Genomic DNA, 104298 nt, shown 5'->3' with positions numbered 1-104298 from the left:
TTATCAACACCAACGCAGTCTTGAGACAGAGTGCTGCTTTCGGATGTTCCTGAGATGGGTCTCTACCCCGGCAAAGTCTGAGCCTTGAACTTAATTGGTCATCGCAGAAAGGGTGGGGTCTGAACAGCCAAGGGGAGTGTAGGCCGAGGGGAATGAGGGGGCAGGTGAGAATATTACCTGATGTTGTTCAATTGCCCTAGTGTGGGGCGGTGTGCAGACAAAAGCAGCCATGAGAGAGTAGATACAAAGACAATCTTTTAAGAGGTATGAAAAGATAATTCCATGAAACCATTCCATGGAAACATAAAGATGTACGAGACCTGAGCGTGTCCATTCTTGATTTGCTGTTTGGCCTGGTTGCGGTTTTGAACAGAATTTTAGGGATTCAAAAACAATCTTAACAGTGGGTTCTATGATTGTGTACCCACCCAAAGAGCGTAGCTTACCTGGGACTTGATTCTGGCGAACCAGCACTCAACTATGCTGTGTGTGTGTGTGTGTGTGTGTGTGTGTGTGTGTGTGTGTGTGTGTGCTGGGCCTGAAATGCATGAGAGATTCTCTCTCCTTCAGTCCAAGTTGAGGAACAGTGAGCAGAATTTCAAAGTGCCCTGGGGGGGATGGAGGAGCAGACAGGTCTCTTCCTGGCAGCTCTGGTTGTGTATTGAGAACAGATCATGAGATTACGGAGGTGATTGGAGTTGCAGTGTAGCCTTGACAATGCTGCTTAGGGGCCATCTGGGCCTGCCCCTCCACCCCGCGTTACCTCCACCCTGGGAGGAGAGCGGGCTCTCTGATGGAGCGAGCAGTTAGCGGCCCGTTTACATGAAAGGCTGGCGGGAGGAAGCCGTTTGGGACTTTAGAGGAAACATATTTAAAGGTTGCAGGGCAATTCATTTAAATCCTACATGAATTTCATCAAGGACAATTTCTTCCACAGAACTTGATTTGAACTTTTAGCTGCAGGTTTCCAAATATACGTGCCAAACATGTCAGACTGTTTCTTTGTGTGTGTAAGACATTTTGTTTTTACCAAACAGCTTGAATCTTTCCATTTGGTGGAATGGTTCAGCCATAGAACACATTGCTTCTTAGGAGTTTGGGAATAACCATCAGTGTAAACATCGCACTGCTTCAATGAAGAGTGGGAACAAGCTAACACAGAATATGTGATACCGTCTGACAGAGTGGAATTTTGCAACCGTAGAGCTAAAAAGGAAAAAGGAACAAAAACTAGACGAGGGCTTAGAACGTTCCCATTCTTACGACAAATGAAAGTAATTGCAAAAAGGGGGGCGATTGTTTCTGCTTATTACAATAAATCAAGAACATAGCAGAAATGTTTCAGATTAATTGTTCTGAGCACTCACCAAATTGCAGGAAGGGAGCATGCATCAAAATGTGTTGGACATTGAGATTGGTTTGACCTCAATGCCTCGTCATCATCACCCTGTAAGAACTCAGTGAGCTCAGATTTGGGAAGAGATCCATAATCAGCTATGACTTCCTTTTTTATTCTCATTTTAACCTCACGCTTTATTTAGTTTTCTATGTGCAACCTATAGTAACCCCTTTCAATTTTTGGTTCAGATTAGATGGTGTGAGGGCCTATGTATATTGAGAAAGTTGTGGCTGACAATGTACTGTATACAGTACTACCATATTATTTAGCTGATCCATCTCCTGATTTTACAGCACACTTCGAAAGAGCGGCTGGCTGCCTTTGTGAGAGCTTTCCGCTTCCAACTTTAGGCATGTTGAAACATTTCTCCTCAGCTTAAATCAACTTCACGCTGAAAGATGGAATTCAGTTTGTTCCTGCCTGCGGCATGTGTCACCTCTGCAACTATGCTACAAAGTCAAGTTCGTGTCGAAGAAGATATCACTAACATCTGCCTCTGCTAATGGTATTTCAGCATGATTGGGCACTGCTATAATGAAAATGCAAATGAAGTATACTGTCAACGTTTGCATTGGAATAGTTTGCTTCACAGTTTAATCCAGTGACTTGCAATGAATCTGATAGGAGAGTAAATTGCGGATCTGCAGATATAAAGTTTGTGTTAGATGTTGGTAGTATTTCTCCTGCATTACATGTGTTTAGTGTCGTGTTTCTGTAATGCATCAGATCCTGTGCAGAAAAAAAATAACTCACAGGAAATGTTGTGGTTTTGTCAGTTTCGAAAAGTTAACCTAAGCTGCAGCTGGAAGATGCAGTGCATAACCCCGGTGGTGGCAGTTTGGGGACGTGTCTCTGTGATCTGTTCACCACTTCGGATGAAGTGGCGGAGTGGGTGGGATGAATAATCTGAGGTACTCCTCAAGCAAGTAATTTCAAATACAGAGAAATACAGTGTGTGGGGAGGGTGAATCCATAACATTTTCATTCCTTCAAAAACAACCTCCTCCAGCATCCAACAAACAGTATCCAGAACCGCAGCGGTAGTGTAGGATGCAAAACGTATAACTGATCTAAAACAAGAGAGAATCATGAAGGATCCCAAAATTATAGAATGTAGGCTAAGATCAACTAGATCTTACTGTATTTAAACAATACAGTCACATACATCTATGATGTAGGAATATTTACCATTGTCCCACAACTGTAGAGATAAGAAGTAATGTTAAGAAGCCACAAACAAGTTTCAATAAAGCTCTTATTTGTCAATACTGCCACCTACTGGATATTTCTTTACAATCTCAAATTGCTGTAAATTAATGATCCATTCACTCACAATTGTTTCAGTATAAATATATTTACCTTGTGTTGTTGTCTCGTACAAAAGTGATGAATGTTCCCATGTAATTAATAATACCCACAATGCAATTCAGCCTTCAACCTCAACAGTTGCCCGTCAACAGTGCCCCGAATAGATAAATTCCATCTTGACAGCTACTTTAACCAGTATGCTTAAATGAACATATTTTCGACGTGAAATGATTCATTCATATTCTTATTTACTCAGTATGTATGATAAAAAAATACAGTCTAGCAAATTAACAATATTTTTAAGTACGTAATACACGTGTTTATGCAAATTACAAACTATGTATAATATATGATGGTACAAAAAAATGTAATCAAATACATACTTAGTCTTGAACAATAGAAACCTAGTCAAACACATTGCAGAGGGATTTTTTTTAATGCCTGTAGGAGAAGCAGCACTTCTGCAGACCATAATTCCCTGGTCTACTGAGCATGCTGAAACATGCAGTTAGGAAAAGTACCATTTATGCACCTAATATAATAATCCCCTTCTGAAGGGGCTTTAACAACACGTAATGCTGTTTTACTGCAGCAAGCATGATATGAGAAGGAAGGTAACGCAATTGCCATAGACATTGCAATTATTCTCAATTATCACAAAGAATAAAGATATTCAGTATTTGCTTTTATTCAGTTTCCACCTTGTACCCTTATCATTTGATTGTTTTGCCAGAGGCATAATAAATGAAATTAATTCCAGCACTGATCATCGGCAAATAACTAACTTAGAAAAGCATGAAGGTGGCAAAATTAGACTATTAATTCTCCCTTTTGTAGTACAATATGATGTTTTGGGTTCACCAAGAAGTTCATGTTTCTAGAAAGAAATTCATGGAGAAATATACAATATTTAGCTCAATATTCAACTTTGAGGAAATCTCTTGTGATGGACTATGTTAATTGTTGACACTATATTGTAAGGTGTTGTACCCCTTGCTCTTTGCATTATGCATTCAGAATGTTAATATTCCTGAAACCTGGAAGATTCAACAGGGAGGGGAATAAATGTACTATACGTGTTGTAAAGAGACATCTTAAAAGTCAAAGATTTCATGCAAAGGGGATAACGACTCTTCCAGATTTAGTGTGAAAAGCGTGCTTAATCAAAGAAAATTGAAAAGGAATTGATAAAAAGAGAGAAGCTAACGAAACAATTAAAGTGAGAAATTAGAGGACGACACAAGGAGGCGAGCCGAGACAAAGAAAAGGTCAAGAGAAAGTGAAGGCAGAGGAAAAAGGGATGAAAGATGAGGGAGAAGCCCCTGAGAGAGAGTGCAAAAGAAGAAGAAAAACCTACAGAAACTGGAAGGGGCAGCTAGAGATAAAAAAGGTAGACAGAAATGTAAAAAGACAATAATAAAGAGGGGAGGCCCACAAAGTAGAGTTTAGAGCAGATACGTTTGCTTCAGAAGTTCCAAAGTAGAATAAATAAAACTTTCACAGTTCACACACTCAAGTGCCTGTACATCTAAGAAAAACTGACCCAGGGGGACAGACTTCAGTCAAAGTCGCTGAACAGAAGCCCAGACACATTTAAAGAGACATGAGAGAAGATCAGAGCTAAAACGCCTGCAGATATTTCTGCTACCAACGCTGCATCAGTTGGCTTGGGGGGGAAATCTTAGGGAATGTCAGCCAAACACCGACAGTGCTTTAACCCGCTTGAACCCAACTGGTATATTTCTTGGTCTATGATCACGGAATATTGATCAGATCTCACGCACTCTGCATCCACTTTTACGAGTTTCACAACTTATGTCAAAATGTCATATTTCACCACCAGCAGAGGGCAGCAAAGTGCAAACAAATAGTCGATAGAAATACAGAACGACTGTCTTGCCTATTTGCAACGGTTTTAACAATGGATGTAGAGTTAAAATCTCTGTTTCCACACACATTGCTTTCAATATGAGCTAACAATTACCATAAAAGCTTTTATGTGTTTGGACTAAGGTAGAAAAGTGCACCTGAAGTAGAAAAACACCCAAATAGAAAACAAAAACGATACTACCTCTACTACTACTACTACTACTACTACTACTACTACTACTACTACTACTAGGAAGGTAAACCCAGGACCTCCCTGCTGTGCTTTCATTTTATATTGTCGTAAATGGTCATGAAGAATATAGTTGCTGTAAATTCAGACATGTTTAGAAAACAGCGCTGAGCCGTTTGCCACCACAGGTTGCGCATCTCAGAGTTTACATCCATACCTCATCCTCTCAGACCATCCCATGACACAAGTTTGCAAGAGTTTTGCAGGAAATTGCTCCGGCGGGGAGTATTTCAGCTTCACTGTGGTTCATCTCAGATTGATTGATTGGCTCTGCCCGGCCTGTGCCATTGATAATGGGTGCAAAAGGCCTTCAAGTGTCATTTACGGTTAAAGGAAAGGATCCATGCCCGGCTAAGTATCTCATATATTTAAATAAATCTACATATCTGTACCACTGACGTCTGAAATAAGTCATGATTACAGAGGGTGTTAAATGGTGGGATTCTTAACTCATAAGCATTCCATGTGAATTTATATCTGTTTTATGTGCTTTGTCGTGAAGTTCAAAAATGTTTTACCGTCCTTTACAACTTACTGTAGTTGAGTCGGTTTTCATGTGCTCCAGAAGTGAATACTCTGGCATCCCGTCTGCATCCCCCACGGCTCCCACACTGCTCCTTGTGTCAGGTCTTTAAAGGTCCGCGTTGTGTATTCTGCACCTGTGCCAGCTTCAGGGGTCCTGCTCTGAGCTCTTTGATGTGTGCGTAAGGACAGGCAAAATGCAAAATGGACAGCCACAACAACAGCTGCTCCTTTCCCCCATGACCATCACCTCCTGGTCTATGAAGGGCTATCCTGAAAGCCAAAAGCCTACACACACACACACATACACATAAACACACCCCTGCACTTCTATCATTGTGAGGACACTGATTCACATAATGCATTTGAAGAAGTGAGGACTGTCCTCACTTTGAAGGCATAAAACCCCCGTGGTCCTCACAAAGACAGATGTACAAGGTATGGAGGGGGGGGGGGGGGGGGGGGGGGGGGAGAGAGAGAGAGAGAGAGAGAGAGAGAGAGAAGTACAAAGAGAGTGTGTCTGATAGAGAGCATGGTTCAGAATTCAGAAATCACTGCAGAGCACTAACCTCTCTCTCTCTCTCACATGTGAATAAATATAACGTGGTTTTGGTAAACTGGCTAAACGGGTTGTATATAACCTGTGTCATCATCTCATCAGGCCTCAATGTAGCTCAGTCAGAGCAGTTACTGTTGGGAGTATATTGTTATCACTGATTATGGTTCACACTATTAAAAAGTTGTGATAGACAGAATTGTCCTTTAACAGACCGTATAAGCAACAATTGTGAGGAAACAGTTTCCTATCTCCTCTGTGGATTATGTACTTACCGCTAAATTGCTTCTTTATCTTTGCTGCTGTCTCTCTGGAGATGACTTCTTCTTTTTTTTTTTCTTTTTTAAATCGTTTTGACTTTTTCAGTGTTTGTTCTCCGGCTGCCAGTTCTTCCATTATCAGTTTGCCTGTGTCTAACCCTGTGTCTGTCTATTAATCTGGCACGTCCTGTCCATTTGTTTCTCCTCGTACACTATACACAACCCCACAGCAACTTCTCAGCTTCGCAAGCAGCTCCTCCACTCTTGCATATTTTAGTTACAGAGTGATTGATTGGTTCTGCATGGCCCATCTGGAGACTCGAGCTGTGAGAGGGCCATGGGGCAACTATAGAAGAAGCTCTATGGCTGATGACACTCTTTTTTTGAATATTCAGTGAAATAGTAGTTTTTAAAAAGAAAAGTGTCTATCTACAATAATTCCAGTATTACTAAATTAAACATGTAATTGTTTCCTGTTAGTGGTGCCTTGCCAAACAGGAAGTACAGCTAGAAAGTGACCCATCCCTGCTGCATTTGCCTGTGGGTGCAGGCGCTCTCCTGGTGGCTCCTGAGACACACCAGTTAATTAATACCACTCGAGTGTGTCAAGAGCAAGGAAGGAAAACTGCTGCTGTTAGCAGAAATTATGATTGAGTGACTTTTTAAACTTTTAAACTTCATTTTACCTCAAAAGCAGAATCACGTTTTTCATGTCTGCAGTAATTTGGGGAGGGTTCATTTGCAGAATATTGGGTATAGAATAAACATCCACACAACAACTGCATAGACATGCATATACTGGATTTGTTCCTTTACATTACTTAGGTGTTTGATGTAACTGTAACTAAAGGTGTCAATTTGTGGTGTTCATTGTGTGCTTGCAAGAGTGTGTGTGTGTGTGTGTCTCTTACGGTACAGTTTCAGTTCGATTTGTTAAATCTTTCGAAACAATATTGCGTTACTTTTGAAATCCACATGAGAGTAAAGAAGAGGCGATACAACTCTAAGAGATTATTAGGTGGCTCACGGTAATAAGCTTAACGAGCAGCGGTGGGCGGTTTGCAGCCTTAACACATAGGCAGAGGTTGTGCCTGCAGACTGGGAAGCAACTAACTACTCTGTGCAGAAAAACACTGCATCCTCCTCTGCATGTTTTTGGATTAAAATAACAACAGTAATTGAATCTATCTTTTTTTTTTTTTACATTCAATATTCTCCTAATAATATTCTACAATATAATTGAACACCAATCACACATTAAATGTTAGATATTGCAGTAAAGAACAGTGGTGTTTTTGAAGATGCACATAAAACATAAATACACGATGAGGCTGACATTCTGTTAACTTCTCTGATCTGTGAAATAGCAGCTATCAGAGCGGCTGAATATTTTTGGGACTCTAGTGACATTACTTCCCTGATTCTCTTCCCTTCAGAAACAACAGAGGTGCACCGTATAATCCTCTACTCAGAGCGAGTGTGTGGTGTGATTGACATGTTGCGTTTTGCATTCCTGATGAGCAGCGGTGACCATTACAAGAGGAAAACATGCAGAACATCAGAGAGTCGGAGAGGAGCTCCCAGTTGGTGTTTGCAAGCTGCCAAGTTACCTTCATCTGTCTTCAAGGCCGGGCTCCTTTTCAATGGCGCTAATTACACACTCGCACAGACACAACCACTGACAACTCTAAATAATCTGCCTCCATAGAAATTCACGTGACCAGCCAATAAAGTCATTCAGATGTTTTTTAATTTTTCTAGAAAAATATTTTACATTATAAAACACAGCTTAAAATATACACAGTCCACTCGGTTATGCAATAACTGCAGAACCCTTCAACTCAAATATATCCGTCTATAGGTAAATATATCTTTACAGCAAGAATAAATTCCAGGGACCAAGTTGTTACTTATTCAGAAGGAGCTAGGGGTGAGAAATCGGCCGACAGTCCAACAGAGTCTCTATAAACTATGGCCTGATCGAAGCAATGTTAAATAAACAGGAAGATTATCTCATCTGATACAAAAGATACAACTAAACCAAGAACAGGGAATGCTTCTGAACCAGAGGTGGAGATGATGAAACCATGAGGAGCAGTTCCTCGCTCCGGAGTACAGTTGAGAGAAGGAAACCGGTGCTGACAGAGTCCATCCACCTACACATCCAACTATCCTTAAGGCTCTCACAGTAAAAGAGTTTGCAAACTGAATGTTAGTGGTGCTTACAGCAAAGTAAACAAACCTTACATGTATAACTTCCAATTAAAGTTACTCTGGAAAACTTAGTTTGAAACTAGTTTCAAAAGGAGGAATTAATCGCGATGAGTTCTGTGGGTCATCCAGAGTAACACTGACATTGTTTTGGCAAAGATACACTGTGTAGTTTTTCCAAATGTAATTCTTTCAGTGTTGAACTGCACAAATATATTCTTTCACCTCCACTGTATTGAGATGGAGGCAGAACCGATTACATAATAATCAAACCATCTACATGGCTAGTTACTACTAGAGGTGTGTGAACAAAGGTTTTGGGGTAATTTTCTAAATGTTAGATTAACTTTATTATTATTCATACTATTCACAGGGCAAGTGCACAGCAGAATTAAATAATAGCGTCATAAAAAAATGCTAACAATATGTTGACAGTTTTTAACTAATTTTGGTGAACTGTACCTTGTAAGAAAGCATCTGCTTCATAAAATAGGCAACAGTGTGTGTGTGTGTGTGTGTGTGTGTGTGTGTGTGTTGGTACGCTGTTCACCTTTGCACCTGCCTAAATCCTAGGACGCTTCACTTGTCTGTATATGAAGCATTGTAGCTGTAAACCTGCGACACATGATGACAAACTATTACGCTTGGTGCATTTGCAATACATTTCTATAACCGGTCATATTTGTCCTTCCACATATGAGGCAGTTTGACCATTCAGTAAAACACTTTGTAAAGCATGTGTGGGTTGATGCCTATAAGGATGACTACTTCAGTGCCCACCAAATGACCTGTGAAATAAATAACAACAAAATAAGCACAAAAGGATACCAAAGATATTGTAAGAAGATGCTTCCACCGAGCTGGCTACTGGCCCCTTCACTCAGCAGCTTTGTCCCGTGCTTTGGCATCATAGCGGTGCTGAGCGGAGGGCCAGCGAGAGCGTCCAGAGGGGTGGCAGCAGCCACAGGGGGGAGGGGGAGGGGCGCGCTCCTAAAGGCGAGGCGGTGTCGGAGGTGCAGGAGCACACCTCGTATCCGTTCTCCGCGTGGTCCGGCTGACGGTGCACGTTGACTCTCGTCTCCGTGCTTTTGGGCTCCGCGTCCGGAGAGTCCGACTGCATCTCGGTGCACAGCAGCCAGTCTTTAGCGATGAGGCGGGGGTATCCGGCCTCCGCCTCCATGTCGCTGCTCGGCACTCGCCAGTACTCCTTCCCCTTGAAGAAATAGGACGAGCCTTCAGAGAGAGAGGGAGAGAGAGAGAGAGAGAGCAGAGGGTTGGTTTAAGAACAGAATACAAGACTATGTGCTTTAGTATTCACACAGGGTACAGAAATTAGTCTGATAAACACCTCAAGTGGAGAACACATTGTTGGGATCCGGCACAGGCTATTGCATCCAGCTATTATCACAGAAACGGCTCCTTAAAATATAACAGTGTTTATTTACTTAACATTACTGATTAAAACCAATAATATAAATCAACGAAAAATCTATTATACAACTACAAGCATACTACCTGAAAGCAACAAACAATCACGTGGTGAGGAGTGTGTGTGTGTGTGTATGTGAGAAAAAGGGGAGGGAGACAAAAGGAGAGAGAGAGAAGGAGAAAGATGGGTGCGCAAAACTCGATTACTCCACGTGAGACTTAACAATGGAGGAGGAGAGAGGGATAAAGGGGGGGGGGGGGGGGGCAGGAAGGCAGACGTATTCAGATAAGTAATTATACATAATCAAACGGGGAATAAGACACGTGTATGGAATAAGCGCAACAGCGTATATTTGTGTGTGAGTGTGTGTGTGTGGGTTAGTTTGGAAAGAAAGAGAAGAAGAAAAAGAAGTAGGAGGCATTCAATACAAGGCAAACCCTCCCTGCAGCAGTAAAGTACAGCAACTGTAACTCTACAGCGAGTTACGCGGCAAACAAAATCCTCCGTACGACAGCAGGGATTTGCTCATCGGAAGTTAAGGGAATTTCTCCCTTCTACAACCGGCAAATGTCGACTTGAATATAAGACAGTGGGGCATAGAAGTTATCCTTCTCTTCCTCTGAAAAATACAGGGATTCTGTAAATCTATCTTCTGCAGGTTAAAGTGGCGGAGCACAGGACAAGTTATCCGTTTTCTCCTTTGGGATCAAAAAAAAAAGTTAAGACTATCACCTAGTTTTTTTTTTCAACGTTGGTATACCTCCTTTCAGCAACCTCAGTCACATGGACGGCACAGAGTCAAGGTGAGCAGTGATTTGTATAGCCTTGGGGACGTCATGGCCGTGTCACGGGGACTTCCTGTGGCCTCATCCAATGAGGTACCAGTGTTTGGTTTGACCCAAATCTCACACATCGGTGAGCTTTTGACGCCTGATGGGGGTTGGTGCGGTTAAAACCACTTTAAGCTTTTGAAAGGCCAGGTAGGCCTCTCCTTTGATTCAGCAACATGAAACTTCAAAGGCATAGTGTGTCTGCTCAACACTTTCACACTGTTGCTAACATACCACATGGTACACCTGTTCAAGACAGAGTCCGACTCATTTCGAACAGGATGAGATTACAAAAGATGAAAAAAAAAGAAATCACCCCACAAAAACACATGCTATTCATTCGTACATAAAATCAAATAAATCAAATAAAATGCTCTTAGGGTATTGAATAACAAAAAACAACAACTTGACAAGCGGTTGATGTGCTTGCTGAGCAGATGGTACCGTCGGCTCTATTATCTCCATATGAAAACAATGGCTAAGCTGGCACACATCATTGTTACCACTCACCATGTGTTGTCACAAGCTTTTATTATTTGGTTGCAGTTAGGTATTGTGGAACGGTGGTGATCCAACTATAGGGAGTGAACCAAATTGAATAAAGGTGGCAGATGCTTCCTGCGTATACTTGAATGCTGGAAGCAAAAACTTTGCTGGTGAGATAGCTGCAAGCTTGAGCAACCACGTTAAAAGAAACTGGATATATGAACACCAGCAAGAGCGTGCATAAACAATCCTTAAATTATTGAGAAGGTGTATTTTGTTTTGCTGTTTTGTAGAATTGCTTATCAGAAGAACCAGAACGGATTCTGCCTTTTTATTGCATTATGATACGTTTATTGTGCATTTACACATATGTCCTATTTAAAGACAGAATCATTACAACCGGTTGGAAGTACATACATAAAGGGGTTAATGTCATTTTGTGGGGTCTTTGTTGCAGCGCAGAAAACTGCAACCCTGGGTGGGCATTCTTGACACCATAATTGCACTGTGCCAGTTGATCGTTACTGACACACCCCCTTACTGTGCCTGTCCTTTCACTTCGGTGTGCTTGACTTAATTATTCTTTCCAAAATACCGAATAGACATTGGCAGAAAAAAAAAAAAAATGCTGTGTGGTTCTCGTACTACTTTATAGAAACAAAGCCTTCAAAATGTTTTGTGTGACATTATGAAAAATAGGTTCATAAAAAAGATGGCAATATTTTTGCCACACGCTCCTTTTGCTATCGTACCATGTCAAAAATATAATATCTGATTTGAGTATAAAAAACAAAAAACAAATTCAGTTGCCTGAACTCGAAGAAATAATTGATGAGGAAGGGCACCGCCTCCCACAAGGCTGTTGACAAAGACAAACAAGAGGAGAGAAGTAAACAGGTGATAGTATCATGGGCTTATCCAATTTCTCAACTGGTGATTGAAATGAATACGAGGCCTGAGATAAACAAGTGAAGGAGCTTGAGGGAAGTGAAGAATGTTCCCTTGTTGTTAACGGCCTTGGGAGTTCACCATTAACTGTGGAGTAAATGTTCTTTGGGTTGAAATGCTTGTCTAACAAAATCTATGTAAAATAAATGAGCCTGTTATATCACACAGGTATGAGCCTTTCATTCATGGTGTTGGAGGAAGTAAAACAATGAGATGAGAGTAAATAGGAATAAAAGACAGAAAATGGTTTCCTGCACACCGGAATATTGACCAAATACTATTTGCAAGCATTGCATCAGAGCATAACTTTCGTGTTAAATAAAATGAATAATGCACATTTGATCTTGTAGAAATGTATTGCCTTGCATGGCTACATAGAGAACTCTGTTACATTTCTTTATCCATGCTTTGCTCCTGATGCCAAACATGTGGCAGACAGAATTTCTGATCTTTGAAATACAATTTGAAGATGTTTTCTTCTGGGTAATTCTGCCTCTGAGGACACAATGAGTTACATCTACTCTGGCCTTAAGAAAACCAGGAGCTGAACCCTGACAAACCTTCATTTCTCGTGACGGCAATGATGTATTTTTGTTGTTTATAATGGCGATGAGGAATAATAAAAATACCTAAAATGTACAAAGTAAGGTAAAACAGTGGTTGTGTTGGTTTTAGACACTTTTCTATAAAGGGTCTTCACCCATTGGGCGAGGGCTCACAGAACCTAGTAGAGTCCATTCGTTGTGCATAATCATGAGATACTGTATATTCAACGTAGGCTGCAGCCTGTTGGAATAAAAATAAGGTGTGCTCTACATTGCACGGACAAACTCATCATACCTCTAACCTTCTGAGAACTCATTTCTCTCAGTCCTACCTTAACCATAAAACAAGTCCCAAAATAGCTCTGAGGTCCTTTGCAATGAGGATTTATTATATCCTCACTTTCCAAAAAATGTCCTCATCCACTAAACCCAGAGCTGAACTTTATCCTCACAAAGGCATGAGCACAAGAGTAATCACACCCACAAAGTCACTCTCCTTCTCCATCTATCACTGTTATTGGAAGTCCAATCCCATAGGGCTGAATGCCATTTTGCCAAAACTCTTTTTTCTTTTCCCTGAAGACTAAAAGTCCTAGCTGTACAAAGTGGTGAAACACATTTGAGATCTCACCCACCCAACACCTGAATCATCTTAAGAATACAGTTTTACTTCAGATTCTTTGACTGACGATAAATCAGTGGCTGAACAAACAGGGACTAGTGTTGCTTTGGGACTAGTGTGTTGTGTGTAGCACGTAGCTTATCAACACAAAGTAGCCCACGATTTTCATTTTTGATTCCAAAATCATTACAGGAATTACTTCCTGACATAATGGGAACAGAGGTTGTAACTTTGACTTTACTAATGAGACACTACTTAAATGATGGATGCCGACTGGTTTATTTGAACTTCCTATACAGATTTGCCATACTAATGCCACCAGCTACGGTTATCGCCACCATTACTATTTTCATAACGAGGTGTCACCATATATCCCCTCTCTCCTTCTTGCCGTCATATCACTCTTTTCTTCCCTGTCTTTTCTCTCCATTCATCCTGAGCTGGTGAAACAAACAGAGAGCAGGCTTTGATGTGGCCCCAGTTTACATGCCCCATGGTCTGTCTCTGTGCGTTTGTGCGTGTAGCTTTTCCAGGTTTACCCCCCCTTCCAGGCTCTGTGGTGATAATGGCCGGGGGGTGAAGTGTCGGGACTGTGCGATTGGCCTCATCTCATACACATCAAAGAGCTTGGAGCAAGACCGAAGACAGAACACAGACCACTAAACACCTAACAGCGAAGGAGCTTCCTTGTATAAACATACTGCAGGGGGGATTAGGGACATCCGAGCTCCCACTGAGACTGGCTTCGAAGGACTCTGTGGCTGCTTTTTGAGGGTATTTTGTTTAATTAAAAAAATGCCCTTGCATCATTCAGCCTAACAGAAAAAACTAAATGATGCACAAAGTTTCTCACAAATAGTGCACATGTGATCCGATGACTGTGGTGCTTTGATGGAAGCCGGCGTTATGACCTTGACACTCAGCTGTTACAGTGGAGTTGATCAGTGTGATTACAGTTGGCGAGCTCCAAGGTCTGAACATGTTCCACTCTGTGAATGTGAAGCAGAGTGTTGGCGAAAAAAAGACCTTGTGTGCTACGTTATATAACACACAATACCTACGAGAGATAGAATTTGATTTAAACTAATAAATACATTCAATATGAATTCAAACGAGGTGGTAAGATTATTCTTTATTCAAATTAGTACACGGCGTTGAACCCTGTATTCCACACAAAGATCAATGTAATGCAATCTAATGACAATGGCACCATTGCTATGCAATGCTATAGCGGCTCTGTGAGGTCTTGAATGTGTGTATCACACAAAATCACAAATGTCCACCTCATACTGGTGCCAGATGAAAAGTTAAGGGGTCACCAAGTCAGTAGGATTCACCCTCAGGAGACCATGAACGTTCATCCATACTGTTAGCGAGGCTAAAAAGACACATTCAAGTGATTCCAACTATTTCAGCGTTTTACTGCTCCTGGAAAGTTGTCTCAGAATTGTAATCTGATTGTAAAAACTTCATCCAAGACTTCAGGCTACATGTTTGCTAACTTGCATAATTGTTCGATCCTCGTCTCGTATACCTCTTGTAATTCATTCGTCTTTGAGGATTTCCCTGAAGAAGGATATTGCACAGTCTTGCCTTTGGCACCAGCACATACCAGAGCTACCAGTGGTCTGGTCTGACGCTCTGGTGGAGTGCAACAACTCTATTGCTCTCTGGAAAATGTAATCAGTTATCGCTGGAAGAACCAGACAGTGGTGATTCATCATTTATATGTTAAATGTAATCAATCAGTATACCTATATAATCAATTTTTAATAAAGACAGAAGAGGTCAAAATATGTCACCGGCTTCATTGTACATACCTTTTCACTGTGTGGTAGATTGCTTTTGGGGATACGGTTCTGATCATATATTTTGTGGAATATTAAAAAAGTAGCAACAGTTCTTTAGGAAAGCCGCCGTTTGCTATACGTTATTTATTAATACAGAGAAAGACAATGAATGACATCTGCTTTTGTGGTATTTGACTATGCTATGATACAATATCATAGTTATATGTCTGAAGTTATATGTCTGTCATTTGCTCAAGAAAGAAAAGCACCGGAGATTGTACTTCATATGTAGAGGTAAAAGAGGTTGAGATATTGATCACACTTTAGGTAACGCAACGTGTCATCCAACCACGTCTAAAGGATAGCTGTAATGTGGTGGTGAGACATGTAGACTGTTAGACAATCTGACAAGCACTTCACTTGAAGCATACTGTTCCCTTAAGCCCCAGAGCAAAGCTTACCTCAATTCACACCTTTAGTCTTAAACTTTGGTTCATGGCAAATAATGAGATCATGGATCTTGTGGACAAGGGGTCAAATTACATTGCTTTGCAGAGTGACTGGTTTTACTCTGTGTGACAGGTTGAAGTGCACAAAGGACATAAAAGTCAACGACTGGCTTTCTTTAAGTGCTGTGCATGACCTGTTATGAGGAGGCAGAACCAGGCCACTCTTGAGGGACTATTTCCTCTAAAATGCCAGGGAGCACCTGGACATTCAGTAGGAGGAACTAAAAGGAAGGTTCTTGACGAAATAAAAACAATGCAGACAGAAAATCATCTCGTTTTTTGAAACCAAGCCTAACTGGATGATGATAAATTGTCATCTGTGTGTGTTGTTTGAGTCTTTGTGACTGACGTAAGAAGAAAGTGTCTTTAAGGTTACTCACCATCAGACCACCTCATGACGTCGTCCAGTTGTGGCGGCAGCCCCTTCCAGAGCGTGCTGTCTTTCGGGTAGCCCTGGTCCATTCGTCTCAGGTGGTCATCGTAGCGCCAGTAGTGGCTGTCCTTGAAGAAGTAGGTTTTGTCGTTGTGTAACCAAACAAAGGCTGCATCCACTCCTTCCAAGGGCAGGCCGAAGTCACTGATTGGACGAGGGTAGCCCTCCTCCACGTTGTTGTCTTTAAATACCCAGTACTTTAGACCTATAGTTTAATACATCACACACAGCAGACAGTGAATGCACTTGAGATGATACATGTGAAAGGATGAGACCCGAAAGATATGTTCTTGTACACTCTCATGAAATAAAAAAAGGTTTCACACATACGTTTCGCTACGCCGCCAAAGAAAAGCCTCAAAATATATTAAAAGTGAAACATGCCCTTGTTTCTGCAGCCATCTTTTTTTTCTTTTTACATTAAATTTACATCTCTTCTTTCTCTCTCTCACATAGTGAGAGAAAAAGTCCTAATGAGTCCCTGTAAGAAAGGTGTCTCTTTTATCAGGACTCGTTATAGTGAATCACATTTGAAATGTCTGCAAGTCATAACAAAAAACACTGTTCTATATCTTTCTCTTTTTCAAACTTTTTAATTTGACAAAGAGAAGAAAGAATAAAATTAGATCCTGTGATTACAGATGCTCGCTGACACTATTGACCTATGAAACTTTTAGTATATTTCAAGACTCATTCCAAGATCGGATCTAGTTTTTGGTACTGTACCTTTGAAGAAGACTATTTTGTGGTCCCCAGGCCTCTCATATACAGCATCCACACTGTCCAGATTGGTTGGGAGGCCCCTCCAGAATCGGTGGATCTGAGCGGGACGCAGAGACACCAGGTGCTTCTCTCTTGTCAGTCGCCAGAAGTACTTTCCTATGAGGAACAAAACAGTTTAGGATGCCGAAAATAATAATGGCTGGGGTGGCCCAATATTAATCAATGTGCATTAGTTGTTTCCTTTCCTCTGCAGTTTGTATATTGCAGTTTACCCACGTGTTGACATTTCAGAAAGGCTCGTAGGGAAACTGAAAAAGCAGGAACTCTTCTTTCAAAAAACATAATACTGCGCTTCAGACAATAACCAAAATACAACAGGCTGAATTTGCAGAACTGCAAATACCGTGATCAAATTCAGACGTCTGAAAAAATAACATTCAAAACGGCAAAATGATTGTCATGATGAATCAAACTTTTTAATGTCATCTCATGTAAAAACAAATGAAAAAGGTTGAAAAAGGTTAAGTTCTGCATACTTTGCCAACACCTCTGGTGCTGAAGGTATGCGAGTCTGTTTCTTGTTTCTGTTGTCAGTGGGAGGCTTGGGGTCATTCCTCCAGAGGGCGAGCATGAAAGACTGATGTAATTTTTGGACTGCAGTCTCTCGGGCAGGGCTCAACTGGCTCAGTTGGCTGTCTGCATCTACCACGCTCTCTCATCCTCGCTCTCCTTTTCGCTCCTTTTCTTAATTTGCTTTTATTTCAGCTCATTTAGCAAATTTTTTTATTTTTCCCAAGCAGCTCTGTAGCTTTGCGTCTGTCTTTCTCCCTTTGTAACTCGGTACCTTTGAAAAAGAAGGCCTCCCCTCGTATCTGGGCCACTGCATCAAAGTGACTGGTGCATCTGTCTGGGGCATCTCGAGCCAGCCTGGGAGAGATGTGAAGAAAGTAGGAATGAAGAATGCGAAAAGAGGGGGAAAAAAAGAACCACTTTTGTAAAGCTGGTCACATTAAATCTTTCAACACCACAGTCAATAATGTTTATGTGCTCTGATGAATGTGTATATATTTTTAAAGATCTTTTTATGCATCTAAATTGTGCCAGTGAAAACCGGGCTAAACAAGAGAGGATACGGCTGACACGTTGAGATCCCTCAAGGTTTTTAAGTGATTTAAAGCACCGACGTGGCTGGCCTTGCAATGATGAAGCCATTAGCACCACAGGGCTGGGAGTGGGAGCCCGCCAGGCCTTATATTGCCAACAAAGGTCTCTATTCAAAGCTCTATTGACACGACACCACTGCCTAGTGGTCAGCATTGGAGCCCTTGTCAGGCCTAATCCAGCTTTTTCACGCCTCATGACCCGATGGGAGTCAGTGAAAAATGATTAATAAAAGCAGTGGCAGTCCGAAAGTGGGGAGAAAAAGATTAAGGTTAAATATTGCCCCACTGCCTGTTTAGCTGATCCCTTCTTCTTAGTGCTGCCTTGCCGTTTACTGTAGTGTGTGTATGCATGCTCATGCACGTGTTCTTTGAAAATAATTAGAATTGCACCAACCTTACGAATGCAGACATTTTTGTGTTTTGTCTTTCGTTGAACCTCTCGGGGGCTACTTTAAGGTTAGTGCTTGGTGGTTTGGGGGTGTGAGTGAGTGTATGTACACTCAAAATACATAAATGGACAAATTAAGCCTAATTATCTTTGATAACCGGAAAAACTACAGGCTGATAGCGGCCCAACTTGCTTTAGGGAATTACTTAATTAGACGGGCAGGCTCCCAAACTCACTCTCGGCCTCTTTGCTAATTTTCTTTGTTGGCACCTCATGACTTCCTATAAAGCACCAACAACCTCAATTTTACAATAAATGTTGAATGCTGCATGGATTCATTACAATATTTCTCAGTGGAAGTGAAGAAAAAAATTTGAAAATCAGAAAACGATCACATTATAATTACGCTGATGTACAGGGAACCATGACACATATAGAAATCTCTCTATAATAAGATCCAATACAGTTACACTGCAATAAATACCACCTGTGTGAGGCCTATTAGGAGTATAATGTTCATATGGAAGAGGCTGAACCTGTATTATTGCCCCAACTTTAATAGAGACACTTTTTATGGCTGTGTAAACATGCCTAGTTAAGGAATTTATATCAAATTGAAACAGGAAAACATAGTGACTATGAAAAAAAACCCAGTTAAATTTAAGAGGTTTGTGAGCATTTGCCAACTGAAGCCATAAGATATATCGAAGAGCAGCACTTCTAGTTCTAATCAGATGTGTCCTGAGTCGACTGTGGCGCAAGCGTCACTTTCGGTGCCAAAGTTGTACTGTGCCATCTCGTTTTTTTTTATCTCCTCTGCTGCACTCATCTGGCCACTGCAGCACAGGAATCGGATCAACAGAATGAGTGAAGGCTGGAAAGCTTTCATGAAACAACACCGCGACTATTGTGACGCAAGATCACTGCATTTGGTCTCGACACAACGGTAAGACCCTATGAGATAGATGCTGACGAATTATTGAAGAGGCCCAAGTGGATCTTTTACTCCAGTATAGCACTAGAACACTAGATTGTGTTGCATGTGAAAGATTCCAAGTAACTTTGCATCTTCTACTTACAGGAAGGTGGACCTGTTCTCAGGAAGGTCCAGCAGGACAGGAGGTTCAGCCGTCTGGGACGGGTTGCCTGGTCGGTTTGTGTGGGACACCGACTCCCTGACACCTAGGAAGGTGCCAAATGTCAACTCAAAAGAATATAAAGCAACATTCTTGCGATTCTTGGTTATTTGCTCCTGTTCTTTTGCAATGCTACTATTTTCCTATGTTGTACCATGTTATAACATTGCACACAATGTGTGTAATTCTCCCCTCTTTTTTGTTTGCTTTATTTATTTGATCACTCTTCATGTTCAACATCCCCTTCCTCACACGGCCATTTCCTATCTATCCTAGAGTGAATGGTGTGATAAGGTCTCATGCCATAACGAGGAACAATTACACCCTCCATGTTTTCATTAAATCAATAACCTTCCTCTCCAGAACTCATCAATTGCTGCTTCCTGCGAGAGAATGCCTCTGTATCTTCAGTCTGCTGAGCTGTCACCAGCAAACGGCTGTTTCCAGCACTATTCCGGGAAACATACATAATTACAGCAGAGGCCCTTGAGATATGGTCAGTGAAGAAGAGGAAGGTTCTGTGAAAACAATGGTGTATGTCTCCACACTGTTCTTGTTTCGCACACTCTGAGACTTCACAGCACTGATGAGAAATCTAGAAGAGGCAGAAACATCTTGCAAGACTCAAATGAACAGCTAATGTAGCCAGTATGTGGTGTAGCATAGATATCCTGTTCATAACGACTGACGATTGAAAAGGTTGATGTACAGTAGACAATGACACAGGCTAGGCGAGGTGCAGAAAAGAGAACAGTATTCCCAAGTACTTTGTGAATACTTTCAAAGGCAGACTGTAAAATAAATAGAACACGGACTTCCCACAAATGCCACTCAAGTTGTTATCTGCACTTATAAAGTGTCCTTCGTTATATGGCCATTTTGTTTTATTTTCCGACAGCATCTTCCCCAGTACCAAGCAATTACTGAAACACCATTTTTCACGCGTGTGTGCTTATTTCAGCTAAATTTAGAATTGTTAATAGAAGTGCAACTAATTTAATATCACCCGTTTTTATCTCTTTCACACACACAACACACATATTCTGAGTTGAATACACGTTCCCATGTACCGTAGAGCTGCCAGACGCGGACCTTGTCTTCGTAGGGTAGGTCGTATTTCAGCGGGTCGCCTACAGGACCCTGGTAGTACGGCCTCATGATGGACTCTATGGCTGAGGTGTGGACCAGGCCGATGGCGTGACCAAACTCGTGGACCGCAACCGCAAACAGATCCATCCCATGAGTGTCTGAAGGAGACAGAGAGAGAGAGATCATTAAATAAAAAATAAGACATCACAGTCACCGTTAAATACTTAATACTTACTGGCTTCCTAACAATTCTCCACTGAACAGTATAGATTATATATAGGCCTATCAATCTATACCATGCACTGTGTAAAGGTGAACAGAAAGTACTATTGTAACTAGTTAGTTACAGTTAGTTACAGAGTAACAACTGTGGCCCTACCACTAATTTAGAGACATAAGATGGTTACTTGTAAAGCTTTTTCGTAATTTGATAACCATCAGAATCTTATGGCTTACAGCTATGTGTACATAGTTCACACACTGTGAAACGGCTTTTTATCCGTGACCAACATGAATGTTCAAATGGTCAAACATGTTGAATGCATTGTTCACTATACTTTGAGCTTGATGTCTGAACAGGGCATGAACGATTTTTAGTACATGGCTTTGGAAAGACCCAGTGAGCGAAACTCACCAATGTGACCAACTTATTCTGTGTCCTAAATTGACCCAGTCAAAGCCCTGTTCAGGTATTCCATAATTTTTCCAGCTCATCTGCTTATGGTGCAAATTAAGAGGCATGACAGACAGCTCAGGAGGCTTTGAGTGCTGTTAGGCATGTGGTGTAGTGAGATAACTATGGTAAAACTGCCCGAGTCCCTCGGCTGGCAATCAAAAACCTGAGTGTGGAGAGACACCTGAAGAGGCCGCGGGCTATTAAAGCATCCTTCCCTCTATGTTCAGCAAGAAAAAGAAGAGAAAAAGCCTCCCAAACTCTTTGTCTGACTTTGCCAAGCAGGACAAAACCTGGGCTTGGAGATTTAGATTTGCAAAAATATGGAGAGCTAGCGTGTCAAGCCAAGCTAGCTTAGAGTTCCTTGGTGGCTAAGCTGAAGTTTGCATTCAGTTAACCTAAGGTTGGCCTCAGCTTGGGACGTGCACTCATGCTTACAGTACCCAGCTGGGGTATTCAGGAGGCAAATGCCAACTCTAATCTACAGGAACACATGGTGCAGAGAGGAAAGGTGGACAAAAGAAATGTGAGAGAGAGAACAGGGCCTCAGAACAGAGTGTGTACCATGTCATCATATTCACGGTCCATGGAAGGCTGACAAAATGATCGTAATGCCTGTGGACAAAGTAGGAGCAGAGAGAATTGGATGGATGAACCAGATTCATTTAGGGAAGGCAGAGAGAGATAGACAGAGAGGACTTTTGTGTAACTCTACAGACTATTTCATTCTTTTATATTTAGGGGTTCAATCTTTGTTCCACTGGATTAACCAGTGAGCCATTAAGCAGGTTTGTATCAACCCAAGTGCTCTCATTGCATGATGCTGATGATAATGGGAATCAATTTACTAGACATCTAAACTCTTCCTATCTTCCAATCCTACAGGATACAGTGGCTTTGATCTTAGGAGGGCCTTAAAGACGGCTATCTCAAAAAACATCACACACCCTTCAGCGGATGCCCTGAAGTTTGCCTACAGGGCCAGCGCGTTTGTGGAAGACTCGCTCAGTCAACATGACTCTGGAGTAACTTTGATAGGCTGGGAACTTATCATGTTTGAAGACCTAACATCTTCAGTTCAGACCCCCCTGTGTCTTGGATTGCGCCAGCTATTTGCAAAATCCAATTAAATTCTTAGTAACTAAGCTAGTTTCAAACATTCAAACGTTCCAATTTCTAGCACGTTGCACAATTACAACTTTAGAAATGTCTTAAGTAGTAAGGATTTTAGTAATATATAAATCGTCTCGGAAACACCTGTAGCACCGTCCAATCAAAAGCACTCATCCCTGTAAACAGGAAGTCATTGTAGCAACGCAAGCTGAGGGATAACTTAAAAAAATTACAGTTTTGGTGCGCAAACAACATATTAAACTTAAGTGTCAATCCTTTCAAAATGTAATTATTACTTAGCTATATTTATGTATTAATACATGGAAAAATATATGTTATACATTAGTAATCATTAAGTTTTAGACCGAGTGAGAAATATTCAATTACACTAACCTATCTGGGTCATATATTAGCATGCTAATGTTAGCTTTGCCAGTTGGTTCGGCTAGCTGAACAACAGTTACACCTAGCATAAGGCGTTCACATATAGTAACAACTAATCTCTCTTTGAGAACTAAATTGTGTGGGGGACCAAATTTCATTTTAATGACGTGTAAATTTAACAACACAACTCTGTGACAAGACATAATCTAAAAGGTCAGAGAAAGTACAATATTTCTTTAGGACTACTACTTAATCACCAAGAAGGCTTCATGCAACAGTTGAGGACATACAGCTGGCCAATGATAGTGGCGTGGCCCACAGCCAACATCCAGTCCTCCATAACGGAAAACTTTTCTCTCACTGGATGAGACCAGACCACACAAATAACTGAGTAACCAGAGATCATTGCCAACAACGTCCTCATTCTCCAAAATATCTGCCAATCCAGGCCCAGGAAGCTTGCATTCAACATCATTACCAACTTCTTCCACGCACAGTGTCCAATCTCGCCCTTCCAGGAAGCAACTCGGGGTAATTGGAGCCAAAACAGCTTCTTCCCCTGAGCAGTGCTACAATCAATGAGTTTGAAAATACTAAATTGCATTTCACTCTCAAATTTGACTTGGTTTGTGCAAGGGATCTTACATTTTTTTTAATAAATATTCAAAAATTCAAGTGTGTTTTGTGAGTTTTCCTCACAAACAATGGAAGGCTAGAGTCGGTGGTTCTGCTTTTTACAGTATCTGCATATCGCATATAGATTATAACATTTTATGTTGTTGCTTTTTGTAGCCCCTTTCACGCTTTTTTTTGTGCAATGACATTTCTTCTAACTGCATTGCAATGTATTTATAACTATCTATAGAGCAGTATTCTTTAAAGTTGTATTTCTGTTTATTGTTATAACTGTGCAATGTACTATAGGTATTGAAACTAGTCAAGGCTTTCAGCGGCAAAATCAGCCGTGGTAAATATATTTTGCCACTCAGTCCTCTGTCCAATACCCTATTAAGCTGACAAAGACAATGTTTATTAGCCAGTGTACAAGACAGTTGATGAGAAATTGGCAATATGCAAACTAAATAATAGGCCTGGAGCAACCTTGTGTAACACATAATTAATCAGTTTATGTTGTGGTTGCCTCGTTCTTCTTCATCTCGTTCAAAATTGAGTTGACGATGATATACTGAGCTACATTTCAACATGTATGGGGATTATTTCCCTCTGTGTTGCTGGCTTCAAAAATCTTCTTTACAGGTTCTCAAACACTTATGGTAAATGAAGGCAAAGGTCTTTCCATGTTGTAAATATCTCACAACAGCTCTATACTACCACATGGTTTAAACAGACCCTCTGGGGCTCCAGTCCAAGTGAGGATCGTTTGTTGTGCAATGAATACAGTCAAGTGCTCCATTTACTGTGATGTGGTATGATGTAAATAGTCTCTGGCCTCCACTTTGCTAAACATTAACAAGGACAAGAACCATCAAGCTCAAAGGTTAGCCTGTACATTGGATGGGAATCCTTGTAATGTGGTGGCCTATGATTACAGCATCTTGAGTGTCATTTGACATTCTTATGCGCCTCAGTATTAAAAAAAAATTATGAGAATGATAATCAGCGCCCCGGAAACTCAGAGTGATAGCTACAAATGATCTGTCACTTATCTGAACTAAAAGTAATGGCATGAACAATTCAGTGTTTAATAAGCACACGTTGTCACAGGCCACAAGACTATAATCCCTTCATGATATCTCCTGCATGCTCAGTGAGCACTAACAGGGCTCTGTGTTTACATGCTTATCCACTGGAGGTACATGAACACAGCTCAGTCTTATATTGTGTAAACTCGCCGATACTGCAAGTCTGTCCACCGGCACAATTCAAATTTAACAATGGTGACAACAAACAACCTAATGGCTATATACTTCGTTTTGGAGGAAAGGTAACTCAGAAATAAGTATGTTAGTGTACTTTAAGGCTCCAGCACTGTTTTACTCTGCCCTCCTCTCGTACGTACCTGTTCTAACTTTGTGGTTTGTTTATGTTCTTTGAAATCTGATCCTGTTTCTTCAGTTTTCTATTGTGTGTTGTACTACAATACTTTGTTATCGTCTGCTCTGTTTCAGCCAGCATCAGCCTGGACATCTGGTGGTGTGAAACCCAGGCAAGGGCAATATGTAATCTATTACAAAGGGTGGGTTTGAAGACAAAACTTTAAATTACACTTCCTGTAATGCTTTATAAAAGTAACATGTAACACCACGATGTAGCCTAGAGAGTCTAAATTCTTTACCACTCTCCCCTTATCAGTGACTCTGCCTTAGTCCTTGTTCTTTAACGAGCTGTAGCTCCACTTTCCTAGACAGCTTGCCCTATTCACCTCTACCACCAAACAAGAGAGAGTGACATTTTGTTTTCTTTTACCAACATGTCCATAGTCCTATAACCTTCATTTTTCCTTGCAGAATTCACACAGCAGATGTCCTGCACATTGTTGGTCACTTGCACTTTATTTTAGAATTAATTAATAGTGGCATTAATCTGTCAAATCTGCCTACTATGTTCTTTTTTTTTGTGTACATTGCAGAGGCGGCTGGTGTAACATTTTCTAGGTCGGGCTGTGCCAATCAATTTCAGCAAACATCCCAGTATGATTTTTTTTTTACATGCAGTATACTTTGCAGAAGTAAAAATAAAAAGCAGTGTTTGACAAACACGTCAGGACATTCAGTATAACACACACACACACACACACACACACACACACACACACACACACACACACACATATATATATCATATAATAGAACATGTTTATTTATTGAGATGCCCCTATGGACCTTGTTTGTTGGGCAAACTAATAGTGAGGTAAAGATCAGGAGAAGTAAACATGAAGTGCAATTAGGAATAATGGTGTTAAATTAAGCTATGATGAGTTTTCACGATTAATTTACCATCTCAATTAAATTTTGATGCCTCCATGACCAGGTTAAGCAAAATGAGACTGAGGACAACTATGTACAAGAAAGGATGTTCACTTTGCCTAATACGGCTAGCTTGACAGATCCATGTGTGCCCTGGTGTTCCCTTACTTTCTCAGAAAGGTGCTTCATATGCCTCACTCCCATAACTGTCCATGCTGTAATGTACATTACAGTCATTTAGCAGACGCTTTTATCCAAAGTGATGTACAATTCAGATTCTATCACATTTCTACACCGTAGGCACAGCTACGGGATTTTGGGGTTAAGTGTCTTGCTCAAGGACACATCGACATGCGACTAGCGACCACCGATCCCCTGATTGAAGGACGGCCCGCTATCCACTTAGTCACAGTCGCCCTGCTTTCCCGCTGGTCTGCTGTCTGATTGTGAGGTCAGGTTGATCTGGGCCCAGCTCTTTTCTCCTCTCAAACGGGTCTTGGAGGAATAGTGCTCGTGCTCGCCTTGCCTGTAAATACTAGTCCTTAGGGCGATACAAATTTCACCCCAAGCTGAATGTATTTGAGGACGCTGATTGGCTAAATTGTAGGTCATACATTCATATCTTTAATCAGCAATTGGCTAAACTGCTTTACAGACTCGCCTCATGTGCGCGACTTTTCCAGCGCCCCACCGCAGCTGAGACATGCAGACAGGCGGAGACGACGTGCACGAAAAGCATATTTTGCGCAGATATCATATTTTACACATATTACTGGGTGCATTCCATACTTCAAAAACACAAATATTGATAATTTATTATTATTTTATATTTTTTGTGGCTCAAGGGGGGCGGGCGCCCTATCGCCCTCTATTGGCCAGCGGCCGCTGGTACGTTGTCTTTTGCAGAAGACATGAGCTACACACAAGAATGCATGATGAGTAGCACACAGAGAGGAAAAAATTCATGTCATAAAAAAATTCACCTGCTTAATGACACTTTTGTTTTAGTCAGGGTAATCGGTTTGCAGAAGCAGGTTGCTGGCAGACTGCTAATTAACAGAAGCAATCTGCTGCCTATCAAAGCAAAAACAACACTTTCAGACCTCCACTTATTTGTCTCACCGAGACTCTGCCCTCTCATGACTCCTAATGGGCGGCGGAACCATCAATCACACAGCAGGGGTGAACTGGTCCGCTAAATGTGGTGCTTAATATTCCACTATTCAGCATCATCATACACATTAGGAGATGGCCTTGGCAGACCTAGATTTAGGGTCCTGCAGAGAACAATGCACCGGGAGATGGGGAAAGGGAATTAGCAAAGGCAATTACTCAGCTACGGATTTCTCTGATAAGGTTCATTTTTCTAAAGACGATTACATAGCTCTGCAATCTTCTGCAGCACCGACATTCACTTTTCACCCCATGGGCTGACCTAACAAGTCTACATCTTCTCAAGGGATTAGCGTGCTTTTGAAAAAAGCAGCTAAGAACAACAATTTATGAATCCGATAGCTTTGTGGGAGCAGAGCGGAGCCGGGCAGGAACTAAACGTCTGTCGCCTTAAAGGCAGAACGACACGTAGAAGCAGTGATACTGACATCAGCTATGACTTAGAAACAAGTTGATGATGCTGGGGGAGGATGCTGTGAGATGGCAGCAAGGTGAGGCTGGCAGAGTGTGACTTGTAGAAATTAAGAGTTGTTTAATTAACTTTTTCCCCCTACGCCTCAGTGCGCCAGTCTGGCACCCTCAGAGTGGGAGAGAAGGCAATCCCAACGGTTTAACAAAGCATCATAATCCAGAGGTGAGCTGAACACTCCAGCACCACAGAAGACAAGAGAAGGCCTGAGGCTCTGTTTTGGGGGGGGGCTGATTAAAGAGTTTTGAGGGGATTCATCACAATGGAAGAAATAGGCATCCATAAAAATAGCAACGTCCAACCAGGTATGACGATTCACAGAATTTCTCCCACATCGACGGACACTGTATTCGACAAACACAATGGGTACCATCATCCTTCAGTCTCCCTGTGTTATCCATGGCTGGCAAAATCAACATAATGTTTAAAAATGTGCACTTAGAATATTATTCATATATATACACTTATAATTAGAACCTTAAAATATTAAAAGGCAATAACTTTGCTGTTAAACTGTTTTTAGGTTAAGTTTTAGCAATTTTTCTGGATTGTTCTGCAACTACAAATGTCTTAAATACATATTTACTATCTCGTAGTAGTTTTATAACCTGCGAATAACTATAATAAGTCTTTTGGAAAACACCATGATTGAGGCAGAGAAATAAATTAGTCACTAGACGAGGTCACACCTCTGACCGCTCCCTCGTTCACTGCCCTGCTCCCATTAACCAAACCTACATCTATGCAGCTGTTCCTACGCCCCCCCAACCAACCACACACTCAGCCTGCACAGCATCCTCTGCTTGTCCTGCCACTGCTGCGGCCTGGTGGGAGGTCTAATTGGAGCAGATTGAGCTGCTGTCCTGTAACATATGGCTCACAGCCCTGACAGCAGAAAACAAAGGAGGGTCCTGGCCCCATCAAAGGCTCACCAGATGGGATGGACATACACAAACAAAGACACACACACACACACACACACACACACACACACACACACACACACACACACACACACACACACACACACACACACACACACACACACACACACACACACACACACACACACACACACACACACACGAAGCTCCACCTTACGGTTGAGGTTGAATTTAAAACACAAGGTCAAAATGCACCATGGGGCTGTGGATCTTCCTACCGACTTTTCTTATGGACGATAACTAAACGGAATAAAAATATGTCAAATTGGAATTTGGTTACTCTATTAAACAAATTGGTAAACCAATTTCAGACTCCAGTTCTTTGCGATAAAGATTTTAAATTCACACAATATTTGTTGTTGTGGCTACCACATTGTTACTAATAAAGAAAACAAAGTCAGCTTGTCTGATCCCAATTCCCCTTGTTAAATAGACAATTCATTTTGGCTCAGCTATGTTGAAGTAACTACGTGATATTAAACAGAGAATAAGACACCAGGCATGCATTTATTTCAACCCCTCAAATTCAGTTAGGAAAACCACGATGCCATTTCAAATTCATCTTTCAGGTCTGTGGTATTAGACGAGCGACTGAACCCTTTACTTTCACACAATATCAGCACATTTTTTGCAACAGAGTTGAACTTTTTGTCCTGCTTATTGTCCGTGACAAGCGAGTAACTGTCTGCACACTAATTGACTACGTGAAGTGCTGATCAGAGCAGAGGACAAAATGCAACAGAGCATCACAGCAGAACTGTGACAGTCAATTAGAACAAACACACAATTTACAACTAGCTAATTATCAAATAATCAATAAAAATCAAAATACTGCAATACTGCAAGACTGTTCCAATGGCCCACAGATGTCAACTTTTTCTAGAATGCAGCAACATCAAATAAAGTACTTATATTGACTGATTCCAGCAACTCGGCTGGGTGCGGAAGAAGATCGGGTTCCTTACTCGCTTCGACAAAAAGATTCCAGGCTTTTCACTTTTGGGTGAGGTTCCCGTTTAATTAGAATAATCGGTTAACAGATGACGACATAATATGATATCTGACTTATCTTCCTGGTCTCCCTCTGGTGTGTCTTGCTTGCGGTAAAAACCGTGTGATCTCCCCGTCACCCATGCATCATTACCTAGTCTGTTGCACCTGTACCCCGTATATCAATTACCTGCCACACTAATACACACTGCCACCTGTGGTCAACCTGAGATAGGCTCCTAATATAAACCGATATAATACACAGACATAACTAATGGCTCCTACAGTGCTGGTGCATGAAATGTAACTGAGCGCTGTTTATCACAGTGTATTGCACAAGTTAATGTACACATATCACTGAAAGTCGTACAGTGAGTGTATAGGCCTACCGCCATTGCGTCGGCGTAGCAAAATCACTCATATGGCAAGTGCAGCTGCTTCAGAAGTTACTGTTTTCTTACAGATTTGGCTCCGTTTTGCTTCCAGCTTTGGAAGAGGTATTAACGTCAGGTTTTGTCATGAATTCATCTTTCATCCAAGAATTACTCTCTTTGGGATGCATGTCTGAGGGTGAGGTGATTATGAGGTGCATTTAGAAATAGGTATTAGCTGCAAAGTCGTGCAATTCTGCTTCTACTGGAAGGATAAAAAGGATCCACTTGGAAACAGAGGAGGAATAATGTTGGCGAACCCAACATATCACAAATGTTTGGCACCCCTTCATTTCTTGGCTGCAGGGACTTTTTAGCAGATGATGGTATATACAGCAAGGCAGTAACAATTACTCTTCGCCTGGTTAGGCACTAATTGCAATTTTATATAAACAAAAGGTAAAATACCACCATCAACTACCCGCAAACAGAAGATATTGTCACAAAAATCTATGTAAATTTAATTTTTTCCCCTGCCATTGAGTTGACATACTTCTTACATCACAAAAAAAACACCTACGTCGTAAAAGTTCAGGTTTCTTGTGGCCAAATTCCCTCTTACCAACCACAAAACCAACCAGTATACAACCGAGTGCACCATCATACGTCTTTGAGGAAAGACTGTGCCTCATGTTCCCCTTTACTCACTGAACCCCACGGTGTCTCCTCTTAACCTGGTCCCCTATAAGTGAGAGGTGATAATAACGTATTTTTGTGGGGCTTTACTGTAAGATAATCAATAACCTAAAATTCTAACAACCCTCTTGCTCATTTGTTTAGCGTATCAGCCTATGCGTGTCACTTTAAAATGACATAAACCATATGCCAATATCCATTTCAGCTTGTTGCTAAATTAACTCACTCAGGATTGCACCCTCAGGACACAATCCTTGGCTTTATCGCCCATCCTATAACGCAGCCTGATAGAATTGTGCGCCACAATGCTGCAGGTTATTTCTTCTTTTTTTTTCCTTGTATTGATGGACCAACTTATATTGCCGTGGCTTCTGCTCACAGCCCAATCCCCTTTTGGATATACCACAAACAAAATGTGTTGGCATGTGTTCACACACTTATCTTTTGAACTTTCCTTATCACATAATCTATAATCTTCTTGAGTGTCACAACTACATTCTGAAGCCTTTGTCGCATTGTAATTGAATAACAATTGAATGGTCAAAAGGGTTTAGATTTGTTAGTAAAGTACTAGAGCATCATCCAACGGCATCTTCACCGGCAAGTGGACCTTGAGTTGGATTGTTGTGTCATACTCGTACAAACCTTCAGTCTTGGACTTGTGAAACTTGTGATAGACTTTTGTTTTCAAATATTTTCTCACATCATTTCTACCCCTCTTACTGTCATGTTTCTCTCTCTCTCTCTCTCTCTCTCTCCTCTGCTGACCATCCATATGTCAGAAAGAAGGGATGAATGGAGGTACTGAGCAGAGGAGAGAGGAAGGACATTTTAAATTCAGTCATCCAGATGAAAGGAAGACTAAAGAAAGCAAGTCAGAGAAAAGGAGAGTTAATGATTCATGTTGTCATTCGTGTGACCGCACTGAGACAGCCTCTGCCTGACGATGCATTCAGCGCGACTAGATCACTCCATCCGCTCATTTCATCCGGATGAGTGAACTTATACTGCTCCCCTGCCCTTTCCTGCTTTCCAACTCCCTCCCTTCTTTAAAAAAAAAAGAAAAGAAAAAAGCAGAGGACAGTGGGGAGCAATGAGGAAGATGCTGAGTGACAAGACCGCCAAGGTTTAGAGAATGTGACGATTAGGTCACATTTTGGAAAAAAGCTCCTGCTGTGCCACCAATAATTTCATTAACCACCAGTGAACACACACACACACACACACACACACACACACACACACACACACACACACACACACACACACACACACACACACACACACACACACACACACACACACACACACACACACGAGTCTGGAATTCACAATTATTCATCAAATAACAAGGACACAGACATTTCTGCAGAGAGGACGCGAGTGAATGATGACTGCAGAAAACACAGTTCTGGTGCAGTGAGTGAGTGAATGTATGAAAGAGTGAATGTGTGGAGGTAACTTTCTAAAGCCAAAACTCCAAAGCACTGTGTTGTCTTTTCCAGAGCCGTCAAGGAATAATGGATATTTCCAATATAAGCTGGTCTATTTTTGATTGGCAGAGCTGATTGAATTCCGTTTAGAGCCGCTGTCATTCTGTCCTCATTTCAAACTCGCAGATCTCCCTCAGCGGGCAATCACGCTCTTTCAAAACTGTTTGATGAAAGTAATTTGGCCAGATCATTCAGGATAACGTTGCATAAAGCAATCTATTAGCCCACACAGCTCAAAGCACAAACACTGCATAAATATGTTTCACTGGAATCGGCTAAAGACAGACTGTGTGTCAATGAGTAAAAACAGACTCAATAATAACACAATACAACAGATAATAATGATCCTGGCTCTGATTAATAAGCTTTAGACATTTTGCAATAACCAGCAAGTGGCAAATGAACCTGTCAATTGTAACGCACAACAAGAGTTCAATTCTGAATGAAAGGTAGTTGTAAAACGAGCAAATGAGTTGAAATGTAGCTAAAAGTAATGGATAAATGTTTGAAGCATTTAGCTTAAATGTTGTCAATACGAAATTCAGCGCAGTGATCAGTGGTAACTGTTATGAGCGCAGTGCAGAGCACCAGCGATTAGATTAGCTAGTAGGACAATAAATAAAGATTCACATGAACTAACGTGTACACAGGTATCTATGTAAACAAAAGCAAAGAGAAGCTCTGATTACACACAAACCACGACACTAGCCTATATATTTAGATACAAATAGTTGTTTGCTGCTGTATTAATGATCTGAATATCATATTGAGAAGCTTCAAAAATATTGGAGAAATTGTTCAATTATCTATTATGGATAAACAGTTGAAAAAGTTAAATAAAAGTAAAAAAACAACAATGTTGAAATAGTCCCAGTCCCCTTCAACTCATATGCATTATATAATAAAACAAATAAAGTCTCTTTTCGATGTAAACAGCTAAATAATAGAGTCCAATTAATTCTGTGCTGCAGGCATCAAATGGATATTACACATTTGCACAAACATATAGGCACTGGTTTAATATAGCAGATTGCAACCTTCATCACCTGGAGATCTGAAGGTCCAGGCCTCGTCGTCATCGAAGTGCGTATCCCCAGCTGTGAACCTCTCTCCGGGGAAAAATGCGTGCGCCACCGTGCCCCCTGGCCCGTCAAAGGGATATCCGTCGTCGTGGTCGGCCTTCGTGAAGTCAATCTGAATGTCTGCGTCGCTGCCGGCCACTTCATGGAAGTTCAGCGGCGCGATGTCACTCCAGACCTTCAGGGCGTAGTACATCAGGGCTCGGACAGTGTCCCTGCCCAGTACGGCCGAATCCTTAGGGAAGGTCCTCACTCTGAGAGAAGAAAAGGGGGGGAGACAGTGTTACATAAGGGAAGAAGAGACAAGATGGGGTGAGGAAGAGGACAGGGAGGACACGGGGGTGTTGAGATGACAAGAATGGAGAGGAGAGAAGATGGTGGCTCATGAAGGAAGGAGGACGGGTGACTTGACAAAATAACAAAGTAAAAGTGGAGCCAAGAGGAGAGAGCTGGGCAAAGTGAGAGGATAAAAGGTGATGATGGACAAGAAACAAGAGGGGAAGAAAAAGAAACTTTAAGGAGGAAAGGGTGAGGGAGTAAAAATCCATGGCAGGAGACAGGAGAATAAGATGTCAAGTGTAAGGGTGACACATCAGAGATGAACATGAAGTTGGGGAAGGGACACAAAAGGAAAATGTGTAAGAAAGGAGGGAGCTGAGCACAGGAGAAAGAAAGAAGTGGAAAAGGGAAGCAGGTTGCAGCAGTAGAGACTGGCAGGAGAAGAGCAGGATGGAGAGATAGCTCTGAATTGTAGAAAAAGGTCAACTAGGCAATGTTTGCCACTGGGACAGAACTGCACAGAAACAAAAAAAATGATGTTTGCATAGAGTGATTCCATTGTTTTTTTGTATTTCATGGTTAGGTGCTCCCTCTGCTCACACATACTGATAATAAATAGGGAATACAATGTGCATTGAAATAGATTCTGGCTAGATTTCTCTTTTCCTTCCTTATTTCATTTTCTTCCTCTTATCACGCTAAGTATCTCTCAAGTTAATCTGTCATTGTGTCAGGGACAATAGAAACGGGACACGAATAAACAGAAAATCATCCACAAGTTTGTTTACCCTTTCTCCCTCTAAACCTCCAATCCTACTCCATCATTCCCTGTCTTCGCTCTCCTCCAGTCTTTGCCTCACCCTACTCCCCTGCCCTCAACGTTTTTCTCCCCACAAAAGCCCTCTGTGTAAATACAAGAAGCGATTTGGCCACTGCAGGCTGCTCTAGGACATTTAATCAAGGCTCTTGGCCTTGAGAGAGTGCCGACTCATCTTGCCTCTACCTGAGAAATTGCTAAGTTTTGTATTGATGGAGCATTACTTTTAATTCGAAAATCAAAATCTAACAAGAGAGAGTCACAACATTGAAACATTTGCATCACCGATTGCGGTGATTCATTAAAAAAACTAAAAACACTGATGGTAATTTATCGTACAGAAAATACGTTTAACATTTCGTAGGTGTTCGAGGTTATTCTGGGAGCACATCGTGCTCGGGTGCACTTTTGGACAGCTTGATTTTATCAACAATCTTGACCTGTTTTTCAAGTGTCATGTCGTGTCTTGCATCAAATGAGGCAAAACTGTCCTTCAATGCAAAAAAAAAAAAAAGAGAGAGCAGAAAGATGAATATTGATTCACATATTGATTGTTATAGACAGACCTGAGAAATAGTTTAATACTACAAGGTAAGGTGTCTCACACATATCGACTGAATTCCACAAGCATAAACAGAAGATATTCGTCTCTGAAAGTGTGAAACGAAAACACACCGACAAGACTGAAGCAAATTGGTGAAAGACAACCTCGGAGTACATCAATTCCTGCATGTAGCTGCACCAAAACAAAAACCAAACCACCCGCATGTCTCATTGATGCTGCAATATGCATGGAAGAGGTAAGAAAATTGTCAATTTAGGTGAAATGGTGAATACAGGTATGTTCAGGTAGCAACAAGGACTGTAAACTCTGAAGGTGAGTGCACTTTCCAGTATCTGTAGATAAACCGGCTCATACATTAATTGTCTTTAACTCAAGGGATACGCAGATTTTATGGTTGCTTGAAATTTTAATCCATTCTCGAGCACACATTTGTTATCTTGATTCTGATGGTAGAAAATTAAACCTTTTAAACTCATATTAACATGATCAACTGGTTCCTACTAAGCATGAGATCCGAATATTTCTATATCACACACTTTATGATTTTATCTCTAAACTGTCAACAGAACAGTCCAACTTAGTCCAGTGGTTCTCAGACTGAGGCGGCAGAGAGCCAGTGCAGTGGGGGACCACTATGAGGCTGGTTCATTAAGGAACAATGACCACAAAACGAGTGCTCTGACGCTAGAAAGGCTACTAAGATGTTGTGAATGTATTTCCACTGAATGCATGATCAATCTAGATTGTTTTAGTGTGAGTTGCCTACTTTTGGAGATATCTTGCTAGCTCAATGGTGCTAGGTGAGCTAGCAGCATCGAGTGTAGACGCACGCTTCCCTCTGCACGGTGATTCGGTTGGCGGATGTAGTTCGGTAAAAAGTAACATAGTTCCTACATGAAACTGCTCACAATTCTGGTCCGTGGATTATCTTCAGTAACCTCCTCATGATTTCTGGAAAATGACATTGATGTGGATTTTTTTAAAGTATATATTTGTTGGCGCTTTGAGCACAATAAGCTGAGTGCCGAATAATCCCATGATATTTAAGAGAAAGCGGACATCTCTACGACCGATACCTCTCAACGCACCATAGAATGGTAAATGGCACTACAGGTAAGAGGAATAATATGTATTTTTGATTTTGGGGTGAACTGTCCCTTTTAACATTTCATTACATTGAGTCATTCACAGGAAACAATACATGAGAAAATTAACACAAACAAGCAGCCAGGTGACATGCTGCACACCTCAGAATCCAACACCTCTGTTTTCAGGAACTCTGCTGTTGTGTGGAAAACGACTCACACTGTGCAGAACAACATCAGATCAGTGGTTCCGTAAAAAAAAGAAAAATCAAGCTGCACCCGCTATGGAACTTGTCATACTCAAGACTGTGCCAATCATAGTAAATATGTGGGTCACAAATAGGTTTCAGAGACAGAAGTTCTGTCACTACAAACAATCTTGTTTCACAAAAAGCCCTCCGTCATTCCCATTCCTTCTTTTATTGAAGTTGGCAACTTGAAAGCTGAGTTCCTGTCAAACAGATCATTTGTTTGACACTAGTTCCAATTCATGCACAAATCCTTCATGATTAAGGACTTTCTTTCTGGAGGACTGGCGAATCATTCCTCTGACTGAAGCTTCTCTCCCACCGTTTTCTTTTTTGCTCATTTACCAGCCTCGGATCTCTGGTCATGGTGTAGGTACAGCAGCGGTTCATAGTATACTTTCAAAGGCTCATTTATCTTTTTTGGATTCTTTATCTTAACCGATTAAAACTCTTTGTTCTGGCATTCTCAAAACAACATTAAACAAATATTAGATTAAAAAAAAACACTGATGTCTACTCGCCATTTCAAGCATTTCCCAGTTTGTGATTCAGGCTCATTGAATCTGTTCATGACTATATCTGAAAACCAAAGAGTCTGAAGTGCTCTTAGCTTGGTGAAATAGGAGGACATCACTGGGACTGGCTCTACATACTTGTCCCCACTCTGACAGCTCATCACGGGGGTTTGAAAGTAAACGCTTACAATCCAAAAACAACCCACTTACGTATAAGCAGTAGTTCAAGTTGAGGCTGAATGGCTTGAGTGTACGTCAATGTGTGTCAGACAGAAAACAGAGTGCAATGCTGCTGCAAGTTTGTGAGTGCTTCTAAACGTGCGTGTGCATGAGAGACTCAACATAGGTGAGCAATAAACAATTCTAAGATTAGGGTGTTAGTCTTCTTTTCATTAATTTCACTTGGTGACACCATTATAAGTCAGAAGAACACACTGTGCATGTCCAATTTGCGGAGAAACAGAAGGAGAGAATAAACAGGATGACGCAGGTAAGACGAAGACAACGAGGAAGAAAAGGGAAAGATATGAGGGAGAGTGAGCAAAAGAGGGACTAAAAAGCAGACACACAGACTCTCCTTTGGCAGGAATATTTCTGACATCTCCCCGTGGCTTTATCTTCCACAGTTCTAACTTTAGTCAGAATCAGAGTTTGTTCTCCACGAGAGTGACGAGTTCCTTAAGTTTCAGCGTTTCTCCAGGCTACTACACTCGGAGGGATCAGTGATCACACAGACACATTTCCATCTCTGACAGAGTATGTGATGTCTCCTTTTCCTTCCCCGCAAAAAAAAAATGTACCTCATTACAAAAGCTCTTTACAAGTGTTACAGACGTGTACGGCAGTACAGGAGTGTGCGTATGTGAGAGAGAGAGAGAGAGAGAGAGAGAGAGAGAGAGAGAGAGAGAGAGAAACAGAGAGAGATGGCGGTTATAAATGGGTGTAAGTGGGGGAGGGCATATGAATCTGTGGTTTAAAAGAATGAAACTTCATGCAAGCTCTTTCCTCCGTAGGCAGTTATATCAAATTACAGTAGCAAATTACACATTATGATAAATAGATCATTATGCCTTCCATGATAAATGGTATTTGTAAAACATGAATGAGAAACAGCCTATTCATTTCTGCAATATAAATGGCTTCATCCCACCAAAGATCACATTCACATTCAGTGGTAGAGACCTGCCAACGAAGAATAATGCATTCTCACTGTTAAACAAATATCTTGTCTCGTATCTAAAACAATTACCTTTTATTGAGGTCCAATTTGAGTGTCTTTTGTTATCAGGGATTTATAATGCACATTGTCAACGGTAAATCAAAACATGAATTAATTTTTATCGACAACAAGGACATAGTATTTGCTTTTTAGCTCCGAGTGCTGAGGTATGACGCCTGAGAGGTGAATCCCAGGGCAGGAAACAGTCCAAAAGCACTTTCTGCTGCTTCATGCTACTTTGTTGTTGAGAGTACTTCTTTCAAATGGTCAGTGAGAGGACACTGTTTAGAAATATTCTAGTGAGTCATTGAAAGTAAAACAGGGGTGCCACGGGTCACCATTGAAAACTTTACCCTGTGGGCACACAAGAACATAAATAATGGATGATTCTGCAAAACCAACACCAGTGTTTTAAAAATACTTACTTTCTGAAATATCTGTGATTGGCTGCTATGGTTAAGGTCACAGAAAGATTGTGGTTGTGTAAAAGTAAACTGTGGTTGAGGTAAGCGTAGGGTTTGGCAACCAAAAAAACTTTGACAAAGTTTAGGGGAAGATCTCGGCTACGGTTATGAAAAAGCAAACTATAATTGCATATGTGCAAATATGCCCATCCACCATCCCAAACCTGCAATTTGATGAGATACTGGGCTGGGAAATTACTACCTTGCACTAATATGTCTATGAAACAACCCGGCACAATTGCCACGGCTGAAGGCGCTTTCCATACTCTACAATTGAGAAATGTTGATCAGCATGTTTTGTATTTACCATGAACTCAGCAGTACAGTTTGCTGACTGACGTGTTTTCCAAGTTTTTTTTTCCATTTACAAACAACCTTCCACACACACACACACACACACACACACACACAATCAACACAAATTACTGTGGTTAAAACATTATTTCAGGTAACACAAACGGCGAGAAAAGTTCCAGATTTGTGCTCTAACTTTCACTCATAGTCATGATGTTTCAGGTCACTATTCCACTAACAGAGTATGGGTTGTGGGGAACGTGCAAGAAACAGGTCTGCAAACCATCTTGCTTCCACCGCCACAGATTAGGAAAAAGTAATTTAACAGTCTTTGAAATTAGTTGGACGAGCAGAAAGCTGATTAAGGTGGACTTCACTTTCTCGACCTATTGAATTCCATGGCACGATTTCCACCGTCATTTGACAAATGAGACGGCTTACGTGTCGGGGAAATGTGTGTGTGTGCATGCAGTATGAGCTTAAGCTGATATGATAAGACACAAACGTTTCAGGCACACAAGCCCGCACACACAATCTTGGTTTGACTTTTAATTTCCACCTACTTTTTTACAGGCCTTTTCGCACGCAGAGCGATGATTCAGATGAAGAGAGGCGGAGGGGAAAGAAGAGAGGGATGGATGGATGGAGGGAGAGAACCAGATGAGGGGGAAACTCTAAGACTCTTTCGCTGTCCCCCGCCTTCAGCCTCTCTGCAGGCTCTTACCTCCTGTGGCTCTGCTGCTCCCGGGAGACATGAGCTGACATCAAAAGTGATGCTAAAATGTACCGCCGCTCGCGCACACACGCGCGCGCACACACAGTAATATTCACCTCCTGTGCTCCGCTACCCTCCGTACACATAAGCTGATTACTCTGAAAATTGAAAGCTCATATGCAGACGGTGATTCATATGCTGATATACGTTTGTAGATGCACACACTCACAAACACACTCACAAACAGGAAAATGTTTTGATGACAGAGACACAGACTCATAATGTATATTACCAAAAACTCCTCATACTTCTCTTACACACACACACACACACACATACAGACAGACACACACACACACGTTATGTCATTCAGGCTGAAGATGAAAGACATTAAATTAAAAAGGCTCTGCATGAGTCTTCCTCTCTCTCCTCAAATCTCTCTTTCCCCCTTTCTCTGTCTATCCTGACTATCACAGTCACCAACTCAGAGATGGTGATGCGAATTGTGGAGAAATATATAATGGTCTCTTAATAAGATAACACTCAACACTAGCTATAGTTATTCTTCAGGTTCCACCAAGCAATTTCACAGGTTGGTGGCCTCAAATGGCAGCAGGGAGATTAATGTTTAGGACTCCAATACCCTAGAAATATGTGCCAAGTCAATAAAACTCTTCTGGGTGGCAGAACTGCTTTGTGATACAGACACAATGATGGATTTGTGATTGGCCAATAATAGAGGCAACTCTCACATATATGAAGGAAACTCAAGGTACAAGCTTCACTGACTAAGAAGATTTCAAAATTATTGCTGAAGATAGTTCATTCAAAAAACGTCCAGCAGTGATGTGCATAGCTCTGCTTGTTCAAATTGCATGTAAACAACGATGTATTTTAGGGAATGTAATCATTTAAAATACCACAAAACATTTGAGGCAATCGATAACAGCAATTCCTGTTTCCTGTACAATTCACGCACCTGCTTCTTTCTTTGTAATTCCACGTTTTTACTAACTATTTAAAAACATTTGTATACCAAAAGCTGTCCGTGAGCGGAATCAACATATTGATGCACAGCTTCTTAAGAGTGTGTGTGCGTGAGAACAAAAGATTGCCATTGTGATGAAATATGTGTGAGATTCATTTGGGGGTGGTTATCATCGGATAGAAAACCCACTCAACAGTTAAATGTGCCTCATTGGTTCATTCAGTAAAAATACAGCAGTGATGAGATATAGATTGTGTTCATTATTAATATTAGCTATTACCAGCTTATAGAGGCATTTTTGACAAAGTCATACCACCACTTTGGACCACAATGAAATATCTCAAATATCTTTGCACAGACATTTATGGTTCCCAGATTATAATTATGTATATTTTTGTGATCCTCTTGACTTTTCCTTTTCAAAGTCAAAATTTGAGTTTGTGCAATTCTTTATTTTATGACCAAATACCTTTCCCATCAGCCTCAACTGTACTTTGTGTTTAGCACCAATTCCCAAATGCTAGCATGCTATTAACTAAGATGCCGATTACACTAAAAGTTAGCATGTTGTCATTGTAATTGTGAATATGTTAGCATGCTGATGTTAGCGATTAGCACAGTGCAGCCTCATAGAGCTGCTAGCATGGCTTTAGAGTATTGCAATCAGACCAGTAACTCAGGCATAGATTCTTATCTTACTCCTTATTAGCCACATAGCCCCAGTGTGGATATGATAGATGTCATAGATTAGCCCTTAGTGGGCGCTATTGTATAAAATCGCCAATGCAGGCCAGAATGCCAAATTATGTGGAATTCTAACTAATTCAAGTTGCTGATCTCGGTGAATACTCCACTGAAAATGTATACGCCCGTGAATTACATGGTGAATAATTAAGAAGGCATATTCAAAGTATTTCATAGGTGCCAAAGGAACAAGAGAATGAGAAAAAACGTGTGGCCATTACTGCTAGCAGCTTTATATTATTATAGTCCCAGAGCTACTTCTAGGACTATAACATAACGGTGCCATTGGATATAGCTGTTGCATTTCTTAACACTCACTAACAACTGTGAGCTATGGCTATAATTAGTACGTTGATGGACCCCTGCTGCTGAGTTATGACCATGGCTATACTTAATATTCTCATTACCGACTGCCTTGGATTTTGAATGCGTCTTTACCGTTTTTAAATAATTCTCACTGGCTTCAGAGCGCTAAGCTACACCATGCAGGCTTCACAAGACAATGGCTTTGAGCTTTAGGGTATGCTAAAACAATAATAATATAAAACGCAACAAAATCTTAACAGCATGATGCCACTGCTGATTTACATCTATGATGGATTTTTATTGTAATTAAGTGTGTGTTCATGTTCCTATACGTCGTTCGTTCTTGTGCTCACTTCAATGACTTCATTAAAAAGATGACAAGTCGAGAGAGACGGATGAGAGTTGGTGATTTTTCAATCCAGCATTTAGTCAGTAAAACCCACCCACTGTATCGGACTAAACAGATGCAGAAAGAAAAGATGCAATCTTACGCTCAATGTTTGCTGCTCATTTCCTTTCTTTCCTCTTCGTCCCAATCTTTTTTTCTCAGCTTGCTACACACCTATCTGTTTGAGTTATCAGCTGGGCTGCTAATGACTGCCAGGTTGTCTGCTGCGATGATGTGCTAAAAATATGAGATAATGAGCCAACAGTGGACTTCTACACAACTGGGATGTAACATACTTGGCTGAGTGCAGTGTGTGCTGTATGGACGTGTGTGTTGAAGGAAGAGAAAAAGATGTATGCGGTTAAATTGGGGATTAAGGGCTCAGCCCTGGCACAAAGACTTGCAGACATCATCACAAAAATAATGTACTTATATTTCTATTGCGGAAAAACACATTACTTGAATCCCAGTCCTTAAAAGCAATGGCTACTTAGCCTAACTCCTTACCTTTTTTTTTTTTTTCTCCTGACACTCACCACCTACTCTGCACATTATAAAAACACAATGATGTGAATGATGTGTGTGAACAAGCACAGGAGGGTGAAGTGCCAGCCAGCCAGACAAGACATTGTCAATTGTGCCAAGGTGAACTAAACCAGCAATCGGGCAAGTCTTTGCTTCTAAATGTTATTTAATATAATTAAACATAACGGTGCAGACCTTTGTGAGATCCGGGACTCAACTAACGTGTCACATTTTAAATGTTGAAGGACCTGAAAGTCTTGGTTTCTGTGAATACCCAAATGAAAGCCATAGTTCTTGAGTGCCTGAATATAACTATGGAGCAGTAACAGACTTTGCATGCTAACACCTGCACATAACTGCACTTTGCTCCTTCTTGCAGAGCTATATATTTATGTTTTTAATCATCAGAGCATGGGGACGCAAGCATAATTACTTTGCTGTTGCCCACTGCTAGCCACCACTCTTTTCTTGTGTGAAAGAAACCACATTTCATCCAGATCAACGTGGCATGAGCCCAGACTCATAAGAGCCATTCAGTGCTGAGGGATGGCAGAAGGACTGATGAGTAACTCAACTAAGTGACTCCTGCAATGATTGCAATCTTAATGTGAACAACATAACTAATTGATAATGTTGTAAACATGACAGTTGCCATATGACGACTCTAATTAATGTTGACTTTGTATTCAATTCATTGATCATACACTCACTTATGAATACACTTATAAAACTCCAATAACATAAATCCTAAGAGAATAATTTGGGTCTTGCATAAAAAGTACTGTTGAAACCAATCATATCAGATAATGAAAAATCGATCGTATTTTGTGTCAGCTTCTCAGTCATTGTGATCCTTCTCTATGCCGCTTCCCCCTGCTGCTATTCCGTCAAGCTGTCAGAGCTACCACAGAGCCCACACGGTCACTAACTGCACTCCCTGAATACATATCATTTTATTTTTGTAAAGACGACAATTCAACTTCAGAGAAAAGAAGACAGACGAGAACAATATATCCAGGATTCGGCAGCAAAAACAAGCTGAAAAGATAAACATAGAAGCTAAAGCCTACAGATCACAGTGTAAAAGAGAACCACAACATCACCTGCCGATCGAGACAGAAAACAATGAAATCAAGGAGCTAGGTATTTATCCACTGTTACAATCATTCAAAAGCAAAATAAGCATGGATAGACATTTGGTAAACCTTTAGTAGCTTGCGTTGTTTAAAAGTGCTCCGGGAGTTAATGATTCTCTGCTAATGTTAGCTCCACAGGTTTTCTTTACGTAGAAACGCAACGTTTAAGAAACGTATATTTCCTCCAAACCTCTCCGGGTAACGAGTCTCAATATTACTCGTGGCCCAGGCACAACATTTAACTGTGACTAGCTCGAAAATCCACAAAACCAGCCGTGGTCGGAGCAGGCCACTTTTATTCTATAATTGGAAAGACTGTGTTCAAAGGGAGCGACTTCGGGAAGGGTCAACTGCGTTGATGTCATGTTACCCTCTCTCTTTTATTCATGTCTTCATGGCTGTACAATGAAATGATTACAAATAATATGTTGATGCAATCTTTATGTGGCAGCAATATAAATAGTTAATATGTCTGATGTGGTGGATCAAAATACTAATATCTAATATGGCTGTCAGATTGCATCTGACTCATTAGATGTTTTGAGCATTATCTCAATTCTGTCAGCCCTGTTCAGCCATAAAATCTAATAAAGCAAAGATACCATGAAATATTGGATGATAAAAATAATTTTCCAAACCGAGCCGTAAGGAAATCACTGTGCAAGTGCTACAATGTCAGCTAACAAAGACAGAAACCGAAAGCACGAGCAGAGAATTACAGACACGGCCAATCTATGCGGAATATCAATGCTTTGTTTTGGCTCGGGCTCTGAAGCTGCAGCATATCGTCCACAACTGTTTCTGCACAAATCTGAGTGCTGTGAATACAAAGGTGCTTCACTGGACTATAGACAAACCTGTTTTATTTCAAGGTGGAGTTAGCTGACGGGAGCACGGTTTATGACTGGCAGCAGTACAATGAAGAGAAAGAAAGTTAAACCCCACTAGGACGGAGGCAAATGCATACACGCTTGTGTGCATGTGCATGTAAACTGGATGCATGTGTGTTGGCTCTCCTGATGTCTGAAATGATGTGCATATTCACATTCTGCACACACAAACCAGCTTATAGCAGCTTATTGTTGAATCAGCCCTGATAGCTTGTGTGAATCCCCACAGACCGACAATGTTTCATTGCCTCCCCCTCTGCTGTCTAACACTATAGGCTATGGTTTCTCAGGTGGTCATGAATCCATATTATCCTATCGTGGGACACCTACAAAAAATCCCTCTCTCTCTGTAACAGAGCCTCTGCTCGTTGGGAATCACACACTTGACTTTCTTCTTTCATCACCTGTAGGCACAAAAGGTGGCTGTAAAACGTTTGTATGATGTATCTTGCGGAAGACGGAAGCTGTTCGCAGCTTGGATTCACAGCAGGTGAAAATGAATCCAGCAGTGAAACATAGTCACATGTTCCAATCCACAGGACGCCCTTCTGCAGCATTACCTACTTTTCTTCTGTTGATCGTCATGTTTAGTGTATTTCAAACAATCCTCTTTTTTCCAATAGATTAACTAAATGCACTGCTTCTGGCGGAGCTGTTGAGATATATGCAGGCGATGGCATGATAAGGTAGTAATGTATTTCGCCGTAGTATGCAGAGGACCGGCTCTGCAGGTTCTGAACATGGGATAAACACCAGAGAGATGGACTATGTTGCAGGAATGCTTTCGGGACATTTCTATGGTTTTTACTGTTTTGATACGTTTTCGGAGTGACTCTATGTATACTTAGGAATTCATTATAATTAAGATAGAGTTGAGAGATAGTTATATTTCCAGTGGAATATAATTGCAGTAGAACTGCATGAATGTAGAATGGATCCAATTAATGTAAAAATCATTCATGGATTTTCTGTACTTTGTTGTAATAATGAAGGATTTAGTAGAATTGCTTAAAACAACATTTTATCATAAGTCGGAGTGTTTTACTGAGAAGACAGACGTGTTTGTTGTCAGTTAAAGGTCTCTCTAATCAGTTAATTAGCCACTTTTACAAAATGCCTTTCCTTTGAGCCACAATTGATCCGGAGAGCAAAATAACATATTTCCGGCTTGAGGAAGAGTCCTCTAATCTAAAGCACAGCATGAGGCTCAGATAAACGGATCTGATATGCAAGAAACAAATGATGCTGAAACTCACAACATCAGCTCTGGAGTACCCAAATAATATGACCATGATCTGTTTTTAATGTGTATTTTCACCATAGAAGGGGTAAATAGTGTAGGTCCTGCACATATAATCAGCTAATTTTCCCACCCGTTGCTTACAGTATTATAGCGGTATCAACATGGCGTCTATCGGACTTTATATGTCATTGTTCCTACCTCCAGGACAGATGTCTCTTGTTCCATTTGTTCTGGGGAGTCGGGCTTCGTTTCCTGCGGCCCACTGTCACCTCGGCCCCAGAGACATCTGGTAAAGAACATCTTGGTGTTGTCATTAGGCCCAGTGTGGCTTGGTCTAAAGAGGAGAGAAGGCTATAGTTGGTGTTGTTCTTGATTGGATTGAAGTATATAATTATCTTAGATACGTTTCCTCCATCCAGCCAAACTACCAACCATCCCACATGATTCGCCTAAACAAACACAGCCACATACCTAAGACTCCGGTCTCCTTCAGCCCTCCGTACTTCTGCATGGCTTTGATGGCATTGGTCAGGGCCTCCTTGGTCTGAAGCTGACCAGTCACTGGGTCAGGGGGAGGGAGGTAGCCAAACTTGCTCAGCCAGTCCTGGAAGGGAAACGATAGACACAGAGTTCAAGAGTCATCACAGGCATTTCAAGGACTCCAAGTATCCCAAAGCTGTTGAGAGGGGCTAGCACCTGTTCACGTTTACTGTTTGTGAATACCGTGTGTCTCCATGCACATACATGTTGTGTGCTTGCATGTCGAGCTTTAGCAAAGAAGCAATTGTGAGTTGGTATGTTGAAACTGATTATTTTTCACACCAGATGTCATTTTGCATCTCCTCAGGTAAATTCCAGTACCCAAAGTCCTATCTCACAGTTGACACAATCGACAGGCAAAGGAGCAAGAGGGATGACATGCAATGTGTTGCAATTACATGTTATGCATTTTAGACCACAAGGCCATGAGGAAACATTGCTAATTGTTTCTTTAGACACCGCGTGTGCTTGCTCTGCAGAACAAATGGAATCCATGTCTGTAGAAATGCAGGCGAATAAGGCAATAATTGTGCAGAATGTGGGTGGTGCAAAGTGGGGTCAACCGTGCATAAATTTATTTGCTATTGATTGACGCTGCGACTTCGCCAGTCAGAGTTCACTAAAGTTTAACTCAACACGATGAGAAGATGCAAATTGTGCACGTGTGAACGTGCCCCAATGCTGCAACTCCATTGGAGACCAATGAAGTTGCTGCCAATCAATGCCGCTCAACTGAGCTGCAACTTGAACGTTGCTCTTCTCTCCCCTAAGACCTTACTTTCTCTTGTTTTTCTCTGCCCTTCATCTGTCTCCACCCAACGAAAAGCCGCTTCCTGCCTCCTCATGATCTGGGAGCCAATAAGGTGATGACACAGAGCAATAGCAAGGCATCCTTGCTGTATTGACAATGCCGGTGAAATTCCATTAACTGAATGATTTAGCTCCAGCATAGCTCTCTGTTGGCTGGTATTTGCCTCTTTATCCTTGGCTGGTTTAATGTGCTTTCTCCTCTTGGTTCTGGTTAATAGGCAAGCTGCAGAGTTTTGAATGAACTGAAGTTTCTGTTTTTTGGGGGGAGGCCAGTAGAAAGTGCATCACAGTAATCAACTAGGCTCGAAATAAAGACATGAATCAAGGTTTTTTTATTTATAAATTGTTGCACTTTGGCTATGTTTCTAAATTGTGTTTTTTTTCTTCACCTTTTTACTGTAGGGCTTGACATTTAGAACCTGATCTAGGAAAACCCCAAGACATGTATGATCAGATTTAATACAGGAAATTAATTTCCCCCGATTATTAAACAGCATTTTGACGAATAGGATTTCAATTTTTACCACGTTTAACTTTAAGAAATGATTCCTCATCCATTTATTTATTTATTTATCGGGTGACCGTGGCTCACTGGGTAGAGAGGGTCGTCCGGTCGGCGGTTCGATCCTTGGCTGCTACATGTCCTGGGTCGAAGTGTCCCTGAGCAAGACACTGAACCCCTAACTGCCTGTCATCAGCAGCCCACTGCTCCCTATATACAGTGATGGGTCTCAAATGCAGAGACATGAATATAGTATAATAAAATGTAATGTAAAACTTTCTTTCTGTATTGTATGTTTTGAAACAGTTCAACACACAGTCTGAAAGACCAACCAACTTTTGAAGACAATTAATTTAGATATCATAGTCAATTGTATCAAATGACGTACTGTTCGTACTTCTGAGAGGACAAGGATTGAAACCTTATTTTCATTTGAATTAAGTGTGAGGTTGCTGATTATTTTAGTAAGAGCTGTTTCAGTGCTGTGGTACGTTCTAAAGCCTGATTGAAATTCCTGTCAAAGTATTCAAATTAATTATACTCCAGTCAGTTACTGGAAAAAAAATAGGATTCAATCTTAAGAAAACATTTTGATGTCTCATTTCACAAAGTTGTTCTTTAATCCTTGTCGTGAAGGCAGGCCTTTGTGGCCGAGGTATGCCTACATAAGACATTTCAATATGCATAATGTGGACATTCACATTGTTCATTAAATAATGACTCAATTCATGTATAAAAACATACTATTGAAATTCATCCATTGGCTATATGCAACGTCAATTGAGAAAATGTTTGTTGCATGAGCTCTTATACATTTTACCTGCTAGTCATGGGTTCAAACTGCCAAACAGGAAGTGAGCGCTTCCAATGGGCTTTGTGGTAGAGGGAACTCAGACTGTACCATGTACAGGGGTGGGGTGGGGGGGTCATTGTTTCAGGGAATAGTCTCAAAAAGTACACTAAACAACTTATATTGTTAGTATTTATAGGTTAGAGTAATGATTTGAAATTATGTTGTTTTTACATAGATTCCTTGATTTAGCACTAACTCAGGTTTGTCTGTTTAAAAGCAAGGGATAGAATTCAGTAGTTCCTTGTTGGCGTTGAAGTTGGTTCAGTTGAGGTGCAGAGCTGCTGGAAGCTTGCTGCTAGCTGCGTCGCCAAAACTAAAAAAAGGTTTTAATAGTTTGTCAACTAAAATGTGCGCCACATCCTATTACGTCGCTGTCACGCGCCTTTCCCTGCAGGTGGCTAATCATAAATGATTTGCAGACCTCCGTTTCTATCTCTCCAATCAATTGTAAAGTTGTTTTTTTGACAGTTCAAGGTTTTTGCCCCATCAGACTTTGTTGAAGCTGTGTCCTAGCGATTTCCTTGTGAGTTTGACAATATCATGACAGATAAAAAAATAGGGCAAGAACCTTAAAAAATTAGACCCAAGTTGTAAAAATATTAATAAACCAGAAATTTTCTTTAAATCAAAACAAATCAAAACAAAACAAGCGTACGCCTGTGTGCACTGTGTGAATGGGCACGCGTCCATACAGACAACAAGACGTTGATGTTGTTCTTCTCTCTAAGCAAGGTGTGCTAGTGATGGATTACATCTGCCCCGTCAACACAACCGCAATGCCCTGTTTTCACACCCATAAACTTACCACATCAAACTTTTTTGTGGAGCCAGCAACTAATTTAAAGCCTGACATCGTAGCTCATGGGGGAGGGAGCAGTAAAACCTGCCAACGAGTTCAGTAACATGCTGAACACTTCTAAATTATATATGTCACTGTTTAGGTGAGACTGTGTGTACTTTCAAAAGACTGCACACAAGTCATCTGAGTTCTAACAGTGAAACAAAAAGATTCCCGGATAAGGAGAACAACAAACTTAAGCACACTTACAGTAAAATAGTAATAATTCCCTCTCACAGAGAAGACAGGCAGTGGCAGCTCAAAGATACAATTACGATTGTAAGAAGGCAAATGATTTACAAGCATTTGAAATTTAATTAACTAAAAAAATAATGTTTCTTTTTTTTTTTTTTGGGTGTTCACCCGAGGAAAAAATGATGCAGTTGGGAGAAAAACAGAAACTGGTCCGTACAACCAATTAATCCTTTGCAAGTCTCTGTCTAACAATAAGAGCTCAGACGGCTGCACTTCTTTTATCGCTCATTAAGATACGCTAAGTACAAACACATACATACACACTCTGAATGCGCCAAAAATGATGTGTATCACTGTATCGCATCCCAAATGAGAAGCTTTTTTTTTTTTTAAGCCTTTGATGCTGCAGTGGGAACTTGTTTGACTCAACCATTGCGGCAATGTTTTGATTGCTGCGTTGTGTTCTGCATAAAATAAGAGTGTTGACTCTTACTTTCTTGTGCCAGAGTTGTAAAGCAGAACTAAAAGAACATTTTGAATGGCACAGTGTAAAGTTCAACTACCGCTTCAAGCAACATAAACAACTTATGTGTTTCTCTCTTTATGATAATTAATTCAGGAAGCTGAGAGTGTGTGAAAGAAAGATAGAGGAGGGCAGACAAATAAAAGTTTCCTGTCAAAAAATGATCAAGACTTTAAGGTCATCTCGAGTAAACAACTGGAGAGAAAGCATTCTCTTTAAGTTTGATGTCTTCTTTTTCTTGAGTCACACTTGTATTACATTAAGCTTCTCTGATGGCTGGTGTTTCACTAGCTCTGGAGAAATGCAACACAATTCCAAAGAAATCTGTTGGCAAAGGTTAACGCACATTAAAGTCCAGAGCAAATTTGAACCGTGTCTTTCATTTTGCCCTTCAAATCTGTGTCTAATCAACTGATTCAATAATGGAACAACGATATGACATGACTCACCTCGCTCTGCAAGTGAAGGAGAGCTCAGTTCAGTTCTGTGGATTTGTGTATATTCAGCAAGCGTAAAGAGATCAAATGCAGTGATCTTAAATGAGATGCATTAAAAACACTACGGCTGCACATTAAAACATTATTTGGCATCCACTTCTCAAGAATAATATACAGAGAAAGGCATTCATTCCAAAACAAAAATTGCGAAATTAAAAAGAGATGGATTGTACTCTAAATCAATGAATGCCACAATAAAGTGTGGGTTTAATGAGCACATAGTCCCAACATTACATCCTCTCTCTGTTTACCAAATAGTCAGATAAAGTGTTAATGTGTTATCAAATCACCACCCATCTTTTGTGAAACCTGTCCTTAAGACAATAAACAGGCTACATTTCCTCCTCTTTCTCTCTCTGCTGAAGAGCTGCAGTGCAACAACCCAGAAGCCGGTGTTCAATGACTTCAGCAGGGCAAATTCCTGCTGACGTGGGGGCTTGACCTCGTGTCCCAACTCAGGCCCAGGGGGTCCTCACCACTTAGCCTTCGTGCTGATAAAAATGACCTACACAGTCCTGGTAAATTAACATTCAGTTTTGATTGGTGTGGTGAAGCAATACCAAAGGAAATCATTATGTTCATGTATAATGAAGTAGGGCTGCTTAGAGGAAGTCACATACTGTTTTTTCTGAAGACTATCTAAGTCTGCCAGTGTTATAAAATACTTATAGTTATATCAAGTTTAAAGGTGGGCTGACCCAAAATCTTCCCTACAATATCTACTCATGAATGTAAATATATTTTTTTAAAGTTTTTTTTAAATGTTAAAGCAACTGTCATTTGCAAGCTGACTAAAATGCAATGCACATTGAACCCAAAGCGTAAGTAGCCTACTGTTCCAGTTTATTTGTGATTCTACATCAAAAAACACAAAAAACAGGATGTTTTTTGTGACAGCCATGAATCCTCTGTGTGAAATTAAAGTGCTGCCTGCGCTATCTCAAGGACAAAGGTATGGTGTGAAAGGAGACGTTTGACATTTTGGGAAATATGGTTATTTGTTTTCTTGCCAAGAGAAAGAGGAGAAGATCAATGCCACTCTCAGTAAATATGAAGGTACCTCCAGCAGCCGGCTAACTTAGCATATATAGTACAACTACAGGGAACGTCCACTAATTTCTCATGATAAGACCCTGAAAACATTTTTTGTAATCGCCTTCTTGCTATCAGCAACCGGGTCCCACAAGAACATCCAATTGTATGCTTACGTTGGAACAATTTTGATTGCTTCAAATTCGGCACCTTTCAAACCAATCTGATCGAACCAATGATGAGGACATCAGCTGAGTGTTAATAAGTAATGCTCCGTCATTCATATTTCAAGCTACAAAAGAGAGAAAAAAGACCCTTTTTTGAGAGTATTCTTTCATCAACTCTTTTACAGTCATGTTTGAGAAAGATGTCATTAGCGCGGCAGAGGCCCTCCAGTGCTCTGCAAAATGACATACCCTTGTTTTCTTTCCTCTTTTCATTTGAATTCTGGCAGCTGTGCTGCATTTCATCAATCTGAGCAGCACTTTTCATCAATGTCAATCAGCTGACATTTATCATTCGCTGTATACTTCGTGGGGGACGGGGCTGCGCTGATGCACTTCACTGTGTTACAATTAGACAGCCTCCTACATCAAACTCGTCTGTTGATGTACAACCGACCGCAACAGCAGTGAATTTTCCTCAGAGTGTAACTCCGGCAGATTAAGCTCTTGGTCTCATGGCATCCTTTCTATCAAATCTGTTGATCAATGTGTGTTCCTACTTTCCCCATGTTCTGCACAACTCAAGTCCCTTGGTTGGCTGATATGATGATATATACCATGAGACAATAGATATCTGTCAGATGGCAGAGGTTTTACTGTTTGTATGGAGGTAGCTATATCTTCTTTGATAACTGGTTCAGCAGTGTTGGAAATCAGCATGCAGAGGCCCATTTCACCAAGTTTGCATTAGATTTGGGATATCCAGAATTATTGAATTAATGTGATAAAGTACTTTGATCTCAGCTACTTACTTCACTGGATTAGCCAGCACAGTATATTGAATTTCGAGGAAATATACTGTTTTTAACTGAAATGACCTGGATTAAACACCAAGGAATCTTAAAAAAACATTGCCACTACAGACGGACAGTACAGCCTAATCTTCTATCTAGATATAAATAATTTCTTATCTCAATTACAATATATAGAACAATAGAGCATGCTTTCTGGTAATTCATTTAATAAACAGTCCATATGAAATAATCACATGGTAAAGCCTATTTGTGTAAACTCCTTGTTTGAATTAATCAAAAAGTTACGGACTACTTTTGACTTGTTCTACCATGTCCCTTCATTAAATACTATTCATATTTACCAGCCGGGGGACTGTTAGGAGTAAAGAGTGAGGAGTCAAATGGCGGAGATGATAATTTTATAGAAAAAAATGAATAAATATTTCCAGCTATAAACTGTTTACAAGCATGCACACAATTACAGTCTAATCAGTGTAAGACAATAGTATGACTTAATTACACTGGGGTAATCCCATAAGCAGAATTCTTGAATCATAGGACCTGCAGGAGTTAAACCATAAAACTGAACGAATGAATGAATACAATTTTGCACACTGCCGTTAGAAAACACAATTTCTTTTAACTCATATTTGGGCTCAAAGAGGACATTTGAACATTCTTTGCCACCATTATTGAGCAGAAAGAACCCTGCCCTGAGCTGTATGCACTATTGTATTCTGGGACAATTGGAACTTAAAGGTTAGAGAAGCTTGTGACTGGAAGGTTGCCAGTTGGACTCCAGTTTGTTAATCGCATTGAACGATATAATATAAAGTGTTATGTAAAAAACCACGATCCTCAAATGACATTCCCGAAGACACTTTTCTGTTTTATTTCTCCAAAATGAAAACTGAGGACAACATTAATGTGAAGAAAATGTTGTGTTGTTGAATCTGTGGGCTGGATGTAAAACCTTTTGGATAATAAAAAAAATAAAATATTACATATACTTTGATATTAGATTATATTCATGTGACATGCCAACTCTCTGCCAACGATTCGAGACAATAAATTACCTTGAAATAATATATGGAGAGAAATCCTGATGATACTTCAGGACACAACTTTACAAACTAGTTTGCAAACAATACATTTTGCGAATGTGTGTGAAAAGCATGAAGATACTTGATCGCATATTTCACTTCCCTAGAATACAGTATCGACATCTACAAGATGCAACTCATTAACACAAGTAAGCACAACATACACACTTGAGTACTGACCCAAGAGCTCATGCATACACATTACACAAACGCATATTAAAATCTCTTACTTATATCCACACTTAAACAATAACTCGCAGAGGCACATTAACACACACATTCTGCTTTTCACTTTCTCACAAATACACACATAATTGAGGCGTTGAGTTGGTATTATGGGGTTTGACGTACTCCCAGCCTGTGCTGCAGTATCTGGATGCGAAGGATCATTTATCTCTGTAATCCGGAGCCCTGCTCCCTGTAATCCTTTAATACAGTAAGGTCTGGAGCACAACATTCATAAAAAAAAAAAACATTCAGACTTAAAGAAGAAAGCTATAAAAAATAGCAGGGCCTGCAAATAGTCAGTGCATTTGGAGTCTATGGTATTTATAGTATGGTGTACTGATATTTATGTGTAAGGCTGGTTAGCGATGGGAGGAAGCGCTGTGCAACATAGAAAATTACCCAGACTTTTTTTTTAATTGAATGATATTTTAAATGAGTCGTTTCTCAATAGCAATTTGTGTCTGTGGACACAGCAAACTAAGTGAGTTAACTGTTCACCGCCTTTCTGCAACAAGCCATGGATAAAATAGATTTGAGGTAGAAAGCCACGTTTCATTTGTGTGAGACATTGATTAATGTGGGCGCAGATTTGAAGCGTTGCTGAAGTGCAGATGCATCGGTGTAGTGTTTGAAACGGGACGGATGAGACGGTGAGGCAGCGTGTGGCTGTGTTGGCTTAAGGAAGGACAAGACAGCGTTTGGTGATATGTTTAATAAAATGTTTGCTTCTTTGTTAATTGAAAGATATTTTAAATGTCAACGTGTTTTCTTTTAATATTGTTGATGGTTTTTGTAATTGGAAAGGAAGAATAAAAGGTCTTTGGGGGAAATGTTCCTTTCCAACGGGAGCAAGCGTGTCTGTGTTTGATTGATTAGCTCTGCTGCAGAACACTGTCAAAGGGAACAAGAGAAGACTTGCACTGCTTGCTTACTTACAAGCAACGGCTGGACAGCATGTTGTGAGCAGTGGTACGGAAGACTATGGAGCATAAGCGATCATTTCAGATAGGTTTGCATCCCTTTAATAGAGTTGAGCAGCTAATTAGCTATCAGCAAACTGATGTTAGCAGTGCACTTTTCTTTTCTCAAGAGAGAGAAAACAAGACATGATTTAAATAGAAGATGCCGTTGCAGACAAAAAGAAGAAAGATGCTATTTAAAACAAGCTGAGACTGAGAGTAAATCCTCTGTCCCACTCCTTACCAGATGGTTGGGAGGCACATTGTTTCTTGTTTGCCAACAGAACAGAAGATGCTGAAGAAAAAAAAAGGTAGCCATTTTTCTATTGTTCTGGCATTTAGTGTGCACGGAGATCTTAAAGAAAAGTACCTGGGAAAGTGCGAACGCAAGTCACTTTGAAGAATTTGCTCAGCTAATTAATGTTGACGTGGTGCTATGCTAAAGGTAAAGGACGGTGCCTCATTATCTTTTTTTTACAACTTTATTGTAACTCCTCTTAAGCCATTTTCACACTTGCACCAGCCTCTGCAAATATTCACTCATCTCTCAGCTGTTGAGTCGAAGAATGAGTTTCCTGTTTCTGTGCGCGGCTCTGGCAGACCGGCAGGTCAAAAGTCACTGTTGTTTAACTTTGACCTACAGATAGAAACAGCTGCATCTTGTGTATGAAAATGGAGGAGTCATTATTCTAACAGAGTACCGTACCATCACCCAGTTTGCACAATATCACACCACAAACTGCAGCATCAGTCTCACACGATGCTTACTATTCCATGACTAGATATGTCCGATCTGTGACTTTACATCCTTTTTCTGGTCCTTTCATGCAATTCTGTCAGATGGTACAAAACACACACACACACACACACACACACACACACACACACACACATAAACGCACAATGAGTTCTGTGACGGTGGTATCACCACGGAAACGTCTCTCAAAAGCAGAATCTGTTCTTCCACCGTGGACATGGTTTCCCCACAATACCTCCCTGTTTAGCCCTGATTAACAGCTGCTGAGTCCCTTCATCTTCAGCTTCAGTGACAGGAAATGAGTCACTGTGAGACATTCAGCTTTGCGACCTCACTGACTCTCAAAGGGTCGTGAAGTAGCACAGACAATTATATTGTTGATATTTTTCCTCCCTACCTAAAAGATGAGGTCAGACCTGCGGCCGACATCCCGGTTATGAAGCTGCACTAGAGTAGAAGTAAAAAGGTGAATTCATTTGTCATTAAAGTTCTAAGAAACCGTCATGTGAACCCATTAATTAATACTAATTAAGAATGAAGCTTATCTTCGCCTCTTTGGTACCCTTTGCTGACAACAGAACATGAACACTTGTGTTTTTGCTCATGGTAGGAAGAGGGGACGGGGGAGGCATTCAGAGCATCAAATGTCACTTTTTTTGTGCGCACAATGCACCTATTTCTAAATACGTACTTGCAGCTACAGGTAGTAAGCTTAACAATTGTTTCACCAGCATACTATACAAATATTTAGGCTGAGACTGACACTTTGTGGTTCAGAGCAATGTATGTTTTTAATGACAACTCATGCTCATGCTCAACAATGACGGGCAAATTGTGTTCCCTGTCTGACCCTGCATATGTTTCACCTAAGTACCTGACAGCAATAGAATTATAGGGGTGAATGCAGTTGACTCATCATATTGTTCTGACTATAAAATGGTAAAAATTTGTGGAAACTGCATCTGATGAAATGGGTTGTATTATATCCCGGACTAGACATTTCCCCCCTCTCTCTCTCCGAATGCAGTGGGTATCCATCTCTGCACTGCAGAGTGAACCTGTTACATTAAAGAGAGTGTTGCATTACGGGTAGTTTGCAGACGTCAATGTTGCTAGGGCCGCAAGGTTACCTGAATTCTGTTTACTGTGGGTTTTTTTTTTGAGTAAGTCAGCCTCAAAAGTGTTACACACAACACGTTTTAGTGCCGCAGAGAATTTTCTGGTGCAAACCTGTCAAAAGCATATCTAGATATCTTTACTGCAGAAATGGGAGTGGAAACCGAACCATCAATCAAGCAGCAAAGAACCACTGTGGTCATGAAATATCATGAAAAATATGGTGTGTAAGTTTCTGCATTTGTATACGACTGTCAACGTATTTGTATTGGTATCTATGGCTGTATTGGAGTGAGCATCATTTCCTGATAAAGCAACAGCTTTGACAACACAGAGAGCAAATATCTTATGCTTTCAAAAAGATATTTTCCATCTAAATAACATCTAAGGAAATACACAAATGTGTAAATGTCTCACATCAAGCAATCTTTTGCTTCTTGTGTTGCGCTCGACTGAGGAAATTTCACTCAACAGAATCTCATCAGAACATCCTTGGGCACAAAGATGCTATCATTATTCAAAGCAGTTGTAGCTGCTTCACATTTGATACCCCCAGCTTATTCAGAGAGGGATGGGTTACTTAAAGTGTTACACTGGGATGATGTAGGATTCAGGGAATGAAACCTCGCTTAAGTGTGTTTGAATGAGAAACCATTCCAATGGCACATCCTGAGCGCAAACACAATTCACTGAAGAAATGAAGGGTTTAGTCTCATTTGTGCAAACAGATGAGATCAAACAGGGAGAATATAGGGGGATAGAAATAGAGGGAAATTGGGGTGGACGGACATGCAGCCTGAATGACACACATAATCCAACAGAAAACTGATTGCCAAGAGGTAAAAGAGCGAGCGTTAATCCATGCCTCCAAAGCAACCCTCCACTCTGATGCATTTCCCTCACCTTTGCTCTCACTGCTTTTAACATGTCATGCCTGTCGTTTGTTCAGGGTTTACAGCTGCACTCTTTTTTTCTAATTGCTTTAAAATCCAGTGGAGAGTAAAAAGGTGCTGCTTTTTTGACCTCTAGTCCCTGATTTATGTTAATTAATTAATTGTCATATCTGGCCAATTATTATAAATAATTATAATCTAAAATGGTTTAGGGACATCCACTGCTTGAATCAAGATAGCTATGTATCAAATTTGCGTCGATGAATAATTGAATACGATTAGTGTGTGCAAATGTGTGGATTGTTTTATTAAGAGAGAGAACAGACCTTTTATAAACACACAATAGTGCAGCAGTAACTGACGTCTGTCCGTATTCATTTTTCTAAAGAACCTCACTTTCAAAAGCTGCACTCTGAGTGTCTCAGTCCATACGCCTCATCCAGTGATACATTATCAGCTATGCCATTGACAAGCACAGATCAGAAGAAAAATACACTCATGTATTCACAGAAATACAGTGAAAATAAAGTATTTAAAATCTCATTCTGCATAAACGCATTTCCGACATTGTCACAAGGCAATCTATGCGTGATAACCCTCTTTGCAGAAGTCTGACATGTGATGCTAAAGTAGAACTCGTACTATTGTTATGAACCGAAACTCTAGTTCAAGTTATCTACTTGATTTCCACACACACACCTCTTTGATTTTTTCAAGACCAATGTTCATCATATTTACGGCTTGTAAAATGATATGATTCACACGATGTTGACCAAGCGAAGGCTCAACATAACAGATGGTGTTTGAAATGTTCCTGCCTGTTAGAGTAAACGTTGATCCGACACAGTGTCCAGCCTGTAGACTGCTCACACTCGTTATCAACTACAAATTCTTGGCAGGCAGCAGCAGACTCATTTGTGCTTCTGTTATTGATTAGTAAACTGCCCATTGCTTCAAGTATTTATTGAAGTTATATGTGATGATTTTAAGTATATAACTGGCTAAAGGAAAATGATGACTTTATTCTGTTATGTAAAATTGGTAGTTTGAATTGGTAGTTTGTATGATGGTTGAAGAGTTGTCAATTAATGACATTTGAGTGTTAATAGTAAACCGGCAATCAGAAAAAAACTTTATTTAATTGTATTTTACTTTATTTGTATTGTTTTACCATTTATTTATTTAACTATAACAACCTGTGAAAATTGATCATCAGTGATAAATGTGGTTGTTGCAGCAGGAAATCCAACTTTTGGATGCATGAGAGTTTAAAAATCTGTCTGAATCTGTTCAATTCATTTAACAGAATCTAGGTATTATTCAGCGTAAATGAAAACAATGAGCCTCATGTTACAGAATGGATCTACAGTACATACACACCATCGCTTTCTTTTTATACCTCCAATTATCCGGCCCAGTTTTTATATTTAGCACCATTTATATAAGACTTCCTGTTGATGCATAATGGGCTTGGCAAATGGCATTGCCTCTGCTTAACAACAAAATATGTGACAAAGAGCCTCTGTAACAAGTGGGTGTCAGACAGAATAGTATATATCAGTGAGGTTAAAGAGTACAGATGGCACTCGGAGCAACAGCTTTCAGAGAAAGCAGAGAAGAGAAGTGCTCTCCTGCAAAATACCTCAACATCAGGTCTCAACATTATACAAATTCATCTTTAGCTCTTCACAAAACCCCCAAAAAGATGTTGTCATCTTAAAAATCGGAAATGAACCGTTGTTCACAAGAGGACGTTGAAATTTGTACAGCTTGGTTTCGTTCCACTGACTTATTTCAAAAAGAGACTTTATTTTCAATTAGAAGAGTTAAGTTATTAACTATTTTCCTCAGATTGCATGCAGTGAACTGGGAATGCAGACAGCAGATTCACAGTCAGCAGTTAGATTCAACTAGATTCACCATGTTGCAAGCAGATGGCACACACGCCACCCTGCTGCAACAATCAATCATCCGTTTGTCTCTCCTGCAAATACAATAAGCATATAATGGGACATGAGTCTGACTTGTTGAAATTATACATTCTGATGGACGTGCTTATTCTGACACATCTTCCCATCCAGTTAGGAGTGGATGTCATTTACGAGACACATGGGAGGAAAATTTGTCCTAATTTGCATGTTTGCGTGTGTGAGAGCGTGGCATCAGGGATTACGATGCGACTGTAAGTGAATCATCTAATCCCGGGTTTAGGAACAGCTGGTTGTACAGAGAGCTGCGACTCAACTACTGTGCTCGCAGAGGCAGCAAGGAGGAAGGACCAGAGAAAGAAAAGTGACAAGAATGCGAAGACAGAATGACAGCGGGACAGAAAGGGGGTGGTAGAAGAAAAAAAAAAAAACACAGGGAGAGAGGAAGAAAAAATAATAAATTGTAAAAAGTGACACCGAAAGAGAGAATCTGAAAGGAGGTTGGGGAAAAGAAACCAGGTTATTGGGAGAAACCAGGTTGAAGCAGGACATTGCAGAATATATTTAGATGCACTTCAACAAGCCAGGGCCTTGTTAATCAAGCATTGGTAAGCAGTTCTATGAGTAAACTGTGCATTCTGAAATTGCCACACCAAGCCTCATCCATCAGTTTCTTCTTGTGTGTGTTTAGAAGCACTCCTGACAACAGAACGCAACAAAACAGAAACCTCTGCCTGAATTACACACACACAAAACACACAAGTATTCTTAAAGTGAATCACCATACTTGTTAGATTGATTGCCAAATAATAAAAAAAAGGGGGACAGAGGATGCAATGATGACTGGCCCTTCTGTTTCTGACAATATGTCAGCGGGTCTTTATAGAGACCTCAGGAACCTCTGCTGAGACTGTTAATCCCTGCCTTGTTTGACACGGGCAAAATTTGTTTCATCTGTGCCAGCAGCAACTCACCTCTATTTTTTGAGAGGCCAGCTATATGTCATCCCTGTGCACATTTAAGTCCTATCAGCTCTGTATTTTCCCACTCATGTGGCAAAATAATGCACAAAAGGCCGAGACACACACATACAACCCTGCCAATATAAGAGATTTCTCTTTTAACAGACAAAATCCTGTATCTGTATGCAATCTTGTATATGTCAGGCCATTAATCAACTCAAAATAGATGATTAATGGCCCATCCAAGTTAGGATGCATGGATGGATGGATGGAGATTTCTGGGACTGAATGAAGGAGTGAGGGATGATATAAGGAGAAAAAAAGAGAAAGGGGAATTAAAAGAAATGTCAGCCAGAGATTAATAAAGATAAACAATCTGATGGAGCCAATTAGGACTTCCCCCTGTAACTGGAGTTTGGTTTAACAGGCATACATTTCAGTGTCTCCAGTGAGGGGAAAAAAAAGACCCAAAACCTTCTTAGAAGTTCTTCTCTCTGAGGGCGGTTATTCACTGCTCCAAAGACAATAGACACAAGAATTGAATAAAACTTTCCAAGTGTCCCCCGATGGTGCAGATAGCGGAGAAAGCGGAGAAGACTGCAATAGACTGCAAAGCAAATACATACACAAACCTACAGACACCTGACAGATGATGACAATCCCAGTCAATATTCATTTTGTTCTCTTATCGGCTTACCGTGCGTTAACCGGCATGTGCTTCTGCGTATGGAAAAGTCATACATTTGAGCACAAAGTCAAAGATTTGAAACAAGTTTTAGGTGAACAAACATGTCTATCATACTCGTCTTGGAGGGATTATACTCGTATACTAAAAGCAAGTTGGAGATGTGCAGGTACAAAACTCTGAATGCAACCTGCTCTTTTTCATGACAAGGTCTTTGTGAAATCTCAAACTACATCACAACGAAAATGTCATTCACCATTACATAATTATTGTTCTGTCAAAAAAACTCATTTAGATGTGTTTAATCTCTGTGGCCTTTACAGATATGAACAAATGTCAATCAAACACACTACAGAGACCAAGGACAGTAATAATAATAATCTGTAGCTCAGAAACTGTAATTTTGCCGTCATGTCAAGGTATGCTATCCATGTTTGTAATTGTTTTCAAGATGGAATATGGACATGAGCATGTATTTATGGTCTATCCTTATATGCAGTTCTTAGAGCCCGTGAAATAGCTGCCATGTGTTACTATAGCGACCCCTACAAAGAAGACAATGTCCCTCTAGTGTTAGCTGAGGAATTCCGGCAACTGGCATGTCTGCAGTGAGCATGCACATGCAAAAATACCCGCACATATTATGTACATGTGTGCGTCCGTCTCCATATGTGTGCTTCTCTATTTTTAAACTAATCCCTCAAAGAGCATGGCTCTATTCAGCTTGCTTTACCCTAGTCCAGACAGCAATTCACACAATCACGAGTAGCACTCCAAATTCAGCAGACTGTTAGTGGCTCATTATATTCACTTGATCGCAAGTCGAGTATCAACACTGGACTAAAAGTAAAAGAGGGCTTAATTGCCAGTGACAGTTGGATGGAGACGTATCTTATCCCTGCCACCCACTCAATCTCTCTCGGTCCTCCCTCCCCCTGCTGTCTAATTCTCTTCATTTCACTTGGACCTTCAGAGAAATGAGATCATGAACACACAACGGTCTCGACGTTGACTCCGCAGATGATGAGCAATCGTCCTCGTCCATTACCCTTTCTCTTTTTTCCGTCATCATCCGCTCTGCTATGCATCATGTTTTATAGCGACACACAAGAAGACAGTGACACACATACACACACACAAAACCACATTTTGTATAATTCTGCCAATTTCTGCAAGCACTTTTCAGAGAAGCTTTGTTGTTGCTTTCGGGTTTTCTTGATCATACTATTAAAGCAGCCTATTGGCAGTTCAGTTGGCAGGGCTACAGATTATTGCAGGCTTCAGCATGCGATCCAGCGCAACACCAGAAACCACTGTAATTACAAGATCTGGTCGGCCCTTTGAATAGCAATGGAAACCAAACCCTTGATCTGGTCAAAGACAAGAAGGAGAGGCGGGGCTCCTCGGGTTAAAATAGAACTGTCCACATGGAGTTGATTTGAGGTTTTCTATATGGGAAGCCCCGGAGTGGGTCTGCTCGGGTAATGAAGTCAGTTCAAGCCATTGGAAAAAGTCTATCGCGTGCAACTCTGTTGTGGCATACAGCACTCACTTGCCCACAATATTAAATCCATGACTTCTGTAAAAATCTAAACAGAAATAGGGGTACATCCAATCTCTGCGTCTGCGAATGGAAATGTTCAGATAGCCACACTTTTCTTTTGAAAATAAAAGCAAATATACTGATGAGATGCAACTTAAAGTCCTTGAATCACAGCACATCATTGTACTATTAAACAAGGTAGCACAGCAGAGAGAGAATGAATACATCACATGAAATGTACATACATACATTTCCCCAGTGCACCAGGGGGCGGTTTCACAAAGATAGATCTGGTCATCATAGACTGGCCTGTAGTGTTGGCTCAGTATTAATGAAACGGAGCCCTTAGATAAGTCTGCTTAAAAACAAAATACTACAAAAGTATTCTCTCTCAATCATCCCTTATCAACTAGAAGTGTGTGGCGGTGTCTCTATCTGCAGGGGCCCTGCCCTCTGCCTGTATTTTCTTATTTTGCTGTGTGTCGGGATGTTCCTGGGTGTCAGCCTTTGGGCGCTGTGTGCGTAGTCCCCACGCATCTGCAAGCACGCGTCCGAGATGAAGCTACGGAAATTGAAGACAGAAAAACGCAAAGATAGCAAGTGGACAGAGCTCGTTCCAACACGATAGCAAATCTGGGGTTGACTTTCATTTTTCACACATCCCCAGGCTGTAATAAAAGACCCATGTTTCATTCGCCCACAGAAACGATCCTGAGCCTGACTGATGAGATGGTTGAAGCACTGATCCCTGCCACATTAAGAAGCCTCATCATATCAGCCCTGCTACAGGTCTGCACTGTCTTGAGCTTTTGTACAGTTAAACTGAGTTTTCCCAGTAAAAGGTACTTGTAACTCTTTAATTCTTCTATAACAGTGCGAGACAGGGATTTACGATTTAGGTCAAACACAAGGCCAGAAAAAAATGCAATGTTTATAAATGTATGACCTGCTACTTACAAAGTGTAACTGACAGGCTTTCCCGTCTATATTATCGACTTTAAGTCACGAATTTACCCACATGTTTTTTGGTGTTGTCATTGACGAGAAGTGTTAAAGTCCCACACCGCCATGCTGCAGTGGCAGCCAATAAATATCTTTGTTGAAATTGCCTCTAAGGATATTATGAACTCTGACAATCTCCTCAGAAACTTGCAACTCCTTGGAGAACGGTTACACTTAGCAAAGCCGCGATGACAGATTGGATAGGAGCGGATTGAAGGACCGGTTTCTCCCTCTTCCTGAGAAGCTATGAATGTGCTACATGCTGAACTGTCTCCTGTGCTCTCTGTCAATCATGACACAATGATAGATTTTATGCTGCTGTGCAGTCATCTGCCAATACACATCCATGAAAAAAAAAGGTGTCCTTGCCCTGGATATAAGCCCCTTGATACGGACAGAAAGGTCACACAGTGTGATGGCAGTGGGACAGCGGAGCTAAAAGTATCCTAATGAAAGACTTCACTAGCATTTGGTACTCTTCTACTTATCTGCAGTCATGCCACAGTTGTTTACAACAATTATATAAAATCATCTTACAGATATAACTAAATAAATTAAAGTGTAGCTCTCTCCCTAAAAAAGTATGCGGACACATTTAAAGCAGTCGCAAAGATATATTATTTTATTACTTTCTTTTCATACGTTTCCTTTCTTGACCCTGACTGGTTGATTACTTATTTGAGCACAGCAAGTCCTTCATCGTACTCGACTGTCACAGCATCCAGTTTTCTCTTTGAGCCCCCTCCACCCCTGGGCCTCTGGGTGTAATCAGAAGAACCCATGTTGTGCCGGAGGAAGAAAGCCTCCCATCTGGATTGGAAGAGGAGAAAATTGAACGAAAGGGACTGAAAGACTGAAAGGGAAAAATATGATACTGGTGAAATGTGCACTCATGGGAGGCAAAGAGAGAGCTAACGAGGGCTGGTGGTACTGGTGCCGGGCAGGCTAGCTGCATGTGAACTCAATATTATGAGGCCTAGCAGGAAGGGAGAGTAAGTAGGACTCGCGGTGGAAGCTGGCGGAGGAAGGTGGCGTCTACCAGGCTTTTCTTTTTTTCTCTCTCTCTCTCTCTCTGCCATACAGTGCAGGCCAGATGGTGTTCTCATTGAAGAAATTATAAAGCAAAATGAGAATTAGAAGCAGACTGGCATGGTGTGGTTGTCCCATCAGGCCGCACACTTGTTTTATTTATTAAAAAAATGACAGAAATAACTTGTTCCTCACTGAAAGAGATTAAATGCCACACAGACGGTCTTCACGGTCAGTTTCTACAGGATTAAATAGTATTTTAGCTTCTTTTATCAGCAGCAGATCTGGTTACCTCACTCTATCTTATGGCAGCTGCTAACGCAAGCAAAGCGTTGCTTCCAAACTGTCCTGTAAAGGAGCTCAGTCGTTCTGTGCTCGCGCTGAAAACAGCAAATCAGGAGTAAAATTATATAATGAGCGAAGTGCAGATTACATTATAGCTGTTATGTAGCAGTTATGTAGCCGTTCCCTAAAATGCTGCAATTCCAAATTGGTGCACAGCAGTAATATAGTAATATATAATATATATATATATAACAACAAAACTAGGAGCTTGATGCATCAGAGCTGTGCTAAAGTTTGTGGTTCAGCTAATTACAGTCACGGTGAACAGTAGTTACAAGGAGAGATAGATACATTTAGCGCTCAAGCTCGACTAAAAGCCAAGCGATGCAGCACCGTGGCTCTGGAGTGAAATGGGGCCGGGGAGCAGCAGAGCTGGAGATCAGGACACGGTTCTGTTGGTAGAAGGTTGCTTTTGTGGTCCGAGTCCCAAATGTATAGCACTTATGAACACAACTGGGCCCGAGATGGGAGAACCCACTCAAACCCTCAACAACCAATTATCCTGCTCTCAACAGCTGAGAGCAATTTCATCTAGGCAGGAGAAGTCTTATTTGAAAGTCAATCAGGCAGTCACGGGGGAGGAGTGCGTCTGCGGACGGGTGCTCATCTGTCTGTCCAACTCCCTTGGTCACCCTAAACCCCTTTACACTGAACCAACAATCTGTGTCTGCCTTTGTTAACAAGATCAGTTATCACAGTCTTCTCCAGTGCTTCTCCAGTGTTTGGATGTTCTGTTTTTAAACACTGTGAATTGAATATTTGGGGGGTTTGGCTTGTTGGCTAAAAAAAAACATTTTGTCACTTGAGCATTGAGAAACTGTTCTGAGATTTTATGGACAAAACAACAATTCAGAGAAAAGAAAAATCAAGAAATAATTGGCAGATTAATCAAACAATGACACTAAGCATTAGTCACCACCATACTATTGAATTCCACTCTTATTGGGCAGTAAAGATGCTTAGACACAACATCTCTATTTTACAGCACATGGGCGGACACATCCATGTTAAAGACTCGTTCCAATTAAAATTGAAAGTTTACAACTATGTTAACATGTCCAAATGGAGTTTTGTATATGCTATAAGACATGTCATGAGCGAAATAAGCAGCCAACGCCATGGTTGAGCATTTCCACCTTCGAACTGCAGTGCACCCATGACAGTCTCCTAATCCTGGATTCAGACAGCCAGGGTTGCATACGTCAAATACCGAAGAAACCAATTCCGTCAACTTGTAGGTTGGAGCTTCTTCTATCATTAGCGTAACGCGAGGCGTAACAAGGCATAACAGAGGAGAAGCCAGGTGTAGCATTTTCACTCACTTCAAAACGATGGCACAGAATACACTCCAACAGCTGGATGCGCACCGCTCAACCTAGCACAAACAGCGGTGGTGGGGGGTGTGGGTGTGTGTGTGTGTGTGTGGGGGGGGGGGGGGGAATTCAGAAGTTATCAATGGAGGAGAAACAGCATGTGCTTCTAGCCCCTTTTCAGAGGTGTTTGTACTTTTTAAGGTGGGAAAAAAACATTTTAATCAAAATATTAATCATAGCAAATATTTTTGAGAATGTTAAAACTGGTTAAAAAGTGAAAGCTATTCAGAATAAACTCAATAGCATTTCAAAATCTGTCATTTTTCAATCTTAAACCTAAAAAATAAATCCTAGTTTAAACTGGAGTAAACAATACTTGGATGTCAACACCAAATGCACTTTTCTCCAATAATATGTAAAAGGTTTGTCTGTGCTGCCAATCTCGTTGATAATACGGATTCAGCACTCAGCAGCTTTAAGGCCATTTTCATTATTTTGGTTTGCAGTTTTATAAGAAAATAAAACTGAGCAGCTGCTCTCAGCAAAGGAGCTCACACAAACCAGTGGTACAGCATGAAATGATGAAGGGCAGAAGTAAACAAATTGCTGATGAGCAGAGATGAATACCTCTAAACCACAAAACACAAGTTGTTTTCGACAAAAGTTGGTGAACCAAACCAGGAACAAAACAGCAGTGAATGTCCCACTTACACTGGATGTGTTGTGGGAAAAAGAACTCCAGTGATGCCCACCCCACACTGCCCTGTTTCTGCTGGATGAACAAAAAGCCAAGTGTTTGCTCACACACTCAAACAAAGCTTGATAGAGGATAAGGCGGTATCAAGGCAGCTTTAAGGATTGCCTGTCCAAACAGCATTCGCATCCAACAACAAACATGACGAATCTCTAGTGTAAAAACAAGTTTAACGCAACTACTTGTATCAATGAAAGGATTGTAACAGTATTTAGCAGTGATTAATGCATACCTACCTACAGCTGTGGACCTGTGTCTTTGATTGAACCATGGCAACCTTGTATTTGAACAAAAGTACAACAATGCTGTTTTTAAAGACAAGTAATATGCTGTAAACCCCCTTTGATCACCCGGGGATGTGTCCTCTCCCCTTGTTGTCTCCTACAGCTGTACATCCTCACTGTGACCTGATGGAATTTGTAGAGGACACATAGCTCCACTCTGTGCACTCAAGTCCTAAACAACACCATGTGAGGGACGATTCACGTCTGCAGTTAAGAGTATCTCAGACCAAGGTTGTCTCCTGGCAGCACAGATACAGAGGGAGTTAGAGGGGGTCCAGCAATAGAAATACCTCAGCAAAGTCTTTACTAATAGAGGTTCATCATCAAGCTTCTGTAACCCCCCCCCCCCCCCCCCCCCCAAAAAAAAAGAGCCAAGAACAAGATACTGAAGAGCTAGAAGTTGGATGAGCAGCATGAACATGAATCCATCCATCCAAATGAGAAATGCATGTTGATATTAGAGGCATTAACACAAACAATTAATTAGGATGTTGTCTCAAGAGTTACTAATTAGGAGATACTTGTTTTATCTGCAGGTGCTCTGCTCATTAAAACTCCAAAGCTGAAATATACTGCGAGTCTACCCTATCAATGAAAATACCACTGCATAGCTTTAATTTGCTCGGATAAAGTGCATTGGGGGTGATTCTAATTTGTTACCATAACATGGCCTGTTTTATTTAATTTGTTCAGCGGGAACTGCTGCTCCACGACTTCTCATGTCAAACAGCCCTATTTTGAATGCAGTAGCCTACTTGTTCAAACTTGGCATCAGGTGACAAGTCTTTTGAAGGCATGACTGAGAAGAGGAAATAGCCAACGTCTTATGGCTCGGTTTGTCACACTGTGCTGGAAGTGAGCCACTCATCAGTGCAGGATATATGTCAGCATGCTGTGGGGGAGGTCGATAATCCGCCAAGGCAAAGACATTTGCGTGTATTTAATGCAAGCCCTTACAGAGATCTGCGTTGCTTTGGAGAACAGGCTCCGGTTTTTATGTTCAATCACATCCAACCCCCCCCCCCCCCCATGGAACTGCTACGAGGTGTTGAAATTCTGATCAAGTATGGAGAGGACAGCGTTTGCCTACGACATCCAAAAAGTAGGGCAAACTGGGGGTCTGGTAACACACTTTATGCTGTGTCAGTGGTGGTATCAAGTGCAAAAACTTCATGTGCAGTCTTATTGGTCGCAAAAGTTCCTACCCTAGAAAAGATTTAAAAAAAAACTTACCACTCCGGTGTCCAGCTGCTCGTTAGTCAGAGAAGGAGCCGCTCCGGTCAGAGGTAAAAACCACAATATCTGCACCAACAGCAGCATCTCTGGTGAAATATTCCTCATCCACTTGTGAAGCGCCACAGAAATCATGATGCCCTATGACAGGCGGATCCTGCAGGGCTCAGACACCGACCCCGACAGCCGCATCCACGGGGGTAAATCACACGCCGACACTTGCGTAAAACGTGTCCGTCTACCTCACTGTAGAGCGCAAACACATGAAACACATTAAAACCGGCGGCGGTGAGATCGGTTAGGATTTACAAGTTTTTCCCCACACAAAACGGGACTTGTAACTACTACGTGGTAAATCTCAGGTTTGAAAAATGGTGTATTCTTGTCCTATATGAAGTCCATCAGGGGTGATACCCCTTGCAGCAAAAAGCGCGAGCTCCCCTCCTGCTTGTGCAGTCTCGAGCTCTGGAAAATGAAAGCAGCGGCGTGCGGTTTTGTCCAGAGCAGCGGCAGAGACGGCACGTTGACGCACACACGGTGAGAATGGGGTTCTTCGGCTCCACGGAGTCATGGAGAGGAGGGAGGGGCCGAGGAGGGCAGTTCAGCGCCTTCTCAGCCCATTTGAACACAACCGGATTCATGACGCGCCTCGTGCGCAATTTGAGTGTCTCAAGGGTTGAGACCGAAAGACATAATTTGCCTGTGTTGCTTTATCATCGTTGTTTGACAAATGTCTAAGTGTCGAGTGGGTCTGACATGCCTTGGAGAAAGACCAGTTTTGAACATGCATTTTATTGCATCTTTATTGACACCCAAACCCCAAAATAGGCACTATGTGAGCAAAATATAAATATAAATAATGAAGGTATTATTAAGAATAGAGCTCTGTTCCAAATTGCATACTTTTTATTTTTACTTACAGTAAATACCACAGATGTCTTTACAAAGTATGTACAGTTGCATGCAGTATGAATTCAATTGGGCCAATTACTACTTCCTTATAACATGGCATGTTGTTGTTGGCATGATTGTTGGCATGATTCAATTTCACAAAGGTTTTATCCTGAAGTCCCCCTCCTCGTCATTGTAAATGTCTGAAAAGTAAAGCACAGAATGGATACAAAACAAAGATCATTCAGTATAAGACAACAATCCAATACTATTTTATATTTGTCCTGTATAAGATAAGATAAGATATTTTTTGTCCCGCAGGAAAATTAGTCTTGGGCTCCAAGTCGCTGCATCACACAATACACTTGCCAGCAGCACAGTCCACATGCACGCATAGAACATAGATCATACATGCATAAACATGCTTAATATACATGTCGACAATAGTTACAAATAATAAAATAATAAAGCCAAGTGTGTTCAACACAGATAATACATAATCAAGCCACACTGTATTAATCCCCAATAAAATCATACTACTTACTGCTATGTCATATTTTAATGGAGGAAGGAATTAATACATTTTTGTACCGATTTAGCCTGCAGATTGGCATTCTGAACCGTCTGCCTGAAGGCAACGTCTGGTATTCTGGTCAAAGCTGCGACAGGGTTTTAAATGATAGGCATGATTGAGATAAGGCAGTGGCAAGGAATGTAGAGAGAAGGAGTAAGTAGCCTATTTCTTTAGTCTTGACATTCTGAATGCAGCCTCGAGTCAAACTGACTGATTTGGGGTTTCTCAGAGAGAAATCTTTAACTAGATCACTACATAATCATTTCACTATTTTCTTTCCAAACCTCAGTTAATCAATGCCATATGTATCATCTTTGTCATCTTTTCAGGACATGTGGCCAAAAGATGTCAATCAAATTGGTTTTTTTTAGAAAGCAGGGACAAATATTGCTACTACTATAATGATAAGGACGCTGTAATGATGATACAGACTTTGAATTAAGATGTTGACAGTAAGCATTCAAAGAGTTAAATTACACCAAATGAAATATGCATATCAGCGGAAGCTAAGTCACTGAAGTATAGAAACTACATATGTTTCTGAAGTGCAAAGACATTTTATTTTTCTACCCCTCATTACACTTCTATTTTCACCATATTTGAGAGAACATCAGAGGAAAGCACAAAACAATTTGCTGAGCTGCAGAGATAATTATTGCATGAAACAGTGGTATCATCCCACTGCTTTCTTCCTCTGAGAAAAGACTAATGTACTTATTTCTTTCTTTTGTCTTGCATAATATTAAAATCCACCAGGTAATAAGGAAACACACTGTGCTGACTAACAATCGCTAAGAGCTACATGCCCCTACAGCATATTAACCATTTAATGGCACCACCTCATGGTTGATGCGCCAGTACATTAAAGAATTGAATTAAATATGAACTGAGAGACTGTTGATTGTGTTAAATTCAACATGCTCTTGTTCTTGGTAACAACAGACACACATGCACAGATACACACATCACCAATTCTTATTCAGATCCTTTACAGCAGTCATTCATCATTGGTCCAGAAGGGAAAGACATGAAAAATATGTTTTCTGCTCAGCAGCATGAAGTTCTGCTGTCTTAGAGCTGAAGGCTTAAAACTTCTCAAGTTCACTGCCTCCAGTCCCAGTTAGATTTGTCGTATAGCAGCAATATTATGATAATTGCAGCAGCTGAATATTCTGTCTCATCTGTCTGCTGACAAAAAGAAGCTTCAGTCATTCAGTTTACCATTAACAGAAGGTTAAAACATCAATTTACGGATCTCAGGCTGCTGTCCACGTTTTACCTGAAGTGCTTCACTATCATCAGACTAATTCCCAGAGAGCGTTAGCACATTTTCTTTGGTCAAATAATTATTGGAAAACCCATTTCTCAGTGTGGACATGGATTGAATTAATATTTGTTGCCTGCCATTATCACACACGCATTTTAATATTTATTGCAGCATTTTGTGCCAAGTTGGCTGTAGGCCTCTTGCACTGCTGAGGTTAAAAGATAGATGAATATTGTCAAATATCTGTCTTCACCATTGCATACTGCCCTGTAGCATCACTGACGAGTGACGGAAATGTTTTTGTGTGGCTTAGTGGGATTTTGTGTGAACATGGAGACAGTGTTGTGCAATTGTAAATATGAATAATGTGTCATGCATTATTGTCTTTCATGTTATTCTGTGTGTTTAAGCTGAATCATGAAGACATGACAGCATCTTTGGAATGGGTTGCAACACATTTTCACTCAATAACAATATATTTTCGTATGTAGCATTATTTAGCCACGGGTCACTGACCGGTATTTGATGATTTGGTAGTGAGAGCGACCTGGTGAAATGTGAATGCTGCCTCTGAATAGGGATGATTGAACACCTTGTCCTAGTAAAGTTAAATAGGCACATAGATAAAGCTCATTAAGTGTGTATATATATGTATGTATGTATGTATGTGCTCTGCATGGGTGCAAGATTAATGTGGAAAGCTACCACTATCAAAAGAGGTTCCCATCATCTACATGCTAACAGAAAATACACTCTCTCGTGCCTCTTAGCTTTTGTAAAACCATTACCAAACCATTTAAAAAAGGATAAACATACAGTATAAATGCAATATTTAGCAATATAGTATCATCAGTAAGAATCAACATGGCATGGCATTTCCCGATACAAATATAATCCACCTAATCATTTCGGAAATCATATTCGACCAATCATTTGGCAGAGCGACTCGAAAATTGGCATCTGTCTACATTTCCTTCCATATGCTATATCCATTTTATGAAAACAGAAAAAAGTCCACAGAGATTTTTTTCCTGCTATTTTAATAAGCATGTCCAGTCTGGTGCAGCAGTGACCAGTGAAAGATACAGTCCTTTTTCTGACCCCTAAACGTTCTGTTTGTGGTGTTTGACACAGAGTTTTAGTTCCCCTTGGGATACGCCACCATGCATATATGAACCAAAATAAACTATTTTTAGCCTGCCAGTGTGCATGAGCTGTAATGTAAATCATGTTTCCAATAACATTATTTAGTTTGGAGGACTTGTCAATATCACTCGGACTGTAAAATAAATGACGTCGCTGCCCCCAGAGCATCTCCTTCCACACCCACATCTCTCTCTTCTTCCTCGTTCTCTCAAAGTCTGTCTCACCCACTCTTTCTGTCACAGACTCACAGACTTTGATGTACAGTTCTAGTAAGTCGTCGGGACAGCGCCCCCATAAAATCCACGGTGTACACACATGAGGCGTTTCCAAAACTTTATGCACACTTTCAGTGAGTGGGCCATGCTTGGGGAAATAATCCATAATGAATGATTGTGTCTTCTAAAAATGGGGACAGCAGAAGAAGCCAAGAAGTGTCAAAAAAACAAATAAGCACATTGCTAGACGCTTATTGGTTCTAGCGACAGAAAGGATGGGTCAGTCTGTCAGAACACCGCTTTGGTTCGGACTGAGATATTTCAAGAACAATTGGATGGACTGCCATGAAATTTTCTACAGACATTCATGGTCCCCGGAGAATGAAGTCGTGGGTTTCAGTTCTTCTTGTACTCTGTGGACAATTTTACAGCAATATTTTTATTTCATCCAGAGAACAGTGGTTTGGAGACTCATAACTCCTTATAAAGCATGCCATTACTTCTCTTCTCTTTAGTCCTCAGCAGTAAAAACATCACGTTGAATTCTCTCTGAAACTGCTCTGAAACAACTCCATGTTTACTTTGTTCTTCCACCACGTGAATATAAAGTGGCTGAGGCCGGCTGTTTTGTGTTTGTCACCCAGGGGCGACTGATTGTGGCCACTGCACTTACAGTGACATCACATGTGAAGCCTCTTAACTGATCCCTGCTCACACGCACTTCACTCTAAGTTACACCCTCAGCTGTGGAGGGCACTTCTTTTTAAGGGGGGGGGGGTATAAATAGGCAACCTGTGGGAAATTCTTGCCGCTCTCCTCCATAAGCAGGAAGCACAATCATAATGCATGATAGACGGCCCGCTCACACGGCTGTTGTGTCTTTCGATGTGTAAATTCAAATCATCAAGTACATTTTGTTTCAAATTTCATATTTAAAGTTTTAACTTTTAACCAACATGGTGACAAGAGCATGCATGAAGTTCTATGTAACAGCTGACAATGTGTTAAGATGGAGTTTAAATCTATATGATGTTTACACTTTCTTATGCATGTTGCCTTTGATTTAGGTTGTAAGACAAGGCCAGTGCAAGCTCAGTCTGAGGGTTTATTAGTTAACTTCCACTCCACACAGGTTTCCATGGGTCTTTTGTCATGCTTTTGAGCGTCTGTATCTCTGTTGTCTAAGCAAATGTACTCAGTACCTTTTTTAAAAATATTCATACAACGCCTACTAACGCTCCATTTTCCCCAAAGCTATTTGAAGGACATTTACCCGCATGCTCATAAATCGCCGTCTCTCCTGTGGCATCCCCGACAGTCACAGTGATTTAAAGTAACATTTTACAGGTGACCATGTGTTCACTGTCACCTGTAGCTTCGTATGAGGTCAGCCAGGATGTCTAAGGAAGGTGATGATTCGGGACACAAGAAAGCTCAGTATGACATTTCTTTAAGCCGGGCTCAGACAACAGGAAATCCTAACCTGCATCACATACACAGGGAGAAGCATATGTACTTCTCTCTAATGTCAAACATGCAAACACAACAATATGTGAATGGGGAAGATAGATGTAAACGAAATAGAGATAATAATAATAATATGAATAAATTGTGTAAAATATATAAACGAAGAGCATATTGAAGAGTTTGGCCTTCCATAAATCTCCGATCTTCCTGTTTGACCTCTGTTCCCTCTGCACTAGTCCTGTTTTATACTCAGTGTGTGACAGCAGGGAATATATCAGGATTATATTTGTTTGCAATGTAATGTAAGATTTGATAATTGCAGTAATCAAAAGTTGATTTGAATGCTAAGTCATACTCAGCCACGATGTCATTTCATTCAATTTTGACTTCCCTGTTGATAAAACATATTTGATAAAACATGTTCATAAGGCATACTTTACTGTTGAAATTCAAGATAGAGATAACTTTACGTCACACGGCAGCTGGATTCTCGTTATATCAGAGATCATACAAAACTCCATCTTGTCAGGCTTCAAGTAATGAGTTTGTATCCAGACAGCAAGTGGCAGGACCAATCAGCGTCCTGAGGGGAGCTACTGGCAGCTACAGCCGTGGCTTAAGTGTGTGTGATGCAACAAAAAGTGGCGACTGTTGGTTCAATCAAAACAACAATGCTGCTAACGAGGTTAGAGTAGATGCTGCTATTGCATCAGTTTTTTATCAGAACTGTAGAGAGTATTTGTTCGGTTAAAGAAGAGCAAAGAACTCTTTTCAACTGTTCTCCCGACTGACTTCGGCAAGCGTTTGATTGACAGATGGTTAATCCGATCACCTGCCAAGTATCTTTGAAAGTGTCTGCCCATTCAAACAGTTTAAAGCGACGGCTTTTCAGACGGTTTTGTGTGACAAACCGTGTGGTTAGATTTTTGTACCCCGTTGGACAGTTCCGTTCTGCTCAGGGATTTGACGGATGATTAATGAGGTTTCCACAGAGTGAGGCAAGGGGAAGAAAAGCTGGGCCTGGACTATTTATGTCACTTGGTGACCTCACTCTGGTGATGAGAAAGACAACAAGAAGTGTGTATAGGTATACATTAAACAAAACCCACACTCGCTTCCATTTCACTAAGATGTGATCCAAACATTTTAGTAACTCTTGTTGTCAGAAGTCATAAACATTTTTTTTTTTAAAAGGCAGACACAACATAAAACTGATGGCATAAACAAATGGGTGCGTCACGTCAAAGAACAACAAAGGGGAGGAAGCGGAGCTTGAGAAGTGTCACTTCAGTATGTGGAGTACTGTACTCCTCTTCCCATCCTTCTATCTATAATCACTGACTTCCCATCAGCCCCTGTTCTTTTCCACAGTTTAAATTAAAGCTAAACTCATCAATTATACTTTAGTCTGATCTTACTGTGTGTTATTCCCTGGGAGACCTCCACCTTGTATCCAAATGTGATGAGGTAGATTTATGGGTGACCTAAAATCATGCGGTGGCTCTACAAAGCAGAAGTTCCCAATAGCGAACATGGTGTTCCCTCAATCATCCTCCCTTTAATTAATGGCCAAATTAATCCAATTAGGGCCCTGAAGTGGATTTATAGCGTTGTGATGAATTATTCATTACAGGTTACAAATGATGTAGAAGAACAGAGGAGGTTGTACAACTATGATAGTCATGTTTAATTTATAGCTCGCTCAGCTTGATTTCATACAAGATGCAGCACACTCTGCTCACTGTTTGCTGCCAAAAAGGTTCTGCATGTGTGAAACGCACATTGATCTCAAGATGTGTTTGTGATTAGTGCCAATTGTATGATTAGACCCCTGATTAAATCTGTAACACAGCCGAGCTGCGGCACAGCATAATGAAATCTGATATCCTGGCTGAGAGAGGGCTGTATGCAGACGAGCAACATTACTGCTGTAAAATAGATGAATGGCCGGAGAATCTCCTCGATATTGGACGGTGAAGTGAGAAAGGCCAAAAGGTTGTGCATGCAATAGATATGCACCTTTCTTCTGTCCTTGTTAATCAGACTAGAGAGTAATCTCGATGGCTCTTCCTGCACAGCGGCTCTGTGAGAGTTGTGTCCTAGATTGGAAGTGGTTCTTTGAAACTGTGCCGGGGGCTCACATGCCCAGAGGTAATCTTTTTCTCCTCAGCTTCCATGTCCTTCCAGCTGCACACAATGGCAGTAAACACAGCATGAAAAAAACAACTAGTTGATTTCTTTCGAGAAGTTAATATTTGTGTTTCTGTGGGTCAGGGCATGGCTGTGATTTGTTTAACTCTAAACAAAGTGCTACTCTGTATTACCTGTACTACATACGGACAGGCTCCTACTGTCCATATGTTGAAGTGTCCTTGAACGAAACACCGAACATCAAGTGGCTCCCCGGGCATTTTAAAACAGCCCACTGCTCCTAAAATGCTTAGGATGGCTTAAATGCAAAGGTCACATTTCATGTATGAACCTTTATGACAAATTTAATAAAGTTTAAAGCTTGCGTTTTAAGTTTAACTCCAGCAGTGCTTTCCCTTTTGCTTATACAGTATGTGTGGGCGTATAGGGTGAGCTAATTGACTTAATTTCTCAAATGTTAATACGTGTCAGCACAGGGAGGACTAGTTAATATTGCCTGCTCTCCCACAGTTCAACGGTGCTGTGACCCTGACAGATAATAAAGAGCTGAACAATAGGGGACGCAGCCAAGTGATGCATCATGGAAACAATGTTCTAGTCATTCTGTTGTTCTCCTTTTTCTTCAGCTTTTCATCTCCTCCCCACACATCATCCTCCTCAAACATCGCATGACATTCTTTCTTTTAAAGTTGTTCTGTCTTCTGCCAAAAGAGGGCATTCACCATTATTGTAGGTTCAGTAAACAAGTTTCAGAAAGCTCAGAAAGAAATGTATGAATGGGAAGCCAACAAATTTGGACAGAACACAGATGAACTGCTGATTATACACCAGACTCCCTTCAGTAATTAATAAAGACTGGTTGTGTTGCCAATGTTATTTTTAAATGTTATACTTTTGTATTATTCATTTCTGTTTCATTTTGTCATTAATATGCAAAACACACACATTATTAATTCCCAGATTTGATGAATGAAACATGAAGATGATGAGCCCAGATTTAGGTATTGAGAGACCGGAGATTCTGCCAAGTAATGAAATAATCTCTCACAATACTGTGTTTCCTTCCTGGAAGATTTCATCAATCCCTTGCCAGAGTGTAGGATGTAAAACAATATTCAACAACTATGGAAATAAGTTTAAAATCTTCTCAAATTAACATATCAGCTGTGCTCCGGCCATGCTTAGACCTTTACCCTAAAAAATGTCAGGTTTGAATTCTGCTTTGATCAAATTAGCAGCTTATTCTGGCCCCAGAATGAGAGAACAAGCACAAAGTTAAAGTATCCTTAACCTCGCTTTGCCAAACTAAAGCTTGTCAGAAAAATAATTATGGTCCCAGCTATTAATAATATGGAGCACCATGATATGTATAAGCTGTATTCATATTATATGCTACTCGACCACATTTAAGACCTGGAAGTTTGCCAAGTTTAAGAACCAATCGCTTTCTATCTCAGTCTCTCTCTTTGTGTATTGTTTTCATGTCAGTTGTTGTACATTTGTGTGGGTGTATTTGTCTATTGTGGCCGTACATCAAACCAATTGTGAACTGTGAAGCAATTATGTAAAAAGCATATTTGAAAGAGCAAACCCATAATATTGTTCTGCTCTGAGAAACACAGTATTTTCGGCATCCCAGATGTACCTTCATATGAACAAGGACTGCAGTTACAATGCAGCAAAATAAAACTAACCAAAGCGCTAATAGTCTACATAACACCATCCTTCCATTTGGAAGATTAGTCTTTGTGACTTGGGATTTCATTCTTGCATTAATCTTCCTTGAGTAATTATAGGGAGACTTGGATGCAAAGACCCCAGTTCATAAAACAACTTTCAGCTATTTTTATTTGGGGTCTACAACCAAACACAATAGACTTAGTGCCCAAAACTTCTGGTGTCAGTAAGCCTCTCTCTGATGATACAGAGTTCACTCACAATTTTTGCTTTCAGACATTCCAGGTCCCTCCAGGCAGAACAATAATGGATGAATAAGCATATTAAAAGAGCTTATATGAGCACAGTTCTTACAGTATACAGTAATGTAATGTAAAGCCCTGCATTATCATGATGTGGCCTGCATAACAATGGTTATGTATTGTGACTATAGCTCCAGGAAATAGGTGGAACCTGCTAATTGGGCACCTTAACCGTGATCATTTATTTTCACAGATCACTTGTGCATTGGTGGACCCGATGAGCTTGCTTAAAATGTGCAGACAAGTGAACCAGTGGGGGTAATGGTTTGAGGACTCCACCTCAACTCTAGATTAGGTGGGTAACAGAGAGGACTTTTTCTATGACATGCCTGCTTTCCACTTTTATGGGGGAAAGTAGGAATGTCAAAGAGTTCTCATGTTTTCCATGTTCTCAAGGAATAAAACATATACTCTCATATTTTAATTGTTGTGGCTGAGCCAAAAACACCGCAGGACTCTGCTGACCACCGACTGCTAACAGCTAACTAGCTCTCCTGTTGTCAACATGAAAAGATGCGCTCCTTTGTAGTCAGCGCTGAGTTGAGTTTGTAATTTGCTAAGCAATACAACTGCTGAAATGTTTGATCAAATGAACACAAACCACAATTGTCTCTCTATGAACGTAAATAGTTATTCCTGCTGTCTGTTTAGTTACATTAGCCAAACACACCAAGTGCTAACTATCTCCCCTCCTACCTACATAAGAAAATGCGCTCCATTGTAGTCAGCGCTCAGTTCAGTTGATCATTTGCTTACATACGTGTTTGATACATACATACATACACGCAATTGTCAAGAGTCCAAACTGAAGCAGTTGTTTATCACTTGCAGCCCCCACCAACGGGTAAGAGTAGTGATTAGTCAGCAGTCAATGACAATATAGAACAGTCAATAAAATGCACATGCACAAACACGACCTAATAGACTACATAATCTCCTGGTGGAGATATGTGCATTTAAAAAAAAGTTAAAGGGAACCATATCATGTTTTAGTTTGGGTATATAACCCCCAAAAATGCGTGTTGTATCATTGTCTGGTCCAGGGCTACCAGCGTGGCCTTCGGTTCCTCCTTCTTTAGTCCCGTGGACAGCTCAGGGTTCACATAGAGGACAGAGACATTTCAGCCATGTTATTTTTACAAACACATTTCAGGCTACGTTGTCAGCCGTGGCATTTTGTAGGCAAAGTCTGTGAAGTGGTCCGAGGGAGTGGAGAATGCTGCATCTGATGTCCAAAACCGGTGGTTCTTTGTGGCTTCACAAATGCAGGCTGAACACACATCCTGCATCCTTGCCTCGTGTTGCAAGACCTCTGCTGTCAGTTCCAGCAGGTCCTGATTCTCCTCTGAGGCTCCCACTCTACCTGCTGTCTGTGACTTTCGAATATGTCCCCAGAGGATAAAAGGGCCTGTTGGGAATCCTTCCCTGGTAATTGAATCTTATGATGATTGGTAAAGGAATGGTTTACAGCTGGTGTTTTGGGACCAGCATCACAATGATTTCTGCCCAGGAGCTACTAAAACATGAAAAGTATAAGTATTTTAAGCGTGTAATGGTGAAACCCTAATCCATCTGGATCAGTTCCAACAGCCTCTTCACATTAAGGAATTGCCAGAAACCAGTTGACATGGGTTTTATTTCCCCAGCTTTCTTTTGTACCAAGAAATACCTGGATTAGCATCCTCCTTCAGTATTTTGGATTGCTCCTGTAGCTGTGCCTACGGTGTAGAAAATTGTAAGTCGCTTTGGATAAAAGCGTCTGCTAAATGACTGTAATGTAATGTAATGTAATGTATTTTACCAGGCTCTATAGAAATAGCATCTTGCTATTCCTGTTTTTTTTAATGGAGAAGACGGATGACCTTTTGGCTTGAGGACACCCATTTTGAATGTTATTGGCCCATTCAGTTGTTATCACCACCATTCTAATGCTTCATACGAGACAAACTGCACCTATGTGAAACTATCGCAGTTTTCAACATGTAGTTTACATTGTGTGGTTCAGGAAAAGTAAAAAAAAAACATGTTTTGGGGGTTAAAATAAGTACATACTGTACGTCACCTCACTTGCTTCTGCGCTCCCGTCATAATCACTATTTGCTTAACTTTGTCCTCTTGTATTCATATCGTTGATCAACCATGTCAATAGATGATAACGGCCTTCTGAACCCACTAGTAGGTGTAGCTGGCCCCTTCTAACCCATTTCTATGAGGTTGATAACCACTTATATGCCCATTCAATCGGCTGATAACATTTGAAGCAGGTGTTGAATGAATGGCTGAAGAGAAAAAGGTTGAAGTGTCAACAAAACAATTAGTGTTCAATTAGGGCCAATTTGGACAGTGTCGAAAGGTTAGACAGACCAATCAACCACCACCTCTGTAATTAGGGACTTTATCAGCTGGCGGGAGAAAAATATTAAATCACCAGTAAAAAAATATAAAAAAACATGAAAATCCTGGATGAAGTATGTAACCCAGATAATAAGAGTTTCATGGACAAACCATAATGCAGAATACTGTGGATTAGAGCCATAAGGATGCGCTGAACCTACATGAAAAACGACTACAAATGATATGCAGCTATAGTGACTCATTTGAAGGCATTATATGAAGACCGTTTCAGCTGGCTTGTGGCTTACTGCAGATAACGAGATTTAAGAGATGATGAAAGGCCCAAGAGATTGGAGGAAGACTCCGTGCCTGAACACATTGAGAATCCACAGCCAACAGCATGCAGTGAGTTAAGATAATAATTGAGTGTAAACGTCAGGACCTACAATAGAATTGGATGACATGACATTTTTATTGCAGATGACGCTTCTGGGAAAATATACTAGCTCTAACACTAATAATGTAGTTTACGACCAAAGTCAGTAAAGTCATATACAAGCAGTTTCACTCTCTTAAAAGGTCTTAAAACACAGCACATACTTTCTATAATTTCACAAAATTGATTGTGAAATGATGTTATGGTTATTTACAGCTGTGAAGATACAGATTCAAGTCTTCAATGAGTAACATTAGGGTCGCCCTGTAATGAACGGATCTCATTTGATGGTATTGAACAAAAGTAAATCTGCATAATTGCATACTGTTTTAGCCCTACTGCACATATTGTACAAAAGCTAGGTAGGCCACATATGTCTAACAATGGATTTGATTACTCAGATGTAAAATAAAGCAAGTAGAATAAGAGATTCATCCCAAGACTTTATTAATAACCGGCCTCAACATTTTGCCTGATTACTTATTCATAGAACATAGTTCAGATAAATATGCTCTGCTTTGAGCTTTCAAAATATTACATTTTGCCCGATGATTTGTCTGTTATATCCACACTAATGGAATCATCAGAGTACAAGTAAACAAACTTCACAGCATTTCCCTGCTGCTTGAGAGGACTCTGTGCAGTTCTCAGCTTTTCTCCTGTTTATCCGTCACACTCCAGATTGTTGGCGACCAAAATTATTTAGCGTTTTAGCATCTAATGTGGTTGAAGAAAGAAAAATAAGACACTCTGTCCTGCAATCATCCTCTTTCCGATATAAGTAATGCTTGTTAGACCATTTTGTATATTATGTGTGCAAAAAATATATATCAAAATGAAATTTAAGTCAATCAAAGCAAAAATAAATGTCACATTAAAAGAATCCTGCTACACTAACAACAGTTGTTCAACTTGTTAGTCGTTTTGTCATTACATGTCATGACATATAATCCAATCTACGAAGGAACTCCGCAAATCACCCTGCGTTCTGTGGCCCCGGCAGATGACATCTTGATCAGGTTAAGGCTAGACCTTGTCCATGTTGGTTGCCTCCCTTCGATCTACGACTTAAAAATCTGATTCTGTATTCCTCAGTCCTCTCCTCCTCCAACCACCACTTTGGAAGGGCAATATTATTTATATTAAGTCACAAGGTTCCTTCAGACAAGGCTTCTGTGCCCATCTTTAAAGACGGTGAGAGAACTCTTTACTTTTTTTCTTCCAACAAAATTGTGCATCCGTTCATTTTTTTGTCACCTCAAAAGTCTGCACTACCACGTAAACACATCGCCTCAGAAATTACTTTTCACGTCAGACCAAACAATAGATCATTTGAGAGCTTCATACAGTTTTTTTGCAAGGATTTTTGTTTTTACATTTTGTTTTGAATTTTCTTAGTTCTGCTTTGGATTCTTAGAAAGTCTGGATTATTTATTTTCCCCTTACATTGGGTTTATAGAATTCAGTCTAAAGTCATTCTGTTCTTCGGGCATCCTTTTTGTAGGAAATGTAACACTCATTTAAAATAGACCTGACATAAATCAGCACGGCAATCATTATTCGGCTGTGGCGGTTCACCTTTTGTCCATTTCTAAGCATAATTCAGTTTTTATAAGTCGGACCTTGCACAGAATTCATTGTCAATAATTAGAGCTGCATCGGTTAATGAAACCTCTGGCACACAGTCGTGTTCCTGTGCCTCACACTGTTCATAAGGTGCCGGCTCCTTCGTTCAAAATAAATCACAATATTTAAATGATGTCACTGAACTGTGGTTGATTCAATCCATTATAAACATGAACCTTAAACCTACGTATCTATCAAACACTGTGAAGCCAGACTGTAAGATATTGGTAAGGGGAAGTAAAAGACGTTTTCTATGCAGGTGCAGTGTAAGGATGTCACACCTCCTGGATCTAAAGAAAATTAAAAAAATTATCGACATCCATTCAACGATTATGGTTCCTCAGAAAATGTATCACTGTACTGTTGGAAGTACACATTGTGCTTAACTGCGGTCATATTTGTTATCTAGAGGTATATGGAATGGTAAATTCCCCACAAAGTGGTAAATCAAATTTGGATAATGGTTGACTAAATGGCATTCACACAGTGTTGGAGATTGGGGCAATGTGCAGGGAACTTTCACTCTGAGGATGTATGCACAGAAGGTCGGTGTTTGGGTCATTTCCCCTCAGGTCTGGACAGAAAGCTGTGTTAACTTCTTAACCAGGGGGGTTGCTGGCAGACCTTTTCAACCTTTATGTAATCAGACTCTGTGCTTGAGGATACTGTCTAGACTCTAGGGGACAAAGAGGAATATTTCAAATGCAGCCCAAAGGACCGTCTCAATGGGTTTGGCCAATCAGTGAATTCCGTGCAGCTTCCCCATATTGTTATTGATGGGAACCTTCAGCCCTAACATCTGTCTGGTGTTTTTTAAAGGGCTATTTAATTTGTATTAAGTAAGTATTATCATACTTAAATTAATATTATTATATTTACATAAGGATTTCCCTGCACAGATACAATTGTAGCCCCCTTTTATATATATAAAATGGAGGCCATATTTCCCCTTTCCCTTGTATTCCCAAACACTACTTTTTACATTACCTCAGCTTGACAAATGAGAAGAGAAATATAATATCCGAAATTGGAAACTTTTGGAAGCCTGCACTGAAAGTGAATACAAAGACAAATGTTATGAAATTATTGCAAGAGAATACAAATGCATTGCATAAAAAGATCTACCCGCATTGGCCTTTTATAATTTACAGTACAGAGTAGCATATATTTAAAATATTTTCCCTTCATTACGTCCTCGATAGCCTGACTGAAGTGTACAAATGGGCTTGATTTCGCCTCCTCTTGATTTTGTGTACGATACATTATCATATTACAGTACACATTTACAAAACCTCTTTTAGTCTGAGAGCTACTTAGAAGGAAGATGGATTAGAATTTGGGTTTGGTAGACATTGTGAAAGTGAACGAGAATAATGTGCTAAGGGCACTGCAGTTAATATTGTGCATGGGTGTGTGGTGGTAGTGAATATAGTCAATACTTTCTGCGCTTGTGCCAGTGTATGTGTGCATTCACTCATAACTCTGTTTCGAAATACATTATTTATTAGTTCCAGCAGACCTCTGTGTGCCATTCTCCATAGGATTAACCACAAACATTCTCTCATATAATTGCTTAGGGCCATTTATGTTCTCATTGGTATTATATTGTATTATTGTGTATGTCGTTCAGTATGCCAAAAGTACAACATCCCTCTCAACACAAGGCAATCTGTTCATAGTTTACCAACTGAGGTCCCAATTTGACCGTTACTTTCCGAAGAAAATGGATAAAACTCTTAATCTTCAGGGATGCCTAATTTGCAAACATTCAAGGGTGGGTTGTTTTCCTTCTCATTTCATCACTCACTTAGGCAGTACTTCACGACTGTGAATGATGCCCGCTACTCAAGAGGGTCTTATTATGTTGCCATCAGCTTTTTGAAAAGATGAACAAGTGTACTTATGTTTTCCCTTTAACATTAATACCCCACTTTAAATTTGATTCCCATTGAGATTAGCCTCGAGTTTTAGTTGAAGTAATGAGCAAACATCTCAAAGAGATGCCGAGCGGACTGAGGATATTTGTGTGCATCTGATGTTGCAGTGACATTCTGTCATGGTTAACCAATCGCAAAGTTTGTTCCTGATTGCTGATGTGGTCGAAATGCTGATTGAGATTTATTCATGGCAGCCAGGAGGATATTTGCTAGGATGCTGCTTAACACAAAACACAAATCACTGACTGCTGTCAATTAAACAGAGTGCCTTTATTTACTGAGAGTGTGTTTGCACTATTTAGAATAGCACTGTGCACGCTCATTTGTGAATGTAAATCCTCATTCAAATATACATACAAAGCCTCTGCAAAATTATAATTTGGAATTGGAAAAAAGTTGTCAGAATTAAACGTATTCCGCAAAACACTGTTCTTTAAAAATAACAAGTAAGATAAATCTAAATATATGAGTTCTATCTTTTGGTACCAAGCTGAAAAGTGGGGCATTTTAACATGGGCGTCTATGGAGGTTGACTCGCTTTTGGAGCCAGCCTCAAGTGGCCATTTGAAGAACAGCGGTTTTTGGCACCTCCTTGTTGGCTACATTTTACAGTAGAGGAGGTTGCTGCTTGGTATAAAAGCAAGCTTTAGGTAACCATTGTCATTCGTTACACACACACACACACGCACGCACACGCACACGCACACACACATATATATATATATAGTCTATATGGCACTTCAGCAGCTAGACCTTCCAGTTTCTTTACCAGCTAATTGTTAACTTTGTCTGTCTGCCACACAGTATAGCTATAGTAGTAGGTTTATAAGAGCTTTTTTTTGTTGCTGAAAACAGCTGCCTTCCATGGCTAAAATAATGTTGATGAGATCGTTGAGAGTGAACTAAAACCAAAACCGTAAAGTTGAGGACCTTAAAACCAAAACGATGAGTTGAAAGATGCTAAAATCGTCCATATAACTGAGTGAAAATGCAGATTTAGGTCATAATTCTGTGTGGGTAAGTCACTCCCATGGACGTCTTTAACATTATACATAACAATCTTGTACATTGGTAATTCAAAAATATCTATAACAGCGGCTTTAAGTTTTAATAAAACCCCACGCACAGCTGCTAAAACAGACACGACCCCAGTTGTATATCTACTTAACCGAACAGCTACCCTTGGCATCTTTACATTGCAGTTTGTAAGCTAGCTTTGAAGACAGTAAGAGAAGAACAGAACAGTGGGTGATCAGAGCACAGCGATCAGAGCAACAGGAGGCAGGGTGAGTCAGAGTAATGCCAGCAGAATAAAAGCCAAAAGGAGGATAAAGACCACTGAATTCCTCAGAGCCTGTGGGAGCATACAGTAATGTCCTTCCAAGAGGAAAGTGTAGATCCAAACATGGTCCACATTTCATAAGTGTGTATGACGTGTATGTGATATATGTGTTAGATAAACTATATTTAGTCTAATCATTATTATCTTACAGAGGACTAGATGTTCCTGTATATGAGTGTACAGTACACTGTATATGCATGCATGCATGCAACTGTATGTGGCAGCGTTCCTTACATGCTCTTCCATCTCAAGTATACTCCACTGATTGCAACAAACGCTATCTGACGTCAAGGAATGTAGTGACGAGTAAATTCTTAGATTGCTCATTTTGTCCTCCAGTGGATCATTGTATCCTCGTGTGAGCATGAAGCAGCCATCAACCGAACACCTACTCGTGCTGGATGCTGATAAAAAACCAAGAATCCTCGACATGGAGGCCAGCAACGAAGCAAAACGGCCAACCGATGCTGAATAATCTGGGCACCCAGATGAGACACAGGGAGGGAGAGATGTCGGATAGTATTTGAAACATGCTCCATCATATAAGCATCTGAGTATAAACAGCAAAAGTCATAGTTTTTTGCACGTTTTTTTTGTTAGATCTTCTAACAGAGTAGACTTAACACAACTGTATATTTGCTTGCTGTAGGGACAGGTTTATCTCAGAAATCCCATTGATCCATGGATGAATTCCAAGTCACCCAGTTCCTGAGGAAACACTCATACCTCCAATACCATGTCAGGGACCACTGGAGGCCAAGAAGGAACAACATGGATTCAGCATCCATTGAAAGGTGATGACTCTTTTTCTTTCTCCTCTTCAGCCGATTCAATCTGTGCCGACGGAACCAATGAGATGATGAGTGGTGGGAGCACCGGCCCATCACATCTATTATTCAGAAAAGCATGTGTGAGCAGCTGTTTCCAGGCTCATTAGACAGAGATCACACCGAAAGTGATGATACAATGATTGATGTGCTCTCACCCTAACATGCTATCTGTGAGGATCAAGGCAGTTGCTTGGTAAGATAAAGCGAAGACAGAGAATTAATGATTGAAAATAAAAACAGATATGATGTAGTCAGTTACATTTCATACTACTATTATACACTAGTATATTAGTAGGAGATATATATATATATATATAAATACGTGGTGGGGAATTTTTCTGGAAGTTATTTATTGCGAGTCCTGAGAGAAAGTTTTGAGCTTCACTGCTCGATTCCCCATTGCATCTTTCCCCGATGCACGTGTTAGCGGTTGAGTAATAGAGGGGGAAGCTTCTACCCCCGCAAACTAGTCAATCCCATAATGCCCTACCCAGCCAGTTCGCTTAGATCTAGTTGCTAATTAAGGGAGTGCTATGGCAGGGTTACCCAGTTCATCCACAGGACACGTAAATCAAATTAGTTTTCTTTGTAGCTGCAGAATCATCACAACAACTGTAAAGCGATCAAGTAAAAGCTTTCAGATCAGTGCACGGTTGCTTGTTTACCTAGTGGGCCTTAAAGTGTGCAAGTGTGCTTGTGCATTACGCTCAGTTGTGCTTTATTGCATTTCTTTTAAGTGTGTCCTGTGTGTGTACATGCATGGACATGAGGATTGTGCTTCAGTGTGTTCCTGTTGGTGCACATTTGGGCATCTTAGTCGGTCCCGTTCTGCCCAGTTGCACAAAAGCTCGGCCCATTATCTAGATTAATTTGGGATGGTGGATGGTGGATGGAGATGGAAGGATGGGTGATGGTAGAAGAAGAAGTACATGATAAACAGAGAAAGTAAGGAAAGAGTGGATGGGAAAGAGAAATAAAAAGGGGAAGAGCAGACAATGATGGGACTTTACGGGACTGTGTTGGGAAGAGTAATAGCTCCCTCCTCGTCCATTGCTAACCTAAGGCCACAAAAGTGTCTGTGGGAAAATGTGTATCAGGGTCTGGGCAGCTTATGCAATTTCATGGAGCAGCAGAAGATGATGGTAATCCAGTTAAATTGAAAAATTGGAACATCTTTGCATCCTCGTTCATACTCTTATTAATCCTTTGTTACATTCATGCAGCCCGATAGTTTATATGATTAGCACTGAGTGGGGATAATAACTTGCACAGTGCTGCGATGTTGAAATACCCTCTTCTGCCATGGAGATTTTGACTAAGTATGTTCCCGATGTGGTTTGGGGAAAGAAATGCTCATAGCAGGTTTTTAACTGTGCCTCAGTGATCCTGGGTTATGAATAAATCAGTGGATTTTGCAGGCCCACTTGTGTTTAATGGAATAGTTAAATGGAGTGTCATCGCGAGGGGACAGATAATGAACTCTGGTTATATATTAGGTGTTCAAGTTTCTTCTCTAATTTCTGCATCTGTACATGTCTGTGTGGGCTACGATTAGCCATCCCACACAAGAAAAGTAATCTTTGCTGTCGCAGAAGTTATGAATGACTTGAATGGATATTGGGGAGAAACATAGCCCCATAAAACATTGAAAAGGCACATCTGTACATTTTCCTGTCCACCCTCCTGTCACAATAAAGTCCCTTTCTCATTCTCTAGGTTCAGTTCAGGGTTAATGAAAATGGAGGTACTTTATGGCTGCTGAAAGGCACTGAATCTGTGCCCGATCGTTACGCCGTAGAGGTAGTAATGGTTGGTTTGTTTCTATTAGTGCTTCTAGCAGCCGTGTGTGTAAGCAAGTAAATAAGTACAATTTATTCATAAAGCGCTTTTTACAGACATAAATCATAAAGTGCGTGTGTGTGTGTGTGTGTGTGTGTGTGTGTGTTTTGTGAGCAAGGCTGTAATAAATCATTGTCTCGCAAATGTTTTTACACAGCTCTGTCCTTAAAAAAATCATAATGATTTAGAAGTGTGTCTGATTAGTAATGAGAGTTTTATATCACTTTTTAGTTGAGAGCAGGCCAGGAGATGTATTCCTTTCACCTCCCTAGCTGTCGGACATCACCAGAATGAAATGTGCAGGATTCTGATGAATAATGAATGTGCAGGATTCTGTCTTGCTGACATTTCTCAGTATATTGATACACTGCAGGTCCTCAAATAGAATGCAAAGAAACAGGGAAAAGAAAAAACAACATGGATGAATGGCCATAATTAGCACTTAATTAGAATTACCCTTTTTCTTCTTCTCCAAATGTAAATATGAAAGTAAGGAGGAGCAGGGTAAACCACTTCTAACCACCAGAGTTACAAGTGGAACATCAAACACCTCACTTCACACGTTCACAGTTGGCACAGTTCACCTCTGCTCTGCTTGTGATACCTACAATTTCAGTTTGCACACAGTGCTGCTACCGACACCGCTGCTGCTCAATACTGTGAATGCCTAATTTGTTAAAAAAAAGAAAGAAGTAATGATGAATCAGCAACTTGCATTGACATTTGTTGGTTGACGATTTTGCAACACAGAATTTATAATATGTGACATTTACATAGTTTAGTTCCGGAATGTGGTTTGGTTTTGAATTAAAAGTAAGAAATCAATGAGTAAAATAATTACAACCAGTCCTCTAAACGCCAAAATACAGTGTTTATCCATGCTGCTCTCTACGACGACGACTAGAAGCGGAAACAATCTAACTTTTGGATCAGGCAACAAAACCTCTTAGATAGGTTTAGAAAAAACTTCATGTGGGCTTTGAATATGTACATAAAACTTAGGCAACAAAACCACTGACTTGGTTTCGTAAAAATGTCACAAATGTGACTTCACAATTACTCAACACTTTGGGGCATGAACACCAGTCTCGAATACCGGTCTTGTGGTTTAAAGTCCTGTTTGTTTGCCCTATCCAGCTCCCCCCCCCCCCCTCTGTGCCTTTTTGACTGTTTAATATACGTAACTAGCTCTCGTTCCAAAATTCACATAAAGGTGTTCAATTGTTTAAATGTGTCTAAAATGTTTGATTTTAGGACTTTATAACCATGACTGTACTGTCACCATGTGTGTATATTGTAAGAATAATGTTGTCAATATTGTTAAAAATCTTGTTAATAATCCTGTCATTGAACAGGGTTTTACAGAATGATGCATTAATAACAAAGGTAGCCTAAACAATACAATGACCGGTCAGCCTTTTTTTCAAGATAAAACCCTCAAAAATGTCAAGCTTAATCTTTTGAGGTATTGAGTCATTGTGCACTAGTCCTCAACTGATTCTTCACTACACTGAGCAAGCATGCATGGGACCAACTACTCAGTTGAATGTGCGACAGGTATTTCAACTTACCCCGCTCCGATTCACTGAATTTGTCAAGAGGAATTATTGGATCAGATTTAGTTGCAGTGGGGTGTATTTCTACAATAAATAAAAAAATAGAGTGCAACAGTCAACAGGTCAATACAACTGTCAAAACACTAAAGAAGCACTCCTCGGTCTCTTTACACAGAGGGGCCAGTGTCACGGCTCTGTTATTGCTTTGCTATCTTTTGCCGCTTGCGTCGTATTTGGGTCAGAAATTGTATTTTCCCAGCCTTGCTTTATCAAAGCCAGATTAAATGCAGAGTTCTCCTGCCAAGGGAAACCCAGCAGGGCCATCATGCCTGCCAGTCACAATGAAGCTCAGACAGGTTGCGACCTCACTCTTTGTAGAATGTGGAGAGGCTGCTGTGTAATATTAGACAGCAGAAGACAGCCGCTGCTCTGCTGTTAATGGCAGAGAAAGAAAGGTGATCATGTAGGGGAGGAAATTTGGTTTTGTGATCAAGGAAACATAGTCGGTGTCTTACTGAAAGCATTTCAATCAGAAGAAACTCCATTTTGAATCAAATAATATTTTAATTGACAACAGGGTGAGAAATGTGAATACTCTTTGGCAATAACACCCCATCATTACATCATATATTTTAAAGGGGGATGAAGCTGTAAGTACAATAGGAAACTATGGAGTCCAGACACTGGTGGTGATGAGATGAAGAGAATGTTGTAGATCTAGACGAGATGAGGAGTGGAATTCTGATGAGCCTAACCTGGGCACTGAATGGTGACTGCAGGTGCATGGGGTTGGAGGAGGGCGCAACGATTTCGCCTAAAGATTTCAAGTTTGACAGCGGCGACATAATAAGCATAAAGATAGTCTTCAGGAATGAATTTACGCTGAGCTTCCTTTGGCAGCGAAGAAAAAGGCAGAGTAATGACAATATGGTAGGTCACAGGAAGACAAAGAGTAAAAATGCCACCAATTAAGAGCCACTTCTCTCCTGCCACTCCGACAAGTATGAGCATAATTGGACCCACTGTGGAGGGAAACAACTTTTGTCCATCAGTGATCCTGATTTTCTTGCAACCCTTGCTCGGCCCTTTTCACCTTTACAAGTTAAAATCAACAAAAGTACAGATAAAAAAAAAAAAGATCCTATTTCTCATATTTCAGTGGTGTGAATGAAAGCTGTGGGGATAATACAGTCAATCAAACTCACTTGTAATGTGCTCCAATCCATCGTAGCATGTTGACGTAGTACCTTGTGATGAGAAGGGAAATTTCTCTGCAATATACTGACAGAAGTTCAGTACATATACAGAGGTAAATGTATCCCCTCCAAACTCTTCTGAGAGAAACAATACCAACTCCCAGGCTTCAAGCTTGGTGGTCTACGGTCAGGCTTTCAGCCTCACTCATTAGAGGTATTTTCCAATTACAGTGGCGCTGTCTGAATGTCTAATGGAACAGTTATTCAGGGTCCATTGTTTAGCGGGCTCTGCCCACGTTCCAGAGTTCGAGGCCTGAGAGGATGAATGTGAAGGAGTTTGTGTTTAAGGGGAATATTGGCTGCTTTACTCTGCATGTTGTCCAGCGATGCAGGACTGTTTGTCTGTGAGAACAGGCGAAGACTGCAGCAGAGAAAACCCACGATAGATGGGGGTTAAAAGAAGGACACCACCACCACTGCTGCAGCTGATGCTGTCCACTGACTCAGTCAAAAGATCCAGTGTTCTCCCCGTTTTCTGTCACAGTCCAATTGGCCTGCCTGCATGCAACGCGGTATATCCAGCTGAGACCTTGAGGGAAAATGCTCTTCCTACACAAACACTACAGCCGTCCAGTGCACAATAAAGTACAACAGTCAGTTAGACTGAAATAATTATGTTCTCTATCTATGACGTCAGTCCCTGCGTACACTCTGTGATTTTCTATTTTTCCTTATCGGTCACCCTGCTTTCACTACTCTCTATCTCTCCCAATCTGTTATACTTTATCTTTCCTCTGTAAAGGGATCTCATTATGACAAACAACCAACTATGGGATGGGGGAGTATCACACTCATCATCTTAACTTGTCCTCAGTCTTTGCCGCTAATCTTTGTCATCCCATCTGTCTATTTCTGTCTCAGACATCTGTCTATTCTGATCAAGACAAATACTATGAAACCTGAGGCCACATCCCATGAATGAGATATTAATGGCTAAGTTATACACTCTGTGTGTACAAGTTGGTAAGTGGTTTTAAAAGCACCAGGGATGTTGTGTCCCCATCGTGTAACTCCACTAAAAGGAGTGAAACAATTGAAGCACTCAGATATTATTCAACTGCAGAACATATTGAAAATGGTACAAAGTTTGTTCCTTCTCTTCAGTTCATATCAATTTGCTTATTTTACCTCTTTTTTCTTCCCCTCTGAAACTAAAGCAGCACTGGAGTGGAATTTTACCAGGTACCAGGTCAGGTTTTGCATTTAAACTTTGGGCAGTTCAGCAGACAGCCTCATCCAGAGCGACTTTAATAAAAGTAATCATATTACCTCTGGAGTGCCTCAAAGGAGAATATTTTTCACCTCAACCCTTTTCATTAATGTTTCTGGTGGCTAGTGGTGAATTACTAACAACCTTTTAGGAACTAAGGCCCACCAGGAGTCAAACCAGAATGTCAGCGTAAATCACAGGGACAACCGGGGTCAAATTGCCAACTAATTAACATTTGAAAATGTAAAATATATAGTACAGTGCGTACAGTGGAAACTCTGAGTCATCAGGGATGACATCACATTCAGTGTATCTGAATACAGGAGTCCACAGAGGTTTAGATTAAATGTGGGCCTTTAAGGTGTCCTTGAGCAAGGCACTTAACTCAACTGCTACAGACGGGTTGGAAAGTTCAGTTGAGGTTGAATTGGAGAGCTTTAAGGTGTGAATATCGAGAAATATATAGCTTGCCAGTCAATATCACAGATATCGAATTTAGCTGACACACCACATTAACACTTACATTTACACCCATAGGCAGTGTAGTATTTCTAGTTTACCGACACCTTGCAACTGTTTCTAGTATGTGGGAGAAAACCAGAAATAATACACACAGACACACAGCAAACTCAGAGTGATGACAATATTCCAAGAAATCACTGCGCTTTTACATGACAAACAAATGAGATATGATGTGTTAATGTATCAAACTTTTTGGTACTGTTGGTAGGTAGGCTTTCGACAGAGCTAAGCTAAGATAATGAGTCGCTTTCGACAGAGCTAAGCTAAGATAATGAGTCCTGGGTCCAGCTTAATACTTATTTAGCAAATGTGGAACTTCAACCTGAATTAAAGCCGTAACCTTAACAAAAAGTCACTTTGTGAGGACCCTTTTATCATCAATGGGAGGGGAGTCCCCATAGTCACCGTGTAAACACGTGTTATTAAAAAAGTGCACAAGACAGAAGTTCTCCACAAGTATTCCCATGTCAGATTGGCTGCAGTGCCGTGGACAGCCAACTCTGTCATCAGACCTTATTATAATCAGGCGAAAGGCTGTAGAGAGGAAGCTGGTGTTGAAAGTCAGTGTGGTGAAGGGCTGCAAATAAATCTTGACATTACATCTTCATTCTGGATTTCAACTTATGTCCAATTGTAGGTGGCATTTAAAAGTTTGCCACCTGGTGCAGATATCCTGGAGTACTTAATCTAACGGTGACCTTTCTCCTTTTCACATCTGGAATAGTGGACCGAAGGAGCTGAAAGTCAAACAATATTCACATATGCTTGGAAGAAATATAAGAATATCTGCTTTGGTAATAAAGGGATATGTGCTTATTGTGAGAAAGCTTCCTCAATCCACTCGATTTGACTCAAAGTTATCTATTCCTCAGTGGCAGTGGACAATTACGCATTGAGAAAGCCTCACTGCTTTGTCAAAGGCAGCACAGCTGTAGAGGCAGATAAAAGGCAATACTAAACAAATACAATTCTTTTCACACACACATACACTGCAGGAATGAATTTTTGACCCATGTGTCATATCGTATCATGGCAAGACACTCACAGATGGAAGTAAGAGGTGCCAAAAAATTAGGCTTTTTGTGATCTCCTACACTGGGAATTTTGGAGGGTTTAAATCCTAAAGCATCCAGATAGACATCCTTTATCTAGCAGGCTTTGGGTTTTCACAGTCAGTGAATGATGTGGAGAAATCTCTCCTCCTTTGTTGTTGTGGCCCTTTAAATTATGCGACAGTGACATGGGACAAAGAATATGAACTGGCGAATGGAGCAGTTTTCTTGATTTGAACACCATCATCTTGCCATGACCTTTTCAACACGGTGTGGAGCATCCATTTATTCATTGGCACGCAGCAATAACGGTAAGGAAGTCTCAAGACGTTTGGCAGAAGAGGTACTCAGGACTAATGTTTATCTAAAATGGCACTAGTTTATTGATCAATTTGAAAAGTGCACTCAGTAGAGTGCAGATCTCCACCAGGTGTGATGAATGAGTTAGTCTTGGACTTATAAATGTGTTAAAGACTAACATTGCCAATCAGCAACATGTGAGCAATTTATTTATTTAATTCATAAAGTGTGAATGCTGTTGATTTAAACTTTTTCCATGCCAGCTACCATCTGTGGTACACATACTTTCATTATTGCTATTCTGTCTCCCACTACATTTCCTTTAGACAGTGAACAGTACTGTATCTAGATTGTATTTCGTGCTTAACACATTTTGCAACATAAAAGGTCTCGGTTGAGAGCAGCAACAAGTAGCAATTTCCTTTCGATCATTATCTCCTTATTGCAATGTCTGCAAGTCTACGAACAATAAATCAGTCTTGAATTTAATTAGATGAAATTGGTTACACTGATCCTTCACCTTTGCAATTGCAAAAACCACAAGAAAAAAAAAGGACATCTGCAATTTCCTCATATTTGCAATTTTATGGACATTTCCCACAAGGAAGTGGTTGTTGCAAACCAGAAACACAAAAGAAAGTCTTTAAAACAGCAGCTGAGACACACAGAGGGAACACTAAAAACAACTTCACATGTGAAACTGGTGAGCGCTGGAGAGAAAGACAGCTGGGGAGGGAATGAGAAAGAAAACAACAGCGGAGAAGAATGAAAGTAAAAAAAGAACACAACCCTTAATAGAGGGATACAATATAGCCCTCAGGCAGCTTCACAATGAAACAATACTCCAAAGAATGGCATTATCACTTGGGAGAAAATAAGAATCCTTCTTCTTAAAACAGGATGCAAGATTCTGTACCGTATAAATTATTTACCCTACTTAAAATTCTCAGCACCAAAGCACATGTCACCCTTGCAGCCGATGAGCTGTTTTCTCAGACAGGTATGAAACCAGATATTTCTACCTAAAGGTTAGACTTTTTAGTTCTCACTTACAGTGCTGCCCCGGACATGATACACTCGTAACGGAGCTGCTGAGGCTTCATATGATACGAATTTAAGATGAACACGGAGAGAGGAAACATTTGGCGGGATGGACAAAAAAAAAAGAGGCAGGAGAAGGACATGTAGGCTTAGGTTATTTTGTTTAGCCATATTTACCTAGTTTTGGGATGTCTAATGATTTGTAATAATTGAAATGTCAATGAGATATTACACTACAAATTAGCTAGCATAATTTGACATGGATTAGTGGCTGTTCTCTTTCATTTTTTGAGCGCGGTATATTCCACACTTACCAATTATGAAATATGGAGCTAGTTATTGCAACTGCACAGGTGATTTGTGTAGTGCAGCAAGAAATATAGTCCATGAAGTCGTACTGACGTTTTTCCTTAAGAGAAAAGATTGAATCTTTCAGAAGGGCACAATTTATAAAAATAGAGATAAATTGCAGTATTTGGGTGGGACTGCAATTCTCTGCTGGACATGGTGGCAATTTTGACGTGGCAACTGGAGGGGCCGATGGTAGGTCACACATTTCAAGAAGAAACGTTGACGAGATTGTAACCCTCTGATCCAGAAACTATTTTTAATTACGTAGCCAATCACGGACCGCCAGCTGCCATAAATATCCGGGTCAATATTAGGTCACTTCCTGTTTACCTTTGGTTCAGCCGGACGGCATCTGAGCAGCAGCGGCTACGATCGGTGTCGTAACTAGACCGTGTGGGCTTGCGCACTAAATCTGCAGTCAGCGGTCAGGTTTTTGTGACAGAGTTCCGGAGCACGTAAAGGTTTGGATGGCGAGCTACAAATGGAGATTCCTTTGGACCAAAATTCCTTTTCCTTCCCACAAGAGGTGTGGTAGGAACAAACTAAACTGATTCGATGAACTATCTGAGAAACTAACTGAACGGAGAACAATAGGAGAAACAACCTGAACGGAGACTCTATGAACTATATGGAAAATGAACTGAACTGACCTTTCTGAAATGTTTATTTTTTTTGTATGTAATTAATTTTTGTTTGGAATATAATCACAATACAACTCTTAGTCAAACTTATTTCTGACTCAGTGGTGGTTCCTTTAGCGAGCATTGGGCTCCGTAGACAAGCCTAGAATCTATAACTGTTTACAACTGGTCCTTAAATTCCTTTTATACCTTAAAAGAAGAAGCACATGTTACAAGATGGACACTGTGTCTGGTGCCGTATGCAATAGTAGACTGCATAAATTAAGTAGCTGTACACTGACTGACAGTATGGAAAGGTAGAAAAAATATAAACTCGACAGCAGCTACAGCCCACACATACACAATACGCAAAAAGAGAGCGGCACAGTTTTTACACACGGTGTAGCACACACAAACACACACACACGCACAAATATAACCAGACTATGCTGTGGTTGTTGACGTCCTTCTCCGTACAGTGAGTAACATCAATCAGTCAGTTTGTCCACCACAATCAGTTGTAGTTTTAACTTCTCTTCTCATTCATTGTCAATGCATAATATGAGCAGTCCACTCAGTCTCTCTGTCCCACTGCACTTCTCAGACATTGAGCTAAACTCTGCTCTGCAGTTAGATTAGGGATGGTCACAAACAGCAAGAAGGCCCCAGTCACAACACTGTAGGTTTCAGTTTCTCTATAAATGATCATAATTATGTCGTCCTGCATGCACCTGATACTATTGCATCATCAAGGGGATTGTGTCAAGCTGCATGAAAGAAATTGCTCAAGGAGCTGAGTGTGATAATTACTCACTGGCCGTATGCCATCAATCTCCACACATGTCTTGATCATATAAAAATAACACTAAACTAACAACACAAACACTAACACTGCATGTAACATAAATGCAAACCCAAAGCAAGAATAGAACATCATCAAAACACACTTAAACTAGAACAGGAACGGTCCATAACAGAGTCCCATGAGCCTTTGCACTACATCAGCGGAACAGTCAATAGCGGGAGCAACTATAGTTTGTTCGATTCGGGTGTCTTAGCTTGCCGGATGGTGCATTGAATCAGCGATTAATTGAAGGAGATGCAACCTTTTTTTTTGGTGTGCAGTGGTAATTAGAGTTGTGGCAATACCATAATTATGACTTCCTTACAACACCTGCCTTAATATCTCTATACCAATACTGAAACGATACCATTGCAAAGACATTTGAAAGAGTAATGGAATAAGATGACAGAAAATGGAACTGATTTTTCTTTTTTTTTATGAATTCAAAAACTTAAAATATTTTGACAATGTCACTGCAAGACAGTGGAGGATGTGAAAAGAAGCCATAAGACCAAAGGAGTGAATTATTGCACCAAACTGTGTTCATACATGTTAATGTCCAACCAGGACAAGTAATCAAGATCAGCCCTTTACACATTCACATATCTCCACCTTCACATGTTGCTTACAAAAGGTTGTATCCTTGCAGAGACAAGTGTAAGCAGTAGTGTTTCCTCTGGTAAGCGAAAAGCAAAAAGCATTCAATACATGAAGTTAAAATATACTGTATATATACAGTATATACAGTATATATTGAAATACTAGTAAGGCCATGCTGTCATCCAAAATACATACTTGTGCCAGAAGTGGACTTATGGCATTTGCACCCCCTGTGTAAGCCATAAAAGTGGAATATAATGCTGCAACCATTCAGCTACTCTGTGAATGAGCCCTTCACCTTGACAGCATCAATGGCATGCTGACCTGCAGAGTTATTCTACTGCATACTGTCATTTGCTCTTCAGAGGCAGCAAGAAGAACCAGATGAGGGAGTAAGATCAAATGAAGAGGACATTTTAGAACAAGAGAAGGATGGAATCAATTATGTATCACAGGAAAAAAAGGAACAACACAAAAATGAGAATTATCAACTAAGACAAGTTGCAGTCTACTCCCATGTCTGTCCAGACTAATATAATATATTTAGTGAAGACTTTGAAGGGATTTAATAAGAGGTATATAGTTTATTTTTTGGTGAAATTGAAAGATATAAGTGACTTGAAAATGTACCCCGCCTCTGCCTAATGTCAGCTGGGATTGGCTCCAACCCCCCATGACCGTGAATAGGATAAGTGGTGACAGATAATGGTGGTTGGAGGGATAGATTACAGTGAATTATTTAAGTGAGAAGCAGGGGAATTTTGGAGTACAGAGGACGGAGAGAGCTTTGTCATCTACAATCACCTGAAGCTCAATATCAGCAAAGCCAATGAGCTTGTGGTGGACTACCAGAGGAACACGAGGCCCCCTGAAGGCTGGGAGGCCAGCAGTTTCAACAGGCTGTTAAGAAAGGCAAGCTAGGTGATCAGTTTGGGAATGGACAATGTGGAGGCAGTGGTGTAAAGGAAGAAGGGGGACAAGATTCAAGCCATCTTGGAAAACCCTTCTCACCCTCTCTACAATGAACGGCGGTAGACTGGCAGCTTGTTGCAGAGAGAATGATGAAGGACAAGATCAAAGCCTGGGAGTTGTTCGTAATCTGTGTCGAAGGTCTTGTGATAGAGGATGTTGTTTGCTGTACAGATTGTGAAGCCCCTTGAGGCAAATGTTTGATCTGTGATATAGGGATTAGGACTGTGGTCAACTGCAGACAATTTTGGTCGACTGAAAATGTACCAATGTAGATAAAAACTAGATTTATTAAATCGGCCACTGAGCACTGAGTGCACTCTACCTATATGATTTGTATATATAAACATAAGAAGCTATTTGCAGCATTTTAAATGACTTCAAATCCATACTTAACTGATATCAACAGTCTCAAACAGAACAGTTTGCACCTGCCCATATTCATATGATTTCCTTAATTAGAATGAGCCATCCAAGCTGTCGCAAGTGGATGCCCCTGCAGTTGTATTTCAAACAAAGCAATTAGATTAGACCAAACATATTGAAATATGCTAATTATTGTGTGTTCATACTCAAAACCTATCAAATACTGAGGGTAATACTGAGGGAGTCTAGTACCCTGACCTGCGAGGGCCAATCAGCACCAGCCTAACCCGCCAAAATAATCAACCACCCGAACATGACCCACGAACCCCCAACTGTATGCATTATTGTAGCACGCCCCTCCCACCCCAGAAAATAATGGATTAGGAAGCGCTTTTCTCCTTAGGACAGTAACACCAGCAATTGTCTGACCAACGAGTATTTGGTCTGACAAGAGCATACATGCCAGAACACGTAAGATTCAGCTGATTTACAATACTTCAGCAAGTCCAATTCAATCCAAGATTCAATCTGTTGGGGCAGATGAATTTTCACAATTTATTCCAGACAAAATGCCACGGTTCAGCTTGGGGGTCTTCGGTGACCATGAGCGGAAGCACCAGAAAGTATAAAGAAGAAATCTGTGAATGTATATGTCCTTAATTAGCCCTGTCTGCTGAAACTTAGTTAGGAGTACGCGGAAGTCTATACTTAGGGAGGAGGAAAGTAGAAGTAGTTTTGCTGCCTAAACCTAAGCAGTTACTTCTGTTGCATTTTAGTATTGTATTATTTCAATTTAAAGCTAAACCATGATGTTTTTACTAAATCTAACTGAGTAGTTGTGTTGCCTCTACCTATCATAGTCTTTTTTTTGTATTTGTTTTGTTTTGTTCATTTAGCACGTTGTTTGAAACAGTTTAAAACCACGACAGTTCGGTCTGGAAGAAAATAAGTTTCTCTCAAAATGTAATTGAGAGTGCATTTTAATTGTATGGGAAATTAATTTTGTGGGAGACGGGGTTTCCTTACTGTATGTTTGTTAGCCCTGTAATAGCCTGTACTCTGCATCTCGCCAAGACCCTGCTGGGATAGGCTCCTGTCCCCTGCAATCCTGCACAGGACACATGATATACAGATAAAAGAGAAGATTCATTTCCTCCCTCTGGCAATTTGTTCATTTTCAAAATAAAATATCCAGGGTTAGAAAAAAATGCATCCCTCCACAATAGTTTAGACCTAATGTGCTGATGCCTGTCTCACTCTGCACCAAGCTGTCCGCTCTATACTTTTCATTTTAGCTTGACAAATAAACAGCACACAAAAGCAGCCAATGCTCAACTTTATTTCATTATTTACTTTACTTCAACATTGAGCCTTTGTTCTTCCTTCAATCCGTTCAGTCTTCTTGTAATTTGATTCGATTTCCAAATCAATGACAAAATTTGCCAAAACATAACTAGGACTTGTGCATTCACAGGAAGAAACTAATCAAAAAACAGATTTTGTTCTTCAATGTTATTGTCGATTTTTCAAAAGATCCTGCCAAGCCGCAGTCACCCTGCAACACGGGAGCTTTAGAAAAAATCAAACCATTTTGATGCAAATTATGCCAATCTATATTCCCCAAGCAGATGTAATATGCTACAGACTAAAACCCAAGCTTACTAACAAAAAATGTAAAATATATCACAGCATGATAATATTCATCCAACAATAAAACAATGATAAGAACACTCAACTGCAGTCAAACTAGATCAATTGTGAAAGAACGCGAGGTTGGCATGCTACTGCCAAACCAAGCATGGCTGAAGAAGAAAAGCCTTCTTGGGCCCAAGATCGCTTTGCTCCTATTGGCCCATCAAGAAAATGCCACTAGGGTTCATTCATGTTATTAATCCTGCTTACAACTTTGTTTGTCATTGGTCACGTGAGTCACGGCTAGTCATGTGACTTGTTTGTCACTTGCTAGTAACGTGTGTGACTAAAAAGTAAGCTTGAGCTCAATTTCCCTAACCATGACAAAGTGCTTTTGTTGCTTAAACCTAACCTCCTGTGAAGACAAGTGTTTATTTTGAAAGGACACTATGCTTGTAACAAGCATATATTGACATGCCGTTTCGACACATTAACACTAGAGAAGTACCTAGTGCAGGGGTCGGCAACCTTTACTATCCAAAGAGCCATTTTGCCATATTTTTCACCAAATAAAATTGGTCTGGATTTGATATCACAGCTAATAAAGTTTTATATATAGTTATATTACATATACAAAAACTATAGCTTGTTGTATTTATGAAAATATAGAACAAGAATAAGAATAAAGACAATTCTTGACATTTTATTGCTATTTTACCTGTAATAACAATATCAAACTCTTATGAAGAGGAGAAAAAAACTTGCTCAGTTTGCTGCAGCAGTTTCATGTCCAGCCTGATACCTTTCAGCAAATGCGATATGTGATTGTTCTGGAAGTGACATTCAACATTCCATTTTTTGCACATATCAAGCATACAGGTAAGCCAGCATCGTTGGCAGTGAAAGCAAATTAAAACGTCCACACAGACTTTTCTTTTTTGGATTTATCCATTGATAGTTTACCGAGGACGGGGGTCTGCAAATCATGATAAGCCACCTGCAGGGAAAGGCTCTTGGCAGCGACGTAATAGGATGTGACGCACATCTACGCCGGAATTTTCAAAGCACCGAAAACGGAGGAGCTACAGAAATTACTGACCCTGTTGTCTTTACTAGCAGCTGTTGTTCAGTTAAAGTCTGCATTATTACGGAGGAAGCAGCCGTTATTGGAGCGATTAGCGAGCAGCGTGTCCAGCGGCGTTATCAGACGGCGCGGCCGCCTGAAGTCACGTTAGCGGCCTTGAGCAACCAATCTACCTTCCCCTTTACATCAGCAACCACCCGCATGCCCAGTGTACGTTAATAGTCACGTGATATTCGATTTCAGGCGTTTTAGTCTGGACCGAGATCATCTTAAAACGAAAACGTATTACTGTGGATGTAGACTCAGGGAGCCGCAACAGAGGGGCTGCCGACCCCTGACCTAGTGCATCAATCTCTGATGCCAATGGGCACTGACCAATCTGCGGTGTTTGATGAGGTGGGACTGAGAATGTGTTGGAGCACAACTAACAGTTTGAGGGATGTCATGAAAAATCAAGTTTCAGCAGCTAAATACGCCGCAGAGAGACACACAGGAGCTTACGACTTATTAGACACAGCTGCTGGAGTGCGCAGGAAGACACCGACATGTGGGAAGACATCTGGTGGGCAGAAACAATGGGCATGTGAAGGAACAAAGATGAAACTATTTGTTGTTGCTCGTATGGATCATTTTGGAATTAATTGGCCTATTGTTTCATTTATGAAAGAGCACTTGTTGTCATACTGCAACAGAGTGTCAGAAGAGATAGAGAGAATGATCAAGAGCAAGACTGATTTGAGCTGATATTAAAATCTCTTTAAATTTGTCCAGCAGAGTGGAAAAAGGGTGCCGCTCGTTTAACCTTTACTAATAAGGAGGGAGAAGAAATATCAGAGAGACAGACATGGAGTATGATCAATGAATAGAGAAAAGAGGAAGAAAGATAGAAACAGCAACGACAGAGAAAGAGACAGAGTTTGACTGGGCAAAGACAGACTAAACTGAATTGAGGAAAGTCAAAGGATATCTGAGGGAGGAACAAGCAGGAGAGAAAAAAAGACAGCCTCACCCTTCGTTCTTTTAATGGCAGGCTACTTGACATACTGTAAGAGTTTTAAAACCTGGTAGTTAAAAGATGCCATCTGTAAAATGTACTCAAAGTGTCATCAACATAGCACCATAAAGTAGGTAAAATTACAGCCAACTGACATTTCCAGGAGGAAGTGAATGTGAGTGGAGAATGTGGTTATAACAAGTGAGATAACCCACAGATGGTAGTCCTAAAATGCAGCTGTTAAAGGCATTCCATTTGAGCATATTCACAGTTTAAACCTAAATAATTAAGCTCTCATTAGAAATCCACAGAAACAACCTGTGCTCATTCCCAATGCTTGGTCAGTGTCCCTCGACGCCTGATACCGATCCACCGAGCTTACAACTAACTACAATGTAAATCTATCGACGTCATTACGCCGGACACTCAGTGACACTGATGAGACACTGATGTAGTATAAAGAGCGAGAGAGTCTTCACAGGGTGGGTGGGATGGATGGTGGATAGGTCAAACTAACAGGGCTTTCATCCAGGAAACTGTCGGTTGTGTACTGTGCGAAACTAAAAGTAAATCTTGACACTTTGTCATGCGAGTCGCTAGTCACGTGACTCATTAGTTATTTGGTAGTCATGCGATTGGTCAGTCAGTCAAGTTAACGCCAACCAAGCTCTTTTCCTAAACCAAATTTAGTGGTTTTGTTGCCTAAAACTAACTTCCTGTCAAGACAAAAGTTAATTTTGAATAGACACTATGCATGTAACGAGTGGAAACCGACTCGTCGTCCTTGAAAAACTGATGCCAGACCTAGAGCTTCGTAGTTTGAAGCTTAGGGCCACTGATCAAATGCCGGTATTTGTCAAGTTAGAAGTGAGAACGTGTTGACAAAACATCTAAATTCCAACAGTTTCTCTTTGCTCAAAAATCTTCCAAGCAATACTGTACTGTACTGCTTTTACATAATAAAATGATCAAAAACGATGCAGCAGAACCAGAGGTATTGTATTTTTTATTCCACCCATTCTTCTTCTGGTACCTACTTTTTCCAAAGCAATTCAACGCTCAACAGTTCAGTCTGAGACCCGGGTCTGTTATTTGAGTCGTGCTTCAAAGTGCTAGCCTCAAGCAGAGACGAGGAGCGGGCTACAGAGGTCTGGTGTGTTCCAACTCCACACCCACAGATTGTTTATCATTTTCCAAACTACACGAACAAGGTAAATAAGCTCCCAAACACTGAAATGCGCCTACAAATGATGTAAGAAACAACGCAGTCTGTACAGAATTGCATTAAAAAGTGATGTTGGGCATGTAATTAAACCTGCTTTAGCAGTCTGAATTAAACAACTCAAGATTATTTATAATGAAATGTCCTCTTCGTGTTGGATGTCCATTGCTGTCCTGTTATAGAATCAAGATGCCAAACATAAACTATAACATCACTGGTTCAAGTGCAGCAGGGTAAGTTTGTTGCATTTCTCTCTCCCGTTTACTGTCAAAGGCCTAAAATACCCCCCAAATATGATAATGTAAATCGCCAAGAAGCACACAAAATTTTGCTTCGTAGTATATTCTACCCTATCTTGATCTGTCAGCCCTACAGCAGTTTGTAAGGCTTTATGAAAAAAAGTATATATTACACAATGAAAATTCCCATTTGAAGTACCTAATTCAAACTGATGTAAAGAAAGTAATATCTGTGAGGCAGTACTGCTGGGCTACTTAGTGTTTTTAATCATGTCTACTTCTCTTCATTCGATATTACTACTCCCTGTAAAACCGAGACAATTGG

At 40.6% G+C, this 104298-nt stretch overlaps 1 protein-coding gene across 1 annotated transcript; it reads right to left on the bottom strand.

The window, feature by feature from the left end:
• Positions 1 to 9282: 9282 nt before the first annotated feature.
• On the bottom strand, positions 9283 to 68216 carry LOC306710806 (matrix metalloproteinase-17-like; the record flags this gene model as incomplete). The annotated part of the gene is made up of 10 exons (XM_079179502.1): positions 9283 to 9608; positions 15915 to 16172; positions 16694 to 16846; positions 17535 to 17617; positions 19321 to 19423; positions 20448 to 20624; positions 32746 to 33032; positions 45398 to 45533; positions 45671 to 45803; positions 68082 to 68216. The coding sequence occupies 10 exons, from the start codon at positions 68214 to 68216 to the stop codon at positions 9283 to 9285; spliced, it is 1791 nt and encodes a 596-aa protein (XP_079035628.1).
• Positions 68217 to 104298: the final 36082 nt, after the last annotated feature.

Source organism: Pholis gunnellus (genome assembly GCF_910591455.1).
Source record: "Pholis gunnellus genome assembly, chromosome: 18".
In the NCBI taxonomy this organism is placed as follows: Eukaryota; Metazoa; Chordata; class Actinopteri; order Perciformes; family Pholidae; genus Pholis; species Pholis gunnellus.
This window is presented reverse-complemented; position numbering and strand designations above follow the sequence as displayed.